Genomic DNA, 144179 nt, shown 5'->3' with positions numbered 1-144179 from the left:
TGTCTCCTGGGTCCCACATTGTAGTGCTCAGGGAAAAGTTTCACTGGGTGATGCTTCACTCCTAGTGTGGCAGAAGCTGGGCACTGATGGCGGGGCACTTCTTTATGCACAGTCTTTCTAGGATGCTATATGGGTAAAATTTGTACCCAGCAGGCACCAGAAACTGTAGTTAAAGGTCTGTTTTGGCAGAGTGGACAGCAAAGTATGAATTTAAAGGCCAGAGGCTGCTTGGTCTACTTACTAGACTCAACTTCTAAATCCACTCCTGCATGCATGGGAGCTTGCGCCCAGCAACAAAAATCCTCAATATTTTCACCTAGTATGACATATACCTCTAACAAGGATGCATGCTCACTCATTCTCTAAAGGAAAATGTAGAGTCCAAAAAGTCCTTTCAGTCAATGCTGGCTATACTTATTCTCTTCTCAGATATGAGAAATAAGATTTAAAAGTTGTTTTTATTAAATTTAAATTTATTATTATGCATGGAATTCATAACATTTATTAAGAATTGCTGGTAATTGTGTCTCCTCAAATTCAGTATTCATGTCAACAAAAAGAGAAAACCAAATTACAGTAAGTCATAAGAATTCCTCTTTTCTTTTCTCCCTCATTTCTTGCAGGCTAGCATCTTATTTTATTCTTTCTTTAGTTTTATTATATCTAACCATGAACATTTTACAGTTATCCCTCTGATTATAACATTGTTCCTGTGGGGGAAATGAGGCTTTGAATTATACTGTTTCTTCCAAATGCTTCTGGAATTGAATATACAATATTATTCAAGTAATATACATATCCGCTTACTTAAAATTTATTTCTTCTGAAACACAAGAATAAATATTATCTCTTTATAACTGAATCACCAGATATATTTTTCCTTTGCCCCAGGGGACAAAATCATAATGGAGCTTTAGATATAAGAGCAGAATATATTTATATAAGGGAATTAAAATTATTTGAAATCTATTATTTTCCTTTTATCCCAAGCCTCTTTAGTACATCAAATTATTTTCTCCTTATACAAAGTCTATATTGGAAGAAATGAAACAAAATGGGGATAGAAAATGCAGAAATGCTGCTGGGGAGAGTTGCTTGTAGCTATCTTGGATAAAACTGGATCAGACCTGGGTGTTAATCTAGCCAAGACAGGCAAGGTGGCATCTTTGTTCTGGGACCTTTGTTCTTGACTAACTGCCTATAAAAAAAAGCTATCTTTCTCCTATTCCTTCTTCAATAGGATAACCCACTGTAGCATCATTCAGGAACTTAGATTCTAGGTGGACTTCTGAGCCTTAAAGCAGAACAGACCCTACTCCTTGTCTCCTAATTTCGTCTGGATGACAGTTTTAACAATCAACAAACTAGAAATTCGATGAGCATCTTAACCAAATTATTATAAAACAAAATTCACTGCAGAAAATACTCATCAATTAGTTTGGATGTTATTGTGGTGTCTTTATTAACAGATGCAAAAAAAATAGTATTCTTAAAAGACCAAGTTCCTCCTATAATGGGGTGCTTGGGGTTCAGGAAAGTCCTTGAACCCCAAACCCTAGGTTTATTTCTAAGTTTAATCAAGGAATTGAATTAAAAAACACTGAGAAGGATAATTATTAAATTATATTTATTCAGGGAAGTACAGAGCCAAGGAAAGACACCCACATGACTAGAGATCCCAGGCGGAGGGCCTGCAAAAATTGTGGAAAGAAAAGAGAGAAAGTTCAAGGAATTCCTGCCATGTGAGGAACTGGAGGGGATAAAAAACTCATATGGAGAGCAAAGGCTGAGGGGCCTCCCTTTGGCTCAACCCAGGATAAGCCAAGGAAAAACCTCACCCACAGCTGGGTGTCCCAAGTGGTCAGAGAGCCTGCCCTCCTCTTGCAAAGGTGTTTATAATCTTATGGTGGGGGGCTGTCTTCCAGCTCAGGTAAACAAAATGGACAGCTTGTTGGTTAGGGCTAGGGTTTGACTCAAGAAGGGGCCAGCCCTGATACCAAGTTCCAAGGGCTGAACTTGACCAACCTCACTGTTTAAATCCTATGAAAGACTGCCCTCCCAGAAGGGGTCCTGGTTGTTTCTGGAAAAACAGATCTAGGGACCTAGGCAAGAGATAAGAAGTCAGATCATCTTATATTTCTAGCAAGTGCATATTTTCCTGCCTTTTTCTTATTTTCATGGGTCCCATCACCCTAACTGTACTCCCTCTCACATCCTTATATGGAAAAAAAAAATGCTATGAATCTGTTGTTTTTTCTTCTTATTTGTATACCCTTGCTGAGCCCTATTGCATTGTAATCTATTATATTTACACATAAATGACGATTCATTAAACACATGGGTACTAAAGAAACCCTCAATCATCTTTTTTAATTCTTTCATAGATACAACAGCAATTTCATATCTAATGCTATTAAATTATTTGTATAATTTTTATCTTTGTGAAGTCCATTGTTGCTTTTATTATAAGATCTTTGGTTCTTACATCTGGACCAAATGTCTGTTTTTCTTATTGTGTAAGAAAAGAATTAACTGGATAGAAAATGTGAGTTTCAGCACTTCAAGAGCTCTAATTGCTATTGCTGCTCCTAACTAACACAGTGTAAACAGAGGGTCACTGTACTGGAGTTTTGTGATTTCGGAAGAATCCTTAAACTTCAAACCCTGAGTTCATGTCTGTTTTACCAAAGAATTGAGATAAAAGGAGACCACGATGGATAATTATTAAATTATCACATCTACTCAGGGAAGTGTGGAGCCAAGGAAAGTAAAATGAATACACCCATGTGGTCTAAGAGCCCATGTGGGAAGTGGGCATGGGCCTGGAAGAAACATGAAAAGGGATTTAGAGAGGCAAGAGAAGAAAGCACAGAGAGGTTCTGCCATGTTGGAGGTAGGGTGGGGTAGAGAGCCCATGGGGAAGTAGAAGTCCGAGTCTCCCCTCTGTCGGCCTGATCTAGAGGAGGTTTGTCAGGACAGTAACCTGGAAGTTATTGTGGTGGGTTTCATCTTCAGGCTGAGGTGAACCTGAAAGAAGCTGATTGAAACAAGTTAGTGGGCTGGCTCAAGAAAGGGTCATCCATGATGTCAGGTTTAGAGACAACCAGAATTCCAGGATCAGATTTAAGCTTTAATTTTAGGAAAGGAAAACGCCTTCCCAGAGAGGGACTTAGACTGTTTATGAAGAACGGATTAGGGAAGAGATAAGGAGAAGCCAGATGCTTCTCCAATCTGTAGCAAAGTGGAGACTTCAATGGCAGGCCCCAAAACATTCCTGCTGTTTATTTTTTGGGGCCCATTCAGCCTCACTGCCTCAGTCAACTTGCTCCATTCACCACCCTGGTAATAAGCAGAGGATAGGGACCACACAAGGAAGGTGGTATGCTTTTAGAAGCTGGAAAAGGCAAGTGCTTCTAGAAAGGAATATAGACTTGCTAGTGCCTTGGTTTTAGCTCTCTTGATATTTGGGGATACTGGGGTTTGGTGGGTCCCACAGATGTCCACCATCTTGTGTCCTAGAACAAGGAATTGGGTAAAGAAACAGATAGTAGAAAGAGCAGAGACAGTTCATTAAGAAAGAATATCTTTATTTGCCAATTTAAAATTAACAGAAAAGAAAAATGAAAGAAAGACTATATTTCTAAGGAGAAAGTAGGCCTGAGCTGGGAGAAAGGGCCAAAGCTCCCTGTCATCCCGGCATAAGTGACTGGGGCTTTTAGGGGTCATTTGCATATGTTGACACTGTCGTCTTTTTTCACTTTCTCTAAGTCTGCCTTGAGGGAGGGGGTCAGTTTACAGTCTTCCTTTCTTCTAATTGGTTTCTTTCATATGCTAATTTTACAGCCTTTATGTAAAGCCTTTCCAACCTCAATCTCCATCTTATTCTTCTTCCTCACAGTGAGACCCATTTCAGAACTGTGAATTGCAGAACTAAAAAATAATAAATTTGCACAGTGTTAAGCTCCCAAGTTTGTAATAATTTGTTGCAACAAAATGAGTTCAGTACCTTAATCCTTTCACCCTTCATTCATATGTGTTATGAAGCTTATTGATGACCAAGCAGATAAGGCATTTGCTTAAAATTATGCTCAGATCAATTTGTGTGTTGTCATAATGACAATGTCTGTCACCCAAATAGGCTAGAACTACAATTGTTAACAGAAATTTTAAATGACATTGGTCTGTGGAATTTGAAACATTTAATAAGATATAGGGATTTTGTGCTCTTGAAATATTCCTGGATCATTCAGATAGAGTATTTCTAATTTAAAGATAATTTATAACTATAGAAGTTGAAAAATAAAAGAGGCAAGGCTGGATTCAGCTTGGAAAAGACAGTTGTTGAAATTTTACAAATGTTTTGCACCATGAAATCATCCACAGAGAGTACATTTACTCTCCAGAATAAAGGGATACAACAAAGGGTTAGTCACTTGCTCATTCTTTATCACCACGCTTCAACTGCACCAGAACACACATGACATCCCTACCCCACGATTTACTCACGGCAGTCAAGGTGGTATGGTTAATCCACTCTGCTTTCTTATAATATACATACATACACACAAACACATGCAACCAAAATTTTACATATTTAAAATAATTTTTGTATATGTTTAGGTATATTTTTGATTTCCAGATGAAACATTTGTGTTTGTATTTTTTTTCTCTGTGTTTTTTAGTGTCACAATAAACTTATTGCTTTATAGTTTTCTTTCTTTCAAAATATCCTTGAAATCTTATGGTATTATTTCATAAGGATATTACTCATTTTAAAAACTAGTATTTCATCTGCTGTGTACATGCATCGTACATATACTATTCTATAATTTGATTTCTGTAACAATTGCCCTATTTATGAATAGTTTTACTTTTTTTCCACAGCAAACAACACAGTAAATATTTTGTACCTGTTTTCTGGGATATCTAGGGTGAGTATATGGAATTTCTGGGTCTAGAAGTGTATGACTTATAATTTTAATATGAACTGCCAACTTGCTTTCTGAAGAGTTTGTAATAATTTGTATTTCTAGCCCTGATGCATGACAGTGCAGTTTCTCTATTCTTGACCACACTGCAGTCAACTCATATTTGCAAACATGGTCGATAAAAAGTGACCATTAATTGTGCTTACTTGATCACCATTAAACCTTACTGTAATTTCATATCCATTGGATAGATAGATAGACAGATATAATGTCTCTCTCAGAGTGTGTGCGTGAGTGTGTGTGTGTATGTGTGTGTGTGCGCATGCGTGCTTGTTTTGATGTCTTTCCCATTTTTATTGTTTTTCATACTAAAAATCAATTTACATTCCATATTCTGGTTGGTAATTATTTGTCAGTTGTTCTATTGTGCATACATTTTCTGGGTTATCCCTTAATACTTATTTTCAACTTAAAATAATTATTTTATTTTGAATTATGTTCTACTTACAAAAACGTTTCATGGTAATACAAGTGTTCCTATGTTATCTTAAGTCAGTTTCTCACATTGTTAACATTTTATATTACTGTGGCATAACTAACTAGCTAATACTCTTAAATTATTATTAAGTATAATCCATCCTTAATTTACATTATTATTTTCTTCATGTCCTTTTTCAGTTCTTCAGTTTCAAGTTAGGTTTAGTCATCTAGCCTCCTTAGCCTTCTTTAGTTGTACCATGTTCTTGGTTGATTGCAAACCATTATTCAATATTTATTTATATCACTATGCACATGAGAGAATATGATACGTTGTATGCTACATGAATAAATAGCCCAGGTGTCTTATACATACAGAAACAATGAATTCCTATTATTGGCATTTAAAATTTTTTTTAAAATTTATTTGAGAGCCACAGACAGAGAGAAAGAGGCAGATACAGAGAGAGAGAATGGGTGTGCCAGGGCCTCTAGCCACTGCAAGTGAACTCCAGAGGAGCTGAATTATTTTAATTAAGTCATTTAATGTCTGTCATTTATCTTTCATCATGAAATGTCACTCTTTAAAGATAAGTAGCCATGGCAACAAACCTCAGTGAGTTCATCTACATATACAGTTATTCACATATAAGGACAGCATATTAATATTTTACCTGCATATTTTAAAAACATATTAGACAAAATAATCACCTTAATTTTAAAAATGAAGGTAAAGAAGTATTCACAAGCTTGTGTTATGGTTCTGCAATTATAGATTTTGTTGCTTTTGGACATATAAATTACTTTGAGTTTTAGTATTAAAAAAGCCACATAAGCAACTAGAAATATTTGTCTGCTTCAATAATTCTCACTCCTTCTTAGGGTCACAGCTACTTTCTTTTATTTTCTTTTGCTTGTGTGTGTATGGGTGTGTGGGATGTGTGCACTTGTATGCACTCTGGCGGTACCTCATACACTCATTTGCAATAGTGTAGACTCATTTGTGGTGGCGAGAGCTGAATGTTGGGAGTCACATTCACTCCATCACTCTTCTGCCCATTTTTATTTTGGTTGTGATCCCTAACTGATCTCAGAGCTTTCTACACATCTCACACATATCACACACACACTCTCAGGAAATTGGGGTGGGGAGGCTTCCCTCGGTCAATAAAACCCCAGCACTACAGCACTGAACTTCTGGCTCCAAATCTCTTCCTCATATGAGGAGGCTTCTCTGTATGCCTTTGTAATTTTTTTTGAGTAAACTTCCTTTTGCTTGACTTCCAAACTTTTGCTGCCTTGTAATTCTTTAATCAGTGGAGATCAAAACCTGACCCCTAGCCATAACATCTTGGTGGGGCAAATCTGGCATTTGCAGCCACCCTTTCTGAAGACCACCCACTCATCTAAAGGACAGTCATGATCCATGCTACACTGGGAGGGAAGCAGGGAGAACGACCATCAAGGCCAGTACTTCTTCTGTTCTCCAAACAGGGCTACGGGTGGTGGTCGGGTAGGAGAACACAGCCACTAGCATGGGTGAATTCCAAACCTGGATTTTTGTCTGTCTGTCTGTCTCTCTCTCTCTGTGTTTTTTGTTTGTTTGTTGAAGTCATCTCCTGCCTGGGAAACGAGCAGTAGGTCTTAGTGGGTCCAGAAGAAATGGGCAACCTTTTAAAGAAGACTTTGGACAAATTGCACCAACCCTTCAAAACTTCTTCTGGTTCTCTGAGTGGTTTGCCAGCAAGAGCCGTATGCTTTTGGCTGCACACCCCCCACACCCACTTCCATTGGGTTCAGTCTTCTTCTAAGGCACTCTTGAACTTCCTTCTTTTGTTGAGATTTTTTACTTCCACTGTCCTGTATTGACACCACTAAGTTCATGGGGCATTAAGGACTTCCTGAATATGATTAGGAAAGTAGCTCCCTGTGTAGTGTGGTATTTTGAATGTTTCATTCCATAGTCTCATTTTTTTTTTTCTTAATAAGAGTGACAAAGTGAAAGTGAGAGCCAAAGCTAGAGGGAAAGAGAGAGAGAGAATTGGCATGTGCCACATTGAGTGTGTGTGTGTATAACTTTGCATATGTGTCACTTTGTGCATCTGGCTTACGTGGCATCTGGAGAGTTGAACATGGTTCCCCAGGCTTCACAAAAAAGTGCCTTAACCACTAAGTGATATCTCAAGCCCAATTCAGGTATTTTTGACTAGATTGCTGCTCTGGGGGGTATGTCATTGGGGGCAGACCTGAGACCAGTCCTCACGTACATCTAGGGGTCTTTATCACAGCATGCAATGCAATTTTGAGCTCTAGTTGTGCTTGCTTGCTGCTTTTGGTGTTTGCTGGCTCTTTGGTGAACCCACCTTTCTCCGCTAGGATCTATGAAAAAGAGTGCACTTCTGCCATTGATGGAAGTTCACCTGGATCTGTAAACTTGAAATAAACCCCTTCCTCCCATAAACTATGCCTGGATAGATGTTCATCCCAGTGATGTGGATCTGACTTTAATAGTTAAAATGGTATCAGAAGAGTGGGGTATTGCTGTGACGAATCAGGCCAATTGGATTTTGGTCATTTGGAACTTGTGTGCTAGAGGAATGTGGATGTACTTGATACTTGAGACTTTAGAATCCTCACTGCATGGTAAGCAGGTATTATTGGATATTCTTGTGAGAACTTAAAATGCTAAATGTGGAGAGAATTAAAGATTGTGAAGGCTTAGTTTATGAACTTTCAAATGGGAAGGAGGACAGAGAACTTGTTGGGAATGAGCTACTGGCATAAGGGCTGACTGCGTCTTTCTACCCAAATGCTGAGAATTTGTGCAAGGTTGAATTTAAAAGTAATCGACTGGTATTATTGGTGTAAATAATAGAATAGAAAGTTGTAAAATTTAAAGTTGGAATAATTCAAGCAAGTTTAAAGTTACTGGCACAAAGACTGGTGTTAAATTGATAAAGCTGCTCCTGGTAAGCAGATCACTGCCAGCCAGTTAGTGACTTCACACGGAAAGAGTGGAAACATGGTTGGGGGCTGTTTCCACTCAAGAAAGGCTGAAGGATGAACAGTGTAAACTCTTTGAATGGTGATGGCTGGAAGGAAGAAATCTAAAGGATCCAGGTCAAGATTTATTTCTACCCTGGCTTAACAACTAATATGTGCTACTGCATGCTTGGTATTAATTTTGGAAGCAGTAAAAATGCATGGAAGTGGTTCTAGGAGCCACTACTGAGATGCGGCTGGTGAAGCAGGGTGATGTTTCTATGCAGAGAGGCTGGTGAGACCACTGCAAGATGGACAAAAGCTTGCATTGAAGACCCAAAGATGTTTTTGATACACCAGGATGGTGCAAAGGTTACCACAGAGTGTTGTTTATTCAGGATTAAAGTTTTCCCCAGGCTATTTAGCCCAGCCAGAGGGATAAAACTAGGAAATCTGGATACTGTCATCACAGTTATGGATGATATATGTAAATTGCTGGTATATGATGTTTATCTGCTGGTAACTGATTTATATTGATCCAGTCTCTCCTTGTTATGCCTTATTGCATTGGAAATGCTTATTCTGTGTCACTGTGTTGGCGGTATATAACTTTTTTTGATTTTACAGGACTCACTGTTAGGTAGTCCTAAATCTCAGATTAGACTTGGGACTTTGGAAAAGTCTTAAAGTTGGTAAAGCTTATGGGACCTTTGAATTTGAACTGTGAAATGGTCATGAGTTGTTTTTCTTTTTTGTTGTTGTTTTTTGTTTTTTTTTGAGGTAGGGTCTCACTCTAGCCCAGGCTGACCTGGAATTCACTGTGGAGTTTCAGGGTGGCCTCGAACTCACGGCAATCCTCCTACTTCTGCCTCCCGAGTGCTGGGATTAAAGGCGTGTGCCACCACGCCCGGCCAGTCATGAGTTTTTGAGGGCCAGGAATGGAATGTGCTAGTTTGAAAGTTTGGTCCCATAGGCTCAGTCATTTTTGATTAAACTTCCTACATTGGCCCTACAGGGCAGATTACTGTTAGATGGGGTGTGTCACTGGGGATGGATCTGAGTCCAGCCATAAGGTGTGCTTGGGAGTAGACCTTCATTCTAGCCTAAAGGTGAATAGAGAGCAGTCTTGAGCTCTGGCTCTGCTTCCTTGCTGCATTTGGTGCTTTCTGACTGGTGAGTTTCTTTCTGTTTACTTGTATCTATGAAAAGAAACCAGCTTCTTATGCCATTGACTGAAGTTCAGTGGAATCTAAAAGCTTGAAATAAATCCCTTCCTCTCATAAACTATGTCTGGGTGGATGTTCTTCCTAGCAACATGGAACTGATAACATGGAATGGCAGCAGCTGTTCATCACTTATTGCAAGGTTGAACAACTTTTGTCACCATCCTCATCAGATAGAGAAAAGACATGAGTTATCTAATATTAGCCAATATTTTTCATATTTACAGAAGGGAATAGTTCCTCTCTGAGACAAAGAAGTTTATCTCCTTAGTCTACTGTCCTTGAGGTTGATCTTAACTTTTTTTTGTAGAGCAATTTTGTGGGAATTGCAAGCTTTTAGTAACTAGAAGAACCAAAAATGTCAGGATTATAAAAAGAAGAAAACCAAGATATATGTTATGGGGGTGGGAGTTAAAGTGATGGATTATCACTTAAGGTACTTGCCTCCAAAGTCTAAAGACCCAGGTTAGATTTCCTAGTACCCATGAAAGCCATATGCACAAAGTGCCACATGCACCTGGAATTCTTTAGCAGTGGCTAGAGACCCTGGTGTTTTCATTTTCTCTCTCTCTCTCTCTCTCTCAAAAAATTAAACAAAGTATTAAAAATTAATAAAAAACAAAAGAATATGCTTCAAGGTCACTTATTAAGACACATATTAAGAATATGCTTCAAGGTCTTGGTGGATAGGTATGGCTAGAGTAACTTAGGCTTGTATCTCTCTCTCCCTCTCTCTCTTTCTTTCCCTACAGAGGAGGATGTTTCCTTAAAATTTCTGAAAGGACTCTTCCTCTCCTGCTTATTAAAATACTGGGAAAAGCTATATGCACAGAGCCTACAAAGGAAAATGTTAACTGTTTTATTGCAATGACATCTAGCCCCAATATCCCTGGGAGGACAAATAAACATGGCTGAGAAGAGGCACCCTTAATCAGAACACCATTCTATAATTAGTTCACTATTGTAAATGGAAGTGGAAATAGACTGAAGTGCTTTATTTGCAATTCTTTTTTTTTTCTGAAGGAAAATTCTGATGGGGTTAGAGACTGAGATAATCACACTCTAGCACTTGTATGGCTGGGATCCTCCAGGGCTCTCAAGTCCAGTCATGGATGAGAAAGGAAAAACATCTCTTTAAAAAAGTCGGGCGTGGTGACGCATGCCTTTAATCCCAGCACTCGGGAGGCAGAGGTAGGAGGATCACCGTGAGTTCGAGACCACCCTGAGACTCCATAGTGAATTCCAGGTCAGCCTGGGCTAGAGTGAGACCCTACCACGACAAAAAAAAAAAATACACACACACACACACACACACACACACACACACACATATGCACTTACATAATTTATTTATTTATTTGAGAGTAAGAGGCATAGAGAGAGAAAGAGAAAGGGAGAGAATGGGCATGCCAAGGCCTCCAGCCACTACAAGTGAACTCCAGATGCATATTTCCCCTTGTGCATCTGGCTTATGTGGATACTGGGGAATCGAACTGGGATCCTTTGGCTTTGCAGGCAACGTTGTTAACTGCTAAGGCATAACTGCTAAGCCATCTCTCTAGACCAGAAAAGGATCTCTTGAGACATGAATCTCTGTCAACTCTTCCCATTAGTCTTTTGAAACTATACCCTACACTGGAGGGTCTGCCCTAGCTATGATGAACTCCATCATGTGATGTCTCCCAGGAGCAAGCAAGAGGAGAAACTAGATAGCCCCATGTAATGTCAATCAAGTCAATCACAGTGGAAGTACTAGGACATGGATTTTCCCATAATTTTCTGTCATGGAACCGAAAAGGGAATTATATTGGAAATTCAGATCAATATGCCCAGGTCCTTCATTATGTCACTGATTTTCATGCTCTGACCTGGAATCACAATTTTAAGCAGAAGACCTCTTTGTAAATACAGAGAATAATCATTCATGTAATTGAAGAAGAGAATTACTTTCTTTCCCAGACCCAAACCAGAGAACCAAGCATAACATTCCAACAGGAAAACCAGCAGTCCCCACGCAGGACACTAAATTTTATTTTAAGGATCAGAGACAAGAATGGGAGAGAAATCACCTCATATACATCATATAAGTGAGTTTGGTGTGAGTTTAGGTCAAATCACTAAATGACAGTGAGCTACAGTTCACCAGAGGATGAAAAAGCACCCATGCCATTTCTACAACAAATGATGCCATACTGAAACATAGGGTTATAGAGCCAAGTTCCTAGGAGACGATCTTCTCAAAGTGTAAATTTATAATTCAATTAGCCCCTAATATGCATAGAAAGTACCAAAACTGACATTGAACCAAGCAACTCTTTAGACCAATTGGTCTAGGTTGCTACTGCAGCCTATTATAGTCAGGATTTAAAAGGAGAGAAGGAAGAACCAGAGGTAAGGGGAGATCCTGGCAGCTAAGCAAACACACCTCATGAAGGAACTGGTCCCATCTCAGGAACCTGGTTCTGTTGCAGATAGGAAGTCTACTACAAGTGGGGATGCCCCTGTAGGCTGAGGCCTCCCCTTCAAGCTCTGTCCTATTTAGATGGGACATCACTGGATGGCCAAGTGTCATAGAACCAGAAATTTCTAAGGTCACTTTCATCCAATATGTGATTACTGGTCCTGAAGCTACCTATCCTGACTCTAGGGCTGGACACCCACCTTGCAGAGCCCTAAGTAGTTATTACTGTAGGAAGCTAGTGGATTGACTTTCTCATTGATATAGGAGCACCTTTTTCAGTTTTGCCTCTGATACCTGATTATAGATACCAAAATAACATTACCATTTGGGGAATATTGGGCTAGGCCCTAAAGTGCTATTTCATCTAGACTCTTGCTTGCATGTGGATGCATCTTAATTTCTAGCACTCATTTTTAGGTAGTCCCTGAAATACCATCCCCTCTGTTGAGCAGAAATATATTATCTTGTTTAATTGTCCAACTCCTGTATCCCCAGGGAATTCTGATGCCTGCCTTTGATAGAGTTCAGCACAGACCCTGGAGTATGGACCAGTGGTAGGACTGTGAGTAAAGCCTATATGGTAGTCCTGGTAACCATGCAACTATGAAATCTAACCCAGTCCCCTCATCAGAAACAATACCTCTTGCAGTTTGAACCCAAGGAAGGCCTAATCCCAATAATAAAAAGCTAAAAGGACAGGGTCTTTTGATTGATTGTTCCTGTCCCTACCATACTCCCAACTTAGGGGTCCAAAAGGGGTTCAGACAGTGGTGCTTGGTTCAGGGTCACAGACTCAGTAATGACACAGTCATGCCTTTCCACCCAGTAGTCACCAATCCTTAGAGTCTTATGACCCAGATGCCTCTTTATACCCCTCACTAGTTAGTGTTGGACCCTGAGGATGAATTGTTATGTATTGGATGATATCCTATTATCCAACCCCTTTTTATATTTGAGGACCACACTTGGAGATCAGGACAGGTCACCTGGAAGATCCTCTCTCAAGTGCTTTGTGGTGATTTGAAGGTAATATCCCCATAGCCTCAGCTATTTTACTTAAGCTTTCTATTTTAGTCTCTGGCAAATGAAGTCTTAATGGATGAAGTGTGTCACCAGGGGTGGAGCTGGAAGAGACGTCCAGCTCTGAGGTGTATATTCTGAGCCAGCTTGAGCTCTGGCTGCTCTCCTTCTCTCTGTTGTAGACGTATGATGAAGTGACCTACCTTCTTTAGCCATAATGAAGCTTTTGCTGTAATCTATAAGCCTAAAACAAACCCTTTCCTGTGTCAGCTGCTTCTAGACAGTTGTTTATCTCAGCAAGAAGGTAATTAAAACAAAAAATTAATAACAGAAGTCAAGTCATTGCTGTGATGAATTTCACCATATGGATTTTAGTTCACAATGTGGATTTTAGTCTTTTGGAATATATTTGCAATAGGAATATGGAAAGTTATGTTAGTATGAATTGGAGAAGCCTTGCAGTGTTGCAAGCAGTGCTTCATGAGCTATTGTGGTGAGAGTTTGAAAATCCTAAATGTAGTCTGAATTGTGGTCTGTACTACTTGCATCATGAAGTTTCAAGGGGAAAGGACAGAACTTTATTGGAACTGAGCTACTGGTGGCAAGGCTTGCTGTATTCTTCCCATGTCCTGAGAATTTAGCAAGGTTGAGTTGAAAAGTAATGGACTGGTGACTATAGAACAGCAAGATATGAAAGATGTACAGCTCCTCACAGGAAAAATTCAAGCAAGTTTGAAGTTATAGGCCCAGTGACTGGTTTTAGACTACTGTTGTATAGTCACATCACACCCACAATATTGATGATGCTGAGCAGTTTGCTTTATGTTGTTGTTTTTTTTAAAATAGAAAATGTGCTATAAAACAGAATAATTGTTAAGGAGACTACCATCATTAAAGGTTTTGCATTTGTATAATAAAGATTCCCTAAGAATGAAAACCAACCTACAGAAGGATTAAGGAAGTGTGAATACAAATCCTTTTGAAAGGAGGGGGCTTAATATAAGAGAGGCGAAGGAGTATCTTACTTTTCAAAGTCAAGCTTTACTCAATCATGGATTTACATATTTCACTATGTTACTCACTTGGTACTTTTTTGGAAGACTGAATAATGCAGAGAAGTGGGACAATTACTAGAGTTGCTAAGATTTGTCAATGTGAAGCATGGTTAAATTCCCTGAATGGAGGACCAGTAAGGCCTCTGTATTGACCTATGTAAATGAACCTTGGGGGGCAATGGAGACCCACAGAGTTTAGAAATGCCCGGAATGTGGAACAGCTGTTTGGGATTGAGTTTTTCTTGGGCTGTGAGTAGCCCAGATGGAGGGGTGGTATTGGAAACCCAGAGACTTCTTCACTAGTTACAGATGTTGGTCTTGAATTGCAGACATTTAATGTTTGCCTGCTGGTTATTGATGTTGCATTGGTCCAGTCTCCCCTTATTCTGCCTTTTTTTTCAATGAGTAGTGTTGGAAATATGTAACTTATGTTTTTATTTTACAGGGTTCACAGTGAAGGGACTATCTTAAATCACAGATGAGACTTGGGACTTTTACAAATTTTATAATTTTTTATTTTTATTTATTTATTTGAGAGTGACAGATACAGAGAGAAAGAGGCAGATAGAGAGAGAGAGAATGGGCATGCCAGGGCTTCCAGCCACTGAAAATGAATTCCAGACACGTGTGCCCCCTTGTACATGTGGCTAACATGGGTCCGGGGGAGTTGAGCCTCGAACTGGTGTCCTTAAGCTTCACAGGCCAGCGCTTAACCACTAAGCCATCTCTCCAGCCCCAAATTTTAATTAATATATTTGAGAGAGAGAGGGAGGATTGGTACTCCAGGGCATCTACTCACTCAAACCAACTCCAGATACATGTACCACCTTGTGCATCTGGCTTCTGTGGATTTGGACAAATTGACCCTGGGTCCTTTGTCTTTGCAGGCAAGTACACCTTAACTGCTAAGCCATCTCTCCAACTCTGGACTTTTGAACAGTGCTAAAGTTGGTAAAGACTGTGGCAACTTTTGAGGTTGTACTGAGTGCATTTTAGATTGTGAGACAATCCTGACTCTATAGGGCTAGTTGCAGAAGGTGCTGGTTTGAATGTAAATGGCCCAATAGTTTCAAGTATTTTTGATTAAGATCCCTAACGTAGTCTCAGCAGAAGAAGTGCTAAAGGAGGAGCTGTGTCCCTGGGTGTGGATCTTGAGCCCAGCCATAAGGTGGGTTTTGAGACAGCTTGAGCTCTGGCTGTTGGTTTTCTCTCTGCTATGGATGTATTATAAAGTGACCCAGCTTCCTCTGCTCTGATGAAGCTTCCCCTGGAATCTGTAAGACTGAAATAGATCCTTTCCTCCCATAACCTGTTTCTCATTGGGTGTTTGTCCCAGGAACAAGAAAGTAACTGCAACAGGTTTCAAGATAGTCCTCATTTGTTTGGCTTATCTCCATCAAGACTTACTGGAATGGGCCTATCCATAGGCTCCTTTCATTATTTAGATCTCCTCTTATTTAGGACCTCCAAAGAGATGATCTCAGGGCTACCAAGTCTTTTTAACTTCTTCTATATATATATATACATACAGGGATATGCATTACTGGCCAAGTCCCTTTAACAGATTGTGTGTATCTCAGAGACTCAATAGGCTTTGCAAAAAATAACGGGTGCCGTGGTTGTGCCCCAGTTCGGGGCCTGCACACTCAATATAAATTCACTTATATTCTATAGAGCAGAAAGGGAAGGCCCTGGAAGATGTTACTCAGCTTTTTAGTCTTTCTTCCCACCAGAATGATATTTAAGTAAAAATTAGACCAAGCAGCAAATGGATGACTTGCCTGCAACCAGTAGCCCCAATGCAACTCCTCATCACTGAAGCCTACCAGTTTATGGTTGTGTGCATTCTTATGGTTCACATGCCAATAGATAGAGTGTGTATCCTAAACTTCAGGAAAAATTGGATACTATTTGACAACTTGCTACTCACATATCAGGACGTCCTGCTAGAAGGACCCCAAATCTCTTTTAGTTCCTGACAAAATCCTGCTACTTACTTACCAAAAGGAGAAGGGCCTCTTCACACCTGCAAGGAGATTTTAATAGAGAGTTGTGTAACTGATCCTGATATCTTAGTAAGTTAAGTAACCCTGATTTTAATACTGTGTACTGATGAGAGTTCAATCCTAAAGGAAGGGATCAAATATGCAGAGTATGCATTCTCTGGCACTCTTGATTCAGAGTCCCTACTAGAAATTCTAGTGCTCAGCTTGTTAAATTTGTAGCCACCACCAAGGCATTAGAGCTATGTCAGAGAAAGTCAATAATTATGCTGACTCTGAGTATACTTCTGGTCCTTTAAGCCCCTGTGGCAATATGGAAAGAAAGGGACCTCTTAAGTACATCTGAGACCCCTGTTAAATATTCCCAGTTAATCCTCAAACTCTTACATGCAGTAGTCCTGCTTCCCAGAAAGCTGTCATTCCTGGTCCTAGCCACCAAAGAGGGTATGATCTGGTGGCCAAGGGTAACAAAGCAGCTGATTCTGAAGCCAGTAGAGCTGCAATTGTCCATGCATAGGATCCTGTTCTGTGGGAAGAATCTTTCCCCCATCCCTGGAAGTCAAAATAGTGTTTAGAAGACTTTTGCATTTAAGAATGAACATTTCCTAGATAATTTAGAGTCATGGCTCTCTCCCTCTGTTGTAGTTACCTTTGTATTGCTGAGACAAAACACCTGAGAAAAAGCAGCTAATGGGAGAAAAGGATTTATTTTGGCTTACAGTCTTGAGGAGAAGCTACATGGTGGCAGGAAAATATATTGTATATAGTATAGAGGCATGACATCTCCTCCTTGCCATAGCAGCAGGAGAATGATCCAAGCTCTCACAAGGGGGTGCTCACCATCATACACCAAAGCCCACCTCCACAACACACCTCGTTCAGCAAAGCTCCACCTGTCAAATTTTCACAAGTTAGGGACAAAGCATTCAAAACACATTAGTTTATGGCAGACATCTGATTCAAACACCACATTTCAAACCTTAGCACTCCTAGTCTAAATATTTTCTAGAGTAACTGGATTTTGCATCTAAGAATAGATGTTACCTAGATCATTGATGGTGGTGGCTTTTCTCCCTCTGATGAACTACCACTACCAAAATCACTTCAGTGGAAAGTTTTAAAGTCCCTTCATCAGATGTACCATCAGGGCTAATAAAATACTTATCCTAGCTAAAAGAATGTTGATAGGGCAGGACCTCAAAGATGTGGTCCATCAGGTAGTACACACATATAAAGTGTGTGAAAGAAATAAGATCTCTAATTGGTACCTACAGTGACTAGAAACCCAGAGAAAGGGTATCCATTTGGGAGAATACTGGAAATTAGATTTTACTCACATGGTCAGGAGAGCTAATTCCGAACTCCTTCTAGTTCTGGTAAATACGTTTCCTGGATAGGTAGAGGCTTTCCCCTGCAGGACTGAAAAATCCTCAGAAATGATCAAGGCATCACTTACTGAAATACACCCTTAATTTAGGTTGTTGAAGAGCTTCAGAACAACCACAGATATCCTTTAAGGCAAAGATCACTCAGAGATTGGCTAAGCCATTGGATATTCAGTATAATTGTGCCTGGTGAACTCAATCAACAGGAAAGGAAGAATGGGTTAACAGGGCTCTTAAAAATATACCTAAAAGAGCCTACCAAGAAACACAGTGTCCTTGGGCTAAATTGTTGCTGTTAGTCTTAATTAGCCTCAAAATACTCCTAAACACCAGAGCTCAACTCTCACCAGTCATAGAAACGGCTAGGGCATTATTAACTCATATCACCTAGATGGTAAAATTCCATCAAGTAATTTTCATAATTACAGATTGGCCTTCCCTGGGAAGGGCAGAAAGGATCTCCTCTTTTATGTCTAGGAAATTTAGTGTCAGTTAAGACTCCATATCCAAACAAAGGCCTAGATCAACCTCTATGGGAAGACCATATCTCTTTATTTTATCTACTCCAATGACAGGGCTACTGGTGAGGTTGGATTTATGCTACTCAACACTTGTCTTTAACCCTGGACAGTTCCAGATCCTCCTTAGTCTTCAACAAATACTCCCTCCATCACACCAAGCCCAATAAAAGAATGGACAGTTCCATCTACTCCTGTGGAGCACTAGAAGGTTTCAATCTGTTGTTTAAGAGGAGGCTATATATGCCAGATGTGTAGATCACAACCTTAATGTCTCTTACCTCCTAGCCTGCTACTTGTGGGTCATCCTTTTACTGGGGTTAGGGACCAGCTTTCTTCATTTTTCTGTTTGCCCCCGCCCCACCAAGAGGTAGAATAGTCTCTACTCCTGTTCGTGGACAATATCTGAACTTGCTGTTTTTCATATCATTTTAATCTATATTTAGACTGTTATCAAAATGAGATGAAATATTGAAATATAAATTCCCTTAAAATTTGTCTGTTACTTGCTCCCTTGAGCTGTGTTCTGACTCAGGGAAAATGGAGGAGAAATTTTATGGTTAAATTAGCAAGGACCCTAGGCATTGTATATCCAAATTGTTGGCTATGCTTCCAAGGGCCAAATATAGCCTCTGGATACAGGGCCCTAAAATTCAGTCAGTACTAGACTCGGGAGAGTCTCTACAGAAATAAGGCTAACTGAATATGCAAACAGCTTCCTATATTTGACTTTTGTGCCTAGTTCTCTGTGGGGGACTGTGGTGGTTTGATTCAGATGTCCACTGTAAACTTATGTGTTCTGAATGCTAGGCCACCGGCTGGTGGCCATTTGGGAATTAGAGCCTCCTGGAAGTGATGTATTGTTGGGTGTGGGCTTTCAGGTATTATATTCTGCTTCCCCTTGCCAGTGCTTGTCATGCTGTCCTGCTGCTATTGTCCACCTGATGTTGGCAAGGAGGTGATGTCCATCCTTTATTCATGTCATCATTTTCCCCTGCCATCATGGAACTTTCCCTCGAGTCTATAAGCCACAATAAACCCTTTTATCTGTCACACTGCTCTTGGCCACATGTTTTCTGACAGTAACATAAAGCTGACTGCAACAGGAACCAAAAGGTGGAATGTGCAAAAACATATCTGAGTACCACCTCTACCTGGGTCCCCTGTTTCATTGGACTAGAAAACTGTAGTTATACACCAATTTACTATGAGGGTCTTTCTCCCATTAACTCATGCATTATGAATGCTTGGTACACAGATAATTGCAATTTTGGAGGAGGTCTTACTGGAGGGGATGTTCTGTTTCAGGGGTTATGGGTTTTATATGCAGGACCCCTTGCTAGATTTTGGTTCATTCTCCCACTGCTGTTTTCTACCTGCTGTGGCAGAAGTGATATACAACATGTCCTGTACCATCTTTTCCTGATTCCACAAAGCTTTCCCTGAGACTGCAAGCCTAAATAAAAATCTTTCCTCCCATCACCTGCTTTTGGTCAGGTGCTTTGTCCCAACAATGAGCAAGTAACTACAACAAGTGATAATAACACAATTATATACGTATGTCCAATCTCACATTCAGGTACTTATGTTGTTCATAATGCTATTACAATTGGCCCCTTTTCATGTTGCTCCAGGATGACAAGCAGAGCCACATAGTAAGACAGATAATAATTTACCCTGTCACCACTGACTACAACACATGTTTCTAATGAATGGCTTAAAATTTTCTCCCACAATGGAAAAACCAAGTCTGGAGTAACCCAGAGGAAGGTGGCCAAATGGAAAATATCTCCCAAGTTGTGCTCCAACCTTGGGAGGAAGTACTCCAATTCCTATATGCCCCATGGGAACACTCTTATGGTTTCTATAGCGGCACATGCCAAGAGTGAGGATTATAGGGCCAGATTCTCTGACCTTTTGGGCAACTGGGGTTTGTTCTGGTTGGGGGCTAGTCTTAGGGGCATGTATGCACTTAATCGATCAATTAATATCTGTTGAAAATTCTTTACCCAATATTAAAGGCAAGAAACCCACATGCAACACATCCTGATGAAAAGACAGCCCACCACTCTGATTGTTGTAGGCATCACTGCATTAGTTGTGGCTCTGAGAAAAATGACTAATGGGATTATGTAAAACTTCACTCAAATAAAACAAGGTCTCTTCAAGGGCAGCAATGATAGCCCTCTTATTGGGTAGTAATTTGAAAGATTTCCAGAGGTCTCTTGGTTCATTCATTGGCATGGTCTTAAACCACCACCAGGACCTAGACTGCATACTGTCAGGAGAAGGCAGGTTATATGCAGTTCTCAAAGGGCCTTGTATTTATGTCTATACTTACCAACAAATAGAAACTGAAACCCAGTTATTTAGAAAAGGCCAAATGGCTATATGACCTAGCTATTGATCTTGGCAACCTAAGTCTCTGAACAGATCAAAGAATGGTTCCCTATACTTTTCACCTGATTACTTCTCCTGTTGGGTTCTATGGAAGCCCTGGTATTGGTATGTCTGCTCATCTCTTGTATCTTTAGTTGATTCTCTAATGTTATCTCTAACAGAAGGGGAGATATTAAATTTCAAATAACCTTTCAGATAGAACCATGTTTCCACATAAATTCTTCTGGGGCCCCCTGTATCACCCAGTTGAGTTCCTGACTGCCAACTCAACAGATATTTTTCTGTGGACTCTCATCTCAGATAGGTCTCCCATCATGAGGAACCCTGACTGCTGTAGCCCAACAGTGCCCCTTACCAGCAGGAAGCAGTAAAAGGGGCCATTAACTCAATTCTTAGTAGCATTTGGGGCTGATGTTGAGAGGAAGGGGAATGAGAGGCCACAGGATCTATGCATTTTTTCCTGCTAGGTAGATAGGAAAAAGCAGCCCTAGATAAACTGCTCTTCTTTTACTGGTAAGGCCCAAAATGGAAACTTTAAGATGGTGGAGATTATAATTCACTTCCCGAATCTTTTCTTCAGAGAATAAAGAACACACGGGCAAAATTTTCCACCAGTAGTTTCATTTGGCAGGCTTACCCAGACATGCTTGAACATGCCTGGATACATCTGGGATGTGCACAATGCATGCTACATTGTAGACCAATCATCACCTTTGCCTTCATTGAAGCTGACCACTGATAGCATGGGCATGGAGAGTCTCCCTTCACTTACTGAAAGGCAACCTCCCACTAGGTCCATGAACTTCTGCTTCAGATCTCCACCTTACATCAGGGGTCCTTTCTCTCTGATTTTTTACTTTTTCTTTGAGCAAACTTCCCTCTGCTTGACTTCCAAACTTTTCGTGCATTTTAATTCTTTAATTTGGCAGGAAAAATGAGCCCAACCCCTTTTTGGTAACAATCCTTTATTCTTATCTAAAACCCTAAGATTCTCATTAGCTTTATGATTTTCTTGTTCCTCAAGATGATTTTTAGCTACATTTTGTTCTAGTTCCACTAGTATGATTGCCCTACTTACTGAAGAAATAAAGACAAAAAACTCAAGTTTTGTGGAAATTATACACACACACACAAATTCATTTTCATTTTTATTATTTTTTGCTGTGCAGGCAAATCATGTGTTGATGCCATTCCCCTCCTCCCTGCCCCTATTCCACTGAGGGTCCTCCTCAGAGTGTTTGCTGGTATTCACCATGGGGTTAAGTATTATGAGTTGTTACAGCAGCAGTCTGTCATTGTGTGGAAGGGGGCAATGCCTCTGGATACTTCTTCCCACCCTGTAGCTTTTACAGTTTTTCTGCCCCCTCTTCTGCAATTGTTCTCTGAGCATAGGCAGAAGTGTTATAAGTCCACTTTAGTGTTAAGTGCTCAGCAGCTTCTGGATTTCTGCTTTGATGCATTTTGAGTGTCCTCAGTGTCTACTGCTATCTCCCTGGCACAGGTTGTCAGGCTTGCTGTGAGAGCAGTGCTCATGCTTACCTTGCGAGTTCCTCTGTGCTGTCACCTGGACCCTGGCTGATGTACAAAAGGTGGTTCATCTCATGAAAGGAAGTCAGTTATCTTTTTTCTTTTCTTTTCTTTGGTCATGTCGAAAGATTTTTGTTCTCTTTGGTTTTCACTGTCTTCTGTAAAGAAGAAAATAGGTTCTCCAACAAAGAGTGAGAGCAGCTTGGGTTAAAGGGGCTAAAATGGAGATTTTGATGGGTGTAGCCTCTCTTTTACCCAAAGATTAGTGAGACCCTCTAATTGGCATCCATGACCCTCATCTCCATAGGATTCTGACTTGGTTCCCAGTACCAGCTATGAGTTCCTTCCATTTGAATGAGTCTCTTATCCAAACACAGAGCCATTGGTTACCCATATAGGCTAAGTGCCCCTATTGCACATGTGTGTACACCTTGTCTAGCTGGTTGTTTTCATGTCTAATGCTAAAACCATGACCTCATAATTGTAACTGCTAGTGTAAGAAATGTATTGCACCTCACAATGAGATGTTGGTCAGGGAGAGGTACTACAACGTCCCCAAAACAGTGCAGGCTTCTGTAAAAACACTTTGTTACCTGAATAAGCTAAAAGATAAGACCCTATTGCTGAAGATACCACAAGGTGCTGACAAAAATCATCAAGAGACTATGCTGGAATTTGGTATAAGTTATATATTTATTTGTATATACAACCTAGTCTCAAGAGGGTAAAATTAAAGAAATGTCTGGACATATCAGAATCAAACTAATGAAAAGATTGACAAAGATTATAATCATAAAAATAGGGAAAATGGAACATATTATACATTATAGGAGAACATGAAAATAATAAAGCTTTTGATGAGAAATTTAGTGTTTCCTCCCTTCTTTCCCTTCTTCCCTCCCTCCCTCCTTTCCTTCCTTCTTTCCTGTGTTTATTTAATAATCCCAAGTAAGTACATGCTAAATATTTATAAAGTCTTCTGTTTTTCTGAGTTTATTTATAAAAGATGGATTTTGTTCAGGGGACTAACTGGTTCAACTTCCTCTGAGGCTATTTGTTAAGAGATGGTTTTCTGTAGCTTATTCATTGTTAATAAATGATAGTATATAATAAAAGATAGAGTAAAATGATATAACACATATTTATACTTTATGCTAGTATAAATTTGCAATTATATCTAATTATCAACATTAAAAGTATATTATTTTAATTGCTCTTCAGTAGAAATTATGCCATTGATTTAGAATTATGGTGGTAGCAATCAGAAGTAAACTAAACATTGTGACAATTTTTAATTGAAATAAATGTTTGTACTTCAATTAATGGTAATTTATTAGATCATTAACTCTAGAAATTTGTTGTGTCTCCTCAGAATTCTATAATCAAGTGAACTGACATATAGTTAGCAGAGGTTTATTAAAAGAAAATTAACATCTTATAAACCTGATAACTTTTGAGATATGATGATAAGGTGGCATAGAATAGTCACAATTCAAAGAAGTGAAAAATGTCTGTCTCTTCTAAATCTTGTTTGGCTGTACATGTCTACTACTCAAAGAATTCTAGGTAAATTGTAAGAAATGGATTTTAAATTTTTTATTACTTATTTATTTATTTGAGAGAGGGAGAGAGAGAGAGAGAGAGAGAGAGAGAGAAAATGGGCACACCAGGGCTTCTAGCCACTGCAAACAAACTTCAGACACAGGCACCACCTTGTGCATCTGGCTTACTTGGGTCCTAGGGAATTGAACCGGGGTCCTTTAGCATTGCAGGCAAGCACCTTAACTGCTAAACCATCTCTCCAGCCCAATAAATGGATTTTAAACTCATAATTATTTATTTTCCTTGAAAAAGTGCAGTCACACCTATCCCTAATGTAGAGTGGCCAAAATTAGGACAGCTGTGTTAATACATAGGTTTCACTTGGATAAAGGGTATTATCTATAATGCATTCAGCAAACTGTTTCCAAACACTTATCACCTAATTTCAGCAATCTTAAAAGGGCAAAATCTTTGAAGGACATAGAACAATATCAATGGGCAAAAGTTAATTCTCAAAGTGTGGACTAAGGATTTACATCAAAATCACCTTGAATACTTGAATAGAATGTAGATCACTTGATCAGATGCTAGAATTTTTGAAGTCATGACATGTTTACTACTTACTTAGTTGTATATATATACAACCTGAGTTGACATCTACTGAAATAATGAGCATTATTTTATTTTTAACATCTATAAGTAAATAATAGTGAATAAATGAAGTTCACATTATAAAGGTTTTCCTACCAAATTCAAGATCTTGAAATTATTTGGTGCTTTTGAAGCTATTATATACCTTATAGATTGTCTTAACATTTTTGTGGCTGTATATGCCTAGAGGTCATGAAGCATGAGACACCATCCCTAAATCTTTAGAACACATATCTAGATTTGGAATATATATCTGCTTTGTGATCTCAATTAGCTAATTAAATTTAAGCAAGACATAACCCTTGCAATCTGTTGATGCTTTCATTAGGCATAATGACAAATTATGATAAATTATACTGAAAACAGCAAGTATTGTTTCTGCCCACTAGAAATTAATGACAATTTTTTTTCCTGATTATTAACTAACATGTTTTGCTCTAGCATACTCCAAGATAAACCTTTCATTCATTTGGCTTTATTTTTATATAGTGTTTCTTTCCAATCTGGAGGGATAATTTATCTGAGATAGACATATTTGTGAGGCAATGTTGTATTAAGTATGTGGTGGTGCTTATTATCATTATTTGTTTATTTTGATAACAATAATGGTAATTGTTGCAGTCAGGTTTGCATTGCTGGCAGAAATCACCTGACCATGAGTAGCTTTTGGGAAAAAAGGGTTTATTCTGGCCTACAGACATGAGTGGAAGCTCCACAATGGCAGGGAAAATTATGCCATGAGCAGAGAGTGTGACCATCGCCCCCTGGCAAACATAAGGTGGACAATAGCAACAGGAAAGTGTGCCAAAAACTAGCAAGGGGGAGCTGGCTACAACACTCACAAGTCCTCCCACAACAATACAGTGAATCCTGGAGACGCAATCTCCCAAATCTCTATCAGCTGGGAACCTAGCATTCAGAACACCCACATCTATGGGGCCACTTGAATCAAACCACCACAGTAACACATAAAAATGTTAATAGTATTGAATTCATTTCACCCTGGTAACTGGTGAACAGGTGTTGTTTTTTGCCACTTTTTACTAGCTAATTTGCAAATGTAATGCAATACAAGATTTAAAACAGCCAGAGCTGACATCAAACTTGGTAGCTCCAAGACCAACAACTCTAGCCAGTGACAAGTCTCTAAAACCAATAATCCTAAACAGCAACAAGTCTCTGGAGTTCAAATTCTGCCCCTCCAGCTAGGCTATTCACAATACTGGAAAACTTCATCTGAGGCTGGCAGCTCTCCTTGGCATTCATACTGTGGTCCTGGTATCTCCTCTGGTTCTCCATTGCAAGCTATGGTTAATCCTCATGGCTTCATTGGGTGTCCCTGAAGGCATCCAGCACACCTGCTTCACATTGCCCATGACCATTTTCAAAACACAATACCACGTTGAAAACTTAAGGACTCTCTCTTTCCCTATACTCTACAATACCAGGTAGGGTACCAATTTGTTAATTGGGGGGGTGGGGGAGGGCAATAAAGCAGACTTTGAAGAACAGAATACTCCTTGAATACTCAGGCCCCTTAAAAAGAGTCTACATTCTTCTTGTTACCCCAATGCAGGTCAGCTGGCCCAATCTCAAAGGTTGTAATCTGTCACACAGTTGCAGCTGAACAGGGCAGAAGTTTCAGCCCCAAGATTTCATTTCTGTTCCATATCCCTCTGCACACACCAATCCATTTCTATGCACTTCAACCCTGCACAAGTTCTTAGGACACAGGCATAACAGCAAGCCTCTCTGCTTCTAGCACAGTCCCAGCCTAGCTTTTTCTCACCCTCATTAGCCAAACCTCACAGTCCATAGTTCTTCCTGTATTCAGATTGTTCAACTCAGACCAGAGTAGTCCATCAAGCTGTACTTACAGCACTGCAAGGCATCTTTCAGGCCAAAGTTTCAAATCTTTCCACATTCCTCTTGAAAATCAGCTCCAAAAGGCAAAAGCCACACAGTCATGTATCTCATAGCAAATGACTCCACTCTTGGTACCAACTTTACTGTTGTAGTCAGGTTTGCATTGCTGGAATAAAGCACCTGACCAAGAGCAGCTTGTGGGAAAAAAGGTTTATTTTAGCTTACCCAAGGGGAAGCTCCACAATGGGAGGGAAAATGACAACATGAGCAGAGGGTAGACATCACCCCCTTACCCACATCAGGTGGACAACAGCAATAGGAGAGTGTGCCAAACACTGCCAAGGGGAAACTGGCTACAATACCCATAAACCTGCCCTCATCAATGCAGTGCCTTCAGGAGGCGTTAATTTCCAAATCTCCATCAGATAGAACCTAGAATTCAGAGCACCTAAGTTTATGGAGCACACTTGAATAAAACCACCACAACTTTCCAACACTAGACAGGCTAACTGTCTGAAGTCTTGCTTTCTTCCAGGTTCCAGCCAGGTATCTGTGTTCTGTGCCTGTTAGGGATGCCAACAACTCAAGCTGGTCCAAGTTATAAACTACAGATAAATAAGACCATGTGACATATGTCTTTCTATGATTGTGAGTTCATTGAGTATGATCTGTTCCAACTCTGTCCACTTTTCTCCAAATTGTATTGTATTGCTTTTTTTCTTACTGCTGAGTATAATTCGATTGTATAAGTGTACCACAATACTTTTATCCATTAATTCAATGATGGGAACCTAGGTTGATTCCAGTTCTTAGCTATTATGAATTGAGAAGCTATAAACATGGTTGTGTAAATATCTCTGTAGTGATGCATGGTGCATTTAGGGTAAATGCCCAGTAATGGAATAACTATGCCATATATATCTATCTCTATCATCTTTTTCATCTATATCATCTATATCTATATCATCTATCTCTATCATCTCTATCTATATCATCTCTCTATATATCTCTATCTCTGTCATCTATGTCTATATCATCTATATCTATATCTAATCTATCTATCTATCTATCTATCTATCTATCTATCTATCTATCTATCTATCTCTATATTCACCCTTTTCAGGAATCCCCATATTGATTTCTATTAGTGGTTGTACAAATTTTCCTTTCCAGCAACATAGTCATTCTTCTGATCTTGTCAGCACTGTGGAAAGTATGGGAGCTACTCCTTGATCTACCAAATGAGATTCCTCAGTCTTCCCTCAGCATTGGAGATTTCCTGTATTTTTCTATTGCTTTACCTTTTGCTTCATGCAGTCACCGTTTGGCTTCTGTTTTCTCACAACTAAGCAGTTTAGAAGGTAAGTAAGAGGAGGGGCGTTGCGGCTCAGATGTGCTGCTGCTTGTCTGCAGGGCACAGGACACTCCCTTCTCCTTTGCAGTGGTGCTGCCGTCAGGCAGCTGTGTTCTTAGGTTGATTGTTCAGTGAGATTGGGGGTGTTTGGGGTGCTATGGCCACAGCTAGAATAGGTTGGCTGCTTTAGTCTGCAAATCTAGAAAATATGGTCATATTTATTTTCTTTACAACTTCCAAATTTATAAAGGAAATGTTTACAAAGTCAAAATTCCTGTGGAGTATGATGTCTCTGGAGGCCAGGTGACCTATAGAATACTGTCATTAGCATAACATTCAACAGATAGTCCTATGCCAACTCCTTTAAACTTTACATTAATCAAAATCATTAAAGGAATTAGCAACTAAAGTCAGCCTCATTAGATTTAATTCATTCTGTGTTGTGTAATAAAACAAAGAACATGTGGCCTGTATCAGGAGGCATGTTTTAACAGCTCTTGTCACTGGTGTAAATGAATACTGCTTCATACCTAATTCACAGGTTTGATTGCCACAAAAGCTTAATTAATTTATAATTGATGCCTTAACCCTCCCATCCCATAAAGATGATTATTGTTTACTAATTTCTATTATTTGCTGTTGGGGACAACCTTCTTTTTTTATTTTTCTTTTCTTTTCTTTTTCTGCCTGGTTTGTAGTTTTGAAGCCAGGCAATAATCAGGGGAAGGATTGATTCTTTGTAGTTTCTGAAGCTCACACTGTTGTCACAATCAGATGGCGTTAATAACACTCTAATTGTCGTGACAAAGAAACCTAAACAGAGCACTGGTAATTTGCTTATCTTTGTGGAAACTTGCCAAGATGCATCTTTGAGATTTTGCTTTTCCAGAGACTAGTATCTTTGCTTTTCACTTCCAGAGTTACAACTTTAGTAAGAAGAAAGTAAGGAAACCTATGGCCAGTTGGGGAGCTAATGTTGAGTGGCCTGTGGCTGTAAGTCTTCAGAAAAGATGGGTATTGGTTTTCCTCCGAAGTGTCTGTCACTCATAGGGAATAGGGCTGAACAAGGAAACTGATATTCCCACTGTCGCCACCAGAGGATGTTCTAGGCACATGATTTTGCCTGAGCCAGTCATGTTGACTAAAAACAGCTGGGCCTTTCTGCAGAGGAGCTATCAGGGCTCTGTGGATGCAGAAAATCTCAATGTCAACAGCAGTTCATAAAATGGAAAAGAGTATGCAATCTGCTACATTTTTAGAAAAATATTTTTAAAAATTAGCCTAACTTTTCTTGAGTCCTTACCACAATACTGACAAGCAAAGGTATTTCTAAGAAATCTGTTAGATTGAATCTGTGACTTCATGGTTGATGGAGGAGAGTACAAGGCCACCCACACTACAATTCTTTTCTAGTTTTGGGAAAGCAGCCATTTTGACTGAAATACTGTTAAAATAGATATATTGCTATTACTCTAATTCTTTTGGTGAGACAAGGATAAGTAGAAACATGAGAAGGATAGGAGAGTCTCAAAGGGAATTTTAGTGCAGCATTCCTTAGGGACGAAGATGACTAGAAATATGCCTTATATGCATACCAAAAAGCCATTAGTTTTTTTTTTTTTTTTTTTGGTTTTTCAAGGTAAGGTCTCACTCTAGCCCAGGCTGACCTGGAATTCACTATGTATTCTCAGGGTGGCCTTGAACTCACGGATCCTCCTACCTCTGCCTCCCAAGTGCTGGGATTAAAGGCATGCACCACCATGCCCGGCTCACCATTAGTATTATCCAAACATAAGAAAGAACACCTGATGTCAGTAAGAACTTTAAAAGCTCATGAGTTACAGCAAAGTCTGCTACCAAATGTCAAAGGTCAAAGTGCAAGAGGTTGAATCAAGGATCAGCAGAAAAAAATTCACTTAAGCTGGAAAACACACATCTTACTACCAATTTACCTCATTATATTCATTGCCTCTTTCATCCCTACTACAAGAATATATGAATCTAGCATAATTGAAACTGGGTAACTGTAATATGTTACATCTAAATCATTCATGTATGTTTGTGTCTCATTCTCTGTATATGCAGATAGAAAAGCATAAAAATGTTTTTCACACATAAGGGCATGTGTTTTCATATCACATATATTTTAAAAGAATTCTCTGCTTTTAATGAAAAAGATCTATGCTATTTAGTTTTTACTATGGTAAGAACACTTAAGATCTTCCTGTCTAAACAGGTTTCACATTGGATAATAAATACAGTATTGGATACAGGTCTCCAGAACCTACCCATTTAAAGTAAATGGACTTTCCTGCTCCTCCCAGTTCTTGGTAACCATCAATCATTCTCCTCTTGTCTCTCTGAATTTGATTATGTTAGATAACTCAGATCAAGTGGCATCATGCAGTGCTTGCCTTCTGTGACTGGCTAATTTCTTTCAGTCTAATGTCCTCAAAATTCCTCCAGTTCATCTCTGCAAGATTCTCCCTTCCCCGCCTTTTTCTTTTTTAAAAAAAAGTGGGATAATATTTCACTGTGTATTCATTTCACATGTTCTCTGTCTGTTCATCTGTGAATGGACACTCAGGGTGCTTCTATGTATTGGCTAGTAGTGAATGGTGGCATAATTTATTATTGCTAGGTTTTCATCTTGAAAATAAAGTTCTCATAGCAAAATAATGAAATAATCTGTGTAAATTTTAGTGACAGTTCCAATTTTCTAACAAAATAATTGGCAAGTAGGCCACTTCAGCATGAATGCATCTTATAGGTAGACTTTAGGCACAGATGGAGTTAATAATGCTGTTCTCCAGGGTCAGAGGAGAGGTTCTTTCTTCCTTAACAAGAAGGAGGGAGGGAGAGCAAGATGTGGCGCCTGAAGTTCTGTCAGCAAGTATGTTTCCTTCTGGCCATCCTGCATGTTATGGAAGGGCAGGCCCTGTCTGCACTGAGAGGCTCTAGTAGCACATGGCGCTCTGTGCTCTACACAAAGTGAGCAGCTGATGCTTGTCTTACAGCAGTCATTCAGTAAATGCAAATTCTCATTTTTACTTTTTATATGATTTTGTTGCTTTTTAAAATGTATTCATTTATCTGGGGCCAGATAGATGGCTCAGCAATAAAGATACTTGCCTGCAAAGCCTAACGACCTAGGTTTGATTCCCCAGTACCCATGACAAGCCAGATGTACAAATTGGCACATAGAGTTTGTTTGCAGTGGCTGGAGGTCCTGGTTTGCCTATTTTCTCTGTCTCCCCCTATTCTTTCTCTCTCTACTTGCAAATGAATAAATAAAATTATTAAAAATATTTATTTATGTGAGACAGAAAAAAGAGAATGGGTGCTACAGGGTCTCCTGCCACTGCAAATGAACTCCAGATTCCCATGCCACTTTGTGCATCTGGCTTTATGTACTAGAAAATTAAACCCAAGTTATCAGACTTTGCAAGCAGCTGCCTTCAACAACTGAGCCACCTCTCCATCCCTTATCATAGTTTTAAACTGAAAATGAGATATTCCAAGGCCCTCTCTGCTGGGTTTGAAAACAAACAAACAAACAAACAAACAAACTCATCATCAGAAAGTTTGATGAATCACCTGAATGATTTGGAAAGCAACTTCCATGGAAAGTATTTCTAGTTGCTCAGGGTGTCATTTCATCCCTGATGTCTGGGGCTGGGCTGACTCTGATCAGAGGGGTAAAGGGAGGATTACTTACAGCCCTGATGTAGTGTCTGGTAAGCAAAGCCCCAGATAAAATAAACCAATGCTGAGCTTGTGTGGGAGGCGCCTGTTTCAAGCAACAAGCATTTCAGGACAATATGTGTCCAATGCCCTAACCTTCCATGGAATGAAAGGAAGGGGGGAGACTACTGGAGAGATGATGGAAAACTTCTCTCTGTTCAGTGTGAATCTGCCATCTGAGCTAGACTATGATGTTGTTCACTATTGTTGAATTTCTTAGTTTTTTTTTTTTTAATACTTTTAGAAAATGAAGGAGTTGCCAGGTGTGGTGGTCCACATTTGTAAACCTAGTGCTGGGAGGCAGACAGGTGAATTCTTAGGACTTACTGGTTAGCTAGTCTAGCTAAATTGGTAAGTTCTAGGTTCAGTGAGAAACACTGTCTCAAAAAATAACAATAATGTGAAGAGTGACTGAGGAGAATACCTGACATCAAACTTTTTTCTCCACATGCATGTATACCCACATACCTATGAATATGCATACACACATGCACACACTTGTATAAAAAAATAAAAAGGACAGTGAAGTTGAGTTAAAGCTATCTTAAAACATGTCAAATTCATACGTGGATTATTTCAAGCTGAAATAATTTGAGGAAACAACTTTAGAAAGGGCCATTTGGCCTATATTCAGCAAGCCATGGAGATGGTTTCAGGAGAGCTACCTTGAAATATACTAAAGCTGGAAAGCAGTTTTGACTATCACACACTGGTCATTGGGATTCAAATAACCTAAATCAGCCAACCCTTTGAAATTACCCTTGCCTACCTCAGCAACAGCATTAAAATTTACTATCTAGGGCTGGGAGACAGTTCAAGGTGCTTGCAAAAGCCCTCTGGCCCAGGTTTGGTCCAGGTTCAGATGCCTGGGACCCACATAAAACCAGAGACACAAAGAGGCCCAAGCACGTGGAGTGTGTTTGCAGTGCCAAGAGGTCCTGTATATTCATTCTCTCTGTTTCACTTTCTCTCACTCTTTCTCCTTGCAAGTAAAAATATTAAAACAAATAAAGTAAATTTTGCTACCTATTTCAGGTATCCATTTGTCTTTTCAGTCCTTTACAAATGTGTGAGTCTTTGTGTACCAAGAATGAAAGCCATTTCTTTGGACTTAATTCTCTTGTGAAAACACTCACACATATGCAAAGTTAACAAGACTTTTCTCTTGTTAGTCTCCTCTTTTATGCAGTGTGTTCTGAGAGCTATCAAAAGGACCTACTTAAGAGCTAAGAGGAATAGATACAGATTTCTCCCTTCTAAGCAAGTCACCTAGGGAAATATATCTGAACCTTGCTGCGGCTTTTCAGAAAAAAATGCATATATCTAGTTGAACCCTCATATCTATCTTCAGCTTATATTCTAAAATTATGCTAGCTACTTAGAAGTAACTATGAGCAAGCACAAGTACTTAGAACTATATGTGGAGGTCAAGTTTGTAATAAACATGTTATGATAAACAAAATTGGAGCTTTAAATTAAGAAAAGATATTGTGGCCAGGTGTGGTGGCGCACACCTTTAATCCCAGCACTTGGAAGGCAGAGGTAGGAGAATCACCATGAGTTTGAGGCCACCCTGAGAATACAAAGTGAATTCCAGTTCAGCCTGAACTAGAATGAGACCCTACCTTGAAAATCCAAAAAAAAAAAGAAAGAAAAAAATATTGCCTTGTTTAAACATATTATTTTTAAATTTTACTTATTTGAGATAGAGAGAGAGGGGGAATGGGCCCACCAGGGCCTTCAGTCACTGCAAAGGAACTCCAGATGCATGCACCACCTTGTGCATCTGACTTACACGGTTCCAGGGGAATCGCACCTGGGTCCTTTGGCTTTGCAGGCAAGTGCTTTAACTGCTAAGCCATCTCTCCAGCCCTAAATGTATGATAATAAAAAGTCAAACTTAAAATCTAATTTTGAACATGAACATACATCAGTTTGAAAGAAATTTGGTAGATGTCTACCTAGAGACAGTCAGCAAGCAGCTCCTTGTACTTTCTCCCGACTCAAGTCGTTCTGTGGAACTTCTACTACATTTCTCTTCAGTTGCATTTCTAGACATTCTTCTTTGAAATACACCGTGTCTTTACTTCTACTAGCCTTTTTTCTCCTTGGCTTAACCCTCTCTCTTCTGCAGTTCCAGTCCCTCCCGTCCTCCGCATCAGCTTCCCTGTACAGGCAAGCAGTCATGCTCAAGCTTGCCATCTTAATATCCTACATTGTCTTCTTTGATCCTTTCACGTTTTTGATTTCTCCTGTCACTCTCTGAGCCTTGTCACTATAGATTCTTTCATATTAGAAAAATGTGGGATATGGGCCTGCACTTCTGAGCTAGTGAACACAAAAGTTATAGTATTAATAAGACATGATTTCCACCCTTGAGGAGCTTAGCTGTAGGAGCATGGGACAGACATAGCATATGTAGGGACACTCAAGTGCTGTCTGAAAGCTGTTAAAAGTGCCTTCTGTGTGTATCCCTAGTGCCCAAGGGCTTTCTTGGGGGACATGTGGTCTGAATGCATGTTAACAGATGTGTTGTCATTTGCTATTTGGATAGTAATGTTAATGAGAAGGACTTTACAAGCAAAGACACTTGCAAGATCCAAGATGAGAGAAACATGATCCTACAGACAAGTAGGAACCCCATATTAGCAGGCAATATCATTGGAGGGTAACATCCAACAGATAGAGTCCAGTAAGAAATAAAGGTGAAAGATGCAATCAAATGAATTCTAAGCATGGAATGTGTCTCAGAAAGTTTCTAATCTTTGGAAATTCCTTTTTGATTTTCTCTTTCATTTTGGACACATTGTCTTGGCACTTCTGTACTAAACATTATGTTTCTCATGGTATAACTAGATCCCATCCGTGTTTCCCAAACATCAACATGCTATATATAGACATGGTCCTCAGAGTAGTGCTGTAATAGGAAGGAGGTAGTAAAATCTGTAAGAAATGAGGCTTAGTAGGGAGCCTTTCGATTATGTGAGATGCATTTCTCACTTTCCTTTTTCTCCTGGCCATGAGTTCAGGGATTTTGCTTTGTCACATGCCACCATAATGACAGGCTGCTTCACCCAAAGCAACAGGGTCATTCACTAGAACGTCTGAACATGTGAGACCAAGTGGCACTTTTTTTCTCTTTACAAGCTGATTGTCTTGGGCACTTGTTATAGTGATAGAATGTGGCTAATACAATCACTACAACTCCCTGTCCTCACATATTATGCCTTGGTCTACTATACTCTTTATGTGACAGGCTACTGTTAATGTGTTGGTTTCTGGGTCAGAGATGGCCAGGTGTCTCCAGTAGTGGGATGCAGGGTACATGGTCACTCATGGAAGACTACACAGGCCTGCCTTACTAAAAGGTTGATGTGACTAAATTGTGGGTAATGTGGCATAAGCAGATACGATGTCAGATCTCTAGTTCATCTCTCTGAAGAGAGTGGGGACATATCTCTTGCCATTCCCACTGTTCAAACAATATCAACATCAAGACCAACTGCTCTGTAGTCAGAGATAAAAGTCATGTGGTATGCAGGGCAGAGACACCCAGCGGCAGTGGGACCCTTTCTACTGGCCTAGTACAGAAAGAAGAAATGAAGTCTATTTAGGTTCCCTTTGGCTCTCCTGGTTATAGCTGCTTAGTCTGTTGTAACAAACATGGTTACAGAATTTTACAATTGGTTCTAAAGTACTTACTTAAGAAGCACATATGACTTACAAAAAAATTGCCATCCTAGAAGTGTTTGAAGTTAAAGCAGCCATGTGATATTCGGTAACCCTGATATACCAGTAAGCTGACAGAACAGTTCTTTCCAGGCAACTGGGATCCTCAAAATGCAACTCAAAAACAGTAAGCTACTCCTAAAACAACTGCCTGTGGACGCTTGAACAAAATCAAGGACAAAAAACTTAAAGCAAGGTTATACAACTATTTTGGGTAAAGAGAGACTAAAGAGATATGACAATTAAAAGCACTGTTAGATATGGTAAAAGAAATAAAAGAGTTGTAAGTCATTACTAGAACTTCTAATACAATTGTACTGTGGACTATCAAATAATATGAATCTTAAAAATCTTTTTCGCGGGGGCTGGAGAGATGGCTTAGTGGGTAAGTGCTTGCCTGTGAAGCCTAAGGACCCCGGTTTGAGGCTCGATTCCCCAGGACCCACGTTAGCCAGATGCACAAGGGGGCGCATGCATCTGGAATTCGTCTGCAGTGGCTGGAAGCCCTGGCACACCCATTCTCTCTCTCTCTCTCTCTCTCTCTCTGCCTTGTTCTCTGTCTGTTGCTCTCAAATAAATAAATAAAAATAAAAAAAATCTTTTTTGCATATGTGTGTGTATGTGGTTCATGTGCATGTGGGGGCCAGCAGACAGTCTCAGGTGTTACCCTCAGCAATGTCATCCATTTTTTGACACAAGGTCTCTCATCATTCTAGAACTCACTGTTTAGGTTAGACTGACTGGTCAATGAGCTCTAGGGATTTGCTTATCTCTGCCTCCCCATTGCTGAGATTACAGCTTCATACAGCAATGCCTGTCTTATACAATTGTTCTAAGAATTGAACTCAATTACCTAACATGCTATCTCCCCAGCCTTGGTTTTTAAAAGAAAATTTTAATTCTGATACCTATACTGCAGTTACAAAATCAAAGTATCTTGTTCTTAGACCATTAAATTTGTGAAGGTCATGATGTCTGCCACTTATTCTCAAATGGGTCTGAAAAAATATGCAAACTATACATATATGTATGCTGCACACACTGTGGCAATGGGGAAAATGGAGACAGTAAACAGTTGGCGAGTTGAGGTGAAGTATAGAATGGCAGCAACTAGCCTGTAAGCTTAGTAATGTTTAAGTGAAAATGATGATGAGTGAACTCTTCTAGAAGGGCAATTTTCTCTTCTTTGAAAGCTAGTACTAACATCAGCAGCTGCATTCTTATAGTTGTCTCAGACCTTCCTACTGGTCATTGCTATTGGCAAACACTCACCAGGGAGCTTGGGCATGCAGCCCTTTACTTGGGTCCATTTCCAACATAACAAATATTCCATGAAGTATGTTTGCCAAAAATAATTGTGGAATATACTCATGTTTTCAGAAATTGTCCTAAAAGGTTCACTCTTCACCCTTTAGGTAAGAGATATGTGGTCTTTGGGTATGGCTATTAGAAGGAAATGAGGGCTGAATTTTGAGCATGAACTGCAACATGATTAGTATGATTTTGATATAGATACATATTCTATTTATCCTGAAATGAGGACCAGCCTATAAAATTACTGCCCATACATTTCAAAATTTCCCAGAGCAAGAAGTACAAAGCAAGACCGAGGAACAATTACTTTATAAAGAATGCTACACTTGGGTTCCACAAGCATTTCTGTTTTACTTCCCTGTGTTTCTTCTTAGGTTTTGTCTTCTCACAAGACTGTATATTTAAAACATGTAACAAACAAAAGGATTACTTTACCAAAACCCAAAAGACTTATTTTGCAATACTTTTGCCTTATTAAAACTCCTTTAGTGATATTAAGTAACATTAAAATTTTATATTACATTAAACTATATTAAAATAAATATTATTAAGCTAATATAATTGTCATTTATTACCAATAATCAACTAAAGTAATGCTGAACATAACATTTATTATGTAAACAAATATTCAGTAATAATAATGATTGTATATTGAGAAGGAAGTGGGTATTATTTGGACTCTGTACTCAGGACTTCTTTATATTACAAAGCTACTGTAGGTCAGAAACATCTTTAAATCTAAGGAAATTGTCTTCATTTATTGATAAAAAGAGAAGAGTAGAAGAAAGTTGAGAAAAGGGAGAGATACCATATATATATATATATATATTCGTGGAACACACACTTCTGTGTTTATTTCTTAGTTCATCAACTCATATTGAAGGGCTGTTGGTTAATCTGGTAGTGGGTAGTAGTTGTTTCTTAATTTTATTCAACCCTTGGTTAGATTCAGCAGCAAAATGGGAAGAGGGGGCGGAAAGAATGTCAGAGTTACATGTTGGGTCATGATTTTCAGAGACATTTATCATACTAATAACTGGGGGCTAACTCCACAATGCACGACCCATTTTCAATAATAAGGAGGGTCTAATGGGAGGGGGTAGATCACAGATGAGCCTAAATAATGGTACCAAACTGCCTGTATTTACTGAAAAGAAAACTAATAAATTAAATTTAAAAAAAAAAATGGGAGGCAGAGGCAAGGGAATTTTTTGCAATCTCATATACCAGCAAGCCTGATGAATGCGGCAGTGAACAACATGGAGAATAAGTAACCTTGCCTCAAGCAAGGTGAAAGGCAAAGGCCAATACCCAGAAGTTGTCCTCTACACACATACCTTGGTATGGTGGTTTGAGTCAGATGTCCCCCATAAACTCATGTCTTTTTAATTCCTGGTTCTCAGCTGGTGGCAGTTTGGGAGGTGGAACCTTGTTGGAGGAGGTATGTTATTGGGGATGAGCATAGGGGTATTATAGCCAACTCCCCCTTTCCAGAGCTTAGTTCACTCTTGCTTTGGTAGCTGGTAATGCACAGCCTCTGCTCTACCATCTTTTTCCTGCCACCATGAAGCTTCCTCTTGAGACAGTAGCCAAAACGAAACCCTTTCCTCCCTTTGGCTGCTTTTGATTGTGTGTTTTGTCCCAGTAATGCAAAGTTAACTATTGCATCTGTCATGCTCACACCAGAGCTCATATACACACAAACACTCAGACATACATACATACAGATATCCTACACACACACCAAAAATATATTTCCTTCTATAGAATGATACCATGAGATATTAATAGCTCTCCATTATATATGCTATAGTAGAACAATATTATACATTAGTATGAAGCTGACAATAATTCCCTGAAATGAAACAGAGTGCTAGTTAATTTTTTAACTGTCTTAGCATGAAGTTGATACAAAGGAAAAAGTCAAATCAGTTGAAGGGTGACATTCTGGGTTTCTATTTAATACAAACTCTCTTTTTTTCCTCTGGAAAGATCTTATCAAACATTAACTTTATCATTCAATATTTACATATCTGTAAGATCAAAAATTTACCATGAGGCATGTGGAAGATGTTTTAAAGGAATTTTACCCACCTGTTATCTTAAAATCTCATTAATCCATAATTACTTAGTGAATCTTTTGTGGATATGTGTATTTCATGTGAATATATGCTGTCTCATGTATGTATTCTTATCACTCATAGTTTGTGTTTTATAGATACTAAACAGATATTGAAAAAGCAGTCCACATCCTACTTTGAAGAACTAACTCAGAAACAAATTTTCACCAGTGTTTGGTCCTTTTTTTTTTTTTTTTCTATCAGCAGCTCTCTAGCTGCTGGGTCAATATATTAATTATTCTCAGTGGTGATATATTATGAAGAATAAGGTTGTCCCACTGAGACCTATGATTTCTACTAAGAATCTGTTCTTGGTTAAATTACTTCTCAATGAATATATTATTGACCAACAGAAGCCAGCCTGGCTATATCTGTGCTCAGTGCCAAAAACTGATTATTCATTAGATACTTGCAGCATTGAGAATTACTGAATGATTGAGACATTGAACTTATTTCTATCTTTAGCTACAATTGCATTTCTTTTTTCAAAAATTAACTAGTTTATCCATATAAAATGACTGCCATTTCTTTACAAGTCTCCATGGTCACTGAGGCCTATTCAATAGTGTGAGTTTGCATTTTAGAGCTACACTTATATTAATACATTTCTATGAAATTGATTAAATGCTTAGTTTCTTCACCTTGGTTTTCTTCTCCAAGATGTAATACTCCTCTAGGAAAATTTCTCTTCTTGTATTATGATGATACTTAAAATTTACAAATGGTAGGTTGTCAATAAAAAGCTAAAAAACAAAAAATAAAAATACTTAAAATCTTGTGCTTACATTATGATGATGTTTTGAAAATAATATAAACTTCAAATGATAATGATTAGGATAATCATTGCACGACTGAGTGAGCATAGCCATACATTTTCAGTGTCTGAATACAGTTACTTTTGAAACATTAGAACTGTTACAATGATATGATTTCTTCTCCAAAGACATATCCCCAAGACCTAAATATGTAAATTAGTAAGAAACCCTTCATGAAGTTGAAACTTCTTCCTAGAGCTCTACATTCTTTTGTGGTCAGAAGACCACTACTCACACCTCACCCTGTCAGAGAAAGGACTGATTCAAAGAAGCCCACACAACTACTAATGCCATAGATAACATGAGCTGCTGCCATTGAGATCACCTGGAAGAGAATAGCTTCAAGGTGGTTGAAGGAGTTAATCCCAGTGCACCTACGCCAGAAGGGAGGCTGAAACAGGGAAATTTTCCAGATGATCACGGGCTAGCTAGTATGGTGAAAACAGTGGTGAAGAATGAGAATGAGAGACCTTGTCTCACTGCAAGATGGAAGGTGAGAAATGACACCTCAAATTTTCCTCTGACTTCCATAGCATGTTGTGAAACTTGTGCTCTCACATTCACACATCAGCTACGCATGTGTGCATACACATTGCATCTTGCCATAGTGGAATACCTTCATATTACCATATGTGGTATAGGGGAGAAATGCACCTGTTCTATATGTACTTAGATAAATTTTGGATTTTATAATAGATGAATGTTGAAAATCATTTCTCAGATGATTTGTTTCAAAATGATTTCAAGTGAACAAGCAGAGTTCCTCTAGAATTTTTCCCTGCAGACTTTTAATCTGCTCGTGTCTGATTTATTTTCACCTGATTCATCAAAATCAAAATGTTTTTTTAACATATTCTTTAAAGGCCAAGGAAGCTAAATACAATTTGTAAAAATGTTTTAAGTCTGAAAATCATGTTTGCCAGCATAGAACAAAACATGAATGAGCCAATTTGCGTTTGCTCTGGTAATTTGCTCTGAGGCTCCTTCTCTTCTTCTTAGTGATGAACTCATTGCTTAGATAGGATGAAATATGAGCAGAGGAGAAAGAAACTTACTTTTCCCCCAGGCTTTCTACTGAAATAAAAATGGAGTAATATATTTTAAAGTGAAAGGCTCTATTTACCATTACCTTCCTATAGCCTCAGAAGGTTCACTTCTGAGATGAAAATGCAGTTATGTCGTTATTATGATATTGAGAATATTTTGGAAACTATCACTAATTAAAAAGAATATAAACGTATCTTGAATTATGAAATAATTAAGTCTTGACAAACTCTGGGACATCTTTCATTTGGAACAGTTTACTTTGAAAATGGCATGTCTTCCACACATGGCCAAGCATCACAAGTGTAGTTCACTAAGATGGTCGGAAGAAGGTGGCTTTAACTCATCGATGACCTGCAGTGATAGTGATGTCTCTGGTGACTATGGCCTCACAAAGTCCTCTTCACAGTCTTACCACATATGAGAGGTGATGATGGAGTGGGAAGAGTTAAAGCCAGGGACTAGGGCACATATAACCATGATACAGGTCAGGAAGTGGGCTACAGCATGTGCTGAGAAAGGGAGGAGGACTCCAAGGCTACTGGTGGAGTCCAAGTTTGGAGACCAGAAGCTAATGAGACACTTAGAAAGGTTAGTGGCAAAGGTAAAGGAAATATAACCTGCACAGCTTTATAAGTCACCCAGGGATCTTAAAACTTAAATTATTATAATTCAGTATAAAGTAAACCTCAATTCTTCAGTCCCTGTAGCCACTAACAGAAGCTTTGCATCATTGCTGAATTCAGCCATCTGTATTATAATTTCCAGGGTGAAAATCCATACTCCAGGTTAAAAGTATGGTCTTAATAGTTATTTTTATAGAGTGTGATAAAAAATGGGAAGATGTTGCCACTAGAAGTCAATGCCAAATTAGGGAAAGACTGCTGTCTTTAGAATGGGATGCATGGCTAATTTTTTAATTTTCCTTAAGAGAAGGCATCACTTGGGATTCCACAGATTACTAACATCTTGAGTATCCTCTTAGTATAATTATCTTAAAAATACTTTGTGTATATATCAACTTGTTTAAAAATGCTTATTGAACATTGAATACTTTCCAGAATATGTAAGGTGTTAGGAAGTTCAAAGTCATAATAGAACTAGAAAACAGCCCACTTTTTCAGAATGGCTGACTGTGCCTACTTGGCAGGATATGCCCTCTTTCTTTGTTACCCTCATTTCCATATGACTTTTTTTGTTCACCTTCTATAAGACACACTGGGGCTGGGGATATTGTTTGGTTGGTAGAGTGCTTGCTCTCAGGCAAAATGCCCTGGACTTGATCCCCAGAAACTTGTTGCAGTGGTACTCAGAGAGGTGGAAACAGGATCAGGAGTTCATAGTTATGCTTGGCTACATAAGAAGTTGAGGCCGTCCTAGGATAATGAAACCCTGTCTCAAAAAGAAAGAAAAAGAAAAAAAAAAAAAGAGACACACCAGAGACCCATTTATTTACTAAGACAAGAATTAAAGTACTTTTTGTCCCAGACATATTAAAATTGCTATTTTCTTAGTCTGAACTCTTCCCTCACATGTTTGCATGGTTAGCATGTGTGTATGTGTGTCCTAACATCATCTCTCAATGTTAGGTCACACGTCACCCTCTTGGATGGATTTGATTGGGAGAGCATCCTGTCCAAAGCTCCTGCCTCTAGCTCTGTGTGACTGTAAATATTTTATTTTTTATGTATTTATTTGAGATAGATAAGATAGACAGAGAAAAAGAGAGAGAGAGAGAGAGAGAGAGAGAGAGAGAGACAGAGAGAGAGAGAGAGAATGGGTGTGCCAGGGCCTCCAGCCACTGCAAACAAACTTCAGTCATATGTGTCACCTTGTGTATCTGGTTTACATGGATCCTGAGGAATCAAAAATGGGTCCATTGGCTTTGCAGTTAAGGGCCTTAACTACTAAGCCATCTCTCCAGCCCGCTGCATGACTTTCGATCTACATGATTACTTACCAGCTTTACAGGACTTGTCTTTCCCTGAACTTATTTTCCTACTGGCTTTTTAGCAGGGGCCTTGTCTGTTCTGTATGCTATATACTCACTGCTTAGAGCAGAGCCTGGAAGGAAGCATTAAAGAATTAATTTTCAAATTACTAATGTTTCATTGTAAATATAATTATTAAAGAATGAATAAATGAATTCATGTAGAATACACAAGCTTTTCTTCCATGGCACTTATACTCTGGTGATGTAACAACCAGTAACAAGAAGACATTCACTGTGTAGCAAACTCTTCATAGGATAACTCACAAATATGAAAACTGCATAAAAACACTCTTGTGCTCCCTAGTTTACAACTTAAAATTCTTTGATCTCCTATCAGTTCAGTAACTTGCACAAAATTAGATAATAATAAATGAGACCAGAACTGAACACAAGCTATGTGACCCCAGAATAATGCCTTAATTCATAGTTCTCTCTCTCTTCTTTCTATGGATATTTTAAATTAATTCTCTTATTAAGGTTCTAAGAGTCCTTGAGTCCATGAGCCTTATTTTGTATGAATCATAATAACTAATAATATATAGTAATTACAAAATTAGTAGTAATAATTATAAAATTATTTACAGGTTATATAGCAAATTCACATGTGATAAATCTTTGTAGATCTCTCTAGCTATCCTGTGAAGTAGTGAGAAAATATACTATTATCAGGAAGTTCATCCAGTACAGAAGATATTCAATATAAAATAAGAAATCATTACTTTTTGCATGTAGGAAAAACAGTGCCACCCTGATTTTAAATGTCACTCCATTTTTGAAAATAGCCTCTGGCTTCTGTGTGAAATCATTGGAATGAATGGAGGAGTCAGAAAGCCCTACTCTGCATGAATAAACCATGGAAATATGTTTGACAATAAGTTTTTCAATTAATGTGGAAATATTTGTTCTGAAATCTTGGCTCTTCAGGATTTAAGTCTTGGCCAAATATTAAATGTATGTTTTATTTCACTGCACAAAGTACAATGCAAACTCTTAGATACTTGAGAAACTCCCATGTCTGAAAATCCTGAAAATAGACTGGCTGCATCAGAAAGGCTGAGTTTGCCAAGATACAATAACCTGTACCTCAAGGCAGCGGGGTTGTCTTAAAGAAAACGAACAAAACACTTTTGCTGTGATCAATGTGTAAATGGCCATTTTCCGGGGAATCTTGTTATTCATGAGTAGCTTTATAGAATCCTTTTCTGTCCAGAGTGCTAACCTTTGCATCCTGGGACCTGCTTCAGAGTCTTTTTCAATTTTGTAAACATGCTTTCAAAAAAGAAAGGAAGGAAGGAGGAAAAGAAAGAAAGAAAGAAGAAGAAGAAAGAAAAGAAAGAGAAAAATGAGATAAGTTAAGTTGTGGCATTTGGCTAAATTTTGGAACTGTATACATTCAAAAAGGATGCATTTGATGCCTTAGAAAAATATTCAATGGTGTTTTAAATTATTCTTAAATGATTTTACAGTAGGCATTTTATTCATTGTCTCAGTATACCCAGGAGTTTGAGTATTTTGCTTTGCTAAAAGTTGGGATTTACTAGTGAGTTCTATCTGGTTTGGATTCTTTGTAACTCAGTGTGATAGATGCAGAGGACATCTTATGAGTATGTCACCACATGCTGGGTATTAATACATAGCCCTATGCCCAACAGTAGGAGATAAGAGAAAGAAATTAACAGGAGGAACAAGAGCTTGAAAGGAGGTGGGTAGTGTGTGAAAGAGTTAAGATAGACAAGACAATGTCAGCCTTACCCACCAGAAGGCCAACTCTATCTCCTGCAGGCTTTCCTCCATAGATGTATAAATGCTAGAAGATACAAAGAATTCCACTGTTATTGAAACGTGTTTTTGTTTTGCATTTACTTCAATCAAGTGCAGTTTGTAAGACCACATAGTAATTGTGATGTTTGATCAGTAGTTTCACCAATCTGAATATGTTTGAATCATGCCCCAACCATTCACTCATTTTTCCATGCAAATAGTTGTTACTACAGAATTTGAAAATACCATACTTATATCTTAATTATTTATTTAGTCTGTCCAGTTTTAGTTCATTTTCCAAATTGGCATGTAGTGTGGACTCTAGAACCAAAATATCTGCTTGAAACTCAAATCTACTATGTGCTAGATGTCTGAGCTAGGGAAATTTGTTCAAATTCATAAAGCCTGAATTTTTCTAACTCTTTAAATTAGTCTACTAAATAGCATAGTTTGTTGTGAGAATAAATAAGATCTTGCATGCTGGGTGTGGTGGCACATGCCTTTAATCCTAGCACTCCAGAGGTGGAGGTAGAAGGATTGCCATGAGTTTGAGGCCACCCTGACACTACATACTGAATTCCAGATCAGCATGGGCTAGAGAGGGACCCTACCTTGAGAAGCCAAAAAAAAAAAAGATCTTTCATATTAAATATTTGTAATGCTTCATTTACACTTTCTAAACCTTTTCAATTTGAAATCAAAATGATGATTTTATGCCATGTGGTGTGAGTGATGTAAGCTGCAGACAACATGTCAGGCACAGTCTATAACCATGCATACATGGCGATCAACATGTACAGACTAATGGTGACTTCAGTTTATGAGGGATTGAAAACATAAAAATCCTACTGTTACTTATTACTAGTCATTCTGGAGTTTACAAAAAAAAACATGAGGTAGATCTATAGGGGCCATGAAAAGGGTAATATAAAACTGAAAAGCCTGGTAAACTTTGTAAGCAGGACTGGGCTTTAGGGCCATTGATGGGTAGATGAGTACACGGCAGGGTGTGAGGATGAAATTCCACCACCAAGTTGGAAACACTTGGAATCTTATCTCTCAGTTCCAGTACAGACCAGAATGTTATTTGGTGGCTACGCTAGGGAGACAAAAGCTGTTTTTGACCTGAGAATGATTGGAAGTTGAGAAGAATATATTATCGCACTATAAGGAAGATCTGAGTAGATCTTACACTATGTGCTTCAACTTAAAGATTAAGCAGTAGATTAACATTACTTTTTTATGTGCTGAGTGTTAACTTTCTCTTTCATGTTCCAAGCTAAAAATAAGCTTGGGACACAAAGTTGAATAAAAAAAAAAATCTGCTTGAAGAAGATATTCTTTTTTTTTTTAAATCATTTTTATTTTTATTTATTTATTTATTTGAGTGACAGACAGACAGAGAAAGAGGCAGAGAGAGTGAGGGAATGGGTGCGCCAGGGCCTCCAGCCACTGCAAACGAACTCCAGACGCGTGTGCCCCGTGTGCATCTGGCTAACTTGGGTCCTGGGGAATCGAGCCTCGAACCGGGGTCCTTAGGCTTCACAGGCAAGCACTTAACCACTAAGCCATCTCTCCAGCCCGAAGAAGATATTCTTAAATCAGTCCTATTTCAGTCAATGAGACTTTACAATATGCAATGCCAGTTGCACGGGGAAGCAGTTCTCATGAGTGAGAGTCAACAGACCAGATGCATTTCTCGGGGCTTCAGATAGTGGTTCAAGTAGAAACCATGAAAAAGTAATTCAGAGTTCAAAGTTACTGAAGATACAAAAGTGGACTCAAACACAAGAATGAAACAAGATACCACAAAGAGGAAATCATTTTCCTTAGCATTTTATTATGTGAATTTTTGATCACAGGGATAAATTGAAATAATTTTACATAGAGTAGCTAAACTTGTCCTGTGGTAGACATGTTATTATGTCAGCTTTAAGACATGTTTTCATTTTTCTGTCAATTTATTTTTAGATGGTTTCACATTAAGTTGCATATATTGGTACTTTTTATACTTCTTATTAAGTTACTGAAAAGATATAGAAGCTATTATTCAGTTTTGTAGACAGTATGGATATTTTAAGTAAATGTATAAGGTTTATGTTTGAAGTAATATTTGTACATATTATTTAATAAGTACATTGTTCAATGTTTTGGCAAGTGGATACAATTGTGTTACATCAAGGTATAGGACATCTTCACATTAACACCTTTTCGTAATTAATTTTGACCAAACCTTCAAGTCCATTGTTATGTAGACAAATTCTATCTATTCTAATAAACAACCCTTGAAATTCAATACTCTTTAAAATAGGTAGCTTTCACTCAGAATAAGATTTTTGAGATTCATCTGTATTATTACTTTCCTGTTAAAAGATATTGGGTTGTTTATGGGTTTGGGCTATCATTAATAAAGCTGACAGAAATATTACTGTCTTTTATTGGATATAGATTTTTATTTCTTTTGAGTAAATCTTTAGGAGTGGAAGTCATAGGTCACAGGGTATGTTAATTCCAGGACAGCCTGGGCTAGAATGAAAATGTACCTCAAAAAAAAAAAGGAAAGAAACTCTAGACTTTTTGCTAAGTCACTTTTTGCTGGAACATATAATGATGTAGTAATATGAGTAAAAACTTCAAATACACCTAGCTGAACTTCCAGAGATATTGAAGAGAATCAGTAGAACCAGCATTAAAGAATGAATTTGTCACAAATTTTCTGAATGTCTTAGATCAATAAAGAGAAAGCATCTAACTTAAGTTATATAGCTAGTACCATCTATTTTTGAGACAGGGTCTTACTATGTGGCCCAGGCTGGCCTTGAGCTAATGATCCTTCTGCCTCTACTTCTCAAATAGTGAGGATTACATGCCTGTGCCACCATGCCTACCTCTCATGCATTTTAAAAATACAATTTTCATTTAAAGTCTATAGTCATAAAATAGTCAGAGAGGTGCTATGGATATTGAATTTAAATTTTATATAACTGCTGTTTCTCACAACTTTAGTTCCTGGCCCCTATGTTCTTAGGCAAAGACAAAGCCATTGGCAATAGTGTTTACTTAGGACTTGCTTTAGACTTAGGTCATAAATTAATGATTTCTTCCTGGAAGAGGACTAAATAATATATATTAACCATTCTTAAGTTGTTTTTGAGATAACTTTCAGTTTATCTTCTCAATACATTGTCATACCACTCTTACCATCCAAAGGTGGAGTCTATATATTTTTTCTTTGAACTTGGATTAGCCTTATAATTTGCTTTGGCCAATATAATTTGGCATAAAAGATCCAGATTGTTCCAGACCTAACCTATATAAGTTACCTTCTCATTGGTGAGACAAGACAATCAATCAGACGCCACCCATGGAAGAAAAGGGTCCATTTTCACACACAGTTTCAAGAGGAAGCCTTAACAAGAGCAGTCAGCCTGTGTCACATCTTCATATTAGCAATAAGGAAGCATAGCCAGATAAATGCTGAGCGCTCAGCTAGCTAGCTTCTCTTTTATAAACAGGTCAGGAGCCTAGCCCCTGGGATGGTATCTCCCACAGTTAGGGTGGGTCCTTCTATCTCAACTAATTTAATCTAGAAAATGCCTCACCGGCATGGTCAAAGATTTGGTTACATGGTGAATATAAATCCTGCCAAGTTGACAAGAAGAAATTAACCATCATATAGTCCTTAAAGGACTGAAGAAAGTCTGTTTTGCATCTACAGATTCCAGTTGCCATGGTGAAATGAGAGGCTCATGCTATCCCTTTGCAGAGACTCTGAGGGAACTGGCCCCATGGTGGTGGAGATAGGTTTTTATTTTAATACTGTAATGTTTTATAATAAATATATATTTATCAGGTTGTAATTTCTTTTTTCCCTTTCTTATAGCAATCATAGTGTTGGAAAGTGTCAAACAGCCAAGAAAAGTCATCAATAATCTTAAGGAGTGGTGGACAAGCCACCCAACTGGCCAGACCAGGAAAGATGTACCTCCTAGTGCAACAGGGGCATGTCTGTCATGGGAGTAGGAAAGTGTTCTCTGATTTGATTTGAGGCTTACTCCATGGAAGGGAATTCATGCTTGATACTCAAAGCCTTGTTAAAAGCCTATGTCTGGGAAGGTTAGAAACCCTATGGGGGAAGATACTGCTGTCGTGTGGCTTCATCATGGATATAATATGCCCACCAAATTGCCTTCTAAATACTTACGTTTATGTATACATCTTAGTGCTATGCTATCTTTTATTTAGAGAAGCTTTTATTTTCTTATTGCAATGAGTATTGGGGAGACTCAAATGTATTAAGGTGATGAGAAGTGACAGTTCGTCACTAAATGAAACATTTCTATTACAGGCTCCAAGATTCAGGGACCACTGAAGAACAGGTGATGAAAAAAATGCAATAGCCAGTGGATGGGGAAGAATGCTTTTGAATGTTGTCTTCCAGACACAAGTGGTAGTTGATTTCATGACCTCACAGTAGCTGTCATTTACTGTGCAAGACCTGCACAATATTGGGGCCATCGATGTGTTGTCATGGATGATTGGGGAGGGTAAAAAACCACCAAATGACATGGGACATAAAAATAGAAGAGGGACTAATTGGAAATGAGGGGTATCAGTGGATGAGGATGTGGTGGGGGCCACACAGGAAGGTAGTGGGAGGAAAGTATGATCAATGTACATTGTTTATATGCATGGAAGTATAACAAAAAAGCTTAAAACAAACAAAAACCCGTTAATCAAACAAGGAAGGTCCGTTACTAGGTTGTTGTTTGTATCATTTCTTTTCTTTCCCCTTACCTTGAGAAGAGAGCCCTTTGGTTTTCTGTTCACAGAATTTCTAGTAATTCTACTCATGGCTCCCTGTTTGCAATATTGGTGGTGTCTGGGCCCTGACCTTTTTCTTCCAGTCTCGATGTGCAGACCCAGGCTGGTCTCTTTGCTTCTGTCTGTCCAGATTCACAGGTGGAAATGGTTCACTCCTCTCTGGAGCCACTGAGGCTTAATGCAGTGGGCTAAGTAATGAGCAACCAGCTTCTGTAACCCCCAGCTGGCCTGGATGAGGCACATGGAAGAGTTAGCTCAGGGGAGTGTACTGTGGCTGCTTCCTCTATTGTGGATATTCTGAATTAAAAGTCTGAGTACCTTCAACAGAATTCACATTTTTTCATGGATTTATTTCTGTCTTAACTGAATCTTCAGCATTAATTTTATGTAAGTTAAAGTCTGAAACAAGATGATGGAAAGAACTCTTAGCTTCAGGCTTTCCTTTCTGTTTTCAAACACTGGCATGTTGTGCACATTTAATAATGAGCCATTGGGAAAATTGCTATGATAATTTTAAACAAGAGAGTCATTTTATGGAGATGATTGTGAATTTCCACAAGTGATCATCCTGATTTTAAATAGGCTAATCAGTGAAATTTAGTTGTATCTTTTTCTTTGTACTGCAAAGGAAAAAAATATGATAAGTTTTACAAGAGCCTGAATTTTTGGTTACATTGCCCAAAACATCCCATGGGGGGGACCTGCAGGATGGGGGACTTCACCCTCCGGTGTGCTCATCTGGAGCTTCTGAGTATCCAGCTCAGGTTTAGTTTAGGATCCACTGATTTCTTATTCCCCAAGGAGGAGGCAATTGTGTCAAAATCCTGGAGTCTCTAATCTTCAAAATGGAAAGAAAAGTCAGGTCAAGGCTTTCATTTAAAATTTTTTCCTTGGGCTGGAGAGATGGCTTAGCGGTTAAGCACTTGCCTGTGAAGCCTCAGGACCCCGGTTCGAGGCTCGGTTCCCCAGGTCCCATGTTAACCAGATGTACAAGGGGGTGCACGCATCTGCAGTTCGTTTGCAGTGGCTGGAAGCCCTGGCGCACCCATTCTTTCTCTCTTCTTCTATGTGTCTTTCTCTCTGTGTCTGTAGCTCTCAAATAAATAAATAAAAAATGAACAAAAAATATATTAAAAAAATTTCCTTAACCCTCATGTTTCAATCAAATAAAGGATGGGTGGGTGTAGTGTCTTGCACTTTTTTTTGTTTTTTATAAATATATTTTTATTTATTTATTTGAAAGGGAGAAAGAAGCAGAGAGAGAGAGAGAGAGAGAGAGAGAGAGAGAGAGAGGGAGGGAGAGAGAGAATGGGCACAACAGGGTCTCCAACCAATGTAAACAAACTCCAGATGCTTGTGCCCCCTTGTGCGTCTGGCTTATGTGGGTCCTGGAGAGTTGAACTGGGATCCTCTGGCTTTTCAGGCAAATGCCTTAACTGCTAAGCCATCTCTCCAGCCCCGTGTCTTGCACTTTTAACAAATATATTAGTTATTTTGTGTCCAATACAGTACCAACTGAAGGCTTGGGTTTCTTAAACTAACAGGTATTATTTATTGTGTCAAAAACTTTGACAACCATAAAAGAAAATGTGAGACCAAGTTTCATTTGGTGCCTGGAAAGTGCTCTGCTGCTGACAATTGGAGACATGAATTTCCTGTAGTCATATAATCTTGGTTGAAGCATTCAAGTTAACAGCCCTCTCTGTTTACTTCATAGATAGCTGGATGCCTTTGCTTTGAGAGAATAAAACCATTTACTGACTGTACAAAGTTACAGAACAAGTTTGTTTGGAAGTATCTATGTGGAAACCACAACGAACAGAGAGATTCTTTCTGTGGAAATATGGTACCAGCTGAGTACCCAGCTTGGTTCTGATACTATCTGCTCATGTAATTTCATTAAACTTTCATGTTTTGTTAAATTTAATTAGCCTTATATTAGTTTCACATTTATTTGATATTCGCTCATGTCCATCCATCATCACTTGTTTCATCTTTCTATCATTTTCTTTACCCCAATGGCTCTAAACCATATCAAATAAAGATACCTATTTCATACTTTTTTTATCCTCTACAGCTTTAATATTTATTGATTATACACAATGATTTTTGACTTTCTATCTGGTTTAGTTAGGATTGGATGCAGGGATACAGACTGAAAAATCATAAGTAAGAGTATCTGGAAAGTGATGGAGTCATGCTGACTCTTCTTGGTAGGCAGTGTATGAGGGAAGGTAAGTCAGCTGCCTACAATGCAGGCGTGGACCAGTCTTTCTTGTTTGTTTTTGAGATAGTGTCTCATTATGCATCCTATGCTGCCATTGTTCTCTTCATCCTCCTGAGGGTTGGGGTTATAAGCACGTACCACCACTCCCAACAAGATTCAATCTTTTCAATGTACACTGTGATGTGAGCTGCTCACACAACTTAGACAGCCTTGTGTAAGAGGAATAGATTAAGAGGTGTAAAAAGTGGATCATTTTAAATTAACCATTTAAAAAATATTTTATTTATTTATTTCAGAAAGAGAGAGAGAGCCAGATAGAGAGAGAATGTTCACTCTAGGGCCTCTATTATTGTAGACAAACTCCACATGTATGCAACACCTGTGCATATATCTTACATGGATACTGGGGCAATGGAACCTGTGTCCCTATATTTCACAGACAAGTGCCTTAACTACTAAGCCATCTCTCCAGGACTAAATTAACCATTTTAAGCTGCCTTCCAGATGCTCTTCATAGCCCTTGTGATTATAGTTACTGGATAGGATATTGCTCCTTGGCTGCATCTACTTGCAGGGTAAGCTGTGGTATTTCACTAATGGGGAGGAAGGACAATGTGTCCACAGAAAATCAGGACTCTGTAGTTATACAGAGAGAGGAGAATGGATGTTGATTTAGGCAGTTATTAGTGCTCACCTTCTTATTTGATGGTACTCATTTTTAATTTCATTCATCTTTATTTATTTATTTTTATTATTTTGTGTGTGTATGTGTGTGTATTTGCGTGATGTCTGGGTGTGGGCACAACATATCATGGTGCATGTGTGGAAGATCTGAGTGTTTTTCTTTACATGTCTCCTTGTTTTGAGGCAGGATCTCTTGCCTGATTACTGCTGTGGACACCATGCTGGCTGGCCTCTGAGATATCAGCCTGTGCCCACCTGGGGTTCTCTTGTCTCTGCCTCTCATCTTGCCTCAGGAGGGTAGGGATTACAGATGTTCATTACTGCATCTGGATGTATGTGGTGGAGGGGATCTGAACTCAGGTTGTTACACTCACACAGTAAGTGCTTTTCTTAGTGAGTCAGCTCCCAGCACTTGTGGGTTATAGCACTGATACTTCACCTGAAAAACAATGGGTAATTGTCAGATATGGAAAACAGGCTTTGATAATAATACTATATAAAATTATGTGTATAGTATTATATATAATATATGTGATATGTTATATAATATTATATACCATATACATAATATAACCATACACACACACACACACACACACACACACACACACACATATATATATATGTATATATATATATATATATATATATATAAATATAAGTATATATATATATATATATATAAAATTTGGGAGGCGGTGGTGGTGAAGGATGGATGGCCAGAGCTTCCTCTATTCAAGGATGACATTGTCATGCCATGTTTGGAGCTGTCTTTATTACCAGCTGGTAAAGTTGTTATAAATACATTTTAACCAGACTTGTTTATGAATGGTGAAAGATAGGGAGTTTATGGCAAAAACAAAACAAGGCTAAGTGCCTTAGGATAGATAAATTTTTCCATGTGGCCCATGTTAATAGTATAATCTATTCAACTGACTGTACCAGAGATGGACATCTATGCTATAAGCAGTAATAATTTATAATGAAGACAAACGTAGGCTTTATAATTATATATGCCTAAGGTCATGAGTGTTCCTTGTATAAAAACTTGGGCTACCAATTTATAAAAAGAAACTTTGTTAATCATTCCATTTTTTAGTTCCTTTGAAAACACAAAGATTTCATTTTTAACTTTAGGTCCTTTCATGTACATGTACTTTAGTTTAAAATCTTAAATTATCTCTCTTTTAGCTTGTGCATTAAAGATGGTTCCCACAGGTAAGAAAAAAATTTATCCTAAAGGAGGGTGTACAATTCATCCTGACACTCTTATTTAGCTTTGGTCTCTTTCTTCTTTCTTTTATCTGTTAAGAGTGGATATATCATAACATCTTAATCCCCAGTTGGATCCCTGTCAACAAAAGTAACTCTTTTGAACTAACCAGAATTTCTTAGAATTGCAAACAGATTTAGAAATATGGGCTGCGTGCCCTGTGTGCTGTTGTTTGGTTAATACAAAGCAAATACTTCAGGCTTTGCAATATGCTTAAGTTGAAAAATTAGGTCTTATATTAATCTATTTTCTATTACTATAATGAAATATCTAAGGATAGGCAACTTTACAATGAAAAGAGATTTACTTAACTGACTTTGTGGACAATGGCTTGTGCATTAGACTTCTTGCAGAGCCTGAAGTAGCCATTAAATAGGAAAGTTATTTGCAGAATGAAGATTTAGCTCCATGGCAAAGTGCTTGCCTAGCATATTCCAGGGTATGATTTTTTATCCCCAGCAATACAAGCACACACATACACCACCACCACCATACACAATTTAGCTCAGAGTTTTAGAGGATGAAGGTTCACAATTGGGCAGTCCCATGTGTTCAGCCTGGTATGAAGGCCTATTGGCAGATGTCGTCAGCCCTCCAGGAAGCTTGAGGGTGAGTTATGGGTCAGGCTGATTCTTGTAACAACTTATTCAGAAGAAAACTAGAGTGAGTCAGGCATGGTGGCACACACCTTTAATCCCAGCACTCGTGAGGCAGAGGTAGGAGGATTGCTGTGAGTTCGAGGCACGCTGAGACTACATAGTGAATTCCAGGTCAGCCTGGGCCAGAGTGAGACCCTACCTTGAAAAACAAAACCAAAACCAAAACAATAACAACAACAACAAAAAAACTAAGTCAGAGTACCATGAGAACTTCCTTAAGTCTTTCCAAAGTTCTCAGTAGCCTCACTGGCCTCATAATGAGTCCCATCTCTTAAAAGTCACAGCACTTCAACATTCCCAGTCTGAGGACTGTCTCCAACAAATGAACCTTAGGAGTAAACCACACTTAAATTAAAGCAGGTTAAACTGAATATAGCCAAGAAGTGGAAATATGTAAACATGCATATATATATATATATATATATATATATATATATATATATATGTATGAAAACAATTTGACAAAACTGGTATATAACTTTAGTATTCCTAACAGATGAACACATATCAAAGGAATGTCTTACTTTCTTGAATCAAAACTCTTTATTTTTTGAATTATGTGAGCTTTTTGTCTATAATTAATATTAACTAAGTGGAATTTTTCATTTAAAGAATCCTGTCAGTTCTTTTATTCATTTAAGCAAACATTTATTGAGGGCCATTATGGACAGGAGCTGTGCTATTATTCTAGTCAGAGCACAATTATTCAAATATTACTTATCTAATTTTAAGATTAAATAGTCCTTTCATTCCTCCTCCTCCCTTCTCTGCTTGCTTTTTGAACATGTAATTATTCATTGTTCTTTATTATCTCTGCCAGATGATGGACAGGAGAAATAAAATGAAATAAAAATCAGATCAAGCAATTCTGCTACAAGTCTGCAAATTTTGTAGAAAAAGATATGTCTTTTTTCATCTCTTCTTTGTGAAGTTTTATCAAGTTTGGTCTCTGCGTGATTAAATGTTTCAGCCACATTTAGATTGCACTATCCTTTCCTCTCTGCTAACTAATGACTTGGTTAATTGAGACTTGAGTAAATTAAGATTCATGTTGCACATTTTAATGGAGTTGTAGTGTGTTGATCAGAGCACTTTGGGGGAGTGCTGGTGAGGCCATTTGTAGATCAAGAGAGAAAGGAGAAAGTATTCTGAGGAGTTCCAAACTTTGCTCGGGCTCACTCAGAAGATTACTGTACAGCTTGCCCTGTGGGGCCAATGGAGAAGCAGCAAGATCAGGCAGGCGGTGGAACGAAGGGAAACTGTGAACAGGGGCCTTTATTATGTCACTTCTGAATATTTATCTCACTTTGAGGTGAATAGGGAAGGTGTGGCCTGGCCTAGTGTTTCATACCTGAATAAGAGAAGTAGTCATGTATATGGACTTAGCTTTTTAAGAAAAGGAGTGGCCTGATCTCTAGCCAGGACTTCAAAATATGGGAAGACCAAAGAATTTAAAAACTATATTCTCACTGAGAAATCAAGCTTGAGTTGAGATGAAAACCTCCTCCCTGTGGACCAGCTAACAGAAAGCTGGAAAAAGCGATGCTGCATGTAGGCCTCTAGGAGAGAAAAATCATCAGTAGTGATAAGCAGAAGTGGACAGTGCAAGCCTTAAGATTGGCCAGCCAGGCCCAAGGTGCCAACTGGTGCAATAGTGACATGTTGTTATGGTGGAAACCAACCCTCTATAATTGGACTGGAGGCCTGCTCCACAGGAGGGAATATATGCCTGACACTGAAAACCTAGCCAAAAGCATATGGCAGGGAAGGTAATGACTCCTAGGGGAGTAACACCTGCTGGTGTCTGGCTAAATGCATATATTATGCTCATCAAACTGCTGTGTAAGAACTTTTCTTAATATTTATGCCCAGCATTAATGCTACTCTCAGTTTTGGTTGGAGAAGCTTCTCTTTGCAGATGGCAGTGACCTCTGGGATTATTCAAAAGACACCATCGTGCTGAAATGAAGTGCTAGTGGTGTGTTCAGCACCGAGACATGTCTGCCACACCTTCCAAGGCTCAGCGTCCACTGCAGAAGAGGTGGTGGAAAGAATGTAAGAGCTAAAGGGAGGGTAGGACTGTTTACAGTGTAATCTTCCAGACACAAAATGGCCTGGATATCCGTGACCCTACAGTGCCTGGCACTAAGTATGCAAGATACTCAGAATAGGAGGAAAAGCTAATGACATAAAAACAAAAAAGAAACTAATTGAGAGGGGGTAGGGATATGATAGAGGGTGGATTTTTGAAGGGAAAGTGGGGGAGGAGAGGGAATTACTATGGTTTATTGTCTATAATTACAGAAGTTGTCAATAAAAAAGTTAAAAAAACCTTTCAACTGATAAATTACTTTAAGATGGCTTTAGATGCCCCTGTTCACTGTCACTCTCCAAATCCTAGCTACCATATCCTTGGTTTTCAGCACTGTTTCTGACGCCTGTCGGGTATACGACCACTTGCTTAGGGTCCATGTCGGGCCATATCTCCATACACCCAAATAGAGCTTTAAGAATGCAAAGATTTTCTACCTACTTCCCCCCAATCCCACCCTTTTTTGATACTGAGAACTTTAGCATGTGAACATATTATAATTATAATTGTAGGTCCATCCCATGAACCTTCTATTTCACTGAGGACTGTCCTTTTTAGGGTAGTCCTCCCTATGTTTTGTTGTCTCATTCCTTTTGTTCTCTTCCATCCTCCGTGTCAAAATTTTGATGGGCTCAGAACTGTGCAGGTCTTGTGGAGGTACTGAAAACCACTGTGGGGTCCCGAATGTGCCATTCTGTTCATGTCAAGTGATCAGTGATCCACAGTATGCCTTCCCATCCTGTGGCTCTTGCATTATTTTTTCCCCTTCTTATGCAATGCTTTCTGATTGGAGGTTATGATATCTCCTTTAATGGTGAGCTCTCGGCTAACACTTGTTTTCTGTTTTGATGAGTTTTGAATCTCCTTAGTGTCTGTTGTCATCTCCACAAAGAATAGAGAAGCTTCTTTGGTTAGCAGTGAGCATAGCACTCATATTCATTCTGCCACTTCCTCTGCAATGTTCCTTGACCCGTGGCTCATGCAATCAAGGTGACTCATCCAGTGCTAAGCCCTGGGCTTTCTCTTCTCACTATCTTGATGAGTCTTGGGCCTTTCTGGTATTCACCACCATCTGTACAAAGAAGCTTCTCTAACCAAAAGTGAGAATCACATTAATCAAACCACATGAGAATATACATTTAGAAGGTTTTTTGATGGATATAACATTTCCATTTAGCCAGAGAACAGAGGTAGCTCTCCCCTGGGGTCTATTGCCAGCTAAGCCATAGGTTTTAGATTTAGTGCCAGTTTGTTGCATCCTTGATGGAAACATTTCATGGTATCCCACTACTCTTATAACAAAACCACAACTTAGAAGGGGTTCTGAATGGCTAGATAAATGTCTAATTGTTTTGATTGATCCTGTGTAGCCTCTGCCCCTCCCCCTTTTAGTCCTCTCTGCTCACCACTGTTCCTGCACTGGTCATACTTTATTAGACCTGATATTCTAAAGATTGCTGGAGACATCATTATTTTTCCTACAGAAGGAAAAAAGCTCCCAATTAAAATAATGACTCAATGTCATGTTTATAACCTTGGATAATGCAAAATTGGGCCTCCCAGTCTATTTTTGTGATAAGCTTCCTCTTTGTATCTGAAGGGGTTGACATGTTTCTTGTCTCAATTCCATTATGTAGTGTGTGATAAACCACCTTTTACACATTGTAACAGGACATGCCCCAGCTTCAGCTACATGTAAGCAAGCACCCTTTCTTATGTTGAAAATGCATTTTGTTGTCATTTTCAAAGAAAATAAGGCTTTGCATTGATTCCTCCAATGACAATATTTGCTTCATTAACATCAAATCATGTTCTCTATTGTTTCAATATCTTTATGTATTCATTTTAAAGGGAAACTTAAAGTATTTCAAAACATTTTGACACCTGTCAAAACCACAGTGCACATAACTAAAGAGAGGACAGCTTGAACAGTAACACTGAGTTCATGTGCAAACGTGCCATTATAATAATGTCACAATAGGCTCTTCTCTATTTTCCCACTGGCTCCCATCTTCTCAGAACCATTCTTTCATGATTTTTCCCTCACATAGCTCCTTTTATCCTTAATAATTAAACATATTTGTCAATTTCCATGCCATGGCCTCATGAGTCCTGACTAATGCCAGCTTGTTATTTAGGTGCCTGGAAGTTGAGATTTGTCTGTAAATAGGAACACTTCACTCTGAAGCCTCTTTTGAGTCATGAATGAAGCTGTTCAATGGAATGATTCTAATTAATGCTTCCCCAAACCAAGATATATCACTTTACCCATTTCTCATTCAAACGTATCATTCCCCACAACCCCATGCTAATTGATTTGAAATGAAAAAGTAGACATTGTATAGAAATAATTTTCACTAACTAATTGAAAAAAAATCTAAAAAACAATCTTCCTTTTTCCATACTTAATAGGCAGAATTGATTTTCCTTTATTTAAAGTGCCTTTCCCTCCAATAGGGGGTGATTACATCACTATCATCATTGACCTGGACATTTCTTTGGCATTTTGCATTTTGCAAAGGAGTTTTACATATATTATCTCACTATGAGCTCCAAACGCCGACTTCTCACTTTCCACTAGCCAGCTTCAGTGTGCAAGAAGCAAATCCCATCAGGTCAGTGAGGAAGCGTAGATGAGTGCTTGCCTGCGAGAGTCACAGCAGTTCTGAGCCGCCGGCGCGTGCCGCCTTCAGGAGCACAGCTTCGGCTCACTTTCCGGATCTTCATCCTAATTGGCAATGAGTTTTTAATCTGATGTACCTTGTAAAAACATGAGAGAAACACATGTTTCTTCCAGGGTTTTACTTAGAAAGTCTTATTTAGAAAAATAGAATAATGGTAAAAAATGAAGAAAGGTTGAATAAACTGTAAGATTATGTGCCAACTTGCACTTTTATCTTCCATCTTGGTGTGGAAAGAATTAATGTTTGCTAATTATCTACCAGGTGCCAAGTGATGTAGTAAACACTTCAACACATTATTGCATATGATTCAGTTGCATGTTGTTTTTTTCTCTTAATAAATCTCCAGGTCATATTTCTCCCAATATCTTATTCACTTACAGAAATAATTTCTTTGCCACTTCTGACCAAGATAAAAATTCTCTTCATGCTTTCAGTTGCTTACAAGACTGACCTTAATGTACATTGCTTTTTTGGGTGTTTCCATCCCGCTTGGTGAATTCCTTCCCATCTGAATGGACTATTGCTCTAGCATCCCTGTTGTGAAGGGCTGAGGCTCAATTTTCAGCCTCTACAATCCTGCTCATGCTCTAAGGTCTCTCATTAGTTGCATTTGGGTCCCCACTCTGTGAAGTCCACAGAGCCTATATCATGTGAGCTATGTAGCCCACCAGCTGCTCAATGGGTCTTTCTTTCTCTTTTGACTGAGAATCTATTTAGAGAGTCACAGAAACACAATGGTTCATTTACTTAGTGGGTCTTTACTCTAGCGGATATGAAGCAGAACAGTTACTGCAAAGTTTTCCTTGGCTTGCATTATTTTCTTCTAATTGGACATGTAGCATCCAGACATGCAATAGACATGCTGGCAGATTTATATGTAAATATCTTGCTTTCCTCAAGTGTCAGAGGGAGTGGCTATGTTTTCATAATGACAACTTTATTGCTTGTTTTGAAGTCTTTCGTTTTTGGTTGAGTTGCCACACAATGGAGAGAACACCATGAATGCATACAACCCACAAATCATGCGGTAGACAAGGTAAAGTTCCTATACTCTTTGTGGTAAATGAACCACATATAGCAAGCTAGCTTGGGATATGCTGGGAGCATTTTAATCTACTTCAGTGATGGGCACTTAGAAGAGCTAGGTGATAGGTGTCTAGAGCATTAAGTATACTGAAAATATTGTCTTTATTGTCGTGCACAGTACCTTTTAACCATGCATATTACATCACAAAGTTAGTTTTGATAAAAAAATATTATGTTCAGGCTGGAGAAGATTGCCTAGTGGTTAAGGCACTCACCTGCAAAGCCAAAGGACCTTGGTTCAATTCCCCAGGACCCAAGTAAGCCAGATGCATAAGCATCTGGAGTTCGTTTGCAGTGACTGGAGGCCCTGGCATGCCCATTTTTTTCTGTCTCTCTCAAATAAATTAATAAATAAAATATATTTAAAATATACTATTTTCGGACTGGAGAGATGGCTTAGCAGTTAAGCACTTGCCTGTGAAGCCTAAGAACCCCGGTTCGAGGCTCGGTTCCCCAGGTCCCACGTTAGCCAGGGGGCGCATGCGTCTGGAGTTCGTTTGCAGAGGTTGGAAGCCCTGGCGTGCCCATTCTCTCTCTCTTCCTCTATCTGTCTTTCTCTCTGTGTCTATCGCTCTCAAATAAATAAATAAAAAAAAAATAAAAAAATAAAAAACATATACTATTTTCTAGCACATACTGGTTTGATATGAGCTACAGTATTAAAAATGAATTTGGTGTTTGAGTGGTATGAGATAGACTCTCAGGTAGCCAAGGCAGGACTCATTGTATAGCTAAAGATGACCTTGAACGCTTTTGTTTTTAATGGTTTCAGTTCTTTAATGACGTTTTGGTAAAATTTACTAGTGAAATCATCTGGAACTAGGTTTTTTTTTTTTTTTGATTGGAAGTGTTTTATTTACATTTCAATCTCATTTGATTTTATAGCTTTATTCAGGTATTTAATCTCTTCTGAGTTTAATCTCAGGAGATTGTGTGAGTGAAGAAATTAATACATTTTTCCAGATTTTCTAGATTTGTGGAAAATAGATTTTTGAAATATGTCCTGATAATACTTCCAATTTCATTGGTACCAATTATAGAGTCTTCATTTTCACTTCTTTAAAAAATATTTTTATTATTGGATATGGACATATTTTGAATGTAAACATCACATGTTGGTACCATCCTTTCCCTCCTCCCTGCCCCTTTTCTGAAGAGGCCTTCCTCCCTAGGAATGCAGGTCAACCCCATGGGGATTGTGGGTCATGTATTATGGGAGCATCAGTCAGTCATGGGGGAGAAGCAATGTCTCTGTGCAAAATGTCCCAACTTATGGCTCTAACAATCTTTCTGCCACCTCTTCCACAAAATTCCCCGAGCTATGCTGGGAGCATTTTAGTCTTCTTCAGTGATGGGCACTTAGAAGCATCTTGATGTCTGGTTTGGCAGGTGTTGAGTGTCCTCTGTATCTTTCTCCATCACTCTTGTGCTAATATCAGCTTAACTAAGAGAGCAGCATTCTTGCTCATTTCCCCAGTTCCTCTGTGGTTTCAGCTGGGGCCAGGTTGGAGTGTGCTGGGTCATTTTTCTCCTCAAGTCCAATTCCCATCTGAAAAAGAGAAGCAGATTCTCTAATGGAGAGTGAAGTCAGCACCAGTTAAATGGATTAACCATTATGAATTTAGAGAGAATTATAAGGATTTAGACAATTTTATAGTGTAAAGTTAGTGGGAGCTTGACAATGGAAAGCAGAATCATTATCTGCATATGATTCTGACTTATTTCCCAGTTCCAGATATGATTTTCTTTCCACTAAGTGGCTCTGTTAGCTAATTCAAGAGCAGTTGGTTACCCACATAGCTATGTCCCACTATTGCACTTGTGTGAGCATCATGTCAGGCTGCTTGCTTCTGAGTCACATAGACTTTGAGTTGCATGGACAGATGTTGGCCATTTGCCCCTGCTAGCTCATGTAGAGCCTTCCAGCACTAGATGGGCTAATTATCTGAGGACTGGCTCTCCTCTGGATTCCAATCAGGTCTCTCCATGGTCAATGCCAACAGCAGTTGGTGTCTTCAGCAGTAGGGTCTTACCATTAATTTCTCATGGGTGATCAAGCACTTTGACATAAGTCTGTCTTGTTTGTTTTGGGAGAGGTAGGTCTCTCTGACCAATAGCTCATTGTGGATATAGAACACATCCTAGCAGAGGAAATTATAGGCCAGTGCCAAAGGAAAAGAGAAAAGAAAAAGCCAGAGGTGGTCCCTTCAATTCAGGTGCTCCCTCTAAGGTTTGTTTGAGGGTTCCACCTTTTAGTCTGATTTCCATGATATAGGATTTTATGGTACCTGTTCGATTTGGGTTCAGATTTTGTACCCCCACACACACGTTTTCCCTTCCCCTAAGCCCTACTCTCCCTATTGTCCAAGCCTCAAGATGCTATTCAGTTATATCAGTAACTTGGGTTGATCCAGGTTAGGAACTGCAGATGAGTGAGATCATGAGACAATTGTTATTCTGTGATTGTGTGAGTTCACTTACAATGATCTATTCCAAGTTCAACCATTTTCTACAAATTTCAATGTGCCATTTTTTCTTGCTGCTAAGTAGAATTGCACTGTGTAAATATACCACATCTTGATTATCCATTCATCTAGTGTTGGGCACCTGGATTGATACCAGTTTTTAGCCATTATGAATTGAGTAGCTATAAACATGGTTGACCAAATATTTATGAACTGAGATGTGGACCTTTTAGGGTAAATGCCCAGTAAGGGAATAACAGCTTACATTCCCACCAACAGTTATTTCTCTACAGCCTCACCAACATTTGTTTTCATTTGATTTTTTAATGTTTGCTATCCTTATTTGGATAATGTAGAATCTCATAGTTGTTTTAATTTGCATGTCCTTAATGTTTAGGAGTATTAAACATTTTCTTAAAGGTGTGTTATGTATTTGTAATTCTTTCTCTGAGAACTTCTTATTTAGTTCTCTGCCCCACATATGGAGTGGGTTGTTTGATTTTTTCTTGTTTAGTTTTTTCTGTGTAGATGCTAGATATTAGTCTTCTGTCAGTGTTATAGCTGGCAAAGATTTTCTCCCATTCAGTGGGTAATCTATTGGCTCTGCTTATAGTATGTTTGTGCAAAAGGTTTTTAGCTTTGTGAGACCCCATTGGCTGAGTGCTTGTTTAATTTCCTCAGCTACTGGGGTTTCTGTTCAGGACATCTTTTCCCACTCCTATAAGAGAGAACATTCTTCCTATTTTTCTTCTAGTAGTTAAAGTATTTCAGGTCTTATATTGAGGTCTTTAATCAAGTTGGACTTTATTTTTTGTGTATGATGAAATGAGTGGGACTAATTTCATTTTTCTACATATGGTCATCCAATTTGTCCAAAACCATTTATTGAGGATGCTGTCTTTTCTCCAGTCTACATTATTGGCACCTTTGTCAAGGATCAAGCAGCTGTAGTTGCTTGCCCTAAAGTCTAGGTCTTCAATTCTGTTCCATTAGTCTATGTTTCTGTTTTTATTCCAGTACCATGTTGTTTTTGTCTCTATGGCTTTGTAATATAGCTTTAGATCAGGTATGGTAATACCACCAGAGATGTTATTTTTGCTGAGGATATGTTTTTATATCTGAGGCCTTTTACCATTTCATATGAGTTTTGAGATCTGTTTTTCAGTCTCAGTGAAGAAGGATGCTGGTATTTTTAGTGGTATTGCATTAAATCTGTTTGTTACTTTTGGTAGAATTGCTATTTTCACAATATTACTTCCACCTATCCAGGAGCATGGGAGATCCTACCATCTTCTTAATTCCTTCACTATTTCTTTCTTGAGTGTTTTTAAATTTTCATTATATAGTCCTTCACATCCTTTGTTAGTGTTATTCCAAGGTATTTTAATTTTTTGGTTGTTATTGAAAACGGGACAGTCACACTGATTTCTTTTGTCCTTTGCATGTAGAAAAGCTACTGACTATTGTTGATTGATTTTGTATCCTGCCACTTTGTTGAAGGAATCACCTTTAGAAGTTTTGGGATGGAGACTTTCGGGTCACTTACATATAGGATCATGTTATCTGCAAATAGGGGTAACTTGACTTCTTCCTTTCCAATTTGAATCCTTTTATTTCTTTCTCCTGTCTTATTTCTTGGGCTGCTACTTCTAGTACTATGTTGAAGAGCAGTGGTGAGAGTGGGCACCCTGTCTTGTTCCCTATCTCAGTGGGAACTCCTTGAGTTTTTCCCCATTAAGAATTATTTGGGCCTTAGGAGCTTTATATATAGCCTTTATTGTGTTAAGATATAAACTCTCCATGCCTATTCTTTCTAGTGTTTTGATCAGGAAGTGGTTTTGTATTTTGTCAAAGGCCTTGTCTGCATGAATTGATATGATTATATTACTTTTATGGTTCAGTTTATTTATGTGGCATATTGCATTGACTGATTTCCGTAGGTTAACCCATGCCTGCATCCCTGGGATGAAACCTACTTGATCAAGGTGGATAATGCTTTTGATGTGTTATTGAATTAAGTTTGCAAGGATTTTGTTCAGGATCTCTGCATCTAAGTTCATTAGGGATGTAGGCCTATAATTTTCTTTCCTTGTTGCATCTTAGTCTTTTTATTTTAATTAGGGTGATACTATCCTCATAAAAGTAGTCAGGGAGGATCCCCTGGTCTCCAAATATGTGGAATAGTTTGAAAAAAATTGGTTTGAGTTCTTCTATGATAGTTTGAGAGAACTTAGCAGAGAAGCCACCCGGTTCTGGACTTTTCTTTTTGGTGAAGTTTTTGATTACCTTTTCAATCATGATGGATGTTATAGGTTTGTTTAGGAGATTAATCTACTCTCTAGGAATTCATCCATTTCATCCATATTATTTAATTTTATGGAGTAAAGGTTTTGGAAGTATGCACTGATGGTTTTTCCAATTCCATTAATGTCTGTAGTGATCTCTCCTTTTTCATTTCTGATTTTTTTTTAATTTGAGACTTTTCTTTTTTGTTCTTGATCACTTTGGCCAGGAGTTTGTCAATCTTGTTTATTTTTTTCTGAAGAAACAGCTCTTCTTTTCATTGATTTTTTAAAAAATTGTTTTCCTAATTTCCAATTCATTAATTTCTGCTCCAATATTGATTATTTCTTTCTGTCTGGAGCTCTTTGGGTTGGATACTTCTTATTTTTCCAGTGTCTTTAGGCAGACAGCCAAGTTACTGATTTGTGATCTCTCTGTCTTTGTAATGAAGGCATTTAGGACTAGGAATTTTCCCCTTATTACTGCCTTGTGTTTAGGATGAAGCAAGCTTGTCTTTGGTCCGTTCACCCTCTGACTCAGATGAAAAAGGATGTTGGTACTTAGTGTCCAGTCAAGATACCTGAACAAAAGGCCTTACTTATTCCACAGCTCACACAGGGGCCAGGCCTCCCTGAGCAAGGCACAATGGGACCTACCAGGACCAGGGGACTAGGAGGAGTAAGGGAACAGGGATCTGGCCTACTTTGTGCTGAGCCCTCAAGGACATGGACCTGTGAAGGCAACCTAGGATGAGGAGTTGGAAGAACCCCAAATACAGGGGTCTGGGGGTCGGGTCTACTTATTCCAGAAGGCTGTGGCCTTCCACACACTGATTTGCAAGGAACTCCAACCTGGGCAGTGGGAGGGAACCAGAAATGTGTCTGGCCTACTCACTCCCTACTGCCGTGCCCACGCACACATGACTGTGCAAGGAACTCAGACTTGGGCTGTGAGAGGGGAACAGAAATGGGTCCAGCCTACTCACTTCAGACCACTGTGCCCCCCACTCCATGACCTTGAACTTCTCATCCTTTTGCCTCTACCTGTACAGTGCTGTGGTTATAGGCACGCCTTTCCATGGTCAGTTTTATGAAACCCAAGTCCTTGTCAATGTTGGACAGGTACTCTACTGACTGAGCTATGTCCTCTGATCCTGGAAAATCAAAAATTTTGTGTTACTTACCTTATAAGTATTGAATTAAAGAACACTTTAAGTTAGAAACAAAGGTGAAATGAGTGAAGCTGATTCCATTTTCTGCTGCTGAGGTTTTGAGGATTTTCATGTGGCTAAGATCCCTAAGGTTCAGCAAGTAGATGTTAAAAACTTCTGTTTTCTCCCCTTAGGTTGCTAAATTTGGAAACAGTCAGTAAATGTTAAGCATTTTAATGGAAAATTAGATTGCCTACATTTATCAAAGATCTGGATTTAGTTACTTTCACTTTGACTTTGTTATGCACCTTCTTTTAAGAGTAGACATTTTCTTAATGGCAGAATTCAATTTCATGACCCTGTGATTTAGCCTACCTAGAGTCATTTTTGTATAGCTACCTTTATTACATACAGTTACTCACCATGACTTCTTCCATATCTTCATTGATATCTGATGCTTGTACATCTAGTTTTCTAGGAAGTAATCTTATCCTTTCCCCCATTTTTCTGTGTTTGCATTTGACATAGCAATTTATGGCTATCACTTATGCTGTCTGCATCAGTTACAATTTTACTTTCTCCACATAAAATTTTCAGGATGAATTCTTTATGTCCAATTTACAAGAAAATTGCTTCTCTTGACACACCTATGATTTTATATGTGAATATACATATATATATATATATATATATATATATATATATATATATATATAAAGTACTCTTGCATATGTGTTAATTATAAGTTTACTGGAAAGATTAAAATTTAAAATTATCCTTACTTTCCCCTAATTAAAGATGTGAAAGTTTATTTAACATAGGAGTTTCTACAATTTGATGCTGAAAACTTGATTTACCACAACCAATTCTCAGATGATTCTCATGTGGAAGTAATGACACCCTGATAGGTGCCTAGAGATTTCCAGTATGTTGATAGAAATCCTGAGGACTTGGGCATGATGTGTCAACCTGAGTCTCATACAATTTTTCTGCCCCCTCTTTTGAAATGTTCCTGTGCTGTGGTGGATGAGTTTTATATCCATTTAAGTGATGAGCTCTTAGTAGCCTCTGGATCTCTGCTTTGGTAAGTGTTAAGTATCTTCAGGGCCTGTCTCCTTCACTCTGGCACTTATTATCAGGTTCAGCATGGAAGTAGCACTCTTGCTTGTCTCCCCATTCCTCTGTGGATTCAGCTGTGGCTTGGCTGAAGTACGAAGGCTGGTTTATCTCCTCCATTTCTCTACCTTCTGTAAAAAAAGAACAGATTCTTCAACTGTGAGTGAAGTCAGCATAGTTTAAATGGGATGAGCATTATTAATTTAAGGGGAATTTGATTTGAGCATCGTTGTGTTCCCCCCTATTAGTTAGTGGTAAGCTGAATATCTAAGCCACTTCTATGTAGGCCCTATAAAGTATACATGTGTAGAAGTGCTGTGAAGACTAGACCTTCTAAGTAACAACGATGGACTTCTTACAAACCACCTCTCCAGGGAAGACTGCAAAATGTTGGCATTGTCTGATGATATAATAGTGGTAGGTAAACTATTTTCTGTAAATTTTTTCTAGGTAGAGAAGTTTAGATTTATCATTCTGCTTTTAAGCCTTTCCATAGCTAAATTTCTAAATCTAGAGATTCTAAAGCATGCTCTGTGTTGGAGATTTGAGAAGAGAATATGGCACAATTCTTTAGGATTAGGTAAATAAGATAAGAAAGCCAGAGAGAGGGAGAATCTCTAAGAAGACAACATTTGGTTTATTAACTACCTGAAGAGAAGATGGCACACTGGGATGATTGGCCTTACTATGAATATTTTTCAGTGTGTAAGTTCAGCTTTTTCAGCTGAGTTTCATATGTGAGATGTTTTCAGATGCCCTGTGAAACAGCAGTCAATGAGTTATAGAACAGCCCTCATGGAAAACCATTACATACCAAAAATGAATGGGAGTATAAGGTGATGTAGGCTAGCAGGACTCTATGTTGCCATGTGAGTTTTGGTATTTTCTGGGGGGAGGAAGGAGGTTATTTTATTTATTTATTTTTATTAACTAGTTTTGTACTCAGCGAAAACAGTCAATTTGGTACCATTATTAGGCTCATCCATGTCCTAACCCCGCCCCCTGGCCCCTCCTTGTTGAGGTGTATGGGTCATGCATTCTGGAGTTAGCCCACAGTTATAGGTAGGATAAATGTCTCTGCATATCATGACCCAACATATGGCTCTGACTTTCTTTCCGCCCCTCTTCTACAAAATGTCCCTGAGCCAAGTTGGGTTCATTTCTGCTTCAGTGATGAGGTGTTGGAGGCCTCTAGGATCTGATTTGGTAGGAGTTAATTTTTCTCCGTGTTGATCTCCTTCACCCTTGTGCTGGTACCACTACATAAATTCAGTTATTGCTCCTGGACCCTTTATATACAGATTGACTTAAACTTTGTTATTGTTGTTGTTTTGTTTCTTGAGGTAGGTTCTTGCTGTCGCCCAGGCTGATCTGGAGTTCACTATGTAGTCTCAGGGTGGCCTCAAACTTACTGAGATCCCCCTACTGCAGCCTCCCAAATGCTGGGATTAAAAGTATGTACCACCATGTCATGTTGACTTAAGTTTTAAAATACCTTTGCAGATTGGTAATTCATGCCTTCACATCTTATTTCTTAGTCCAAATCAATACTTGCTGGCTATCAGAAGGATGTTTTGTTATCTTGGGAATCTTTTTACAAGCAATTGATATTTTTACTCTATTGAACAGTCTTTAAAACTTTTTTAAAAATTAAAATATTTTTTGACATATACCCAAGCATCATCTCTTCATTTTCTTTATAGTAATGTCTTTCAATACTAATTCATCTAGTAAAATATTTGAGTTCTTAGTTTCTATGTTTTGCTAGCATGGGGGCCTGTAAAGCTTCAATTCTAAGTTAAATAACCTGATTGCCATGACAGAGGATGTGAGCCTTTCAGTGTCCACACTGCTAATGAAACTTAATTTTCTATGGTCCTTCATGCCAGTTGTTTTCATTTAGATCTGTTGCTATCCTGCCACATAGTACAAAACCACTTCATTTAATGGTATTTCTTTCCTCCTCTTCAAAGTTTGGCAAGTTTTTGTGGTTATTTAATTGCTTTTGTGTCAAGTTATAGCATTTCAGTAGTCAAATACCTAGCTTCTTTATTTTTTTTTAACCATTCAAAAGAAAATATTTTCTCATTCATTCTCTTGCACAATTTTTATCAAGTCAGTCATTTTATATTTGTATGAGTTATTTTAAATTGGTTATCATGGCATTTACCTTTGATGACCATTTATTTTCCAAATTTGGAAACATTAAGAAGCTTACAAAGAAAGAATTTTGTTCCACTCAATTAACATCCAACAGTTGACTGCTTAAGGTCTGGGGACTAGGTGATGCTTCAGTAAGCTGAGGGTGAACACAGTCATGGGACCTAAGTGCTCATCATCATGGCTATTCACTTCAATGTGGGATTTTAAATGTGAATCTCACTAAACAGAACAAAGTGTTTATCAACAAATTATAATTAACTACCCCACCCTTTATCATTTGCCTTTTGGTGATGGTTAAAATACTATTTCTTATTCTATCCTATTAAAATCTGGTACTCAAAATCAAAGGTCTGGATTCTTGTGAGACTTTTAGCTTTTGGCAAAGATACTTTGAATATTTTTTTGTGCTTTCTATTGTGTGATTAGGTTCACTTAAATTACTTATTTGTTTATTTAATTGTGTGTGAGAGAGTGAATATGGGCACACCAGTACTGTTTTCCACTGCAAATAAACTCCATATTCACACACTGCTTTGTACATCTGGCTTCACATAGGTACTGGGACATCAAACCTTGGACAGTAGACCTACCAATCAAAGGTCTTTAACCATTGAAGCATCTTTCCAGTTACTAGATTCACTTTTTTAATTTCACCTTTTTCTCAAAATAGTCCTGGTTTTGGTTATTTTCTTTCTTTCTTAAGTCCTGACAGATTTCGTTTCATTTTCTTATAAAGCATCTCAAATAATATTACATTGTATGGTGGTATTCAGGAGTAAGAAACTTGTTTAAGATCAAAAAATTACATCTGGTGCTGGGCATGGTGGTGCAGGCCTTCTATCCCAGCATTCAGGAGGCAGAGGTAGGAAGATCGTTGTGAGCTCGAGGCCATTCTGAGACTACATAGTGAATTCCAGATCAGCCTGGGCTAGACTAAGACCTTACCTTGAAAAAATACATATATATATCTGGCATATATTTTTTCCAAACTCATTCTGGGTCAAAGTATTTGTTCTTTCCACTATACAATACCACTTAAGAGCTTATTGTCTTTAGAACAAGATTGTGGTATTTGGTTCTCATTACTAACTTTACTATTCTGTTTTCATCAACATTGTTTTACTTTTTCTTGTATATGAAGATAAGAATGATTTAAATTTTCAAACAAGAACTTTCTAGAAAAATATATTTAAATGAACATCACAGAATTGGTAGCATCAAATGATGGCTTAATTTTCAACTACAATTTTTCAACTTGCACATTAAAGCACTTTCCTTGCATTGTTCAGCAATTCTACGCTATTTTATCATGACCTTTATTTAACCCCAGTTAAACCCCACACTGTGTGGGTCCCTGGATCCTCTAGGCTGCAGTTCCCTGAAGGCATCCAGGCAGCCGTGGAGACCAAGGTCATGTGCACAACAAAAGAACCACTTTTGGGCAGCAGTGTCTGTGAACAGGTCAGTTTATTTAGTAGGGAAATGGGTTTATAAGCAGTTGAGAGCAGGAAGAGGGTCCTAAGGGGATTGGTGGCTTCAAAAGTTGCTAGCCCATGGCTAGGGACATTGATTCCAGCATGTAGGGAGAGAGTCAGGTGATCTACATAGTGGTGGGAAAGGGTCACAGGGACATGGGCTCTGTGAAGACTGCTGGTTGCCTAGGAGTTTCCTAGGCAACTGGCCAAAGGTCGCAGGGCTATGGGCAAATCCTAATTTCAGGTGTGCCAGGCTTGGAGAGGGAGTGGCCTCCTGTAGTCCAGGGGTCTTTAGCTGTGCCTGGCAGCTAAAACCCCTCTCCTGAAGGCTCCAGCCTGTGCCTGGAAGTGCCTGACAACACTGTAATAGCTGTTTTTAAAATCTATATGCCAAAACATCAAAAAAATAGTCTTTGCTGCCAATTCCAGTGTGCTATTGAGGCTGGGTCAAGGGAGAGTTCTACCTTGCTGTGTTCAGATAATCTTTACTCTTCCTTGTATTCCAGTTGGCCTGACACAGGGGTTTAAAGTTGCTGGGCCTTGCATTTCTTTGGTGCCACATGATTTCTGGGATATAACTGAATATGTAAGTGTAAGTGGACTTCTATTGATTATTTATGAAAAAGACCACAAGTTATCCCCTTGTTTCCCTTCCTAGAGCTTCTTACTGATTGAATGACTGGTGAGCAGTTACATGTCTTTAGTAATTTTTTATCTGGGAAATCATGATATGAGGTACTAATGTGGAAGTGGCATCATTGAAATGTGCTGTGGAAGGCTGGGCGTGGTGGCACATACCTTTAATCCCAGCACTAGGGAGGTCATGGTAGGAGGATCATCTTGAGTTCAAGGCCTCCCTGAGACTACATAGTGAGTTCCAGATCAGCTTGGGCTAAGTAAGTCCCTACCTAGAAACAACAAAAAACAACAACAGCAACAAAAAGCCTCGGTAAGGCATTGGTGTTATTGGTATTATTTATTATCTCTACTGGTACAAATCATGCAGATAGAAATCATTCAACATAATGATTTGAATTACTGAATGGAAAACCTATTGCAGGGATGGAGAGATGGCTTAGTGCTCAAGGTGCTTTCCTGCAAAGCCAAAGGACCCAGGTTTGATTCCCCAGCCCAGGACCCACATAAGCCATATGCACATGCATCTGGAGTTTATTTGCAGTGGCTGGAGGCCCTAGTGCACCAATGCAGCTGGAATGTGTGTGTGTTTGTGGAGGCTTTTTAAGTGTAGATAGTGTTCAGTTTTCTGCATCCTAGAACAAGATTATTACACATTGTTTTCTTAGCAAGCAAAAACAGGATAAGGAGCAAAGAGGGGATCAAAACCAGTGTGAGAAAATGTAGAAGTCAACAAACCTGTCAGCACAGAGGTAACTACTCAACGGCAATTGAAAGTTCTCCTGAAGCATGTCTCTTCAGTCCAATTTCCTTTTCCTTTGGGTGACCTCATCTTTCTTAAATCTTTGGACACTGCTAGAGACTACATGTGTTCCTCCAAAGTTCACACATTGAGACTTGATCCTCTGCCCCATGATATTTAGAAGTGAGACCTCTTGGAGAAGACCAAGTCATAATGTCATGACTAGGCTTCTTGACCTCATAAGAGAGCCCAAAAGTTTCTTTGTTGTTTCCATCACTTGAATATATGGTGAGAAGATGGCAGGATACAGCTCTTCAATGGAATCCAGCTACACAGACACCCCAACATTGGACTTCCTGCCTTTACAACTGTGCTAGGAAAGTATTTGTTGTTTAAACTACTCAATTATGTTTACTTGATGAGCCTGAATGATGGAGATGTTAACTCTACCTTCTAAAGTATTACTGTAGTCCATATCTCGAGGTGGACGTGAGTCCCATCCACCTAGCTCTAAATTTTCATCTGACTTTTCCAGTTGCCAACTGTAGCATGTCAAATAATGGACTGATTAGCTGTCTTTCCTTAGATAACAAAACCAGAATCTGCGAGGTTGGCATCTGCCAAGCTATCCTAACCTCTTTTCTTCTTCTACCCATTTCTTTATCAGATATTTACTGTGTATGGCCATTAGTTTCACCTCTGTACATACTATTAGTAAGTCAAGCAAATAAGATCCCTGATCCTGTGGAGCTAATAGTCTTTTAAAAATAATTTCTTATATTTTTCTTCCTTTAAAAGCTTAAGGCAGTGTTCTTTTTTGATACTGTATTTACTTGAAAGGTGAGAGAGAGAAAGAGTGAGAGAATGAATATGGTTATACCACTATCCACTGCGAACAAACTCCAGATACATGCACCATTTTGTGCATCTGGCCTTATGTCGGCACTGGTGAATTGAACCCAGGTTGTTAGGCAGTATAGACAAGTGCTTTAACCACTTTGCCATCTGTCCAGCCTTTAAGACTGTATTCTTAAAGTGTGTGCCTTGGAATAGGGCCTCAGTTTGCCAATAAGTGGTAAGTAAAACATGTAACACAATAAACTAACAAACATAAGGCAGATTATAAAGTCATGTGAGTTGAGAAATGTAGGCTTAACAAAGGTGGAGTTTTTTGTGCAGTTAGACCTCTTGGAATTTCTTATTTTTCCTCTGATGCATTTTGACCATCACAGTGTGCAGTGGTATTGAGCTCCACCACAAAGCTTTGGGAGGCATGGTGTTCTTCAGGACAAGGTAAACAACACTGCTTCAAATCATAATTTCAGTTGTGTGTGTCTTTAATAGTATCGTGAACTATGGTGATTTTGGTGCTCTGGCTCTTCTGTTAAGGCCTTTGGGGAAAGAAAAATGAGTAAGTCATAGCTACTTACCTGAAAGGATTTAGTGGATTTTACTTCACCCTCTGTTTCTGGTCCACTGGAAGATTATATTTCCTGAAGATCATTGTTAATAATGGCTGATAGATTTAACTTTGAAAAGTAATTTAAATTTCCATACCTTTTCCCTCATGGCATAAATTTTCTTCTTTGAATTTCTCTTTCCTGTGAACTTCCTTACAATAATTTTTTTTTCCACTGAGTACTTCTAGATTGGAAGCCCACATTGTCGGATCTGTGTCACACTTGCTTTTATATGGTTCCTAGCAAATATGTTACAACTGAGGCTAATAATCTGCAACTAACAAATACTAGTGTAGTGACGAGCTTGCCACTGGCTGTGCCTACTTTTAGTTAAAGGATTCCTAAGGCTGAGATGGAAATGGAATGTGTCTCTCAGCAAACAAAATGCTAGTGTTTTGTTCTGGGGCTATTGTTTGGAAAGCTGCTGTTTGGAAGAGTAGTCATTCTGCAATACAGCAAGTGCAGTTTTTCTGTTGCTGTATTACACCATCTTCTGTGAATCTGTACTTATTGTTAGGCTCTGGTTTTTCTCATATGCACTAGGATAAGGTAATCACAAGTCTGAATAGAATTGACGCCAGCTTTATCACAAGCCGAGAATGCTCATAAAAACAGTTCTCAAGGCTTCTGTTTAGAAAGTTATTTTCTTCCAAGCTAATCTGAACTTCCTTAATTCAGTTATTGTGAAGCCCAGAGAGGCAGTGTGAATGCCTGTGTGTATGTGTCAGAGAGTCTGTGTGTGATTTATTTTGTGTCATGATTTATTTCTGGCAAATAATGGATATAATTTTGTAAGACTTAAACTTTCTTGGATCAAACATTGTCCATATAAGCCACAAAGAAAGATGATGTTTAAGCAAGGCCTTACTGTTACGAGTTCATGAAGTTCCAAAGAACTGCCCATGATTAAACTTATCCCTGGACACTGTAAGCTCCATACTAGAGCAATAAAGACATGCACAGTGGAATGGTCCAAATGCATATTGGCTCAGTTTTAGGGCATATAAGGGAGTATAAATCATAAATAAACATCATATATTAATATTCCATTGAGCAATAACATAAATATGTTGTTTCAGCAAGAATATTATATTCACTGTTATATACTACATTTCTAGTTACCTTCTGTAGAGGGTTAGCAAAATAGAGTGATAATGCACTAATAATATTAACATATATAAATATTAACATATTTCAATTCTCATTATTCAGGTATGGGGAAACTTCGCAGCAGCTTCCTTAGTTTATTGAGAGGAATGGGTTATGTCTTGAGCTCTAATCAAACATTTTTTAGTATGTTAATGGAGAGGTAGTACCATGGTTTGAATGCTAGTCCCCTTAAAATTCACATGTTGGAACTTAATTGTCAGTATGATGGTATGAGAAGGTGGGCTGTTTAAGAAGTCATTGAATCATGAGGGCTCCACTCTCATAGGTGAAAAATGTCCTCATGAGTGAAGTTTAAAGGATATCTTAGCCATCTTCCACTATCTGATATTCAGCCTTCAACTTACCGAGAGTCCTCATGAGACTCTAAAGATCTGGCACCTTGACAGACTTCCCAGCCTTCAGAAAAACAAACAATGAAAACAACAACAACAAAATTTCTTCTACCTGTAAACTCCCTGTAAGGTACTTTTAAAAAATAACTATCCAAGTAGACTAGAGTAGGTAGACTAAAGAGGAAATACTGAGGAAAACTGAACAAGGAGAGGTACACAGTATAGAATAAGGCATAACAAGTAACCTGGGTGAGGGGGAAGACCGGCAGCACCCTTCTCTGTGTTTCCTTCTCTTGAGCACTATGGTCATAGGTCCAATCCTCTTCCACATTCTCCTTGGCACACTAATAACATGGAGTTTGGACCGACTGGCTATTTCATGGTTGATGCATCTCTGGACATAGCTGATTAGGATTCAGGAATGAGCTTTCAAACCAGCCAATCAAAATCCTTCCCTGGGGGGCTTTGCCAGTAGCAATGGAGAGTCTTCAGGTTTTGACACAGCTCCAAGGTACAGAAGCTGGTGGCCCCCTTTTCAATAAGTGGTAGGACCTGGGGAAGGGAACAGAGGAATCAGGCTAAGAAAATTATAGAGCTGCGGTTGAGAGCCTCAGGCACCAGTTATCTCCATTTCTAGGTGTTTCTGTGCTCTAATGGGCTTAGGGCACTGAGATCATGTCCAGATTTCTAATAAACTGGTCTTTTACAGGAGCTAGATTGTGTTTTTCCCATTTTTACATAAGAGTGCTGACTCACAGAGTCTGGAGAACATAACCTAGGGAGAAGTATTTTGCATGTTGGTTCTGTTGAACTATACAGGCTTGCCTTTGTGTGTCTGGCTTATGTAGGATCTGGAGAGTTGAACATGGGTCCTTAGGCTTCATAGGCAAGCACCTTAACTGCTAAGCCATCTCTCTAGCCCAAGTTCATTTTTTATTCCTTTGTTCACCCTACTCTATCTTGCTTCTGGACTGTGCTTCCAAAGAAGCAAGAAGGATTAAATCATAGACTAGAAATCTGGAGAAATTACAAAAAGAGTTCCATTTATATATTTTGGAAATATAGGCAAATGAAACTGTGAGCTTCTTTTAGTCACTAGAAGTAATAAATAATATTATCCTCTTTTAGTTGTCATGAGACAAAGTTTATGTATTAAAATATCTATTAAGTGACTGCTATATGTGAGGTACTCTGAAGAAAACAAACAAAGTTGCTCTCCTTTTTAGATCTTGTCCAGTGCTTGAGATAAAACATGATAGATGTATGTATTAAGAAAATGAAAAGTGTTATGGAAGAAAATAGAGTGGACAAGAGCATTGGTAAGTGCATAGAAAGACTGAAACTTTGGACATTTGTCTAGGAAATACTTCATCATGGTTATATTTGGGAAAGGACCAAAAGGAAGGAGAGGCCAAGCCATGCAGGTACCTGGGGTGGAACTTTGCAGATAAAATCAACCACGTGAACTAGGTCTCCTAAGATGTAGCAGGAAAAGTGGGTTGTAGGGCTGGAGAGATGGCTTAGCAGTTACGGTGCTTGCCTGCAAAGCCAAAGGTTTGACTCCCTTGGACTCATGTAAGCCAGATGAACAAGGTGGCACATGCATCTGGAGTTTGTTTCCAGAGGCTGAAGGCTCTGACTTACCCATTCTTTCTCTCTCTACCTGCCTGTCTCTCTCTCTCTCTCAACAAAATATATAAATAAACAAATAAATAAATATATTTTTTAAAAAGTGTGTTGTAGAAGTAGGAAGCATGCCCCTTTGGCTGTGGTGAGTGAGGGATGGAGGAAAGATCAGGTAGGAGTATTTCTAGGTCCCTGTAAATTCTTTGACCTGTGGCTTGAGGGAAATCAGGAGCTTCTGGAGCACATTGCAATGGCTGTCTTGAAAACACCTAGATCATTTCTGGCAAGTAGTGGGTGCTTAATGAAAACTTGCTGGTTGAAGGCTTTGTTTCATCTTATCTTCTTATTTCTATGTTCAGCAGGAGGATGAGAGGTTGGGGCCATGACACCTTTTATTAAGGCCTTTACAGTGTATATGAATAGCTTCTGGGCTTCTAGAAAAGCCTTCAGAAGCTTGCTGCTCTTCATTGAAGTCATCATTTCTTGAAGAGATTGGAGATGGTGGCAAAGCTGGCTTAGTGTCTGTGATATAGGAGAGTAGACTGATATTTGTACCAATATTCAGTATTTTAAAACATAATTTTTATTTATCTATTTGCAAGCAGAAGGAGATAGGAGAGAGACAGTCATAGAGAATGGGCATGTCAAGGCCTTCGTCTGCTGCAAATGATCTCCATATGCACATACCACTTGTGTATCTTTATGTGAGCATTGGGGACTTGAACCTGGGTCCCTAGGTTTTGCAAACAAGCACTTGAATAGGAGAGATATCTCTACAATCCCCAATGTTTATTATTATTTGTGCATTTCCTAGGATCAACTTTGATAGCAATCATATTTCCATTCTAGCAACAGTGACAGGAGCTTGTTAAATATATTTGCCTAGTAGTTTTAGTATGCAAGTTAATCACAGTGCTCAAGAGGGTATAAAAATAGAACAACAAAGTGAGTTGATCAGCGTGGAAGAATCACACATTCTGTTTTTTTTTTTTTTTACATGACCTTGACCTTGAGATAGAATTTCACAGGGAGAGAAGTTGGCTTATAATGTTGAAAGCAAAGCTTCTACTCCCTCTGTGTTCACAGATGTTCCTAACTACCCCACTGATCTCTGAGAAAATCAGAAAATTAAGTTTAGAGAGGTGTACAAATGAGCACTTGCTAGCATTGTGGTACAGAGGTGAGAATAGCTGTCTTCCAAAACAATGATCTAAAGCTTCCATGATGCACTGAGCAAACAAACGTCCATATGTGAAATAAAACGTACCTGCCCTGCTTACCTCATCTCCTTTCAGAAGGGTTTGAAACAATGCATGTTCCTTCTGAGTCTTACTGGTTAAAGAATTCGCATAACCCTACCTGAGACATCTATTAAAAAATGTGTCTGGGGCTGGAGAGATGGCTTAGCAGTTAAGCGCTTGCCTGTGAAGCCTAAGGACCCCTGTTCGAGGCTCGGTTCCCCAGGTCCCACATTAGCCAGATGCACAAGGGGGCGCACGCGTCTGGAGTTCGTTTGCAGTGGCTGGAAGCCCTGGTGCGCCCATTCTCTCTCTCTCCCTCCATCTGTCTTTCTCTCTATGTCTGTCACTCTCAAATAAATAAAAAAAATGTGTCTGTTAATATGTGTTAGTGAGTTTTACAGTACGTGCATAATTGAATCAATGAGAGAAAGAATGAGATATTTTTTATTTTTTATTTTATTTTATTTTTTTTTTTTTAGGTAAGGTCTCACTCTAGTCCAGGCTGATCTGGAATTCACTATGTAGTCTCTGGGTGGCCTTGAACTCATGGTGATCCTGTTACCTCTGCCTCCCGAGTGCTGGGATTAAAGGCGTGTGCCACCACGCATGGCTCAAGAATGAGATTTATTATAAAGGATTTGTGCATAGAATTATATAGGCAGAAAAGTTCCCTGACTTTCCTTCATCTGGAAATGCAGAAGAGCCAGTGGTGGAAATTCTAGTCCATGTCTGAAGTCTTGAAGACCCAGATGTCTCTGGTAGTAGAAATCTTGTTCCAAGGGCAGGAGATGAAGTGAGAAAGCAAGGAGAGCAAAGGAAAGGAGTGAAAACCCAGTATTCCTCAGGAGTTTTGCTTGGGCTATCAGCAGAGGTCTGGTGTGTGCTCTGCCTGGAAGGAGCCACTTGCTCTTCTCCACCACCAATTCAGATGCCATTCTCCCTGAAGAAACTCTCATAGACAAATTTTAAATATTGTTTTATCAGTTATTTGGACCACCCATGACTCACTCAGTTGACTTGTAAAATTAACCACCATCCCATTCCACTCTTTCCTTTTTAGGCACACTTCTTTTGCTGTCAACATTTTCTTCATTTGCAAAACACTAAGATGTATTGTTTTCTTCATCACAATTGTGTTGAAAATTTTTCTGCAAAGTGTACATTTAAAGTCAATAATCTATAATTCCTTTGAAGAGGATGAATTTCTAAGAAAAAACAATCTTTTCATGATATGAGTCATGGTCCTGGTTACAATTACATTCATCAAATATGTTTGCAATGAATAGGAATAAATATCTCTGAAATCATAGGCAGTTTACTTTTTTAAGGTAAACACATTTATTAGTGATGCCTATGAAATATCACATAAAGTTTGTAATGCATTTCTGATTTTTACATTTTTCAAGGTAACTGTCAGAAGAAAATTGTTGAAATAGATTGTTAAAGAAGAAAATTGAAGCGAGCAAGATTACAGAGCAGGGAATATATGAGGTTTATATTTTTCTAGAACAGATAATTATGATCTGACTCAGTTCAAATTGGACTGTGTGAAAGCAGGTTCTTTAAGGGTTGCTTAGGTGAGACTAATTTGTGTTCAGTGAATTTTAGCTATTTCTCTATTTTTAGCTTATTTTAGAGCCTGACTAATTGAAGTGAAATCTAAGTCAGCATATTGTATGAGTTGTATAAATTTATTTGGTAAGTTGAAATTGGGAGGGATGTATTTCTCTTTTTTGATATATTATTACATTGCTGGCATGTCTCCGAGCCTCTGGTATAAACACCATCTTTACTTTTCTTTTCTTTTCTTTCTTTCTTTTGTTTGGTCAGGAATATCTCTGCCACTCTTTTGGTTGCCGTTATCCTGCTACAGGATGTTCCCTTCCTCACAATGTGACCAGTAAGGAATAGTTAGGGAAGCTGTTGTGTCTGTTGTAGTTTGAATGTAAATTATCCCCTACAGGCCCATGTGTTTCAACATTTGACCCTGTTAACTTGGAACTGTCCTAGAAGATTGTAGAACATTTAGGAGAATAGCCTTGATGGAGGAAGGTTGTCATTGGGGTGGGCCTTGAGGTGTTATATACCAGCTCCCTATTATGTTCTTTTGCTCTGCTTCATGTGCTGTAGTGGGACACAGGTTTCCCTTTCCTCCCATGCTTCTCTTCCCTCTCTGTGATAAATATTCCTCTTGAAACTATAAGCTGAACTAACCTCCTACCTTAAGTTGCTTCTGGTCAAGTATTTTGTCTCAGCAATGAGAAAGTATCTGATACAATTCTCAATCTCACAGCTAAAGGTAACCAAAGAATGATAGTCAACCTTGTAAGCCGGAAGTAGTAGGAAACTGTGTGCTTTGTGTGGAAGTGTCTAGGGCAACACAGAGATGAGAATTACTGGAATGAAGGTGTAGTTCATTTTTGCTTATGAATGATGCCTTAAATACCTGCATGTTTGTTTTTCAACCACATGCACATTCTAAGCTTCACATAAAGCAGATATCTTAGGTAGAAGCTGAAATTACATCTCTGCATGGAGGACAGACTCAAATATGTCCTTTGAAAGTTTTGTATTATTAATTCTCATTCTATATAACTTTACCTTTAGAAAGAGAATTTCTTGCTTTGACAATCAACAAAGATTTGACCTGTATCATAGCACTTTTATTGTGCCACATATGCTTGTTGTCCTGTAGAAACATAAAATGCATATTCACACACACACACACACACACACACACACACACACACACACCTCTAATGAAATCAACGATGCAATTTGGCATTGCCAAAAGTAAGATCATTTCAGTTTTTACAGACACTGCATGATAAAAGAAAGTTCACTGATAAAGTTTAAAAGTCAGCTTAGATTACATTTGTTTCAAAATTTCCCTCTTGTGTTTTTATCTGCACTGGTTTTTAGCTGGCCATTGACAAAGACAATTGCAATCACTGGTCTGCCAGAAGGCTGCTGAGGCATCCCACAGTCACCAATGTTCATATGTAGATAGACAAATTGCCATCTTTGACATCAGCAGATATAGCATTTTCATCCAATCCAGAAAGTAATGGTGCTTGACATTTCTAAGTTGAAAGCCCTTTGTTTCTTGCACTAATGGAAAAAGATGTTGTGGCCTTCTTGTTCAAGATTGTATGTAAATGTTTCTATAAAAATAGGGAGGTTTCTTTTATTATTTCATGGAAGTTGGGAAATAGGAGAAAAGGAAACAAATTGCCAGACAAATCAAAGTTGATCTTAAAAATAGTTTAAATTACTTGTATCAAAACTAGAATTGAAATACAAGTAGCAACACTTTTTGGTAGATAGTAAGTTGGCACGACATTTACAGAAAGGACTATAGCACAGAATCATTTCAAATGGAAGAATTCAAGCTATAAAGTAGTACTCAAACTACACTGATTCTCTGGTAGCATTTTATATTTAGGTAGTACATTGTTCTGACAGAATGAAAAAATCAATTATTTTGATTTAGAGGAAGAGCTGTCATAATGTCAAAAAGCAGTATAGTCAGTATGCAGGACTTTCAAAAGGTCCTGCTTGGTGCGTGTGGTGTATGCATGCATAGTGAGTCTACATCTCTTTGATCAGCTTCCATTTGTAACTATAAATTCCCTTCCTCCTGCTTCATTTTGTCCAGTACTTTTTAAGGCAGTATGAGTATATTTATTTAAGAATTCTGTTATATGTTTCTCCTAAGGGAAAGCAAACACCACCAACACCATAACAGGGGTTTGGGGACCTGTCCCCAATGTATCCCTGACACCTAGAACAAGCCTAAGTTCAAAGATTACGTTCCAAGCCCATACTGCTGAAATATTTGTGTTAAGAAAGCACATACACCATGGACACAATCCACGGTAACTTTCAAATGCTGCTACTTGTGAGGATGTAGGAGATGAGGAAACTAAGAAAGCTTTGGCAAAACATATTAATATAGTAAAAAAAAAAAAATAGAGGGGCTAGAGAGATGGTTCAGTGAGTAAGTCACTTGCCTGCAAAGCCTAATGACCAAATTTCAAGTCCCCAGTACCCATGTAAAGCCAGATACACAAAGTAGCAAATGCATCAGGAGTTTGTTGTCAGTGACTAGAAGCCCTGGTGCACTCATTCACTCTCTCTTTCCTTGGAAATAAATAAGTAAAATATAAAAAAATTAAAAACTAGGGTAAAGAAGTTTTAAAAATATGACAGTTTTTATACTTAAAGAAGCTTCTTGCTTTATGCATTTAGTGCAATCTTAAAAAAATCATGAATAGTCTTGTATATGTCTTTGCTCATATTCTACTATTTTCAAGATGAGGGTTTATTTTTTTACATATATTTATTTATTTATTTGCAAACAGAAAGACAGCAACATATGTATAGAGAGATTGAGTATGGGTACACCAGGGCCTCTTGTCAGTGAAATCAAACTGCAGATTGAATGTACCACTTTGTGCATCTGACTTTATGTTGGTACAGGGGAATTAAGCCCTAGGCAGAAGGCTTTGCATTCAAGTGCCTTTAACCACTGAGCAATCTACCTTGCCCAAGACAAAGATTTTTTTAAAAAAAATATTTTATTTATTATGTATATAGAGAGAGGTTGAGAATGGGCGATCCAAGGCCACCAGCTACTGCAAATGAACTCCAGACACATGTGCCACTTTGTGTATCTGGCTGCACATAGGTACTGGGGACTCAAACCTGGGTCCTTAGGCTTCACAGGCAAGTGCCTGAACCAGTAAGCCTCCTCTCCAGCCCCAAGACAAAGATTTTTTTTAAGGAACATCTAGTGTTGAGGATTCAAAGACTGAGTGGTTCATCTTACTCAACAATATGCAAGAAACATGATCTCCCACAGCTTCTCAGGAATCAGTTATAGAATGGTTACTTTTCATGGACTGCTTACTGTAGATGGACATTGTCCTGGACCTAAGTACTTCAGCCAATACTCCCACTAGTCCTGTGAGAGCAGCGCTACATCCCTGTTTTTAAGTAAATGCAGAGGAGAAAGTCAAAACATAGAGATATTAAATGACATGCCCAAGTCACTGAGAAAAACATGGCAGAGCCACAACTTGAATTTATATCTGCATACCATCAAGGTCTATACCCTGGATCAGAGTATAATCAAATTTTTATAGATTTAATGTTTAAAAAATTACCTTATACTTTTAGGAGAAATTCTTCTTCCCTAAAATAATGCTTTAAGATTCTTGAAATTCATGTATTTCCACTGTTACATTGAGTTGAGTGTTTCATGCCATTATTACTTTTTGGAATAGAGTTAACATTCCTCCTTTTCAATCATTAACAATTTCTTTGTAAATTTTCTAGGACTCAGTTATTTTCCTCAGTACTTACTATTTTCTTTAAATACTTTATTCAATATTCAACTATATTTAATATTTAGTGCTTTCTATATAATCTCTCTTTTATCTTTCTTTTGCAAACACTTCTAAGGTTTATCTTTTGTATGACTAATTTGACTTTCTATTGTTTTCCTTTAAGCTGCTTCCAATGTAAGTAGCAGCTTGATAATTTTACGTCCTCTAAATAATTTTTTTATCCCATTCTAGGCTGTTTAGTTTTCTAGTCTTGGTGTTTTCACTTGATCCTGCTTTCCAATAACATCACCCAATGGTTCCCTATAGCTCTCTGCCCTTCTTATGAGCTGATGTCTACTTATGTTTTATTGAAAATGTCAGATGTTAAGAAAGAATTAATTTCTGGCTCTTATGGTAAAGTTTTGCCAAAAATCATCCCATCCTCTGGAATTTTTCTTTGTTGTGGTTTATTTTTCCATACACATTTGTTGATTTTTATTTATGTATATAAAACGTGGAATAATTTATTCAATGTGTCTGGTATTCGGCAGGGTTAATGTCATCCCATCTGTAGGTCTGTAGTGCAGCAGCCTGCTGGAGGGCTGAGGTTCCAGGGTGTTTAGTGAGTATCCTTACATAAACACTGTTGTTGAAAAATGAGGTATTCATTTGGGGCCTACTCTTCTCCTTGCTGCTGGTGTGTGGGCTTTCTGGCAAGCGGGAGCAATGCATTCATTGAAAAGTGTATTTCTCATGGTTTCTACTTCCTTAAAAACTTTTAATAGTTGACTCAAGAATATTCTTTTTTGTTTGTTTGTTTTTGAGGCAAGCCTAATGGACTGACCTTTTTGTATGTGAGAGAGTGAGAGAGAAAGTGAGAAAGAGAGAGAAAGAGAGAGAGAGCATTGTCATGCCAGGGCCTCCAGCCACTGTAATTGAACTCCAGGTGTGTGCCCTCCCTTCTGTGCATTCTGTGTGACCTTGCACGCTAGCATCACCTTGTGCATCAGGCTTATGTGGGATCCGGAGAGTAGAACATGAGTCTTTAGGCTTCACAGGCAAGCACCTTAACCATTAAGCAATCTCTCCAGCCTGACGAATGTTTTAATTTTATAAAATTCAATGCATTTCTTCTCAGCAATTTTCTTTTGTTATTGCTGCTTTTATTTTCTAGAAGTGGTGATATGGTTGAAAATGATGAAGAGAAAAGATGCCTGGTTTACACTCTCCTGTCAGCTTTCACTCCCCGCTCCACCTTGTTTATTCTCTTCCCTCAGCCCCCACAGTCACAAAATGGGAATAAGGAGCCTTCATAGTTTTAGTGTTGCTATGAAACTGGAGCCTTATTATGGGACACACAACAGCTTTACTACGAAATGTCTCTGGTGCTGTTATTTCATGAAGGAAACCACAATTGAGTTCTCAGGTGTTTTCCCTGGATGAGATTACTAATTTTATAAAATTCTTCTGAATTGTTTTTCATGAAATTTTTAGAGGATTATGATAGGAGCTGCCCATTTCTTTCTGGTATTTTAATTTGGAAAAACAAATTAAGGCTTAAAAGAGTTGAATGCATGAGGCAAGGAACACTCATAGTCTGAATTTACTAATTGTGAACATTTTGTCATATTTGATTTCTCTTTATCTCTAATCTCTACATCTACATCTATTTATGTTAAACCACTTTAAAGCTATCATAGTATTTCATTCCTAAACATATTAGCATAGATTTTCATCTTTTTCCAGTAGGTACTAAGATTAGCTGGAATTATCCCTTTACCAGAGAAACTTTAAATAGTGGGCCAAATGTAAAATAGAAATGCTTTCAGACATTAGATGATAGGTCATATGAAAAGGACTATGATGGGAAAGAGATAGGTGAGCCCTGTCACTATCCCTGATTTCTGTTAGGAAGCAGTTTCTGGGCTGAGGCACAGGAAAGCAGACTCAGTTGAGCCACACAGACTTGTTGAGCTGTGGGCATGAAGGTCAGAGTGCAGAGGGACTCATAGATGAAAATTAAACAGACTTGCAGAAAGTCAGGAGGTACTCAGAGAGAAGAGCTCAAGTGTATGGTGGTTTTCTGAACAATTTCTGAACCAGTAGGGCAAGAGATAGAGTGGCCAGAAATGATAATGAGGAGTGTTTATAATCAAGTACATTGTATAAACATATAAAAATATCATACTGAGGGCTAGAGAGATTGTTCAGTGGTTAAGGCCCTTGCCTGTGAAGCCTAAGGATGTATGTTCAACTCTAAGTGCACAGGTGGCACACACATCTGGAGTTCAGTTGCAATGGCTGGAGGCCCTGGTATGCCAATTCTCTCTCTCTCATCTAAAAAGTGATAAAAGAGAAAATACCATATTGAAACCTGTTATTTGTATAGGTAATCTACATTAATAAAAAGGGAGAGGAAAGGCTCAGGATGTAGCTTAGTGCTAACGTGATTGCTTATCATGAGCCAGGTCCTGTGATCAGTCCCTTGTATTGTGGAAAAGGAGACAACTGTAGATAATAATACATACACATACAAGCACATGCACTCACATATAGAAAAAAGTAAAATCAAAGAATTCATGAACAATAATCTTTAAAAATGTGTCTGTACACAGCCGGGCTTGGTAGCCTACACCTTTAATCCCAGCACTCCAGATTGGAGGTAGGAGGATTGCCGTGAGTTTGAGGCCATCCTGAGACTCCATAGTGAATTCTAGGTCAGCCTGGGCTAGATTGAAACCTTACCTTGAAAAAACAAAACAAAAATCAAAATGTGTCTGTATGTTAACTTCTATTCATCTTTTCCCATGGTTTATTTTCTAAATTTATTTTCAATGAATATGTAAAATAAAGTACATATATGAGGTGTCATGCAATGCTTTATACACATATGTGTTGTACCATGTTTAAATCAGGTTAAAATATTTATCATTTCTTCATGGTGAGAACTTTTGAAACCCTTTCTTGTAGATGTTAAATGTACAGTATGTTATTATCTATAGTCATCATACTATACAATTACAGTGCTTTTTAAAATATATATATATTTTTATTGACAACTTCTATACTTACAGTCAACAAACCATGGTATTTTCCTCCCCTCTTCTCCCCTCCTCCACTTTCTCTTTCATAGCTCTGCTCTCTGTCATACCTCTTCCTTTCTCCATTAGTCTCTCTTTCAATTTGATGTCATCATCTTTATCTTCTATCATGAGGGTCTTGTGTGGGTATTTCTAGGCACTGTGAGGTCTAGGATATCAAAGCCAAATCCTATCCAGACAGTTGTATGTAAGGAGTGGTACCCTTCCTTTGGCTCTTACATTCTTTCCGCCACCTCTTTCGCAATGGTGGGTGTGAGATGTTTCAGTGCTGGACACTACTTTGTCCCTTCTTAGCACTATGCTACCTTTTGGGTCATTCCAGTCTATTAGACTTAAGGTCACAGATAACATCAAGCGCAATTGTAGTGAGAGACTTCAGTACCCCACTCTCATCAATGACAGGTTATCCTGGAAAAAACTAAACGGAGAGACATCTGAATTAAATGACGTCATGAAACAAGTGCTTTTTACCTTACCTAACTATCACAGTGGCCAGTGTTCAACCTTTCTCTATCCATTACAAAAAAGAGTTTTAAATTAGTATTTATAACAATGTATAAGTATTTAAATCAAATGATGAATGTAATGAAAAAATACATAGTAGATATGAAATACAATCAAGTGAGTTACTAGATAGCTATAGATGGGTTATGTGAGCTTAAAACCATAGGAACATAATCTAAGAGAGAAGGAGGAAACATGGAGAAGGGTAAAAGTGAAGGGAAAGGAGAGAGAATGAGAAAGAGGCAGAGAAATAGATGAAACAGAGAAATGAATAACAAAATCTGCATGGTGTTCTAAGAGAAAAGTGGGATACTATTAAGTGGCCCACTATATGGGTAGTTAAGAGTCTCAGCAAGGGAGAAAAAAATATAGTGGGTAGAAGAAATACTTGGAGACTTAAAGGCCAATTTTTATTTCCAAATTGGAAAAAAGAAGCTGAACCATTCCCAAGCAAAACACGCATATGTGCACCCACACATGCTCACACACACAGTCTGCACTGAATCATTATAATCAAATAGTTGAAAATCTGTGACAAAGACAAAAATATTGAAATGATTCAGATTATAGTGAACACACTTTCCACAGAGTCGGGATTCTCAGGTTCAGCACCATTAAAAAAGAATACGGGCAAGGTACTTTGTTGTGGGAGCTGTTATTGTCAGACATTTCAACATCCTCAGCTTTTACCCACTAGATGGCAGTAACAACAACCCCTCAGTGGAAATCAAAAATTCTGTAGACATTGCCAATTTTCCTTGGGGAGAAAATTGAACTACATCAAGAATGACTGTGTATAGCAACAAAGATAACAGTAATTCCAGAATTCTTGTGAAAAATTTGTAAGGTACATGACAGTGGTACCTATTTCCAGGGGAGGGTACTATCAAACCAGAATTCTATATTCTTAAAATGTCCCTTAAAAATCATTTTTATTTCAATAAACTACAGCTGAGAGAATTCATTGCCAATAATCTTGCACCATATGAAGCATTAAAGAAAGTTCTCCAGGCTAAAAGAAAATGATGCCACGTGGAAATTCATTTATAAAGAATGTTAGAAATGAAAGTGAAAGCATAAACACTTATTTCTCTGATATTTTTATTTCATTAAAATGTTTTTAGCATTTTCTTTTTTTGAGGTAGCATCTTACTCTAGTCCAGGCTGACCTGGAATTCACTATGTAGTCTCAGGCTGGCCTAGAATTCACAGCAATCCTCCTACCTCTGCCTTCTGAGTGTACCACCACACCAGCAAAATTTGTTTATTTATTTTTTTTGGGGGGGATGGGTGAACAAGAATGAATACTAGATGTGAGCGCCATTTCGTGCATTGGGCTTTATATTGGTACTGGAGACTTGTATCCAGGCCATCAGGCTTTGCAAACAAACGCCTTTAACCCCTTATATTGTAAGATTAATAACAACAGGACAAGGAAAAGGCAGGGTAAGGACAGAGACATGTTTTATGTTTGAAATAATATTCCAGCATCTGAAAGCATCTTGTAGTAAGTTAGATATGCATACTATAAACCATATAGCAAACAATGATATAAGTAAACAAAACATGTAAGTGTTAAAAAAGCTTTGCTCAGCCATGTTTATAGCTGCTCAATTCATAATAGCTAAGAGCTGGAATCAACCCAGCTGTCCATCATTAGAAAAATGGATAACTAAGATGTAGTATATGTCACCATGGAATCCTATACAGCAGTAGGAAAACAATGACAGTGAAATTTGAAGCAAAATGGTTGAACCTGGAACAGATCATTCTCAGTGAACTTAGCCAATCACAGAAAGATAATTGTTATGTAGTCTCACTCATCTATGGCTACTAAACTGAATCTACCTGAGATGCCAACAAGCATCTCGAGGACTAGACAATAGGGTGGGTGGGGATGGAGAGGAGGGTAAGGGTTGAAGTGGAGGACACAAAACTGGACCCAAATGGCCATGGTACCATAAAATTCTACATCCTAAAAGTCAGACTAAATGGTTGAGCATTCACAAGGCCCTTAGAGGGAAGACTTGAATCACAAGGACCTGGAGTGGGTACAATGAAGGCTGACCTTAATCTCCTGTTTCTGTTTCTCACTCTCTCTCCCTCTTCTCTCTACCTCTTTTATATTACTTATCTTTTTCTTCCTTCTCTTCTTGGGCGCTGGCCTGTAACTCCCAGTACCATCATGTGGCTATCATACACAATGAGCTCTTGATCAGAAAGACCTACAAGGTTTCCCAAAAGAAGACAGATTTCTGTCAGAGTATTTGATGGCCCACCAAAGGTTAGTGGTAAGATCCTACTGCTGAAGACACCATATGCTGTTGGTACAGAACATGGAGTGACATGACTGGAAGCTGGAAGAGAGTCAGCCCCCAGACAGTTAGCTCATCTAGTGCCAGAAAGTGTTACATGAGTGACTGGGGAAAATGACCAATATCTGTCCAAGCAACTAGTGGTTTAAACTACTCAGTAGCAAATAACCTGGCATGACTCTCACACAAGTGCAATAGTGGCACATAGCTATGGTAGAAAACCAACTGCTCTTGATTTGGCTAACTGATCAGCTCAGTGGAACAGAACCCATAGCTGGATCTGGGAAACAAGTCAGAACCATATCCAAAATGAGCTGGCTCTCCATTACCAAACTCCCACCAATTGCGGACTACAACAGGGCCTACACCTATTAAATTCTCTCTAAAAATCAAAGGTTACCCCATTTATCTGGCACTAACTTCACTCTCTGTTGAAGAATTTGCTTCCGTTTTTCAGATGGGTGCAGATTCTAAGGAGAGAACTAGTCCATCACACTTCAAAAGGGCCCCAGCTAAAAGTAAGAATAATTGGGGAAATGAGTAAGAGTGCTGCTTTCTTTGTGAACCTTGTACCAGACAAGGGTGAAGGAGTAGACACAGAGACCACTAACTCCTATCAAACCAGGTATCCAGAGGCACAGAGGCTCCCAAGACCTCATCACTGAAACAGACCTAAAATGAACCCAATGTGGCTCAAGGAAATTTGCAGAAGATGGGGTGGAAAGAATGTCAGAGCCACACGTTGGGTCATGATACACAAAGACAGTTCCTCCTACTCATAACTGATGGCTAACCCCACAATGCACAACCCATATTCCCCAACCAGGAGGGTCACTGCAGAGGGGGGAGGACAGGGAGGAGGCTAACAATGGTACCAGTTTGACTGCATACACAAAAACTAATAAAAAATAAATAAAATGCAATGTGAAAAAAATATTTCTAGTCAATCCAGAAGCTAGTAGGAAAACAGGGATAAGAGCATGTAGCAAATGAAGTGGTGAGAGATTTAATCCCAAACATATTGATAATTATAAAATACATGGTACAAATGCTCCTGTTTAAGCAAAAATGACAAGAGTAGATGTAAAAACTATATGCTTTCTAAATATCCAAGTATTTTCCTTCAAGCAAGGGTATTCACCAGTGTATCAGTAATCTAGGTAGCACACTGAAATTTTCTTTAGTGTTACTGAGGTATTTTAAAGAACTCAAAGGTAGTTGTTTTACAGAATGTCTCTTAATGTTGGCTTACCTGTCTTTACCTTATAGGGATAATTTTTTGAATAATACTATATAGATGACTTTGTGTAATCTAATTGCAACATATCCAAAAGCCCGTTATTAAAAGAGGGTCCTGGGACTCTTGTGAAGCCAGAAATTTGTCTTGCCGCTATTTTAAGGCAATAGGTGAAAATGAGTCAGGTAAATCAGGACATGTGCATCTAAATGTTGGGAATACTAAATTTACTTATTTATTTATTTCTCTTTTGAGATAGGGTCTTGATCTAGCCCAGAATGATGTGAAATTAGTCTCAGTCTAGCCTTGGATGCACAGTAATCCTTCTGCCTCTGCTTCCCAAGTGCTGGGGTTAAAGGTGTGTGCTACCACACCAGGCTCTAAATTTGATTTCTTGATGATTGTGTCTAGCATTTTTCAATGTAAGAGTATGTCTTTCCTCTGTAATGATTAAATATAATGTAAGCCCACACACTGAGTACGTGTGACACTGAAGTTCCTTAGTACATTTCGCATTTTGATTTTAATACCCACTAATGAATTTTGCTTGAACAAATGAGTATGTTTGAATTGGAGAATGGCAACTTGATTCTTTTATAAATTCTCAACATATTATTTGGTATTCTTGTTAAGTTCTTCTTTACTTCTTAAAGTAAACCTTTCCCCAATTTTACTTTGTCCTTTGATTATTTCTGTGGGCTTACCCACTGATAATTTTTTTTAATATTTTTTGTTCATTTATTTATTTATTTATTTGAGAGCGACAGACACAGAGAGAAAGACAGAGAGAGGGAGAGAGAGAATGGGCGCGCCAGGGCTTCCAGCCTCTGCAAACGAACTCCAGATGCGTGTGCCCCCTTGTGTATCTGGCTAACGTGGGACCTGGGGAACCGAGCCTCGAACCGGGGTCCTTAGGCTTCACAGGCAAGCGCTTAACCGCTAAGCCATCTCTCCAGCCCCCCACTGATAATTTTAGTGCTCAAATCATTAACAGGTCATTTGCGTGGAAGCCCTTGTAAGTTGTTGTGACCATTTTGATGTCTCCCATTCGTGCAGAATACTTTCTTGTGTCATGCTTACAGTGTCACCTTATCTTCATTTCCAAGTCATTTGTCTACTGAACTATTATTTACGTGTCTATATCAAATTACTCTAATTTCTAGTCTATTTATCTTCATATCTAGTAGTTGTGGTCTTTCATTCTCTTTTGAGAGAATTTTCCTGACTATGAAAATGTTTTTTGCATATATACTTTAGAGATGACTCATATAGCTCTAAAAAATCATGAAAATTTTGGTATATTTTTGTACATGCATTAAACTGGAACCAAATTTGAGAAAAATTGGCACATTTATGAATATAAATGATCCTATCCAAGAAGATATCATATTATTATATTTTTTCTAGTCTCTCTCCTCTCTTTTTCATGAAGATTTTTGTTTTTAAAAGTTTAGAGCTTATTTATTTTTGACATTTTTTTTCTAACTTATTATGAACATTTTTATGAAAGCTGTTTACTTTTATATACTGACTTTATATGTTGACATTTAAAATTTTCCTTTTGTTTAATGTGCATGAATTTTAATCTTTGTGTGTGTGGGTGGTGTGTGTGCATGCATTTGTGTGAGTACAGGCACTTAATGCCATGTTCATGTGTGGAGGTCAAAGGATAATGCAAAGTGTTGGTCCTTACTTTCCACTTTGTTTGAGACAGAGTCATTTTGTTGTTCTCCACTGTGTTTCCAGGTTAGGTGTCCTGCACAATATCAAGGATTCTTCTATCTCTGCCTCCCATCTTACTGTAGGCATGCTGGAATTACAGACAAACATTACTGTATTGTCTTCTGGTGAGTTCTGGAGATCTGAACCTGGGTTTTCAGGTTTGTGAGACAAGTACTTTGCACACTGAGTAGTCTCCCTGTCCTATTTATGTGTGTTCTATCATTAATACTCTCATGGTGGAAGGTTCATTACTATATGCCTATAAACTTTAGATTGTTTTCTTTCATTTCCCCAATTCTTGTTCTTTTAAATTTTTAATTTTTGAGATATTATTTAGGAATTTTTCTCTAATGTTCATAAGTGAAATTGTTCTATTGGTTTGTAGGTGTTCTATATTTAGCAAGTTCAACTATATCTTATATTTGTTTCATGGACCATTGAAAGTATTCCTTTTCTTCTATACTGTGGGTAATTTTAAATTTTTATTTTATTTAATTTTTTATGAGAGAGAAAGAATTGTTGCACCAGGGCCTCCAGCCACTGCAGTTAAATACCAGACATGTGCACCTCCTTGTTCACATGTGCAACTTTGCATTATTGCATCACTGTGTGTCTGGTTTATGTGGGACCTGGAGAGTACAACATGAGTCTTTAGGCATCACAGGCAAATGCTTTCCCTGCTAAGCCATCGCCAACCCTACTTTGGCTCATTTAAGATACATTGGAGTAGTCCGGACCTTGACAATTTGTGGAATTTTCCTTTAAATAATGTTGGACTGGCACATTTTTGTAAAGCATCTTTCTGATGATGTTATTATATTTTTGGAATTTATTTTTGCAAATAAAATGGCTTTTTTTGGTCTTTTTCCATACATGTGTATGGAGTGTGTGTGTGTGTGTGTGTGTGTGTGTGTGTGTGTGTGTGTGTGTGTGCGTATGTAGGCAAGAGGTCAATGTCAATTGCTCTTCCACCTTATTGTTTTTGAGATAGGGTCTGTCATTGAACCTGCAACTTACTAGCTAACCAGCACATCTTATAAATCCTCCTTTCCCAATCTCCTCAGAACTAAGATTATAGGTGGATACTACCACATCCCTCATCTTATGTGGCACTAATGTTATAATCTCAGGTTCTCATACTTTTGTGGTAAAGCACTTAACCATTACACTATCTTCTCAGTCTTATACCCTGGCTTGTCATTCCACTAGCAGAAATTTAAATCTGGAGTATTTTTCATATTGAAAATCATTCATAGTGCAAAATAATTATGAAGTAAATAAATAATTATAATTATGTTCCAAAGATTTTATAATTTGATAGGAATTTTTTTGGTGGAGTATGCTAGATCATGACTAAAAGCAAACATAGAATGTAGACTTTGATTTTGGGAGTGGAACCCAACAAGTGAAAACCTAAAAGAGAATCAAAGAAAAAAAAAAAAAAGAATTGGTTAACATACAGTCATCATTTAGTATTAAACTGATACATTTCCACAATGAGGATTTGATTTCATTTGCAGTTAACTACAAAGTAATTGTAGAAATTTTAAAATTAATCATAAATGTTTTGTGTATTACTTCTCACTGAATTAAGTTATGAATGCTTGCATGACCTTCACTGTTACCAAAATTCCTATCCTGTCTGTCTGTCTGTCCGTCTATCATCTATCTATCTATCATCTATTGTGGTGGTTTGATTCAGGTGTGCTCCATAAACTTAGGTGTTCTGAATGCTAGGTTCCCAGCTGATGGAGATTTGTGAATTAATACCTCCTGGAGGGAGTGTATTGTTGGGGGCTGGCTTATGGGTATTAATGCCAGTTTCCCCATGCCAGTATTTGGCACACCCTCCTGTTGCTGTGGTCCACCTTATGTTGGCCAGGGGGTGATGTCCAACTTCTGCTCATGCCATCATTTTCCCCTGCCATCATGAAGCTTCCCCTCGAGACTGTAAGCCAAAATAAATCTCTTTTTCCCAGAAGCTGCTCTTGGTTGGGTGATTTCTACCAGCAATGCGAACCGGACAGCAACATCTATCTATCTATCTATCTATCTATCTATCTATCTATCTATCTATCTATCTATCCATCCATCCATCCATCCATCCATCCATCCATCCATCCATCCATCCATCCATCCATCCATCTATCTATCTATCTATCTATCATCTATTATATATCATTATATATTATCTTTCTATGTATTGATGTATAGCAATTTAGGAAACTTGAATAATAATTAGAAAAATTAATATGAGTTAAATAAGCATAGTTAACTCAGACTATGCTATATTTGAGTGTTGTGTCTGGAGTAGGGAAGAATTAATTCTTACATTAGTAATGTCAAATAGGTAGTAACACATGATAATGCTTTTACATGTAGGGAAACCTTAAAGGCTTAGGGATTCAGTGATAACATTATGAGTCAGCTAGAGTGATGTAGAGAATGATTATAATTTTGGGTCCATTTTGGAGTCAAAATCTCCAAGAAAGATCAAATTTGTACTCCTAGTATATGTCAGTCTATTCCATCCAACAAATCTTTATTTACAAACATTGGTCACTCTGTTGTGATAGTTAACTGCATATGTTGTCTTTGAGGAGCTTGAACATACCTGCTAAGGCAGTCTTTTCTCTACCCAGCAGATTCACAAGAAGGTGGGACTGTGCCTGGGACTGAGGGTAAGCTTGCCACCTCAAACCAGCTGCTACCAATGAAGGGAAGCTGGGACTACTTCTCAATCTCTCTGAATTCCAGCTATTTATTGAAAATTATGACACTAACTTTGCAGGTTTGTTATAAAGATCAAGGATGGTATGTCATCTAAAAGGCAACAGCTCACCAATTAAGGCCTGTGAAGCCTAAGGATCCAGGTTCAATTCCTCAGTACCCATGTTATGCAGATGCACAAGGTAGTGCATACATATGGAGTTTGTTTACAGTGGCTAGAGGCCCTGGCACACCCATCGTCTCTCACAATCTGCCTCCCAAATAAATAAATAAATAAATATTTTTCAAAAAACGAGAAAATTAATTTTAAAAAAGATTCATTCAGTAATACAGACAGAAAAAGTGTGACTATATTATCTTTTCAGAAAAAGGCAGACCAAATGGGTGAAGCTTCACCAAGCCCTTAGAGGGAACACCTGAACCGCAAGACACTGGAGAGGGTATGATGAGGACTAACCTTAATCTTATACAGCTTCCTGCCCCCCCCCCTCTTTTCTCCAGCTCTTGTATATTAGTTATCTTTTTCCTCCTTTTCTTAGTGGGCACCATTTTCAATTCAGTGTTGATAGAATCTACATGTGGAACTCATGGATATGAAAGCTTCCTGAGAATTTATTTTTATTTCTAGGAGTGGGATCATGGTATCTGTAGCACAGAGAACCTGATGATAAACAACAGGGTCTGGTTTATTTGATCTGTATTCTGGGGCTTCCATTTCCTGACAGCATCTTCTGTTCTCCTTTTGCAAGGAAGAGTTTGTCCACATGACTTGGGAGGAAAGGAGCCCATCTCTGAGGTCCATTGGGATCCACATTCCATGTTAAGTATAATTCTGAGATCCACTGAGACTACATCCCCATGTGGTTCGTTAAGTGCTGCATGAGTATGGCTTAAAGGAGTGAATTTAATTTTGCTTTAGTTTGGGCAAGTAGAGAAATTAAGAAGGAATGGATTCCTTGCCTCACAAGGGGCATTCTGCAAACCCTCATGGTATAGTTTAGAAAGCACTCAACACTGGAGAGATTACTTCCTGCTTAAAAGGAAACAGTAGAGTAGGAATGGAGTGGAGGGCAAGTCATATCTAGGAAATCTTTTAAAAACTCCTACTTCCATGTTGTGGTTTCTTTCATAGACAAAACCCATAATCACACTGATCCCAACATGAACAACAAGCTGTTTGAAGCACCAGAAATATGTTGGTAAAAAAGATAGTCAAGAGCCTCAGCCATATTTAATAATTATCTTTTGCCCTGACCACACACAGACATATTTTTCCTCTTGCTATTTGGTCTAATTAAAGGCATATTTCTGAAAGTTAAATATATAAAATTGCAGTGCAAATACTTTTTTCATATGGTCTTTGGTATTTGCAGCAACATCTCTTCCTGGCATTGGCCCAAAGGGTCAACAATTCTTAAGTTGTCATGTCACCAGGTATGGGAATCATTATGGAGGGATAGATGTGAATTTACTGCATTATTTTCATCCAAACTAGAAGGATAATAAGAAATAGCTATATTCAAAACCCACCAAGCATCAGGACTAATGTGAATGCTGAAATAATTGTGGAATACTTGCTTTTATTCTTTAGTAGCTATTTGTTTTCAGTTTAGCATTCTGGGTTTATATTCCTTGGAGAATCAGGATAGTCTCTATAAATTAGGACTACTGTGTTTATGATACATATTCATTCACGGTTTTCAAAATGGATGTCTGTGTGAAGTGGGTTGAATTTATTTTCCTTTTTTTTCCAGGTGAGCTTGAAAATCAGAAAGGGGGGAAACCCTACCACAGAGCAGGAGGCTTGGGTTGATGGCGTTGTGTTCCCCTCCCCACCCTGTATTCATGTCTAACTAATGCTTTTCATCTCCACAGTACATGAATATGTAAGTGCAATGCTGGTTATTGTGAACTCAGAACAAAGAATAGTGCTGGAGATTTCAATGCATTTGGATTGTAATGTGCTGCTTTCTTGATAATGGGCTCTCTTGGTATTGAAATGAAAAGCAAACATATCATTAAGAAGGAACTCGATAAAAACTGTCCATCATATATCTTAAGCTTCATTAGTTTAGATTAATGACTCACTTGATATACATGACAATAGGTGAGGCAAATCTTTGTTTATTTATTGACAATTAAATGTGGTACTGACATGTATAAACAGGCTTTCCACTGATTAGTTCCATGTTTTAAAGTAACTTTGTGTTATGAAACTTGTTAACGACAGTATCACTTTATTGAGCTCTGCCTGGTGAATGATGTGATCTGCTTTGAAAGGCATCGGTATTGCAGCCATTCCTGGCAGGCACTGGAGCATTGTGCTTACAGATTGGAGTTGATACCTCATTGTACAAATGCAGGGACCTAGAAAATGTCCAGTTATTGAGCCTCTGCCCTGAGAGGACAATGTTCTATTCAGGAAATCTGGGTGCAGAGTTGCAGAATGAAACCTGAACGTGGGAGAAGATTCAAATTCATTTCATGGTTTTTCTTGGGATCTCCCTGAAATGCAGTGGTTTGATAGCACAGAGCTTTTCCCCCGTGTGCTTTTCTAGTGAAATGTAAAGGCGTGTTCTAATAAATATAGTGCTTTAGCTAAAGGCTGCTGTTATTGGATAAGCAAGCTTACTTCTAAATACAGGTTGATGGGTCTTATATGATATCAATTCAGAGGACAGGAAGAACCTCCTACTCACACTTGGAATAGAAGAACCAGGAAGGCAGAGGAGATAAAAGAGGAGAAAGGGTAGAAGGCCAATGTGGCACAAAATTCATCTGCATGCAGACTTGGGAATTGTCTGTGGTTTGCTTTTCTAAGAATTCAAAAGTCAGAGGCTATCACGAATGTTCAGTCCTTCCCATCACAGATACCCCATGGTTCTTCTTAAAAGCATATTTATAAAAGATTTATTTAGAATGTGGATTAAAGTGAAATTCATATTGTAGGTGAGTATTTCTGCCTCCAGTCTGTACTGTTGACTTACCATAGAATTTCGCACAAAGTAAGAAATAAACTTCCAGCCAGCTTGAAGGAACACTCATTTGGCAACAGAAACCAACTTCTACATAAGCGCTCATAATATGACATGAGAATGGCCATCTCTGGAAATGGGTGCAGTAATAACCTTTACTTTCCTGAAGGACATTGGGCAAGAAACATACTACTAGTGAAGCTTCCTTGGGGAAAGCTGGCATGCCAGGGGACAGATGATGTTAATCTCAGCATTATCTTTTTATAGCTCTGGCTTTGCCTGCCTGGTCCTTAGGAGGACTTCACTTGTTTAACATGAAAACCAACTTCTATAATTTAGGAGGGTAAAGAAACTTCACTCCTTAAATTACCTATTTTCTCTTCCTTTCATTATGACCCATATTTTCCCTCCTCACAAAGTTCCCTTCCCCCAATCTGGATGACAATCTCATTAACAGTCATGTTAGTTTGCAGTGATTAGACCTGTGGGACCCATGGCATCTTCAGATGGTGATAGGAATGAACAGTAGGAATTTGACTTCATGCCATGTCCTTCCTCACTGTTTGCCCTTTTGTGTTCGTTAAGCCCTTCCTGAGGAGGAAGGCCATCATGCTGAGACCTGGGACAAGCAACTCTTAGAAAGTCAAGAATGAACATAACATTAGGGGATCAATCATTTTTACTCACTGATACTCTTTGTGGTGGTTTGAGTGTGAATATGTGTGTCTCCCATAGATTCAGGGGGTTTTGATTAAGTTTCATCTTCCTATTTAAATCTCTAGCAGCCTGCTGGAGGAGATGTCACTGAGGGCACATCTTGTAGTCTACCCTAGTAGGTGTGTTCAGGGCCAATTTGAGCTCCGGCTGTTTGTGCTTGCTGGTATTTAATTTTTCTTTCTCTCTGCTGTGGATGATAAAGTCAGCCAGCTTCTTCTGACATTGATGGAACTTCGCCTGGATTCTGTAAGCCTGAAATAAATCCTTTCTTCCCATAAGCTGCTTCTGGTCTGGTGTTTGTCCCAGAAACAAGGAAGTAACTACAATATTCTTTGTTCTGTATACTTAGAGATATGAAAGGTCCATGAAAACATCAAGATGTCCAGTTTTGGATTTTCTACTCTCATGCTTGCCTGTGACCTTCTGGGAAGGCTGTATGTTAAGGTGCTCAGACCATCATGTAACAGCAAAGGGCACCTGGGTGACTAGCCACTTGTTCTTTCTCCTGGTGTTACTGGCGTTTTTAAGGCAAAACCTTGGGATTCACCAGCCTCGACAGGTTAGACTCAACAACCCATCCCCAATATACCATTTAAAGAGAAGCAGAAGAGAGCCAAGAGAGATTTACTCAGAATGGCCACAATGAAAAGAGGAACAAATAACTATATCCAGTGACCCCAGGTCTGTCACTTGGGGTACTGACATGAGGTTTAGGTTTAAATAGAGAGCAGCCCTGGTCAAAGTGTGGTCCTGCTCATTCCTGACCATCACTGTTTCAGTCCTCATCCTGCAAGGTGGACCTACCTGCAAGGTGATCTGCTAAGTTGTAAGATGTTAGTTTCTCAGGGTACACCATTTCCCTCCTGGGACATTGTCTTCATTTTCTGGGTGTTGGGAGGGGGTTCATACTAGGTTTTATTCTTCCCAGGGCTCTAGGAGATTCAAGAGGAAAGATTAAGGACTTTAACTTATCTCTGTGCCTTCAGCCAAAGCACAAACACAAAATGAAGGTGGTGGTGTTCCTAAATCTTCAGCCTGCTTTGAGCTACCAGATAGGCCCAAGAGAGGAGTTGGCTCTTTTCCCAAAACAGCTTCTACGTTCCTTTTCAGTATTGGGTTATCTTTTCATTTTTTTCATATGCTTATTTTTTGTCTTTATTGTTGTTACTGAGGATAAATTTTTTATTTTGGAAAAAGTCAAGAATAGAATGAAAAATAAAGCTGCAGAGTCATACAATTATACTTACTAGTTTTATTAAGTATTTTTTAAAAATTTTTATTTATTTATTTATTTGAGAGTGACAGACACAGAAAGACAGATAAGAGGGAGAGAGAGAGAATGGGTGCGCCAGGGCTTCTAGCCTCTGCAAATGAACTTCTGACGCATGCGCCCCCTTGTGCATCTGGCTAACGTGGGACCTGGGGAACCGAGCCTCAAACTAGGGTCCTTAGGCTTCACAGGCAAGCGCTTAACCGCTAAGCCATCTCTCCAGCCCAAGTATTTTTTTTTTTTTTTTATAAAGGTGGGAAGCTATGCCACAGTTTAGCCTGGAAAGAGTAACATAGAATACTATAAATTAGAAGAGCCAATCTTATAAGGCGCTGTGCACGTGCCACTGGTGACGCACTGGGATCCCAACTCAGTCCTCAAACACAGACAGGCACTTCAGGGATCCCCCTGCACCCCTGCCCTGTGCAAAGTCTAGGCGCTGAGTTCTTTCCACATGGCCAAAACCTGTGCAGTCCTACTTGCAAGTTCCTTTCCTTTCCCATGTCATATATTTATTTTTTGAGAAGATTTTCCTCATATGGAAATGCCTGTTTATGTTTAGAAAGAAAACAAACATATGTGCAGAATTTTCTTACCCAAGAAAGATGCACACTGTTCACCATCGATGTTTTTGGATTTGTTTACTTCCCTACACAAGCTGAAGCATTTTCTTTCATGACTTTGGAAGCATTTTGAAGCCCTACTTTCCCATTTTATCACTATGTTTTATGGAAAAATAGCCTTTTGCAGGCTTTTCTCATGTTTATGAACAATCTTTTGGATTGTAACATATGTGTGCAGTGATGAAGGGTTAGCAGTGTAGAAGATAATTGGATGGGACTTGATTTCTCATTGGCTTACTGTGCTGAGGACAATGCTGAACTAGTGTGGCAAAATTTTATGTCAGTATCACTGGCCACATACCCTTCCCAAACCAAGATCTTTAGCCGTCCAAAAATTAAATGAAAGCACCCATGACTTATGAGACAATAAACATTTTTTTCCCAAAAGAAGCAAATGAGCAAGTTTAGCCTATTCACAAAGGCAGACTAAACTGAAGTTTTGGGAAACTTTTCTCTCACTGGACCATTGTTACACCTGCTTATTCTTCACAGGCTTCACAACAACAGGCTGGACAAGATTTTTATATGACAACCAGAAGTTCCAAAAACATTCATTATTTCTGTTAAATACTTCGTTTATTTTACTTGGTTCTCCTTTGTTCAAAAAATAGCTTTAAAAATTGCACTCTTTCCCCTCTGTTGTAGTGTTTTGAGAATTAGAATATAAATGATCATCTTCAAATTAAAGGTTAACTAGAAGTGCCTTGAGCTTGTGATTTGATGAATGAAAACAAGTCACAAAATAAGAACAAATAGCGGTGTGATCCCATGGGAAAGAGCCTTCTGCGTTGATCTATTATCTCCCGGCTTGAAATGTGCCACTATTTAGTTCCTCCCATGATGAGTCTTTTATCGCTTCCCCGCTTGACTAAACTGGAGTGCTTCTGACATTTGTGAAGTTCCTCACATAGTCTGCTGAGCAGCAGGGGAAGCCTTGTTAATGAAGAAATAACAAGCTGAAGATTTGAATAAATATTTAGTTGACTGAAAGTAGGTGTGCAATGAACTTGTCTCCAATGCTAACAACTGAGGAAGGTCACTAACACGCTTTGCTTGTGCTCAGAACGGGTTCCTGGAGTGTTTGACCACACCACCTGGGACCTTCTTCCCCTGATTCTATTGTAGACTAAGCAGCCACCTGAACCTACCAATGAACTTATTCTGTTGTGTTTTTCTATTTTTAATCCCAAGAAAGTAAGCATATTTCTGATCAGATGTGTTACAGACTGCTATATATTGGGGAGATTTACGAAGGTGTCATTGCGTTATTACAGAGCCATTCATTTATAAGGAAGTGTCCATTCTGAAATGGTAACTATAACTGACAGTGTTCTCATCACTTCACAAATGTATGCTATGAAAGAATGTAGGCTTTTTAAAAATGCTATAGCAGCATGGAAACAACTTGGATTTTATACCTTTTAGGGCAAGACTTTTAGTTCTAACATGATTAAAGTTTTGGGCTTAGAAACAAGGTTAATGTGACTTGGGGCAGGAGTTGTGAGAAGGACCTTAGCAAAGCCTTTGTGTCTCAAGGACTAATTACAAAAGTCTTGTGAGCCTGGTCTTCCTGTTCAAGACTATGGTCATTGCCAGTGGACCTGCAAGTATGGTGGCAGCTTCTCATTTATCTGGGCTTCTGCTCTTGGATATGGCTTCCTGGGTGTTCTGAGTTATGTTACTATGCTATCAGAGCACCTTCACAATTTTGTGCCCTGCACTGAGAATAAAGTTTTCTTGCAAAGAACAATTCAACAAACACCGAGTCTTTGAAAAGCACTTTTCCTTAGGTCTATTCCATAAGATTGCAGTTGAGGAAGCCATACATGGATGCCCCATGTGTACTATAATATCTGTACGGTAACACCTCAAAGTTGGAAGGGAAACTTAGGAGTCATGTAACCTAAGAACTCCAAGGCTTGAACACCCCCTCATATATTCTGGAGAAGAGTGCAATTAAAGAAAAATTCCAAGCATGAAGGATGGATATCTGTTTCTCAAAAGCATCATCCTAAAATCATATTGCACAATCATGGTTGTTATAAAGTCTCCCATACTGAGATGAGAGTTGCCTCCCTTTTTGTTCAAACCCAATTTCTTTTTTTTTTAAATATTTATTTATGCATGTATGTGTGTGTGGAGGGGAGAGAGAGAGAGAGAGAGAGAAGGAGGCATATGAACACATCAGGGTCACTCTTGCCCTTGCAAATGAATTCCAGATAAGTGAGCTACTTCATGCATCTGGTTTTAAGTGAGAACTGAAGAATTCAGCCTGAGCCAGCAGGCTTTGCAAGCAAGTGCCTTAAACCACAGAGCCAGCTCCCCAGCCCTCAAGTCTGATGTCTGTGTTTTGGCTAGTGAACTAGTAGGCACCTCTGATTTTGCACACCTCCCTACAAATATTTAAATGCAGCACTGATAGGTGAGCCCTTTCCACTAGCCCATCCCTCCCAGCAGGTGGGCTTCCTCACTGTATTTACTTCAGTAGATTGATGTTATCCAAAAATCTACCTGTGCATATGTTGAGAAAATAAATGCACTCTTGTTATCTGTTTCAAACATGAGGAAAGGAAGGCAGAGAGATGGAACTGCCACATGGCAGTCATCAATGGAGTGAGGACTTAAACTTCAGAATGTAACTGCTGGCTTTTGCTGGTTACTGGTATGAGAGGAAAAATAAAGTAGGGAATATAGTAAAGGCTTGTGCATGATAGAACAAGGACTTAGGACTTAGCCTGCCCTGCAGCCATGACTGCAGTACATCAAGAATAGTTCTTTCCGCACTGAGTATGCATGTCTACATTAGTGTCTACAGAGAGCACTTACTAAACTGTTTTAGAATTCAAGTGTTCTATGAGTTTAGTAACTTCTATAAAGATCAAAATGAAACAAAAAAGAGCTTTAATATTTCTAAATTTTATTTTATTTATTTTGAAAGATAAAGAGAGATAAAGAGGCAGATAAAGAGAGAAAATGGGCATGCCAGGACCTTTAGCCACTGAAAATGAGCTCCAGAGGCATGTGCCACCTTGTACATATGGCTTAGGTGGGTATTGGGGAATTGAACCTGGATCCTTAGGCTTCACAGAAAAACGCCTTAACCACTAAGCCATCTCTCCAGCCAAAGAGCTTTAAATTTTAACTAAATTTGTAGAATAACAAATTCCAAAGAGTTAAGCAGCTTTCTTAATTTTAGTACTTACCAGACCATTCCATATGCTATCACCTATTTTATACTCAAGGACATAGTAATATACTATGCAATGCTTTCAAACATTTTGGAAACTCACACAGCCATTCTCTCTCCATTCCTTCCTTGTTTTTAAAGAGAAGATTCCTAGAAAATTCTTTGGAAAATGTTCTGCTAAGTTATGCTTGAACATTTGAACATGTACTATCCACTCTCTCCTTTGGTCATATTTACAAGCATTTAATCATCTTCTGGGCCCCCTAACAAGACTAGTTTCACACAAGCATAGAAATTGGGCTGGGTTTAGGTATTCAAGTTACTTGACATAAAAAGGTTGTACTTCAGTAGTCTTATAAGCCCTCATGGCAGGAAATGCCTGGAGCACTTCAGAGTATGGAGGCACAGGGGCCAGCTACATGGTAGGGTGAGAAAAACAAGAGAAGCAGGTGACTCTGACACACAGCTATGCTGCTACTGGATTTTCACACAGTGTTGAAGTATGGTACTAGAGGGGGTAGGGAGAAGTGATTTTGGGGCATATGGAAGATGTCCAGTAGGCCATGGGATGTGAATGTGAAGGATGGGAAAGAGCTCTGGTTCATCTCTGTAAGACTAGATCAGCAGCATGACTGCTGATAGGAAGAAATAAATAGGTGTATTTGGCAAGTTACACTAGGTTTGGGAGTGGGAACCAGGAGATAAGGGAGTCAAGAAAAAATGTATTAAGCACCTAGTTAAGTTGGTTACATTCTAGGGGAAAATTTTTACATACAACAAATGAAAGAAGAATTTCCCTGCCTAAAAGGTGTCAGAGAAGTCCAAAGTTGACCCATTCCCTTTTGGATCTGAGGCATCTTGGCTAGCTTAGAGAATACCCGGAGGTTTCACAAAGCAAACTGTGAATGCTATTTATTGATTCCAATATAAAATGTTGAATAGCAAACTATTCAACTGACATGTGGTCAGGTCAATTGTAAATTCAAGAATTGGGTTCCTAAAATAGCTCATGTGACTTGAAATAAGGAGTCACTGACTGGCTCTTCCTGTAATAAATATGCAATAACTACTCAAATACACTTTCTTGAGAAAGCTTTGCATAGTGATGTCTTAAAAATGGCATTTCGATATTGGCACATGACATATATTATGTTATGGAGATCACTACTACTTACCTTGGTCAAATAGCAGAATATTTCTGTACCCTCACCTAATGAAACAAACTTACCCTATATTGTGAAAGGTGATGTTTTTGCTATGTATGAGAGGAAGAACAATTTTCTTAGAGATATATTTTCAGTAGATAAAGTTTGAAATGTTTGAGCTATCAGCCTCTTATAAAGAAATGCTATCTGTATAACTTTCATGTAATGAATTTTTCATATTATGTATTTGTCATATTAATGCTCCAATCAAAACCTTCCTAAAGAATTTGAGTAACTGCTCCTTTGCCATTTTGTTTCTTATTTACTGAAAGGCCAGGAATAATGGCAGTTTGAGCCAGTTACAATTGCACAGTGTATGAATTTTATATGTAAATGAATTTAATAAACTGCCTTAGAGGATGTAAGGCCATGTTGCTTAATTTTAATGTTGATGTTGGGAAGTGAATTTGGAAAGGTTGATGGATACTGTTCTTAGATTCAGCCACTGGCAGATGTTAACTGAACTACAAAAGCATCATTTGGCTACTGCAATCTGTTAGCCATGGAGATTATCAGATTAGAAATGGAAGTTCAGTCATTACTGAATCAACATTACATGTCCACAGAGCTTTCTGGGTCATGCATGATAAGTATGAATCTTATCTTGGTTAAACGATTTACTGGCTTGAGGCAATAGAAAATGAGGAGAAAGGCTTTAACTTTTGTTTTGTTGTTTCATAATCTTTGCTGGTAAAAATTGTCTATATTAGTGTTTTTTTCTAGCTTTAGTGAAAGGCAATATTGCTGTAATTGAACGGAACTGAGTCAGTCCTTAAAATGACGATGTCTGTACAAGAGAGAAGGGTGCTTCATCAGCCTTAATGGAAACATCCCTTGAGAATATCCAGCACCCATATTTCCAAATTTGTGCTCATAAAGAAACCTCTGGCTTTATAATTTGTTTTTCTGGCAGGGTTTGATTATAAGGATTGAGTTTGTGGGTAGCTTCTCTTCACACACTAGGTACATCTGTCTTTGTAAACTACTGAATTTACATCTGGTTCTGTCTTCTTATTTGCAAGATTGAACAGAGGGGTAGGCAAGTACTCTATCACCAAGCTATAACTTTAGTGTTGAATGATTTTTTTTAAGTTTACATATCTGTAATTTTACTTTTAGCTTGCTCAATCATCGATGGTCTTAAAAAATTGAGTTTTAACTCCTGAGATCTTAAAGCCAGGGTTCAGTATTTAGGTCCTGCAATGCATAATAAAGTGCTCTGAGGAGAAGTCAGACCATCAATTTTCTGACATTTTATAAAATGCGCCAGCAGTATTAGTGTTGTTTATTAGTTGCTGACAAAAGAAGATATACATTTATGATATTTCAAATATATATTATATTTGGGGAGTTTTCTGACATTGTGCTCGCAATTTATAGACCCTTTTATGACTTTGTGTGGCACACTTTGGTTATTGGCCCCATTATGATATCCACACTCACATGTAATCCCTCTAACATCAGGTGGTTGGGCCAATGGAACATCAATAAATGTGATCAAAACAGAGGATTTATGCACACTTGAATGATGGGCTAACTTTTGCAACCCAGTTATCAGATGACATTGAAATTTGTACACATATTTAACTTGTACACAGGACTATGCGAGGTCATCTTGGAAATTCTAACCTCAGCACAGTCTTATGACAACAGTTACAGGAGTAGAATAATTCAGAAGAATAGTGCAGCTGAATAAGATGATCAATGCCTGAAACTGCAATTAATAGTAAATCATTATTATTTGAAACCAGTATGTTTTGATGAATAGTTTAACAAACAGTAGACTCATGAAACAAATCTTTTACTGTATCTGTGGATCCCTTTCCAAGTTTATCACCATGGAATGTACAATGGAAATGACCTCTGATTTCTCAAGATAGTGAGTTGGACTTGTCCACAGTCCCATTAACCCATTGTTTTCTTGTTTTATGAGGGAATGGCGTGATCCTGCCATCTGGTGGCAGGACTGAATGTTCATGGCTGCTTCATGGACACCCGTGCTAATGCAGCAGCATCATGGAACTGTTGAAATATAGAAAGGCAAATATAAATACAGAGAATTCCAGGGAACCCAAAATAAGGGAAAGCATGGGTGTGCTGAAAATTAACCAAGTACATGCCTGGTACAAAAAGTCATTGCTCTTGTCTGTGGCTCTTACCTCCTGATGGCTCTTGAGGGCACTACTGTCAGCCTCAGGGAAACATCACATTATGGAAAGCAAGTTACCTTTCTTCTCATTTCTAAGGAAGAGAAGGCATGATACTCAGAGGTGCCAAATATCTTCACTCTCCTATTTTATGAAGTGAGTGTGAAGTTACAAAATATTCCTCAGCATTACAGAGATTTACTAAATTTTTTACTGTGGACAGTGCCTGCTGTGAGTAGGGTGGAAAATGAGGAGGCTAGGAAAAATGAGAGATTCAGGAATTGTGCTGTTTTGGTATTCCATCTGTTCTTTTCTAGTTATCGATAGGATCCATGCTATCAGGAAACAGAGCAAAGACAATTGTTGCCAGAATGACTCAGAAAACATGGGCACCTGGGTCATGCTTTCTAATGCTAACAATAGGCTCAATGCCATGGTAGCAGACATGGTAGATGTCTAGACCTAGAATTTTCCCATTAAAAATATCTTTTCTTCATCAATGTAGATTGTAGGAGAAACTTTGTGGGCTTAAAACCTTATATGATATAAGGATCATAAATTATTTCTAGAGATAATTGTACATCAAAGAAAAATAAGCAATTATATTTTGTTGTATGTTTATTACCACGGCACATCAGAATAACACTTAATATTAATAGTGGGTACATACTTGAACATATTAATTCTGGGATCCATGGGAAGAAAATTTTTTCTAAGTAAGGTGATTTTTATCTAAACTTACATTGTTGAGAGAAACATGGTACTTATTTTATCCTTCCAGGTTGAAGTAAATTTCTCTTAACATAATACGTATTATGATAATGGCATCTTGTTAAGATTTCTTTATGACATTTCAGCTCAATATAGTACACAGTCCCTGCCATGTTTTTATAAAACATTACTCATGAGATATTCACATTAACTACAATTGCTGAAATGACAGATGTTTAAATCCAATGACAGTTTCTATCATTATTAAACTTCATTATAAAATAAAGTATGTGGGTAGAATTGTGGCTTGATGCTTTTGTAATTTCCTCTCTACCTTTTCAATGTACTTTTCAGTTACATCAACTGAATCATTTCATCTTATAGATGCAAAGATGAAGGAAAAGAACAAAAACATAGCCATTAAGGGAAGCAGCACAAATGTGCATAGTTAATGGAAACCATTTTGACATTTTGTATTTGATTCCATGGTGTACCTACTCAAACAATTTCAATAGCATATTAGGACAAAATGCTGCATTGTGCTCTTCACTAAGAATGCATGTAATAGACTTCAAAAATTACCTTTTCACTGAAAGTATTATCTGCTAGAAATGAAGAAATGTTTTACATTATGAGAAGCTAACAGCAGCAAGAGAGAATGAGGGCTGGCGTGGCAACTCCAGCCGGGGAGGGCCTTGACTCTTCCCTCTCCAGACTGCATGCTTTCTTTCACTTAATAAAGCACAATAACAATGTTCCCTGCAATACATTGGGTTCTAATCATATGGATTCTAATATTCTTCATCTGTTGAATGCATTGTTATTAATCAAAGTGTAGACATACGCTGGTTAAACTGGGACTCATAATTCTATTTACCACAAGACCAAAATGCAAGATGCAGTGACTACATGTAAATAAATTAATTTTGATTCTGGGAAGAGATTATAACACTAGAGAGTAAGAAAACATCTGAACAAAGAACAAATGACTACTTGGTCTACATTCTGCATCGTTATAGGCAGTGTATTTATTGCAGAAAGATTATAGATACTGGGAATTCTACTAAAGACATGGTTTTCAAAGGGCATTTTGAGGTAGCACAGGAAAGAGGATGCCTATTTATTTGAAGAAGTAGCTCTAGTTGTGGGAGGCACATATACCTTTGTACCCTTTCTTAAAACACTTTCACAAACACCTCATTTGATTCTCATAGCAGCTCTCTGATAGTCTAATTTCCTTTTATTTTTATTGTCAAGTAGGTTTTGTTTTATGAACTGTGGTGCCCCTGTGTTCAGTGCACACAGATTTATGATTGTGATATCGTCTTGGTGGAATGTTTCCTTGATAAGTAGGAAGTGATCTTCTGTGTCTTTTTGATTATTTTTAGTTTACAGTCTATTTTATCCAATATTATTGTAGCTACACCTGCTTGTTTCTTATTCCCTTTTGCTTGGAATATTGCTTTCCACCCTTTTACCCTGAGGAAGTGTCTGTCTTAGGTGGTGAGGTGGATTTCTTGAAGACAACACACTGAGGGATCTAATTTTCTGATCCATCCTGTTAGCTTGTGTCTCTTGATGGGTGAATTAAGGCCATTAATATTTAGGGTAATGACTGTGAGGTTTGATTTGATCCCTGCCATATTGTGTTGGTATATGTGGTTTGGTGTTTTCATGGACTTTAAAGATTTTTGTGTCTTCTCTGAGTTTAGTTATGTGATCTGCTTCTTGTAGATATTTGAGGTAGATTGTTTGATTCTTCTGTGTGGAGAATTTCCTGAAATACTCTCTGTAGTTTTGGTTTTGTGTTCATATAATTGTAAAGCTGAGTTTTGTCATGGAAAGTTTTTCTTTCACCATCTATTATGAAGGATGCTATTTCTGGGTAAAGTAGTTTGCGTTGGAAGCCATAGATTCTTAGACTTTGCAGTGTTTCATTCTAGGCCCTTCTGGTTTTCAGGATCTCCATTGAGAAGTCTGTAGTAATTCTGATGGGGTTACCTTTAAAAGTAATGTGCTGTTTTTCCTTAGTTGCTTTTAGGATTTTCTCTTTGGTGTCAATGTTTAGAGTCTTAATGACAATTTCTTGGAGAGTATCTCTTTTGGTCCAATCTGTTTGGAGTTCTGTTAACTTCTTGTATCTTGATGGGCCTTTCTTTTGAGAGAGTGGGAAAGTTTTCTTCAATTATTTTGTTAAATAAGTTCTCCATGCCTTTGGTCTGAATATCTTCTCCTTCTGGTATTCCAATGATCTGGATATTAGGAAGTTTAAGGGTATCCCACAATTCCCTCATGTTCTGTTCACAGAAATTTTTGAACTTCTTGAAACTTTTGAACTCTCGAACTGTTTCTTCTGCCTTTTCTTCCAGATCGGAGTTTCTATCCTCCACATGGCTGACTCTATTCTTGAGAGCTTCTAGAAAGTTTTGGACTTGTTCAATTAGGTTTGCATTTCCTACTACTTTTCTGTGTATAGTTTCCATCCCTCTGTCAAGCTCCCTTTGCACATCATTTTCTGATTTCCTTGATGCTTCTTGGAATTCATCCTTGCATTTCTTTATGTCTTCATTTAGCATCGCCAGCTGATTTTTGAGGTCTTCTTCTTTTTTTTTTTTCACTCTCCTTCATATCTCTTAACTGTCTTTGAACTCCTTCCATTCTCTTGTCTTTTAGGTCTCGTCTAGTGATGGCAGCATGCAAATGATTATCAGTCCTTTATTGCTTTTCTGCAAGTTCTACCAGTAGTTTGGTCAGAGTTGCATTGCTCATAGCTTCATTTTGGTGTTCTGATCCTAATGTTTCTTCTATGTTTTGATTAGAGATAGTCATTGTAGGACTTGGTGATCTTACTGGATTTACTTGCATTTGATTTTTCATGTTATTTATTTTTGCACTGTGGTCTGTCCATCACAGTGTATGGGCAGGGAGAGTAGGACTGTGGTCTCGATGGCCAGGGAAGTGGTGCCTCTTGGGGGAGCTGGCCTGAGCTAGCTGGCAGGCAAGCAGATGGTCAGAGTGGTCCTGGACTAATACATGGGTGGGTGGATCAGCCTGAACTCAGGTGTACGGGGAAACTGAAGCAGCCTGAGCTCTCACTGGGCAGGATGCCAACGCAGCCTGAGCTCATGCACAGAGGGACACCTAAGCACCAAGCACTTAAGCAGCCTAAACTCGCATGTGGTGGGACATGGACACCAAAGCAGCCTGAGCTTGTGTGTGGGACACCTGCGGGTGGCAGGTGCGGCAGACGGGAATTGGGCCTGAGCTGGCATGTGCAGACAAGCAGAATGAGCCTAGCTTGCATAGGGCGGGCAGCTGGAGCAGTAAGTTCGCAAGTGGGCAGAGCAGGCTAAGCTTGTACAAGTGAATGGGCGGTACACATGTGGTGGGCAGATAAACAGATTGAGCCTGAGCTCCAGAGGGCCAGTGGGCAGAGCCTGCCCAAGGTCAGTCATGCGTGGGGGCATCAGGGCAATTACCCCTGTGCAGTGAGGAAAGTGGAACTATGCTGGCCTGGATCCCCTTTCCTAAAGTAAGTGCCGGGGTATCCTGAAGTTGGGACTATGGGTATGGTGGCTTCTTGGGGGAATTAGGGGACTGGTGGGCTACCCGTGAGCAAGGGAATCAGCAATTCCCTTTTTTCCCCCTCTTTGCCCTTCCACTGGTGATGTATCAGAGATTGCTCTCCCCTCAAAGACCTTGTGAACCCATAATGCCTTGCCTTTCTTTCCTGGGGAGGTGAGGCACAGTTAGGTAGTTGCCATCTTGACTGGAAGTCCTTGATTTCCTTTATTTTTGTCTCATGTGAAAACCGAAGTTTAGAAACATATGACTTGTACAAGTTGACATAGCAAATACAAGGCATAACCAGGGAGATTTTGTTCTCTGGATTGAACCCAGGGCCTCAAATTGCTCACACTGCACCACTGAGACTGATCCCTAGTCAAAAGATGTTAACAGAAAAGAGCTGTTGTGTCTTCTCTCTGAAGAACCTGTGAAGGTGTGGAGTGCTCAGAGAAAGCAGATCCACTTTACAGGACTGTGTAGGGGCATAGCAGCATCACACTGCGCAGGTTTCATTCTTCCTGTGGATGCTCAGTCAAAGATGGCAGCCCAGCCTGGGCGTGGTGGCACATGCCTTTAATCCCAGCACTCGGGAGGCAGAGGTAGGAGGACTGCAGTGAGTTCAAGGCCAACCTATGTCTACATAGTGAATTTCAGGTCAGCCTGGGCTAAAGTGAGACCCTACCTCAGGAAAAAAAAAAAAAAAAGATGGGAGCCCCTGTGCCCAGAGAGAAGGTGGTGGCAAAACAACAAGATGATTTTGTTTGCCCTTTTGATGGGTCACATCCATAACCAGACACTTAGAGAATGGAAAACCGAATACAAATCCCAGCAGATAGAACTATCTGGGCCAGACTTCTATCTCCTTTGCATCTACCCTGTAGCAGACTATACCAGCATGATTCCACACTGCCCACCCAGCAAAAAGTTCCATGATCACCTCAGTGAAATCCTGCCTGGATGCAAATTGAGAATTTGAAGGGGACTAGCCCAATGTAGGTCAAAGTTATGAGGAAACCCAAAGACTTACTTGAGTAAAAGAAAGATGTGCTCAGAAAAGGCAAAAGAGAAATAGTTTATTGTACCTTCCTTTTCATAACTTTTCATATTTTTTTGTTACACTCTATCAGCCACAGTCCAAGGTTTTGACCCTTGCTCCATATCAAGTGACTAAACAGATGCCAAATGTTCATTCAGGGTTTCATATTTCTGTTCCTTAAGATGGAGCCTTCTATGAAAATGCATCATTCTTTTATGGTGAGAGCAGGTTGTTTGGAAGCCTAGTTGGTATACGTAAGAACACAAGGGGCCTGAATACTAGTGAGGCTATTTCTGTGGTATCCCTGAGAAATGAATCAACAAAGATCAACAGAAGTCCAAGGTACCAAAATAATTTCATAAGGGAGGGGACTTAAAAAAAAACAACCAAGCAAAAAACAAAATAAAAATTTGACCAATGTACTGATTGAATTTATCTTAACATAAAGCAATAAAGTATTTAATCTGTTTGAACTTAAAAAGTCATAATGTGTTGGTCAATTGCTAAGAAAATGGAGACCAGTGTGTATGTTTCTTTGTTTGTGTGTATTGTGTATGTCTATTTTGGAATGTATGTAGTGTGTAGCTTTTTCAACACCATTAATCATTAAGAAAATGCAAATCAAACCAACAATGACATCATCTCATCTTATTTAGTATGGTTACTATCTAAAAGCAGAAAAGGTAATAATGTGGATGAGGACAAGGACAAAGGAACAATGTTGATGAGAATGCAAATTAAAGCAACTATTATGGCAAACAGTATGCAGTTTCTTTAAAAAGACTTAGCAGAGTCCCTTTTAAATACTACTTTAAACAGTCATCTCTAAACATCTGCATCACATTGGTACATGGTGCACAACAGTAAGAATTAATTATACTCATTATGTCTTCATTATGTAAGTATAGGAACACCTACTGCTCTTGTCCCAGTTTAGATGGCAGAGTGTTTGTCCTCAGATGGAATTCATTTCTGCAGGTCCTGTTTTCAAATTAGATAAACATTCAATCTTGAAGTCAAGTCACATCTCCAGAGAAGGAAGGCTTTCAGTTCTCTACAAATCTCCGTTAAGGAATTCTAAAGACCAATTCTGTAGAAGCAAGTTCCATCAGCTGAAGAGTCAGTCTCTGGACCAGTTAAGGACTCATCCTGAGCCAGGTGGACAATGGGTCACTATAGAAGGGATAGTAGAGTCTCACCCCCCCACCCCCAAGGAGCAGCATTGCTTATTGCAGAGCTCCAGGAGCCCCCTGTATACTGATATTAATTTGCTGGGGAACAGTAGGAAGGACTGTGCTCACTGTGGTCTTTAGAGATTCAATCCCAAATCATCAGATAGGAGATTACAGGCTGGGTGAGGGGCTGTCAGGGCATTGAGGCACTCATCTTTTATTGGCTTATGATTAGAAAGCCACAAATCCATAGGTAATTGGCTGGGACTGGTGCAGGAAATTCTTAGGCCAAAGATCTAAGAACAGTTCACACAGTCTACTATTTTACTAAATATGAGCTGGTGGAATCAGAAGGTTCATGGGCTCTTGCGCTTATACATCTAGAGCAGAAATGGCTGAGGGCAGATGTTCATCAGTCTTGTCTTTATGGGAACTGCTCAAAAAGGTACCTGTCAGGCTTGTAGCACACTCTCTTCAGGAGCCACGGAGATGCTGAACCCAGCAGAGGGATGTCTGACCTCAGCTCTTCCAGCATAAGAAACAACTGAACTCTCAGTTACCTAGTGGGCCCATGTTACCTGTCTTGGTGCAGGTTGGAAATTGAGTTTGCAGAAACAAGTTTCCTGCATGTTCATATGCTCCTTTGTGGAAGCAGACCATAATTGCCATTATCATTGTTGTTCAGCAAATATGCAAACATATTTTGGTTGCTCACATAATGCCATGGTTCATTCACCTTCTGCATACATTAGCGCATTTACCTACCAAGAAACTGATGTAATCGCTAAACATGAAAGAGGCAGCACTTGAGTAAAATATACTTTAGAAAAATCTGTCATTGAATTTCAGGGAAATTTCTAGCTAAAACTGTATAGATTTTTATCAAATAGTACTTTAAAATTGAAACTGCTATTTAAGCAAATAATAGTCCGAAGTTTAGGCATATACATCGGCAACTATATACCATTAAGAAAACCACTGAGCAGATGATCACCTGATGTGTGAATGGAGATAGACAATGATGCCAGGTGGTGGTTGGTGCATCACAGTGAGGAGAGCAGGTCAAAGTACAGCAATCAATGCTAGAGAGAAATCAGCACACATTCAGCTTCCTCCTCACAGTGCTAAGCTGATTATCCACTTCAGGTAATTGAGGCAGCAAGATGAATGTGGCTGCAGCCTTTATTTTCCTCTTTGGAATGGAGAGCTAGGTATAAAGGTTAACCGGTGTGTGGCGCTAGGCATTTCCTGCCTCAGGCAAAGATTTCTCAGGAGGGAGATGCATCTTTTCAATGATTTACACCTCCCTAATTTCTGTCATGTTGTTACCATACTTAGTATAAAAGAATGACTTCTGAGTTTTGTCACTTGCACACATGCATACTTAAATTCATAACAACATAGATGCGCACATAAACATGTGCAAATGCACAGCTATTTTATCATTAGAAGGCTTCAAGTGCAAGGACTTTTGGAGTGTGAGAAGGAGCAAATGTTTCAGTAATGCCTTCGTCCACATTGCACTTCTACTCTACTGAGGAGAGTAGTCTATCTAGATGCATCCCATCATCTGAGCTTCAAAATCTTGAGTCTGTTAGCTGGGAGCTCTTGTCTCTTCTGTAGGGTGTTTAGTAAAGACAAGCTTTTGTTTTCTTTACGCATATATTGCACTTCTGAATTGCATAGATTTCCTTTTTTTATGTATGCTTCTTACAGTGGGTGTCCCAAAGTGCACATTATGGAGAGATATGACCATGCTCTTCTCAGAAGGATGTAGGTCTAGCACCATGAGCATTTACTTCCATGAGGATTCTGGGAAATTCAGGGAAAGGAATTCACCTGTATGAAGGCCAAGGAGGCAAACATGGCCAGAGGCAAAATTAATTAAAGCTCTTTGTACTTTTCAAATCATTCTTTGGCCCTGATGCCTGAGAGTTTAGAATGACTTGGGATGCATGGGCTCCATGGTCTAGCTTAAACCAACAAGAAGGGTGTCAAGGAAATTTCCAAAGAAAACTGAAGGCAGAAGTCAGCATTGTGTTGTTCTTTAGCTACTGACTGATTCTATTGGACTGAAGATTTTGTCAATAACCTACTTAAGCAGGTACTTGTTGCAGTCAGATCTTATTGCTGGCAGAAATCACCTGAGTAAGAGCAGCTTTTGGGGAAGAAAAGGTTTATTTTAGCTTATAGACTTGAGGGGAAGCTCCAGGATGGCAGGGGAAAACGATGGCATGAGCAGAGGATGGACATCACCTAACATCAGGTGGACAACAGGAACAGGAGAGTGTTCCAAACAGTGGCATGGGGAAACTGGCTATAACAGCCCACCCCCAACAATACACCACTTCCAGGATGTGTCAATTCCCAAATCTCCATCAGCTGGGAACCTAGCATTGAGAACACCTGAGTTTATGAGGGACACCTGAGTCAAACCATCACACTACTCTTTTAGATGAATTTAGTCTTTATACTTCCAATGCTCAATTGTTCTGTTTTTCACCTGATGGTCTAATGAATCAAACATTCTTCTTAGATGATTTTCATTATCTGACATAGCCTGATCTTGAACTCACAAGCTTCCTGAGTCCTGGGACTATAAGTATATGCCACTGTGCCTGGCTCAGAGTTCTTTATGAAGATATATACCCTGATGTTAGCCTGACTTTTAAAAAAATAAATAAATTTCTGTTTTTTTTTAAATTATTTATTTATTTATTTGAGAGCGACAGACACACAGAGAAAGACAGATAGAGGGAGAGAGAGAGAATGGGCGCGCCAGGGCTTCCAGCCTCTGCAAACAAACTCCAGATGCGTGCGCCCCCTTGTGCATCTGGCTAACGTGGGACCTGGGGAACCGAGCCTTGAACCGGGGTCCTTAGGCTTCACAGGCAAGCGCTTAACCGCTAAACCATCTCTCCAGCCCATAAATTTCTGTTTATTTATTTGAGAGAGAGAAAGGAGAGAGTAAAGGGGTGTGCCAGGGCATTTAGCTACTGTAAATAGACTCTAGACACACCCACCACCTTGTACATTTAACTTACATGGGTCCTGGGGAATTGAGCCTGGGTTCTCCAGCTTTTCAGGCAAGTGCTTTAAGTGCTACATTAATATCTCTAGTCCAATCTGGCTTTAATAAGTGAAAATTATGTTGTGGGCTGAATTATGTCACCAGAAGTGCATTCCTAACACAAACAGAGCAACAAGGGCTCCCCATGGCACACAGTTTCCATGAGAACTCTAGGCACAGCCATTTTCAAGGTTCAGGGACCTTGGAGCTAAATGGTGGCATGAAAAGACATAGAATTGAACTGAACTTGTGAGGCCACAACAGGGTAGAGATGGGAAGCAGATCACACGATGTTCAGAAGAACTGGGTTTACCAGTACACTTATGATAGGCCAACAGAACCTGAAATTTTACTTCATTAGACACAGGGTTGCAAGAAAGGCCCAAATTGCCATGATCTCATGAAGATGCTTTGCTGGAAAAGGACTGTGGCTATGTGCAGTGCATAGCCTGACTGAGTTTATGAGGCTTGAAGCAAAATAATTTACATTTAAAAAATATTTTAGGGCTGGAGAGATGGCTTAGTGGTTAAGTGCTTGCCTGTGAAGCCTAAGGACCCCGGTTCGAGGCTGAATTCCCCAGGTCCCACGTTAGCCAGATGCACAAGGGGGCGCAAGGGTCTGGAGTTCATTTGCAGTGGCTGGAAGCCCTGGCGTGCCCATTCTCTCTTTCCCCCTCGATCTGTCTTTCTCTCTGTGTCTGTCACTCTCAAATAAATAAATAAAAAATGAACAAAAAATATTAAAAAAATATTTTACTTTTATTTATTTATTTGAGAGGAAGAAGCAGAGAGAGAGAAAGAGAGAGAGAGAGAGGGAGGGCACAACAGAGATAATAGACACACCAGGGCCTCCAGCTACTACAAATAAACTTCAAATGCATGTGCCACCTTGTGCATTTTGATACATAAGTCCTGGGAAATCTAACCTGGGTCCTTTGGCTTTGTAGGCAAGTACCTTTACTGTTAAGCCATCTCTGCAGTCTATATTTATTCATTTATTTATTATTATTTTATTTTAGTACAAAGGACTTTTATTTAAAATGACACCAATGGGATCATCTTTCATTTTCTAGTGTGTAGAAAGAACATCAAATGCCATGAGTGAGTTTTCAAAAATCTCCATAAATTACTAGAGGCAAAAACCCAGTTATAGAAAATATCTGGGAATATGGTGATAACAATCATTTCTAAGGAAAAGTAGACAATATAGGTTTGCTATAAAGAGATGGATTCTTTAATGATTCAACATTTTGTTTCTCTAGGGAATTGGATGTACTAAATGCACTTTTAGTTTTAGTTTGGTAGAAGCTGTGCAAAGTTTTAAACAGCAGAAATTTACCTTATGTACACCTGCCTTCCTGAATATATTTATTTTTTTAATTTAATTTATTAGTTTTCTTTTCAGCAAATACGGGCAGTTTGGTACCATTGTTTAGGATCACTCATGATCTACCCCTTCCCAATGGATCCTCCTTGTTGATGAAAATGGGTCGTGCATTATTGGTACGATAAATGTCTCTGCATATCATGACCCAACATGTGACTCTGACATTCTTTCCGCCCCCTCTTCCGCAAAATTTCCCTGAGCCATGTTGGGTTCATTTTTGGTCTGCTTCAGTGCTGAGGTGTTGGGGGCCTCTGAGGCTCTGGCTCTCTGATTTGGTAGGAGTTGATTTTTCTCTGTGTTGGTCTCCTTCCCCTTTGTGCTGGTATCGGTTCATCAAGAAAACAGCACCCTTGCTTGTTTCGCCAATTTTCCTTAGTTTCATTTGGGCCCCTTTTGAGGTATGTTGGGGCAGCTCTCTCCTTAGGATCTGCATCTATCTGAAAAAGAGAAGCAGATTCTCCAACGGAGAGTAAGTTAGCACCTGGAAAATTGAGATAACACTTTTTTGATAGAGAGTTTAATAGGTGTAGGCCCTCTTGTACCCCATGATTGATAGTAGCTTGATATTGGAGAGTGGGCTTATGTTTGGATATGGTTGTGACTTGTTTCCCAGCTCCAGCTTCACTGGACCCTTACAGGAGACACCTGAACCATAAGACACTGGAGAGGGTAGGATCAAGACTAACCTAAATCTTCTACATATTCCCGCCCTCACTCTCTCCCTTCCCCCCTTTCTCTCTCCTCTCTAACTCTTGTATATTAGTTATTTTTTTCCTCATTTTCTTAGTGGGCACTGACCTGTAACCCCCACTACCAGCATGGGGCTATCATCCACAATGAGCTTTTGATCAGAGAAACCTACAAGGTTTCCTAAAACAATGACAGATTTCTGTCAGAGTACTTGATGACCCACCAAAGGTCAGTGGTAAGACCCTATTGCTGAAGACTCCATACGCAGCTGACACGTAAAATGGAACGACATGGCTGGAAGCCAGGAGAGAGTCAGTCCCCAGATAGTAAGCATGTCTAGTGCCAGAAGGTGCTACATGGGTGACTGGGGGAAATGACCAGTATCTGTCCAAGCAACTCATGGTCTAACCTAATTAGCAACAAATAACCTGGTGTGATGCCCACACAAGTGCAATAGAGGCACACAGCCATGGTGGGGAACCAACTGCTCTTGATTTGGCTAACTGATCCCCTCAGTGGTACAAGACCCTACATTTATTTTTATGCAACTAGTTTTTAACTTCTTGGAGGACAGCATCTTATTTTCCAATGTGTTGCCGGTAGTCGTAGGTTGCCTCTAACAGGATATGAGGGATGGAGTGGTTAAAGCAACATAGTTCTGGAGGCTGGAAGTCCAAGATTAAAGTGTTGGCAGGTTTACTTTTTCCTAATAACCCTCTCTTTGACCTGCAGATGCCTGTTCTTTCATTGTGCACACACAGTACTTCTCTGTGCATGAAGTGCTGGTGACTCTTATTCTCCTTACAAGGACCATAGTCCCACAGGATGATGAGACCACCCTTGTAACCTTATTTAACTTTGACTACCTCTATAAAGGTTCTATCTCAAGTATAGGGGCTAGAGTTTTAATATATGGATGGGGTTTTAACCCTTAACACTATTTATATTTTATTCAGTGCAGGCTCACTGTGGGGTATATCATTTTTTATAAAGTCTGGTTGGTTTTTAGCTGATCATGAAGGGAAATGGCCTGGGGGACCAATGTTGGAAGTATGAAGATTAAATTGGCTTCACATGTGAGAAACTGTCATTTCTCATCATAATAAGCCACCATATGCGCCCTACCTTGAAGGATCTTCCACAGGATGTTTATAACGCACCTAGAAAATGAAATCTTTCAGCTATTTCATTGTATCCATGGGCTAAGACAAGCTTCAGAAGGAGCAACGTTAATGTACATGTCACCAATAGCAGAGAGTATGAGGGGCAGAGATCTCAGAAGAACCCTGATGGATTTAGCTAGCCATGTAAACTAAGCAGACAAAGAATGGTATGATGTTCTGATGTGGCGGCACATGACTGTAATCCTGGCACTAGAGAGGCTGGGGGAAGAGGGCAGTGAGTTTAAGGCCAGCCTGGGTTACATACCAGCATAGCAAGTTACAGACAGCTGGAACTACACAGTGAGACCTTGTTAGGGAAAAGGAGTTGTGAAATATTAATTGGTAGCCATTGTTTTGATAGGAATTTTATATGCTAGAAGTATTAATTTTACTTGAACATGCTCTAAGAAAATACTTTAAAGATGTTCTCTACAACATTATTTGTAAGTGAAAAAGCTAGAAGAGAACATTTCTTTGTATCTGGTAATTGGTCTAGTAACATTATGTTATGACCACATTATAGAAAATTAGGTAATTTTAAAAATCATGATAATAAACTATTTATTAATATGCAAGGTACTTAACTTACCATTTTAGCTGATTCAGAGTTAAACATACATTCCTATATTGGAATTGTATACCAGCTATGTAAGACTCACATGAGAAAGTCTAAAGGGTATATGCCAATGTTTAAGAATAATGATTTTTAAATGGCAAGACTATGAGTCCTTTTATGTGCTACAAGTATTATAAAATGAAACAAAATTACATGAACCTCAAAAATATATACTACTGAATTATTCTATCTAATAGCTATATTTGTTTTACTCCAACCAACTGCATATAAGGGCCCAGTTTCAAGATCCTAGTAGAGGTCACAGATTTTTCCATTAATTCTCTTAGAGTGAAGTGGACAGTACCCACCATCTTGTCTATTAAATGCATGGATAGCCTAAGGTATTTTATGCTTAGATCTTTCTTTTCTTTCCTATAGCCTCAGCTTCTCTTATTCCTTGCTTAAAGATTTTATAATGGCCCTTGAATCATCTCGCCAGAACTTCTTTCTTTCTTTCCTACTGCCCAGGCACTTACTTTTACTTCCTGAGTGAAGTAAGAGAAATTCATTGAATCACAGTCTCTTAACTTTTACAAAATAAAAAGATGAAAAACTCGCAAAAAAAAGGCCATGGGCAACTGAGGGGAGAGCAGAGATTTCAGTGACTACTTTCCCATGTCATACAGATAGGCTTCTGGGTGGATGGAGAAGACTCAAAGAAAAAAAAAAAGTAAAAAAAAGATCTATATATCTATATATCTATATCTTTCTATCTATCTATATGCATATATATATATATATATATATATATATATATATATATATATATATATATATCAATCATTTCTATGCCTGTAGGACAGGAGCAAAGTTCAAATGAGGTAAAAGAGTCTCCGAAGAAAAGAAATAAAGCAAATCAAGATTAAATGCTGTACTTTTCTCCCTTCCCCACAGAATACACTCAGCACTCAGTTCCTTTATCCTGCCACGTGCTATGGAACATGACCAGATAGGGTACAAGAATATGAACAAGAGTTGATCTTTTTTCAAAAATTGGCCTTCAGCAAAGTGAAAAAGAAGGTTGGATTTCTGCATCTCTCTAGAAATCATACCAAGACTTAATTTTCCTCTAAAAACCTAATCTAAAATGGGAAAAATCTGTTTACAGAAAACAAATTTTTCTCCTTTTAAATAATATAACAATACAGTCTATTGAATTTTGAAGTAAAATAGATGAAGCACTGATCCTAAACAGACAACAAGATTTTGAATTTAAATTTCCTGGAGTTCTAGCCCCCACCCCTTGTTGGATTGAATCTTAGAGCAGGAATGATTTCTGATTTGCTTGGAGACTTTGGTGTGGTTGCTATGACAACAAGATGACAGATGGCCCATTATGGAACTGTACACATTTGAAGAAGAAAGGAAAACACATCAATCTGAAGTCCATTCACTCACTGCGCTGATGTAGAAAAGTTGAGTTGAGATATGATAACTGACTGGGGCAAGAACTAGTAGCCAGAAAAGGCAGGTTAAAATAAATCATGTTTATTCATCTTGAGGAGTGCTTAGAGATCACAGTCCCTTTCCAGCCATATTGAAAATGATAGACTAGCAGGTTTTCATTCAGCTTTATCCAGTAAAACTTTCTCCTTTGAGTTTAGTTAGGAGAACAAAGAAAGCCGTGCTAAAGGCTGTTGGGTAAGTCCAGGTGTGTAGTCTGGCCTCCTTTCCCATGTTTTGGACTAGTTTATGAGTGTGGTAGTTGAGGAAAAACGAAGGTTATCCCCTTTAGTTCTAAGATTTAACAGATTAGAACTAGGGGGTCAGAATTAATACATAAAAACTAAAATATATTTGTGAAATTCCCTTTCTTTAGAGATCGTTCTTTGTCAATGTCTGAAGACATGTACGTTGTCAGGAGGCTTAATTACTGAGTGAATTTTAGCTAAATGGTTGTGAGGTTTCTTGCCAAAGACCACTGTTTGCCATTTCTGAGGTAGGCGTATAGTGATCATCAAACTTGAGCCATGGTGCTCTGCCTTTTTCAGTTTTACAAGTGTAGGTAGGCCTGTAGATTCTGTGGTAAAGTCCACAAATCATTCACAAAATTGGATAGTGCAACTGAGAATGAGTGAACATTGGGGACAAGGTTATGTGGCTATATTAATTCTTTTTGATGGTTTCTTAGTATATTTTTAGCTTTGGCCTCTAAGGATGAAAAGCCAATACATTAACCATAATGACACTACCTCTTTCCCAAAGATTCCTACTTAATTAATGGAAACATAAGGGCTTGTCAAGATGAGGAAATGAGACCATTTCTCCTTTCTAAAGAGGTCTCAAGTAAATCCAAATACATTATGTTGAAGAAGGCTTGCTGAAATTTTAGAATCATAACATTTATTGAGAAGTAGTTTTGCTGGTTAAAATTTTTGTTGCATGCCATGAAATATTACTTTTTAAAACTTTAATCTTGTGAAGCTATCTGTATGTGGTATTACTAATGCAGACATACACAAGTATATAAGAACTATTCATTTTTCGCGTGTGGGCATGTTGTAAAATTCTGTTTTCTTTTCATTCCTGAATGTTGTAAATAAACTGAATCTGTACAGTAGGTTTTTGTCAGACTCCCAGAATGACAATTTTATTTTATAGCACATCCTAGAGTGACAGCCAGAAACTGTTCTGCACCACCTCAGTGCAAACAAAATTAGCTTTTCACAATATTTTTGCAGATGTTAAAGGTCATTAATAGAATGAAACCAGACGACTAAAGCAATACATTTAGAATGATTGAGCTTTATTTTTCTCTCTAGCTTATAGACACAGAGTCCCTTTTTCTTTGCTCCTTGGCTACATTTCTCTCTCTCTCTTTTTTTCAGTATTTTAATAGTTTCCAAAAGCATAAAAGTAAAAGTGGTAGAGTATGTATTTCTTGGCATATAATCCCTTCCTTGTTTGACAGAGTTAGAATTTTATTAAAATGAAAAATTGTATTAACTGCTAAAAATTGTCTTTAACAATTGCTCAAGCTTACTGTTTTTACTGGAGTTAAGCTTTTGTTATGAAATACATGAGATCCTCATGCCAAATTAAAAGAATAGGATAGATAATTAAATGGAGGAAATGTTACTGGATTTCTCCTTCAGAATAAAAATGAAAAACAAATATAGTATAGAACCACTTGTTGGTTAAACGATGCTAAGAGCTTAGTCAGGACAGGCTGGACAAATTGGCCACCCATCTCTGTTTCTGTCTTATTTGTTGAGTTTGGACTATAGGCAATGAAACTTAAATTAATCCTTATAAGTGGATATACTTATGTTATCCATAGTTTCAGATCAATTTGGAATTAGTTCCACTTCATTATTCAGTGGGGAATTATTTAGAAACTAATTTTCATCATGTAGGGAGCAGAACAAAGAAAGCATGACTCACCCCATTTCTAGTGAAAAGGAACTAGCAATACAAATCTGGTTTTCCTCCAGGTGTTACAATGTGGACTTGAACTGTCTCTCAAAAACCATATGCTAAAAGCTTTGTCCCCAGTGTGGCTAAATGGATGCTCCAATAACCTTCAGGAGGCAGGGCCCAGTGGAAGCTAGGTTATTGGGAACATTGCCTTAAGGGGTGGTTAAGACCTTTACCCCTTATTTGTTGTTACTTCTTGTCAGTCAGTATGTCATGAGAAGCTTTTAGTCTGCCATTGTTACTCCCTGCCACTGGGCCAAGATTGACACCTTTGAAGCACCGAACCACAATAAACCTTGCTCTACTTAAATTGTTTGCCTAGGGTACTGAATCACAGTTATTGAAAGCTGACTATACATCAGATTTCATTTGGGACATGTGGTACATGTTGAAGGAAAACTGTTTTGCCTTCCTATCAGTGACAGGACATTTCTCCATATAGCTAGCCACAGAGTAAAGCTGATTTGTCTGCAGAAGTGGCATGTGAAAGGAAGGTGTGGATATATGGTTCTCATGAGTAAGGGTTCTTGCTATCACAGGGGACACCTCCTCCAAGAGACTAAAAGACAAAGAAAATATTGGAAATACAGAAATTAGAATACAAGAAATTAAAATGTGAACATTCTCAGATATTACGTCCTGCAGTCTCAAATACCACAAGGCTACACTGAATATGGAATCCCAAGACAACAAGCTTCATAGTTGTTATTTTTGGACATATACGTTGAGATGTTACTGCATTCAGTTAAGATTGATGAAAAAACAGTGGCTCACACATCAGCTGAGATAGTGATCTCAAGAAGCTGAACATTTAGTGAGGAAGACAGACATTAAGCAGATGAAACCCAACCAAACCAAAGAAAAGCTATGCCAGTCAATAGGAAGGGTAAATAGAGAAAACACACTGCAGGGTAGGGAGCAGGTGTGTTAATTCAGTGAACAGAATAAAGGTTTTCTTTCTTTTGCTGGTGAGAAACAGTGTGATAGGTGTGGAGTCAGAACAGGTGGCTAGGGCCAGTCTAGGTCATGAAGGCTACATGACCAAGTTTAGATTTTAAATGCAATTGAAAGTCTTTGGAGGATTTTCAGAAAGGGGACAAAGACATAGTTTAGTATTCAGAAGCCCATTCATTTAGGCTGTTGTGGGGAGCAGTTAGGGCTTTAGAGCAAAAGGGATTCATTTGCCCTGGGAATGCAATATGGTGACTGATTTTGGGTATGTTTCAAGGGGTATGGGTGAAAAGGGTTGATTGGTAAGCTGAATGTAAGTGGAGAGATGAGTCAAGATGATGTGTGCCGGGTGGCAATGCTCATGCTTTTTGGGACATGGAGTGGTAATGCTTATTAAGAAGGTAGACACTTTTCTTTGGCATCCCAGGCTACAGATATCTGGTTTGATTCCAATACTTTTTTTTTTCTTAAATTAAAAAAAATATATATTCAGTGAATTCAGTCAAGTTGGTACAATTGTTTACCTCCTCCCTGCCTTCCTCCCTCCACAGGGACCCTCCTTGTTGAGGTATATGGGTTATGCATTGTGGGGTTAACCTTCAGTTTTGGGTAGGGGGAAATGTCTCTGTGTATCAACATTCTTTCTAACCCCTCTTCTTCAAATTTCCCTGAGCCACGTTGGGTTCATTTTAGGTATGCTTCAGGGTTGAGATCTTGGGAGCCTCTGTGTCTTTGGATATCTGGTTAGATAGGGATTGATTGTTCTCTGTGTTGATCTCTTTCACTATTGTGCTGGTTCACAGTTCAACCAGAAAACATAATTCTTGTGTGTTTCCCCAATTATTCTTAATTTCAACTGGGGCCCTTTTAAGGTATGGTGGGGTGGTTCTCTCCTTAGGTTCTGCATCTATCTGAAAAAGAGAAGCAGATTCTTGACAGAGAGTAAAGTTAGCACCAGATAAATGTGATAACCATTATTTTTTAGAGAGAATTTAATAGGTTTAGGCCCAGTAGTAGCCCATGATTAGTGGGAGCTTGATAATAGAGAGTGGGTTCATTTTTGGAAATGGTTCTGACTCATTTCCCAGCTCCAGCTTTGGGTTCTGTTCCACGGAGTGGATCAGTTAGCCAAATCAAGAGCAATTGGTTTCCCACTATGGCTGTGTGCTACTATTGCATGGTGTAAGCATCATGACAGGTTGTTTGCTACTAAGTAGGTTAGACCATACGTTGCTTGGACAGATATTGGTCATCCCTCCCCCCCCCCCCCAGTCACTCATGTAGCACCTTCTGGCACTAGATGCACTAACTGTCTGGGGACTGACTCTCTTCCAGCTTCCAGCCATGCCACTCCATGTTATGTGCCAATGGTATATGGTGTCTTCAGCAGGAGGGTCTTACCACTAACCTATGGTGGGTCATCAAGTGCTCTGACAGAAATCTGTCATTCTTTTAGAAAACCTTGTATGTGTTTCTGATCAAAAGCTCATTGTGGATGATATCCACCTGCTGGTTCTTGGAGTTACAGGTCAGAGCCCAAGAAAAGAAGGAATTAAAATATAAGTGATATAAAAGAGATAGATAGAGGAGAGGGAGAGAGAGAGAGGAAGAGAGAGAAAGAGAGAGAGAGGGGGAGAAACAGAATAGGAGATAAAGGTCAGTATTTATCATACCCTCACCAGGGCCCTGTGAATCAGGTGTTCCCTCTAAGGACATGGTGAAGGTTCAACCATTTGGTCTGTCTTTTAGGATGTAGAGTTTTATAGTACCATTGCCATTTGGGTCCAGATTTGTTTACCCCACACCCTCCCTTACCCTCTCTTACCCTCCCCACCCACCCTGTTGTCCAGTCATCAAGATGCTTGCTAGGTATGTCAGCAACTTGGGTAGATTCAGGTTAGGAGCTGAAGGTGAGTGAGACTATGCAGCAATTATCTTTCTGTGATGGGGTGAGTTCACTGAGAATGATCTGTTCCAGGTTCGACTATTTTTTAAAAATTTCATTGCGTTGTTTTTCCTTACTGCGGTGTAGAATTTCATTGTGTAGATATACCACATCTTAGTTATACATTCTTCTGGTGATGGACACCTGGGTTGATTCCAGCTCTTAGCTCTTATGAATTCAGCAGCTATAAACATGGTTGAGCAAATCTCTCTGAGCTGAGATGTGGAGCTCTTAGGGTACATGCTCACTAAGGGAATAACTGGGTCTGTTGGCAACTCCATAGTCAGCATTTTTAGGAGTCTCCACATTGCTTTCCAAAATGGCTGTACCATCTTACATTTCCACCAACAGTGGATGAGGGTTCCTAACAATTGTGAATAGAGCAGCTATAAACATGATTAAGCAAGTATCACTGAAGTGAAGAGTGACATCTTTAGGGTAAATGCCCAGGTGAGGAATAGCTGGGTCAGCTAGTAGCTCTATTTTCATGTTTTTCAGGAGTCTTCACATTGATTTTCATAGTGGTTGTACAAGCTTGCACTCACACCAGCAGTGAATGAGTGTTCCTCTTTTGCTACACCCTGGCCAACATTTATTGTCATTTCATTTTTTTCAATTATTTTTAAAATATCACATTTTATTCAGATTTTACAAAGGAGTGCTGGAAGGGGAAGGCTGAGAGGTAAAACAAAACAAACTTGGGAGAAGAGAAGTACAACACATGGAGCCAAAAAGCCCATGTGGGCCACATGAAGCTCAGGAGTCCATGTGTCCAGATAGGGATCTGGGGAAAGAACCATGGAAAGAAAGGAGAAAAAGAAAGTTTATGGAGCTCCTGCCATGTGAGGAGCTGGAGGAGATGAAGAATCCATATAGAGAGTAAGGGCTGGGGGGCCCTGTCTGCTTCACCTGGACTAGTAAGGCTAGTAATGGCTGAGCCCCTACTGGCTGGGCCTGTGCTGAGCCAGCCCTGCCTAGCTGAAGGAAAACCACCCACAGCTGGATGTTCCCAAATGATCAGAGAGCCACAGAGACTGCCTTTCCCTTGCAAATGTATTTATAACCTTAGGGTAGTAGGCTGTCTTTTGGTCCCAGGTGAGTCAGAGGGCTAGCTGGCTGGTTAGGACAAGGGGCTGTTTCGGGAAGAGATTAGCTCTGGCACAGAATTCCAGGGAGTTCTCAGGAGGCGTCCTGACTATTTGTGGAAAAACAGTTCTTTGGAACTTGAGAAGGGATAAGAAAAACTTCCCCTCAGGGGTCCAGTCACCCTAACTCTACCTCCCCTTCATTTCCCCCTCTCATGAGAAGACATTCTAACTGCTGTTAGAGGACAAGGGGACAATGATGTCAGATCACTGACTATTTCCTGCTGCATGGGGCACAAAAGTGTGGCAGTTAGAGAGTCTCTCCTATAGAGGGGAAAAATTCTAAAGAACCCCAGAGTTCAGTTGCAGTGCAGGAAGATAGTCTTTAAAAATTTCTGTTTTGTTCTTTTATTTGAGAGAAACAGACAGAGAAAGAGGCAGATATATATATAGAGAGAATGGGTGTGCCAGGGCCTCCAGATACTGCAAACGAATTCCAGATGTGTGCAGCCTTTTGTGCATCTGGCTAACATGGGTCCTGGAGAATCGAGCCTTGAACCAAGATCCTTAGGCTTCACAGGCAAGTGCTTAACTGCTAAGCCATCTTTCCAGTCAGGAAGATAGTCCTGAGAGAGAATATTGGAGAGGAAGAATAAAAATATGGAGTTAATGAGAAGTGAGCACATAGCAATCTGGTCACCTTCAGGGTTATCCTTCTTGTGGACTTTTAGGCCGTGGGGAGCATTCAAGGGAACCAAGGTAGATGGAGTTGGATTGTCTCAGGACCATATGAGCATGAGCTGGTTGAGATTTTCTTTCAGAACTCCTCATTGAATGGCACAGTAGTGTCTGACATGGCCTGAATCTGTTTACATATGGCTTGTGAAACAGACAAGATATCAACAGAGTTATCAGAGACATATACATAACATTTAACTTCAATACTATATTGTGTATAATAGCCTTCCAGAGTGTACCTTTCCAAATTTGTCCTGGGGGGTAGCCAGGGCCAAAGGTTGGTACCATATATCCATTAGGTGCCAGGAAATTTTCAGCTGTACAAATACATTTTTCATTATAGGACTTGTTTAAGGATGTCCTGGCACAATTTAGCAGACAGTCACCATTATTCCCAGTATATGGGAGTGTTTTTAATTAAGCAAACTTTGGTCAGAGTCATCTATCTATCTGTCTGTATGTCTATCTATCTGTCTGTTCTCCAGATTTATAAATAACCCTTTTGACATCTATGGTTGTTTTTTTCCTTATTATAGAATTAGAACTATTAGAGCTGGGGACAACATGTCTTAAGGCCTTGCTTGTTTCCCCTCCTGGAAAGCTCTTATTGTATTACTTAATAGGCCATCTATATATTTGAGGTATTCCTTTGTCTTTGGTTATTCATTTCTGAGTGTTTAAAACCAAGAAGATAGCCGAAATTTAATCAAGGACTAATTTTGGAGGTCACTAATAGCTCTCCAAAGGAGATTGTAGGAATCAAGGAGTGGCCCTATAGCTTACCTGTGTTTTCTGTCTGTTAGGATGAGTCAGGGACAGCTGGCCAAGTAGTTTTTCCTTTCTTTGGGAAAACAGGAGGACTGATTGTCGACATTTGTGACTCTCCTATTTTAGACTGTATAATAATTTTTGACTGGTTCTCCATATCCTCCCTGATCAGGAAGAAAGATCACTTACCAGAGGGTGAGGGGAGAAGTGTCCCATCATTTCCAGTGGCTTCATGACCTAGAAGCACAGGCCCAAATATTAGCCTTTTTGCTCTATTGATTCCAGTTGGCTTTAGCTTCTAAGTAGGTAATTCATACACTTAGAAAGGAAGGCACACCATTCTGGATACATGTACATATATAACACATTTCATTACTAAATTATATTTAATCAAAGAATGGCACAAGAGCTTAAAGTCATTTTGTCCAACCTTTCCCTTTGTACTTCTTGTTCTACCTTCTAAATTCTCCTCTGATGCCAAAACCCATCTAAAATCCTCTTCTAAAACTCCTCCTCTCACACACAATTCTACCATCTGGCTATGACTTGCCAGGGTCTCTCCCTCTCACTCCAAATTTAAGCCATCTCACTAAAACAAATACAAACTCTACCATCTTAAAGGCACTCCTCTCTTGACTTGGCCTCTTTAAGTTATTCTACATATGGATATCTAATTTTTCTCTCCTTGCTAAAAAGTTAAAATTGGGGCGAACCCCCTGTCCTGCAGGCGAAGAACGACCACCAGACGAAGATCCTTCTTGATCACACTTTATTGGAGAGCCTCTTAGTTAACAGAAAAGCTAATGGCGAGGGGTGAGGGGGGCAGGAGTGTAGCTGCTTTTATAGGGCAGAATACTACGGGGCGCCTGCTGATTGGCTGCCATAGGCTCACCCGCCAACAGGAGCCATGGGATAGGCTCAGGACAAGGTGCATCAAGCGCATGCGCAAACCTTAAGCGAGGTTGGCGCCAAGGCGCTGCCTATAAGGAATTGTTTACCTCAAGACTGACAGGAAGCCAACGCCATCTTGTAATGGCGTTTGCATTAGCTCCCTACATAAAATCACTAAACAGCTTCTAGGGTTTTTCCTTTCCCCCATCTTTTCATTACAAGCCACAAAAAAAAAAAAAAAAAAAAGAAAGAAAAAAGAGATCAACTTAAAATTCAAACCCCTGGTTGTTGCCCTATTAAGATTAATTCCTCACCACGTTACAATATAACTGAAATCTTAAAAGGTTGTCTCTCCATGTTTCATGCTGTCTTGTCTAATATTGGTCAATCATGTCATGTCACGTATTCTATGTTTCATGTAGGCTGTCCTTATATATGACTAAATTTATGATTATTAATTGTTCCAATGCCTATAGTCATTAAATGTCCTGATGTTCATATATTTTAAGATGATGTTAAAATTTTAAAGCCAGGTTTACAATATATTTAAAATAATTAACCTCTATGTTTTTGACACTGTGCTTCATGCTTAGTACAATAATATTTGTACACAAAATTATAATTTTACTTCTACAGGAAAAAAATGTAGTTTTTGGATCAGAAAATACTTTATATGGTAAAAGATTGTTATAAAATATATCACTAAAAGAATATAAAAATGATATAAAAAGGTTATGACACAAACCAAAAAAAGGTTTGGATTGCCTATAATAAAATGGATTAACTTAAAAGTTTTCATTCTTCACATTTTTTCCCACTTTAATTGTTCATATAGTTCAGACTTTACTCTTTGTAATAAGGTGATAAATTTATTTATTTTGTCATGTCTCAAATCAAAGTTAAATTAAGCTATACCTATATTTCCTACTGTTAAAACTCTGACTACTAAAAAATGTAAATGTTCAACATAATCCAGATTTATTTTAATGAGTTTGTTTGTTTATTTAAACCTCATCTAAATGTAACATAAAAATTTAAAAATGTAAAATTAATATAACTGACCTTTTAAATATTAAAAAAGGAGGAGTCTAGGGGTACTACTAACCCAGGGAAATGGGAAGACAGATGGACAACCAGAAGGCTATTTATAATCATAGGGACAATATATATATATATATATATATATATATATATATATATATATACAGACAAGCAGAAGTTAGAAGAAACTTAAGTGGTCATATTAAAAATAGTTTTTGTTGGTAGTTATGAGATGAACTGACTAAAGAAGATAAACTGGAGAGGAAACTAAATGTTTGTTAAAAAAAAATGTTACAGAGTGGTTAGATAGATTGTAAGGCAAAAGTATGTAGATAAAGGTATGAGTAGACTTAAACAGAAAACTAAAGACAAAGTTGCTTAAATCTTTTTTTAAAATTCTTTTTGTTCATTTTTATTTATTTGAGAGAGAGAGAGAGAGGGAGGGAGAGACGCAGATAGAGAGAGAATGGGTGCACCAGGGCTTCCAGCCACTGCAAACGAACTCCAGATGAGTGCGCTCCCTTGCGCATCTGGTGAACATGGGTCCTGGGGAATCGAGCCTTGAACCGGGGTCCTTAGGCTTCACAGGCAAGCGTTTAACTGATAAGCCATCTCTCCAGCCCAGAAAGTTGATTAAATCTTAAAGTACCTGATCAGATTACAGACTCCTTGAGATACATAAGATGGCTATTAAGCTAGGGTTTATATCAGACTAACAAAAGATGGCCCTTGCTGGTGACAAGATGCTATAGTATTCTGGTAGTAAATTTAAAAGCTAACTCATTGATATTAGTCTGTCATGATAATGGTTGTAAAAGACTGGCTTTCAAGTTCTGAACCAAATTTACTATATTCTTCTATTTGGCATCCTTTTACTATTTAATCAGATTGTTATATCTAAAAAACAAGCAAACAAAAAATTATAACCTTAAGATGATTCCTGTCTTGTTTATGCTGTTTTACTGGGCGATTATCACTGAAATTATTGTCTATGTCTTATAAAAGGTGATTTAGTCATTGTAATTTTATTCTTAGGAAAACTGAAAAACCTCCTTCTCCCCTAGGAAAGGCTGTAATATACAATGTTATTATAGTTTGTCTAGGTTTCATATAGTCTACCATTCATAAATTTGCCATATGTTCAAATGAGAAAATGGTTCATTTATTAAAGGTAGTTAATGAAAAAAATCACTTTATGTCTATCATAATGTCTGTAATATATGTTAAAATCAGACGAATTTAGCTCAACATTGACCAAGTTTAGCTTTATTCTTAAGCTATATATACTCAGTCTCAATCAAGGTTTTACTTAAATAATTGTCTCATTTCTTGTATCTAAAGTTCATTGCTTATAGATATATTGATACTTAAGGTATGTTCTCTGCTCTAGAAAAATGATCTTAAATGCTGCTATTCTGCTTCCAGTTTGTGGCATAATTGGTATCCACACTAAACTAATCAAAGATGTTACCAAATACAAATGTCGAAACTTTATGCTATCTTACTTGACATGTTCTGTCTATACTTATAACTTATAACACTTAAAAAATAAGTTGTGAATACCTTATAAAAAGCTGTTTCTCTGTATTTCTCTTGCCTTAATTATTTACATAATTCAAACAATTCTCTATAATAAGGTGATAAATTTATTTATATTGTCATACCTCATATTATGATGTTAAAAGAAAAGGTAAAGACCTCTGACACAGTTATGTACTGTACTATAATAAACTTCCATGCTAATTATGGCCCATACTACGTACTGACACTGTGGTTTTTGTACTATTTCAAGGCCCATCGCTGTTTTCTCTCAATTAAATAGTCTTCTCTGTAGAGATCTCAAGTTCTGTGTTCTCTTTTGCTTTTCTCTTACACTTTCCTTACAGTGTCCCTGGCACTAAGTAGTTAAGATGCAGATTATGTTAATTCAGTTGCCACACTTTATTCATTCTTCACACATGTTAATTAAGACAGGTCCCTATCTCCTTTATCCTCTCAACTAGCCTAAACCCTTGAGGCACCCACTTGCAACCACTTGGCCCCCCACAGGCAGCATCTGGGTGCTGCTCTGCCACTCTATGCCAGGCTAAGGAGCAGTCCCACAGGCTGCTTCTTCTCACGGTGGGTATCAACACAGAGAGGGACATGGAGTCTGAGTTGAGTGACAGTGTTTTAAGTTTTTTAAAAAAATTAGTTTTCTCTTCTGCAAGTACAGGCAGTTTGGTACCATCATTAGGCTCATCTGTGACCTACCCCCTCTCCAATGGCCCCTCCTTGTTGAGGTATATGGGTCGTGCATTGTGGAGTTAGCCCACACTTATTGGTACGATAAATGTCTCTGCATATCATGACCCAACATGTGGCTCTGACATTCTTTCTGCCCCCTCTTCCGCAAAATTTCCCTGAGCCATGTTTTAAGTTCTTGCTGGGGTTTTTATACCCCTTGTTTCCTTAGTCATACTGGCTGCTGATAGCCACCTTAGGGTTAGTTCATTCACATATCAGTGTGCAGTGGTCTCTGGTCATGGCCTTTGTTTGCCATGGTGATGCTGTTGTTGCTGAGTGAGTGCCCCATTTTTACTCCTAACTCTTGCTCCTAACATCCCACACCCTGATCCCCCAAGCCTAAGGGGTAAAGGGACATCACAAGCCTCAAAAAGATAAAGCATACCACACTGCAAGTCCATAGCAAAATTGAAAAACACAGCAAAAAATAATATTATTACACTAAAACAACTCAATGAATCACATTACAAAGGTGTTTCAACAGTCTATATTTGATGAAAGACTGTTAGAATTTCCAAGTCAAATAAGCAGAAATATGAAACAAACAAAACTTAGCTAAAAGTAGTACAAGCTCCCTGAAACAATATTCCTTCAACGATCTAACAGGAAATAGTGGGTTCTTATTAGCATCTTCTATAGAACACCAATAGAAATTAAGCATGATGGCAACAGAATCATGGTTATGTCTACGCATCTGTTGGAGCATGGCAGGATACATGTAATGTCTATTGGAGATGTACAAGGTTACCAGAAATCCTACCATCACCACAGGCACTTGATTGTGCCATTGACTAATCTGTATTGCCAAATTGTGGTAAAGGATATGGCACAAGAATGTAATAAAGAAGGAATTATTTTGTTCATGCCTGATGCCATTAACTACCAAACCATCTCTGTTTACAACAGCAGCAAGTAGCAACTAAAACAATATATGTCTAGTCTCATAGTACAAGAGATGTTTCCAACATTGTTTAAAAAAATCTATCTCCCAAATGTACAGGACAAAATCTGCATTTGGAAAGATGTTTCATATTAAGCATGCTCTAGTGAGGTTACTATGGACCAGCTGGTTTTCTATGTCAGGGTAGGTTATGGGTTACACATTATTGGTTGGATTTACCATTTCCAATTAAGCTGTATTTGGGGGTTGACATTGTTGTCTTTAATGCCTCCAGATTCATAGGGCCTTTGTCTTTTTCTTCTGTCATTATTGGGGGCATGGTATGATTCAGACCCAGGCTAATCTGGAACCCATTTCCGAACAGAAATCTCAATATCTCAGCTAATAGGATTAAGGGAGTAGAGCAACACACACCCTTAGAGATTGTGGCTTTATAAGGTTATCTGTTTGTTTCAGTCCCTACATTTGCATACTCTGTGTTGGTTTATATTGAATGTGTATAATGCTCAGTTGAATTTTAGAATTTCCCAGTAATTTGCTTCATGCGGCCTATTAGAATACTTGAATAGCAGGCAAACTCAGCACCTAGGATTACTTCTCCTGTTGGATTGGAGTATAAGAGCTGCACTTGGCACTTTATACTCCTATTCTGAAGGTACACAAATTTGGATTTCCAAATCTAAAAAGACCCCAGAGTATGAGAAAACCCAAGCACAAAACAACTCAGGATGAAAAAAATTACAACATTAAAATACAAGAAACACAAGAATCAATCCCACCAAAAATTATAAATCCATCAGAAATGGCCCACAATGAGACTGTTTTAGATGAAATGCCTGACAAAATTTTTTTAAAAAAATGATTTTACCTATATGCATAGAAATCAAATAAGAAATCAAAGGAATCATAGACACAGCCTTGCAAACCGGATTAAAAGGCAGGATTCTGCTTTTTGTTGCCTCCAGGAAGCTCCTCTCTCTGTAAAAGATAGACACTGTCTTAGGGCTAAAGGTTGGAAAACAGTATTTCAGGCAAATGGGTCTATGAAACAAGCAGGGGTTTCTATTCTTATATTTGAAAGGATAGACTTCAAACCAACATTAGTGAGGAAAGATAAAGAAGGTCAGTTTATACTGACTAAAGGAACACTCCAACAGGAGGACATTACAATCCTCAACATATATGCACCTAATGTGGGGGCTCCCAGCTTCATCACAAAAACACATTAGACTCAAGGTCACAGATAACACCAAACATAATTGTAGTGGGTGAATTCATTACCTCAATCTCATCAAATGACAGATCATCCTGGCAAAATTAAACAGAGAGCCAGCTTCTGCCATCGATGGTGTTCCCTTGAACTCAGCTCAGTCCTAGTTTGATTTCTCAATGTCCAATCATATTGTGATTGCAATATGTGGTATCTTCAAGGAGGTGATTTCATCTAGCCAATAGCCAGCACCACAAAACTTGAACAGCCAGACCTCAAACTGCTTGCTCCATACATTTGGGCTAGAAGTTAGAGCCACCCACAAACTCACCTTAGGGCTAGACACCAGGATCAACCCCAGTGACATGCCCCCTCTATGAGGGATCTGACTTCAAGGAGCTGAAATTGTAAGCTCAGTTTTAATAAAATACCTGACTCTATGGGGTTATACATTCAAACTTCCATAACCACCATGCCCTCCAAGGCTTAGGGAACATTGTGGAAGAGCAGACAGTAAGAATATAAGAGTCACATGTTAGGAAAGATTACTTTGGGGCACTTTCCTCCAGACATGAACTGAAAAGAGCATCATGATCACACAATGACTATCATTAACCCCAAAAGATAAGCACAATCCTATCAAACCATCAATATTTTTACATGGAGGACAGTGGAGAACAGAAGGAATGAGACATCAAAACAAAGGAAGAATTACTTGAAAAGCAGATGGTGCTCAGTGGAATGGGAATGTGGGATGGGGGTAAAAATGGTGATGGAATGGGAATATGATCAATGTATTAAAGTTCTCAATAAAATGATTTAAAATAAAAACAAACAGAGAGACATCTGGATTAAATGATGTCATGGAAAAAAATGGACCTAACAAATATATACAGAAAATTCCATCCAAGTGCTACAAATATACATTTTTCTCAGTAGCACATGGAAATTTCTCCAAAACAGACCATGTATTAGAACACAAAACAAATCTTAATAAATACAGGAAATAATCCCTTGCATTCTGTCTGACCACAATGGGATTAAACTACAAATCAGCAACAAGAAAAACTACAGAACATACAGAAATTCATGGAGACTAAGCAGTACACTATTTGAATGATGAATGGGTCATTGAAGAATTCAAAAAGGAAATCAATAAATTTATAGAATCAAATGATGATGATAACACAAGATACCAAAACCTGTGGGACACAATGAAGGCAGTCCTAAGAGGGAAATTTATAGCTCTAAGTGCCTATATTAAGAAACTATAGAATGCAAATGGATCAGGGACCTTAATATTAGACCTGAAACTCTGAAACTGCTGGAGGAAAAGGTAGGGGAAACTATTCAAAATATTGGCATAGGCAGTAGGTTTCTGAATATTACTTTTATTTCCCAAGCAACTGGAGTTTCTGAATATTACTCCAGTTGCTTGGGAAATAAAATCACTAATCAACCACTGGGCTCTCATGAAATTACAACACTTTTGTATAGCAAAGGACACTATGATTAGTGCAGAGAGACAACCCATAGAATAGTTGCCAGTGATACATCTGACAAAGGATTAATATACAGAATATACAAAGAACTCTGAGATTCCATCTCACTCCTGTCAGAATGGGTATTATCAAGAAAAGAAATGACAATAGATGTTGGCAAGTACTCAGAAAAAAGGGGATCCCTTCTACACTGTTGGTTGGAATGTAATCTGGTACAGCCATTGTGGAAATCAGTGTGGAGGCTCATGAGACAGCTATAAATAGATTTACCATATTATCCAGCTATTGCACTTCTAGGCATATATCCTAATAACTCTTCTCACTACCTTACAGACACTTGCACAACCATGTTTATTGCTGCTCTATTCACAATAGCTAGGATATGGAACCAGCCTAGATGTCCCTCTACAGGTGAATGCATAATAAAGATGTGGGACATTTACACAATGGAGTTCTACTCAGTGGTAAGGAAAAATGACATTATGAAATTTGCAGGGAACTGGATGGATCTGATACTAAGTGAGGTAACCCAGGCTCAGAAAACCAAATGTCACATGTTCTCACTCATATGTGGATCCTAGCTACTAATGTTTACACTTGTGTATGAGCTGGAACAAAATATTGGAAGCAGAGGCCAGTAAACTGGAAAAAGGCTATAATGGAGGGAGGAGTGGGAAGGACGTAAGGGGATGGCATTGTATATATGCAAGTAGAGGAACAGATTACAGGGAGTGGAATGGCCTAAGTGAGGCCAGCGGAAGAGATTAAGAGAAGGGTGGACCTGTCAGTTGTCAAACCTGCTGCCACCAAGAGTCAGCTATAAACCACCTTTGTCTTCCTGGTTGGCAATCCCACATCCACCAGGAATCTAGATTTTTGTGAAAATAAATAAGTCTTTGTTCATTCAAAAAAAAAAAAAAAAAAGAGAAGGGTGGAGGCAGGGTCAATCAAAATTCAAGATATTCTGAATGAGACATATCAAAGCCTACTTTTTTGGATAATGGCACATCCAGAAACTATAAATTGCTACTAGAAAATTTTCAGTGCCAGGGATGGGATACCTTTCAGTGAGTTGTTGGCCAGGGAGGTCCCTGTTGCTTCCAAAACATTACATGCTATTGCCAAGGCCCTTGGTTTCCCATGAGTAACAGACGGTAAGACCCTATTGCTAAAGACTTTACATGCCTGGGTGGCAAGGTCACTGAAAAATCAAGATTGATGCTGACCTAAAATCTTTCTTCTTGTAGTCCAGCCAACTGGAAGCTGGAAAAAGCTGCACTATATGCAGCCTTATGGGAGACAGAAGTTACCAGCAGTGAAAACAGTGGACAATGGAAGACTCAAGTTTGGCTGTACAGGCCAAATGATTGAACGGGTGCAATAGTGGCATGCCTGATCTGGGGAAAAAACAACTGTTCTCTAATTGGACTGGAAGCCTGCTGTATGGGAGGGAATACATTCCTAGTACTCTAGTACTGAAAATTTAATGAAAAGCCTAAGGCAGGAGAGGTCATGAGTCTAAGGGGTATAAAGCCTACTCTTTTCTGGCTAAATGTATATACTGTGCTCACCAAACTGCCCTGTAAGCACTACACTTAATGTTCATATTCACATATTAATTCTACTTTCACTTTTGGTTAGAGAAGCTTCTATTTTCAGATGGTGGTGACCACTGGGATGACCCAAAAGGCAACATAGTACTGAGAAGAATGACAGAGGAATGTCCAACAGTGAAATATCTCTATCACACCATCAGGGTCCATTGCAGAAGAGGAGGGGGAAAGAATGTAAGAGCCAAAGGAAGGGTAGCACTCTTACAATACAACTGCCCAGACAGAAATTGGCCTTGATGTCCATGAACTCAGAGTGCCTAGCAATACCTTCAAAAGACCCTGATAATAGGAGAAAAAGATGACATCAAATAAAGGAGAGACTAACAGAGAGAGGAAAGGGATATGATGGAGAATGGAGTTGTCAAGAGGGAAGTGGGGAGGGAAAGGAATTCTCATGGTTTATTTTCTGTAAGTATAGAAGTTGTGAATAATTTGTTTGAAGTATAAAAAAATCATCAGCAGGGTCAAGCATCTTTTTTTGTCCATGGAACAAAGAAAGCTAACATTTTTTTTTGTCTCTGTTCCATATTTGCATGTGAAGATTTGATCTATGTCTTTATTGTCCCATTCAAAAGCATATCTGGAGGCTCCCCCATTGTGATGAACTTCTGTGATGTATCTGGTGTGGACATCAATCTTGCACATGTGCATAACATAAATTGCAGAAGCTTCAGCTACTGTTGTTGTTCAGTACCATGACAATGTAACAGGTTTTCACTATGAATATTTGTTTGATCTATATCTTTTAGAGAAGCTCTGACTGTTGGGCTATGCTGGGCAATTGTGTTTATGTAGTGTTCACAGTAAGAATAGTTCACATGGCAGCCCACATGTTGGCACCAGGCATGTTTAGCCCAAAAGGAGTATCTTGCATATGTAACATTGAGACCAATATGGTAATGGTTCCAATATTGTGGGATCAAGCCCTCAGGATCCTGTAACTCTGGATGGTGTTCAGGTGGTAATACTGGTGGTGCAGCTGTGGTGGTGACTATATTGGCCATGGTGTCACTGCCAACAGCCCACTTGTCATGAATAATATTAGCAGTAATATAAAAAGTCATCACAGCTGTCCTACTAGGGCATCTTGTTCCACAGGCTCTATATATCATATGTGTCTATAATACAAAGGGTGTAATTTGTTGCCCATGTATGGGTCCTCTGAGTGGTCTCATTACTGTATTTCCTGTTGCAACAGAAAGAATAGTGCCCCAGCAGTGGGACCGCTACTATCAATGTACATACTATGTCTATGACTTAGCTAATTAGTCCCACTATTTTCATGTTGAATGCCATCTAGTGATATCTTTTGATTTCGTCATGCATAGATGATCTTTTAATCCTGTGGTCCAAACTTTGTATCTCTGGGTGCCACAATTTCCTGTGGAGAGAGAGACTTGTTGGGGTTATGTGGCATAATTTTGTGTGATAATAACATTATAGGTTATCACTTATTTTGGGTAGGTCAATGACCCCATGCCCATATACCTCCTCCAAGGGGCTGACTCTGTGCTGCCTATATCTGGAATTTAACTCAAAACAGGCTATTTCCAATGCTTTCTTAAAAAGGGTTTTAACTAATGTTTAGAGTTTATGTTTTAAAAGGCCATTATTTGGAGTTTATGTTTTAAAATGCCTATATTTCCTGCTGTTGTCAGGTTACATAGTAAATGAAAATCCCAAAATATATCCATTTTGCATGCCATTTTTGTACTATATTCCCTATAAAGTGAGATACCTGATCTGAAATAATTAGCACAGGGCTCCCAAGTTATGCAATTCAAGTCCACAATTTATAAATGGTTGTGACCTGATTCAGTTTGTCACATGCCTTGGTGCTTCCCAAACCTGTACATATGTGTTTGATAATACATGAATATTGATTATGAAAAGAACATAAAAGGCCAACAAGTCAATCTGAATAGCATAATTAAGTCTTTCAGGCTTGGAGTTAACACTAGGTGAGTTCTGCCTAAACCTCAACTCTGTTCCAGGACTGTCCTTGCACTGGGCAATTATTCTTTTGCATTCCTGCCTAGTTACCAGTAGATGTCTGCATTGCATCCACGTAAACATGGTGTGTGTTACCAAGTGTCCCAAAGTTTTATGTAGCTTTATTAATTTATTTCTATTAATTAGCACCTCATTCTCTTGTACTATTTGCCATTGCCTAGGGCATTTAAGCATTATGTGCAAATCTCTATTATCTTCAATCTTCCATGGGTCTTCATTTGTAATTCCTAGAGTCATAATTTGAGCTAACTGGTCTGCTTTACTGTTACAAATACTAGTGGCTTATTGCCTGCCCAAGTGTGTATTCACACATGTTATAAGGATTTTTATACCTTCTGCTAATTTACTAATCTCCATCCAATCTGCCTTAGACCAAATATCTCTGCCACTGATCTTCCAGTTAGTTTGTTCCCACTTAGCTGACCAGAGGACTATTCCATTAACCAGGCACTGTGATTCAGAGTAAATGCAGATTAACCGCCTTCCTTCCTTTGCTGACTGACTTAATGTCAGCAAGTCTGTGTGCATTTCTGCATGCTGTGTGGACTTGGACACATGCTCATCCATCAGGATATACCTCTCAGATGGTCTCCAGGCTGCAGATTTCCATCACAGCTTTCCCCTCATGTTTGTAGATGATCTGTCTATGAACCATGCATTCATTTGTGTAGGGTCCCATTTAGTAGACCCCATGTTTCTATGGATGTTTCTTTTGGGGGAGGGGTGTTCACGATGAATGATGGCCTGGATATAAGAGGTAGCTGCGCCAACTCCTATCCAGCCAGGCATGTCACCTTTGGCTGACATTTGTATGATCCCTAATAAATGCCTGAAGGTACCATTTCCACTGTAATACCTTTGATTCTGTTTTCATTCCAGTTGGGGCTTCACCTGGCATGTCCATCCATTCTAGCAGGGGCACTGGGGTTCTGAATATTAGGCATTGATCATGAATATTGGGGCCAAATGTCCTTAAAGCCTCATATAGGGTCCATGTTAATTTTTCAAAGAAGGAATACTTATTCTCTGAAATAGGAAACCCTGGACTTCTGGTTAAGATGGTGGCATAGCTACCATGCCAAAGCAGCCTAGGGGGGAAAAAGACCAAAAAAAAAAAAACCTCAGCAAAATACATGCTTTTACTAAAAAGTGAGGTGTATACGAAATTGAAACAGTAGTGGAGAAGTAGAAGAGATCCAGAGCATCCAGAGCCCGCACAGGCCGGCAAAAGTGGCCCTGGCAGTGGCAGATCCAGTAGCGACAGCTTCATCAGCAGCAACAGCAGATCCAGCAGCAGCAGTTTCAGAAGCAGCAGCAGCAGATCCAGCAGCAACAGCTTCAGCAGCACTGGCAACAGACCCAGCAGTGGCAGCTTCAGCAGCAGCAGTAGCGGTTCCAGCAGCAGGGGTGCTGATCTGCAGGGCCACAGTTACCAGGCTCGGTTTGCCCCGCAGGAAAATCCAGTACCCAGCTCCAGAAATCAGAACAGCAGCCCAATGCCCCAGCCAGTAACTTGACTGAGACCAAAATCATCCAAGGTAACTGGGATTGCACCAGGGAAGGGTCTCACTTGGTCACAAGCTGACTTGGATCCCTCAACAGACCAGAAATCTTAACCTCTTTGTTGATAGAGGATCTGGTTGGTATAATAACAACTCTTGCATAAATAATTGGTGCTGTTTTTGATTGAATGTGTAGTGTTTAGTTAAATTTTAGAATCTACATGTATTTTATTCCACTCAGCCTACTAGGATACTCCCATAGCAGGGAAACTCAACCCCTAGGAACACCTTTGTAGATATTCTGAGACTCTTAAGAGCCACACCTAACACCTTAAGCTCCTACCCTGAAAAAGGAAACCTTTTGCACTAGAATGCCACTGGTTGTCTAATTCCCTGTTTTTTTTTTTTTTTTTTTTATAAAAAGGCTCTAGTTACCATAATTGTTAAGAAACAGTATATCCATATGTATGTCATCCTCATGTATAGTATATAGTTGACAAAACTCAGATATATACACACATACTTGATCAAAAGCTTGTTGTTGCTGCTCTCCCCATTGGAAGTTAGCAGCCTTTCTGGTGACATCATATAGTGGTTTCAATATTAATTGCAAATATAGTATATGGAGGTGCCAATATCCAAATAATCCAATGAAATGCTGCATTTATGTTTTATATTCAGGTGTTTTAAAATTAGTAATTTTATTGATAAAACTAGAGGGAATCTTGGGGCCCCCGTTGGTCCAAATTACTCCTAAGAACTTAATGCTAGTGCCTGGGTATTGAACTTTTTCATTATTAAGCATGTATCCATCCCCCTTCAAAGTTTTTAATAGTGCCTTTGCTACTTCCTGCACCTCCTCCTTTGTATTTCCATGAACAATTATGTCATCCATATAAGATAGCATCAGGATATCAGGTGAATGTTTCACCGTATCCAGGCTCCACTGTAGACTGAAATATGCAATGACTGAGCTCTTGCCATATCCCTGTGGTACTCTAGTAAACTGGTAATGTTTATTTTGCCATGTGAATGTAGTATATTCTCTAGTATTAGGATGCAGAGGAATGCAAAAGAACATGTCTGAAAAATCCACTCTTGCAAAATATCGTGCATTGAAATTTCTGATTTTGTTAAAAATTTCCTCCACTTCAGGTAAATTCCCAGGCATGGCTGCTGTTTTTGTGTTTAAATTTCAGTACTACACTGTGAACCTGTACTGCCCATTAGACTTCCTCATCAGACATACCATGCTGTTATAAAAGAAAGATAGGGTACATTCAATAATACCTTCATCTGAAAGTTTCTTCACATTCTCATTTATTTCATTATGCCCTCCACTCAGTGGATACTGTTCAGTAAAAGATGGAGGGACTTTTGGTAGTTCCACTGGCGGCAGGTGGATGGTACTCAGCAGTGCATTGGCCTCATTTAACTGCTTATACCATATACACTGAGAAGATTATATTTATCATATCCATCCCTAATATTTCTGTTGGAGCTGTCGTAAAAACAACATTACAAGGTATATTGGTATCAAACACTTTAAAATTTATTCTTGCTATGGGAGCTCTCTGTCTAGTTTGGTAGAAGCTTTCAGTTTCTACTTCCTTTCCAGTTTCATGGGCTGGCAGGCTAGTTATTCTCATACTTTGGCTCCTGTGTCCACCAGAAATGTGAAGCAGTGAAGATTGCCTCTTATCACACAGCATAGTTGCATATAAGGGCAGAGGTCCCATATGGCCCCCTTGGATACCCCATAATGGGTCTCAGGGGCATCCATGGCCCTTGCCTGCTGGGCCTGTATGATAACCAGGGCACGCCCTCCTCTTGGGGGTAGTCGTCCCCAAATAGCTTGATGTTCTTGAAACCCCGCCACCCCCCACCCCGCCAGGGAAACATAGCTTCCCCAGGAATTCCCCCCTTTTTCTCTCCTGTATTTACAGAATCCTTGAGTACTTTGGGTACATTTACACTGTCAAGGTGCTTCTTGTGCCATGAGATTGAACTCTTGGATCCTAAAGGTGGCTGTTGCCTGCACAGGCTTACCATGTAAAGCATCCTATTAGTTTCTAACTGTCTCATTTGTTTAAAGAACTCAATAGCTGCAGTTATAGTCTGGCATATAGCCATGCCTGTAGACAAGGTCATTCTCACATGGTGAGGTGCCCCTTTTATCACTGTTTTCTTCATTCCTGGAGTGAATGGTGCCACTTGTGGGGTAATTATGCCCATATTATAAATCATGTATAAAATCCCTAGCTTGCCTCATAGTTCCGTGGGTTCTTGCATACTCCACCACTGTCCCTCAGCCTCAGAAGCTGCAAAATATGAATTGGGGAAGGCAATGGGCCCACACGAATGCTACCCAAGCAAACAACGAATACTGATCCCCAGTGTGCTCCTCAAGGATCATGCTAGGACTTCGTGAATATGTGGATTTTCCACAAGGCTGGCCAGGCTACGCATTTCATTGGCTGTCAGAATTAACATGTCATCGCCTTTTACCCAAAGTCTAATTATACAAGAGACATCTTTTTC

The sequence above is a fragment of the Jaculus jaculus genome, chromosome 2 (assembly GCF_020740685.1).
Source record: "Jaculus jaculus isolate mJacJac1 chromosome 2, mJacJac1.mat.Y.cur, whole genome shotgun sequence".
Taxonomy (NCBI): domain Eukaryota; kingdom Metazoa; phylum Chordata; class Mammalia; order Rodentia; family Dipodidae; genus Jaculus; species Jaculus jaculus.
The sequence above is the reverse complement of the archived record's forward strand: the minus strand, read 5'-3'. Positions refer to the sequence as shown.